Genomic DNA, 138,045 nt, shown 5'->3' on the forward strand with positions numbered 1-138,045 from the left:
CATTTTCACCATAAGCATAACCATATGACTTCCTCCATTTTCATCATACTGTAGCCTACATGCATTGATTATAGCTTGTGAAATCCAGCCGACTGGAAACTATGACCACGAGATGAATCCAGTGTACAGAATGTTTTAACCAAGGTCATGAACCTTCCGTTCACACGCAAACACACACGCGGAGAGATACTTTATGCCTGCAGATAATGGCCAAACTCGCTGTAGCCAGAAAAGAGAGAGAGACAGAGAACAGAGAGAGAGAACAGAGAAAATGGAGAGAAGAGAGAGGGAAAAGGTCACACCAATTAAGCAACACAGAGGTGGCGGATAGTTCTCCAAATCGTGTCGTGGGGAGGCCAAGCGTGAGGGCCCTGACAGAGGCAATGTTCAAAACGGACTCATCAGAAACAGGAGGGATAGATCAAATAAACAACCAAAAAAAGAAAAAACACGTTCCTATTTTGACTATGGTTCCGGGCAACTGCTGTCCCTTGGCTCTCAGCTCTCACATATATTTCACTTTGCAACAAGGGTGATTTCTGTTTACAAATTTCAGATTCGCCAAAGTGATGCAACTAGGGCACACTGGCAGATGGGAGTTGGTTTGTGTAAATCATGAGAGGAGGAGACCCTCCCCACCGACTACTAGAGGCGCAGAATGTCGACCAGACAGACTGATTGTTGACCTGTTGCAATGCATTCATCCATCAGGCGGGAGTGTAACTACTCAAAATCTAAATTGGAGCACTGATGAGCCCAAGTTTGGGTCGTGTTCATTAGGACATACAACAGAAAATGTTTTTAAATGTTTTAAAACAAGCAGTTCTTATTGGACAAGTACAGATAGTACCTCTCCATTTCACTCCATTTAGGTGCGTTTCCCTCCTTTCATGCCTACCCAACACAACTATGGTCTAGTTAACTATGGTCTAAGGTGAACCTGCCCATCGAACTGGGACAAACATCAAAATGTATGTCTGAAAGCGCAATGTAGAAAAACCCACTATCTGTGTCTGCAACAACTGAATACTGGTCTGAGTTACAGTAAGCATAGATGGTGCTTGTTTAATTTCATTAACCTCGACAACACTGCAGGAATAGTGACTTCAGTCGATTGATGTGGTGCTTTTTCAAACAGTTTTGTAGTGACATTTTATTTTCTATCTGTACTGTACTGTATGTAAGACTGAATTTGCTGAGCACCAATTGCCTGTATTACAGCGACCTCTACTGGAAGCATGTTTGTGTGGTTTTCGTGACAGCTCTTTTGAATTGATGAGATGACAGACATTTTTGTTATGGTGACAATAACATCATTGACTTGACATTTGAAATCAAGATGTGCTGTTTGTGTGACACTGCATTTTTAATTAAATAGTGCAGGAGAAATAAATACTATGTGATATCTTTACATTTGTATATTTTCACCAGTAGATCAGTTTTTATCTTATTTTGCACTTTTTTTCTCTCTTATATTGTGAACTTTGCTTATGATGATTAGCACCCAACCACAGAATTATAGACGGTACAATATCACCTCAAAATAATCTCCATCCAGTACATTTGATACACTGTGACACTGAGGGAAAAAAACAGGAAAAGGTTGTAGCCTATACATTAACTGTAAATCATCAAGCACACATAAAAGACCAGAAATGTAGCTGAGCCATAAAATCAACACAGTTTAGCCAGCATTTCATCAGCTAGATGAGACTCTTAATGACAACCATGAACACAAATGAGGTCATATGAGGTCTTGAGCGGCCCATCAGTAAACAATAGCTACAGGCCCAATAGCCACAGGAAGGAGGGTTTAGCACTTGGATCTATTTTTACTGCGGCAATTAACATCAAAGAATGTGATATCTCTCCATTCTTTGGCCACAGTCTGACACGTAGCTTCGTCGAATGTTGGATGGCTCCTTTCAACGCTGCTGCTATCACTTGGCCTGTCTCCATCTGTTGCAAGAGCATACCTCCACGACACAGATAGAAGGGAGATTGTGGTGTGAGAGAGGAAGGGAGAGGGAGATATAAAAAGAGAGAGAGAGAGAAAGTGTCTCTGTGTGTGTGTGTGTGTGTGTGTGTGTGTGTGTGTGTGTGTGTGTGTGTGTGTGTGTGTGTGTGTGTGTGTGTGTGTGTGTGTGTGTGTGTGTGTGTGTGTGTGTGTGTGTGTGTGTGTGTGTGTGTGTGTGTGTGTGTGTGACGCTTCTCCTCTTCGTCTGTGGAGGAGTAGGAAGGATCGGACCAATATGCAGCGTGGTAAGTGTCCAAGTTAATTTATTGGAACTGAACACACAAAATAAAATAACAAAGTGAATGAAAGAACCGAAACAGTCAGGTGAGACAACACACTAAACAGAAAACAACTACCTACAACTCAAGGGTGAAAACAGGCTGTCTAAGTATGGTACTCAATCAGAGACAACGATTGACAGCTGCCTCTGATTGGGAACCATACCAGGTCAAACACATAGACATACAAACATAGAACAAAACATAGAATGCCCACCCCAACTCACGCCCTGACCAACCTAAAATAGAGACATACAAAATGAACTAAGGTCAGGACGTGTGTGTGTGTGTGTGTGTGTGTGTGTGTGTGTGTGTGTGTGTGTGTGTGTGTGTGTGTGTGTGTGTGTGTGTGTGTGTGTGTGTGTGAAACCTTCTTGGGAAAACCTTCTTATAACCTTATAATTATGTTATTTCATAACCACAATAGAAAGACTATACAGATTATACTGTATGGGAAATGTATCAGAGGAGTTCAGGGTTGGGGTTGGGGTCAATTCCAAGAAGTAAACTGAAAGTCCAACCCCCCAAATGTAACATTATAGGAGGCAATGAGGAAATTTGAATTGATATTGGAGAATTTACTTTTTGTATTGACTGAATTGATTAATTATATTATTCATGTTTAGAAGCGTGTTTAAGACGTAATTTCTGGGACATAGAACATTTGAATAATGTGTCCTAATTAACAGTTTTATTTCATAAAGACCATGTTTTTGGGCCATCTTTCCATCATACATGTGTTTATGTAGTTTTGTTATGAAATTACTGTATATTGAGTTGCCACAGCTTAATTGGTTTAAAGTGTGTTGAGTTGTTGCAACTTAATAGGTTTAGTGCAATCAGTTTCCTTAAGCCATTTGAGTAGCAAGTTTTCATGTTCAAGTGAGCTTGAGAGGACAGACGCTGGGAGATGAAAAGCAAGTGCATGGAGTGAATATTTAATAAATAACAAAACAGGGACAGCGTCTGGACAATGGGAACAAAACAACCTTAATGCAGACACAGGGAAAAAACTTAGGAAGTGACAGATATAGATAGGGGAGGCAATCAATAAGGTAATAGAGTTCAGGTGAGTCCCATGAAGCGCTGATGCACGTAATGATGGTGACAGGTGTGCGTAATGATGGGAAGCCTGGCGCCATCGAGCACCAGAGAGGAGGAGCAGGAGCATGCGTGACAGGGCTTAACTCATTTGTGTGTTAGCTTCACTCAAAAGTGACTTCACTCAAAAGTGTTATGTTACAATAACATAGTATATTTAAGTAAAGTCGACAACATTTCAGTACACTTCACTTAATTATTCAGGTAAAGTCAACACCACTGTGTACACGATTGTGTAATTTGGAGAGGCAGGTATCCTAGTTGTTTGAGCGTTGGGTCAGTAACCAAAATGTTGCTCGATCGAATCCTCGAGCTGACGAGGTAAAAATCTGTCGTTCTGCCCCTGAACAAGGCAGCTAACCCACTGTTCCTAGGCCGTCAGTGTAAATAAGAATTTGTTCTTAACTGACTTGCCTAAGTTAAATAAATAAATGTTACATTTACGTTGATTATTTAAGTACGGTTAACAAGAATAGTATAGCTAGTATAGCTCTATGGCCTGAAACATTGCTGACTTTTGTCTACCTTATGACTTACGACAGGGTTAGTTATGTCTAGCTTATGACAAGTTGTTATGTTTACCTTGTGACAGAGAGGTGCCTGGCAGTGCCCATGGTTGTGTGATTCGTGGGACCGTCTGGTTTATTTAAGGTGACGAGGAGAAAGGGAAGAGAGAGAGAGGGAGAGAGAGAGAAAAGACAGCACACCTGACTTCCTCCACAATAAACAGTTGGGATCCATCCCAAATAGCACCCTATTTCCTATTTCCTTCCTTAGGACTCTGGGCCATAGGGCTCTGGTCAAAAAGTGCACTAGATAGGGAAGAATATAGGGTACCATTTCAGATGCAACCTCGAAAATGAGCTGGCGTGGTAGGCGGCCAAGAATATCAAAATGTCTACCCACATCGACAAAACCTCAACAAGACACCGGGTCCCTTGTTTTCCATGGGAGCGGTGAACCGCATAAGCGACACAAAAATGAGGACAAAACAGAGACGGTTAAATAGTATATTAATGACCTCCATTTTTTGCGGCATCTTCTAAAAGGGGTTGGTATATTGTGATACCCTCTAATGGAGGTGGTAATAGAGCCGCCATGTAGATAGGGGCAGGAATTTATATCTGGTATGCATCTGATTAAAAAAACAGGGTTCTTATCACTTTGGGTCGACTGGGCCTTTCTTAGCGAGACAATACATCATAGACTGAGAGATGTGGGAGTTTATGTGGGTCGTGAATGTGCTGTTGCTTGAGTACTCTCTCCATGTTCGCTTAAAATGCTTACACCCTTCTACTGCGAAGGTATGGCTTAGTCAAATCCCCTATGTGAGAATAATGGATAAATTGCAAAGATTTAAGGATATCTTGGACTATTTATCCATAAATTGCTGGGTTCATTCTATCCAATCATTGATTATGATTTTGACTCTGCCTCCATAATGAGCTGGTGTTGTGCACTTTTCATTCAGAACACTGCAAAAGGTCACTTTCACACAGCTGTTTTGCATATACGTGCATCGGAGAGGTAAACACAGCTGCAAGCCAAAACTGGCAATGCCAATACTGTGACGCTTCCAACACCACGTGTGGGTTCAGGTCTACCCGCAGGTGCCAACGTCAGTACCGCCATGGCAGGGCCTAACAAAGCATTCAGTGTTGGGGCGAGCAAAGTCGCTGCCGCCGTCAGATTGAGCAGAAAGGAGAAGGTGAGTTATTGCCAAACATACCCTGTGCCCCAGTGACTATGTTGTTGAGTCATTGTATATGTGGCAGTAAAGTGGGCCATATAAGCAACTGTGGAGATGACAGTCAGGCTGGCCATGAAGTGAATATAATAGGCCTACCTACTATCCAAACATGCAGTACCAGTCAAAAGTTTGGATACACCTACGCATTCAAGGGTTTTTCTTTATTTTTTTTGACTATTTTCTACATTGTAGAATAACAGTGAAGGCATCAAAAATATGAAATAACACATACAGAATCATGTAGTAAACAAGAAAGTGATTTAAAAAAATCAAAATATATTTTATAGTTGAGATTCTTCAAAGTAGCCACCCTTTGGCTTGATGAGAGCTTTGCACACTCTTGGCATTCTCTCAACCAGCTTCAACTGGAATGTTTCTCCAACAGTATTGAGCACTTGTTGGCTGCTTTTCCTTCACTGTGCAGGCCAACTCATCCCAAACCATCTCAATTGGGTTAAGGTCGGGTGATTGTGGAAGCCAGGTCACCTGATGCAGCACTCCATCACTCTCCTTCTTGGTCAAATAGCCCTCACACAGCCTGGAGGTGCATTTTGGGTCATTGTCATGTTGAAAAACAAATGATAGTCCCACTAAGCCCAAACCAGATGGGATGACCATCTGGTTTGGATGTGGCGATCCTCATGAGAGCCAGTTTCATCATAGCGCATGATGGTTTTTGTGACTGCACTTGAAGAACCTTTCAAAGTTCTTGACATTTCCCGGATTGACTGACTTCCATGTCTTAAAGTAATGATGGACTGTTGTTTCTCTTTGCTTATTTGAGCTGTTCTTGCCATGATATGGACTTGGTCTTTTACCAAATAGAGCTATCTTCTGTATACCACCACCCCTATCTTGTCACAAGACAACAGATTGGCTCAAACACATTAAAATTAAAGACATTCCACAAATTATCTTTAACAAGGCACAACTGTTAACTGAAATGCATTCCAGGTGACTACCTCATGAAGCTGATTAAGAGAATGCCAAGAGTGTGCAAAGCTGTCATCAAGGCAAAGGGTGGCTACTTTGAAGAATCTCAAATATAAAAGATATTTTGATTTGTTTAACACATTTTTTGGTTACTACATGATTCCATATGTGTTATTTCATAGTTTTGATGTATTCACTATTATTCTACAATGTAGAAAATAGTAAAAATAAAGAAAAACCCTTGAATGAGCAGGTGTTTCCAAACTTTTGACTGGTACTGTATAACGGGGTATTTCAGAATTCAGAGGCAAGAGAGTGTATTATAAGGATGTTATAACTACTTATGAGTTGTTATGACAGTTTACAGCAAGTGTCATAATGAACTACAAGGGTAGGCCTATCATAAAGCACAATAAATGCATGTGCTTCACATAGAAAGTTACTCAAAGTTGTTGTGAAGATAGCCTCCCTTCTTAGCTTATCTAAGATAGCGTTAGCAGGAAAAGTTCCAGCAAGCCAACTGTTACTCAGACAGACCTTATCAAAGCACTTTTCATATCAGGGATAATTACGCCCCAGATGTAGCCACTGAGAGATGTTAATGGTTACTGTGCAAACAACAAACACTATAAAGACTTTCCCTGTGGGAGAACATAACATCTTAACCTTTAGGTTTTACAATGTATAATTCAAGTTAAAACTCTACAGTGTTCAAAAGTAGTCAACTGTATTAGTGTTGATTTTCAATTCTTTACAGTTACTGAAACTCCCTGAAAGCTAACACTAATAGTGTTAAATGTAACACTAAAAAGTGTCTATATTGTTCCACACTACACAGAGGTAGCTAACACCGTGTGTTATTTAACAACATCTACACTTTCTTTGCTGTGAGATAACCGCCACAATGTTGGGCTGTCGATCAATTTAGAAAATTTGATCAAAAGCATATTTGTTTTAAAGAAATCTTGAATTGTTGGGAAAGGGCCAGTGGTCAAGTCAGCTTAGATGGAAAAGCAATTCCCTCGGGACTGTAATCTAAAATTAACTTCAAGATAACTACAGTAAAAAGCAGTTGGAAAAAGCCCCTAATGTTCCCTTCAAAAACATGGCAGACAATATGTCTGTCCCAGACCAATTCTCTACCTCTCTCTAAGATAGCAATGGGAAATAATAATATTTGGGTAATTTTTTTGTCATATCCAAGGGTGGCATGTCATAATCAGTGCCTTGGCACACTTCATGTGGTGGCTGAGTTGGCCCTAGTCTCGTGCCTAGAATAAACTTGGTAACACATTCTAGTGTTATAATTTACAATAAGTATATCATAAGGCATTATGCAATTTTAAGGTATGTGTGCCTCATAGAAAGTGTTACCAAATGTTTCTACTTGGCGATTTGTGTTGTTGTTGTTTTATACCACATTTTTATCCCTCTGATTATACAGCAAAAAGGTGTATTATCCCTATCCAAATATTATTGTTGTTGTTGATATTTTAACCATATTTTATTTGAATTGCATGCCCAACTTTTTAAATGCCCCAACACCCTTTTATTCCAAAGTTGAACAATTATAATGTTGACTTTAGCAATGATACACTTCCAATTCACGGTTTATTATAACCCTGGAGACAGTAAGGTTGCAGGTTGGTCTTCCTTGAGTTTACAATGAAACACATTCATGTCTTCCTCTTCAGGAGAGGTGAAGGTCGAGTGTCATATGAGGTCCTCCTCTCTAAAAGGACTGAAGCCAACTGTGTACGTGCAGCCGTTCCAACAGTTCCTGTACGAGTGCCAGTATTTACCAAGCAGGTGTTCAACTCGGTTTAATATTAATCCTCGTTTATTATATGCTGCTGGTGTAGAGGAATTTGTGGGTAAAGGAACACGACCTTTCGTCAGTATCTGTTTTCAGTGAATGAGTCAAACATCAATGGGTAGTGAATTGCTGTCAACAGTTTTGATAAGGTGTTGCTGTTTATTATCATTACAGTCCAGGTATTTCTGGTTTATGATATAGGATATATATTTCTGATTATTATGATATTATATTTATAATGTTGCATCATATGTTTAAAATCAACTCTGAATATATAGTTGTTTTAATGTTAGGTTATAGTCACTCTTCATCCTAGTATAAAAGTAAATTTGATGAATGACAGCATAAATGGATGAGTGTCCAAAATAGGCTAATTTCATATTGCAAATTAACAAAGCTTCATTGCGGGTCAAAACTCTTTCTATTTAATTATGAAAAGAACATTGGGGACATCAAATCATGAAATGTACCTAAGGACTTCATAACACATTCATAATTTAGGAACACATTTATAAGAAGTAAACATAACATGCTGATGTAAACAACCACTTTAACTGAAACTGAAAATATAACATAATGAGTGGTTATAGCTTATTAATAACGATCTGAATGACAAAAACAACAGCGAATTGGAAAAAACGGCACGCTTTGTTTCTACCTTTGAATGGGCCTTGCCCCCTTCAGCCGTTGGCCCTGCCCTCGTTATGCTGACGTCAGGGGTTGGGTTACTTTGGACTACGTGTGGAGTGAAGTTGAGGGGGGGGTGGGGTACGGTGCGTCGGCGCCATGCGACTCGACCAGAACGACACGCTGAAAACGAGAGTCAGGCAATTTGTTGTCGTGCTCAAACAGTATTTTATCTATTACCAAAACCAAAAGGAGGGTAATTCACCAAGTGATTAAATAATTTAGCTGGGATGCCGCCGCTCTCCAATTTCGTTTTGTATTGTTTTAGGAGTCTTCCAAAACTTACACGGTAGCAGCGCGTCAAAGGAGCTAGGTTTAAAGGGGTGCTCGCTCTGCCTTAAGCATGGAGACGGAGAGCGCGAAGGAAAGCGCCGTCGTGACCGATTTGGACAGGGACCAGCAGTATTGTGAGCTTTGTGGAAAGATGGAAAACCTGCTTAAATGTGGACGATGTCGGAACTCGTTCTACTGTAGTAAAGAACACCAGAAATCTGACTGGAAGAAGCACAAGCAGTTTTGCAAAGAGGCCGAAAAACCTCCGTGTCAGCCGCAGCCCGAATCAACACAACAGCCCGCACGGACTGCGAAAGGAGGGCAAGGCAAGCGGTTCAAAAAGAAAAGCACCGAGCAACAGAATGACACAGCTTCTCAGAGCACCACAAACGCTGGACGTTCAAATCCGCCTGCAGATGGCGAAAGAATGAAATATTTGATCACTTCGGCAACTCGCTCGGGTAGTGTGTCTGACAGCAAGCAGACTGGGGAAGGAATTAAGCTCAGCTATAAAACCAACGGACAAACGATGTCCCCCCCGGAAAAACTGGCTATGAACTATATCGTTCCATGTATGAATAAGCACGGCATCTGTGTTGTTGACAATTTCCTTGGAGAAGAGACTGGACTGAGTATTTTGGAAGATGTGAGAGCCCTCCACAAGACTGGTAAATTTACTGACGGACAGTTGGTTAGTCAAAGAAGCGACTCCACTAAAGATATACGAGGAGACAAAATAACTTGGACTGAAGGAAGAGAGCCTGGTTGCGAGAAGATAGCCTTTCTCATGAGTCGCATGGACGACCTGGTCCGACACTGTAATGGTAAACTGGGAAACTACAAAATAAATGGAAGGACGAAAGTAAGTAAACACTGAAAGTGAGTTACACATTATTATTAGATGTTAACATATTGAAATAGTTATTTATCCTCTCCAGTTAGGACTATTTAAAAGTTATGACTCTTAAACATTTGTTTTTGCAGCAACATAATCGTAATATTGAAAACAGGAATCAAATATTAAAAAAAAAATGTGTAATAATATGAATATGGTATCATATGAATTATACTATTATAAGAATATATAATACATAATCTTATAATAACATATGCCTAATCTTAATATAATAATTAATAAGAGTAGGCCTATACAGTGCATTTGGAAAATATTCAGACCCCTTGATTTTTTCCCCCACATTTTATGTTAAACAATTTAATCAAGTTTAGAATGTCTTTCTCTCCTCAATCTACACACAGTACCCCAATAATGACAAAGCAAAAATGTTTTTATAAAATTTAGCAAATGTATTTAAAAAAAAACATAATTTTACATATTTTTTATTTAACCTTAGCTAAGTCAGTTAAGAACAAATTGTTATTTACAATGACGACGCTGGGCCAATTGTGCACCGCCCTATGGGACTCCCAATCACGACCGTTGTGATCCAGCCTGGATTCCAACCAGGGTGTCTATAGTGACACCTCTAGCCCTGAGATGCAGTGCCTTAGAACGCTGCACTACTCGGGAGCCCAGTAATTCAGACCCTTTACTCAGTACTTTGTTGAAGCACCTTTGGCAGCGATTACAGCCTCGTGTCTTCTTGGGTATGACCCTACAAGCTTGGCACACCTGTATTTGGGGAGTTTCTCTCATTCTTTTCTGCAGATACTCTCAAGCTCCTGTCAGGTTGGATGGGGAGCATCGCTACACAGCTACTTTCAGGTCTCTCCATAAATATTCGATTGGATTCAAGTCCAGGCTCAGGCTGTGCCACTCAAGAACATTCAGAGACTTGGCTGTGTGCTTAGGGTTGTTGTCCTGTTGGAAGGTGAACCTTCACCCCAGTCTGAGGTCCTGAGCCCTCTGGAACAGGTTTTCATCAGGGATCTCTGTACTTTGCTCTGTTCATCTTTCCCTTGATCCTGCCTTTTGGCAAACTCCTTAAAGGCCTGATTGGTGGAGTGCTGCAGAGAGGATTGTCTTTCCGGAATGTTCTCCCGTCACCTCCCTGACCAAGGCCCTACTAACCCGATTGCTCAGTTTGGCTGGGCGGCCAGCTCTAGGGAAGGTTCTTGGTGGTTCCAAACATCTTCCATTTAAGAATGATGGAGGCCACTGTGTTCTTGGGGACCTTCAATGCTGCAGACATTTTTGTTCTGACATGAACTGGTCAACTGTGGGACCTTATATAGACAGGTGTGTGCCTTTCCAAATCATGTCTAATCAATTGAGTTTACCACAGGGGGACTCCAATGAAGTTGTAGAAACATCTCAAGGATGATCAATGGAAACAGGATGCACCATAGCTCAATTTCAGGTCTCATAGCAAAGGGTCTGAATACTTATGTAAATAAAGTATATTTATTTTTAATTAGCAAACATTTCTAAAAACATGTTTTCGCTTGGTCATTATGGGGTATTGTGTGTACATTGATGAAGAAAAACATGAATTTCATACATTTTAGAATAAGGCTGTAACGTAACAAAATGTGAAAAAAGTCTAGGGGTTTGAATACGTTTCGCATGCACTGTATGAACAAGAATATGAAAGTATTGTAGCGAATTCTGAAAGTAGCCCTGATATGACTAGAACCGTAGTCTGCAGCTGTGAGGATTGTTGGACGTACTGCTAAATTCTTTCAGCGACATTGGAGCCAGTTTATGGTAGAGAAATTAACATTAAATTCTATGGCAACAGCTCTGGTGAACATTCTTGCAGTCGGCATGCCAATTGTCCCCAGCACAAGGTGCACCTGTGTAATGATCATGCTTGTTTAATCAGCTTCTCACCTGTCAGGTGGATGGATTATATTGGCAAAGGAGATATGCTCACCGACAGGGATGTAAACAAATCTGTGCACAACACTTTGTATGGAACATCTCTGGATTTTTTTATTTCGGCTCATGAAACATGGGCCAATATATGCGTATATGCGTTCATATACTTTTTCCAGTGTAAATAGTAAAGTACAGACCCCCCCCAAAAAATACTTTGTTAGTACTTTAAAGTAATTTTACTTAAGTACTGTACACCACTACTTGAAACAAAGCAGAATCAGTGTTACTCACAATAAAATTACTTGATGCTCGTTAAATTGTTAAATTAATTAAATATTAGTCTTAGTAAATGTAGCTGTTACTACGATATGCTACTTTCCATATGCTAGGATATTTTAGTTACAGGACAAAAAAACTGAGAGAACGGGGTATTCCCTATTACTGAGGAGTCCAGATTCTCTTTCCTTCCACCACCACCTCCCCCTTTTTTTGTAGGGATAATAAAGCTCTGTAGTCCTAACATGGGTTTTTCATTATATTTATGAGGAAAGTGGTGGCGGGGGCAAGATTTGATCCCATGCAGTTATTGGCCATGTGTGCTTAGTGGACTACTGTGCCACTGTGCCACACACCCTAACAACCTCTCACTCTTAACACTAGAACCGCTGGGCTTTGAGGGACCCCCCTTCAAGCTAATGAGAAGTCATTCTGGCTGCAACGTTCTAACAGTGTCATTTCTATATTTCATGTATGCTATCGCAAACAAATAATATTTGGTTGTGTTTATGAAGGCCTTGGGTAACATTAGAATAGAATTGTTATTTTATTTCATTAGTTTATAACAGAAAACACCCAAATAAACTGTATGCTATATGTAAAAACAGAAAACACCCATATTCAAGTGTTAAATCAATTTTATTCGTGGATTGCCACTGCTACAACAGTGAAACAGAAAGGATATGTGTTCGAACACAGTAACAGCTTCTGTTTATAATGACAAAATGAATAGCCGAACCACCAAGACACACGGTCAACAAGACGTGTGGTCAGATGATGAAAACATCAGTAGCCTAAACATCAGTATAAGCACCAAGTGGCCTTGATAAATAGTGAAAAATCATAACAAAATAAATAATGGCATTATAATGAATGTGTCTATGACAGCAGTCAAAAATAGATTATTATTCTCAGCTCGTGCTCACATTGTGTGTGTCTTCACGCAATGGCACAAATCTTCGTAACTTTCACTTGCTTGGCACACTGATGTACAGTGCAGTCGGAAAGTATTCAGACCCTTTGACTTTTTCCACATTTTTGTTACTTTACAGCCTTATTCTAAAATATATATATTTTAAAATTCTAGACATTTTTGCAAATGTATTAAAAATATAAAGATACCTTATTTACATAAGTATTCAAACCCTTTGCTATGAGACTCAATTCAGTTCAGGTGCATCCTGTTTCCGTTGATCGTCCTTGAAATGTTTCTTGATTGGAGTCCACCTGTGGTAAATTCAATTGATTGGACATGATTTAGAAAGGCACACACCTGTCTATATAAGCAAAAACCAAGAAATGAGTTTGAATGAATTGTCCGTAGAGCTCAGAGACAGCATTGTGTCGAGGCATAGATCTGGGGACGGGGTACCAAAAAATGGCTGCAGCATTGAAGGTCCCCAAGAACACAGTGGCCTCCATCCCTCCAATACCTTTCCAATACCTTTCTATTTGTGGAAAAATCACCATGATGAACTATTTAGTCATGTCCCAGTTTACCTATTTGTTTATGGTCTTGCCTACACCTAATGAAGAGTTTTTTTTTTTATTAAATGGAGAGAAAAAAAAGATTCAATTTTATTTTGAACGGCGAGACAGAAAATAATTAAAACTGGCCTATTTATATAATGAATATGAATTCGAAGGACAGAAATGAATAAATATTAAAGCATTAGACCTCTCACTAAAGGCTTCAGTCATACAAAAGTTATACTTAAATCCAAATTAGTAACAATGTCTCGGTTCAAGAAAGGCCTTTTCCCCTTTATTCTGATTACAACCTCACTTTCAGATGTTTGAAAAGGAAATAATCTCCCAAATATTGCTATTTTCAAACCACCATATAAAGTTGGTTGCAATTTAAATGTTATCCACCAGAAAAGACAGAACAAATAATACAACAAATACTGGTTAAACTCAAATATACTAATTGATAAAAAAACTTCAAGTTTTTAATAAAAAAGAAAAGGCAAACTTCGTAAATTATATCATAAATACGACTGGTAGAGTTATGTCATACATACATTTTTCTGGGTGTTCGCCAGCTCATGTTTTTATTCATATATGCAGCTAACAAAAACATATGTAAATTTCTGCTCGACCCAAAATTACAACCAACTAATTGCAGCATTACCACAAAAATGTAAGAGGAAAGGGGAAAGAGTAAGTAACTTTTCTGTCGGCCCTGCATTAAAGATCATAATTGGTTAAAGAAAATAGTGATAAATAAAAAAAAGTATACCAGTTTCATTTAATGACCAAAGAATTGGCAGCCGTGCCATATAGACTGCAAAGTAGATGGGAAGAGATTTTTCCATGGCACATGGTTTATGAACTGATACGCAAAATGAGGCCGGATTCAAAACGTATATATTTTTCAATTTAAATTATTATACAACATTCTTGCAATCAATAGAATGTTATTTATATGGGGGATACAACTTTCCCAGCTCTGCAGATTTTTGCTGTGAAGAGGCAGAATCATTAGATCATTTGTTTTGGTACTGAACATATGTAGCTTGTTTTTCGTCATAGATCCAGGAATGGCTTAAGATTTGCAATATTTACCTGGAGCTAACGCTGCAGATAGCACTAATGTGCAATCGATCAATAATATAATAATAATTTTAGCAAAAAAAATTATTTACAATCGGTAGAAACAATGAGAATAGAAAGGTTCAGAACTTTCATGAAACATCACAGCGCGGTTGAAAAATATATGGCAAATTGAAATCCAATAAGGATGGTGTTAAGAGATGGATGGGAGGTTTTGAATGGAGCTGAAGGTTGGGACTAATAACAAGATAACCAATGTAAAACATACTGTGCCCGTAAAACAAACAAAAAGGTTGAGAACTTTTTTTAAAGAGCACAGTTTGAGAGATATGGCAAATAAAAGAGGCATCAGAAATAGATGGAAGAGGTTGAGGGTAGAGGAAGGACTGGAGTAAAAACAAACAAAATAGAAATATTGTAAAATAGACTGGCCATAAAATGTCTATAATATGTATAAGATGGAAAAACAGGCTAGTGTTGTTGTTCACTAGTTTGCACCAATTGTGGGAGGGGTAGTAGGGTAATAAAGGGAAAATGTATATAAAAAATATGTTGTGTGTGTGTGTATTTTCCAAAATTATATGGGGGATTGGAAATTATGCACTGACGTACAATTGATGGAAGCTACAATCTATCTGCAAAAAAAATACCAACTATTTGGCCCAAATGCCAAGCGTCACGTCTGGAGGAAACCTGGCACCATTCCTACGGTGAAGCATGGTGGCAGCATCATGCTGTGGGGATGTTTTTCAGCGGCAGGGAGATTAGTCAGGATCGTGGGAAAGATGAACTTAGCAAAATACAGAGAGATCCTTGTTGAAAACCTGCTCCAGAGCGCTCAGAACATCAGATTGGTGCGAAGATTCACCTTCCAACAGGACGACAACCCTAAGCACACAGCCAAGACAATTCAGGAGTGGCTTTGGTTCAAATTTCTGAATGCCCTTGAGAGGCCCGGACTTGAACCCGATCTAACATCTCCGGAGAGACCTAATAATAGCTGTGCAGCGACGCTCCCCATCCAATCTGACAGAGCTGGAGAAAAGAATGTGAGAAACTCGCCAAATACAAGTGTGCCTAGCTTGTAGCGTCATACCCAAGCAGACTCGATGCTGTAATTGCTGCCAAAGGTGCTTCAACAAAGTTTCTTTATTTTTACTATTTTCTACATTGTAGAATAACAGTGAAGACATCAAAACTATGAAATAACACATATGGAGTAATGTAGTAACCAAAAAATATATTTTTTGAGATTCTTCAAAGTAACCACCCTTTGCCTTGATGACAGCATTGCACACTCTTGGCATTATATCAACCAGCTTTGTGAGGTAGTCAGTTTGAATGCATTTCAATTAACAGGTGTGCCACGTTAAAAGTTAATTTGTGGAATTTCTTTCCTTCTTAATGCTTTTGAGCCAATCAGTTGTGTTGTGACAAAGTAGGGGTGGTAGAAGATCGCCCTATTTGGTAAAATGGAAATTATGGTTATTCTACAATGTAGAAAATAGTAAATATTAAGAAAAACCCATGAATAAATAGGTGTGTCCAAACTTTTGACTGGTACTGTATTAAAGTTTATAAAAAACATGTTTTTGCTTTGTCATTATGGGGTATTGTGTGTAGATTGATGAGGGAACAAACAATTTATTCAATTTTAGAATGTCTGTAACGTAACAAAATGTGGAAAAAGTCAAGTGGTCTGAATACTTTCCGAATGCACCGCACCTTTGTTTGGTTGTAAATGCATAATAGTCTTCGGTTCTCTCTTTGTTGTGTCCTTGTCATTCTTCAGCCATATTGTGGAGTACAATGGCTGTGCAAGTGCCTTATTTTGCACAGAGGGAGGGATCTCCCACCTCACTTTGTTCACGGTGCCTGCCAATGACAGTGGAGTAAAGAAATTGTCCATGGTGACATAGCTCCCCTTGCCAACCCTGATATAGTGTACATGCCATTTTGTAGATTATAATTAGAACAGATCAATACAATAGAATGGCCCATCCTGTTCTTCATTCACAATTGGCGGTTACATAATTATGCATCTTTCTCTTGCTCATCAACCCATTCATACCCTTTTACCCCTAATCATACTTTACTTCATTTATTTAATCTGTTTTTATATGTGTGAAATTAGTTCCGGTATAGTTCAGGTTTAGCTCTGAGGCAATTTTTGGGGTGATTATCAGCTGGGCACTGCACTTTCAACTGTCGTGAAAAGGAGGGCCAATGGGGAATAACCATTCACTCCAGTTCTGTTTGTGATAATACGATTCTAACATCGACAGTGTGTTATATATACTTATTTAGGAAAAGTCAAGAACGGAGGGGCGACGGGCATGACTTAAAAAATGGCAGAATAATAAAAATGAAATTCATGGGCAGTAAAAAGTGTTAATCCTAAAACCGATAGAAAGGATTCAGCGATGGCTTGCCACTGACAAACAAGATTATACATTAATCTGGGAATGACGGCCAATCGCTCATGTCCAACTAACGGCGAGGATGCGGTAGACACCTGTGGGTGATGGTCGACCACTGACGGTGTTGGACTGATTGTCGGTTCCGAAACGTCCCCTACTTTATGACTGAGTTCCTGCCCGACTTTATCGCTAGCGTCCCACCTCGTCAACAGCCAGTGAAACTGCAGGTCGCCAAATTCAAAACAGAAATCCCATAATTACAATTCCTCAAACATACAAGTATTTTACACCATTTTGAAGATACACTTGTTGTAAATCCAGCCACAGTGTCCGATTTCAAAAAGGCTTTACGACGAAAGCACTCCAAACGATTATGTTAGGTCAGAGCCAAGTCACAGAAAAACCCAGCCATTTTTCCAGCCAAAGAGAGGAGTCACAAAAAAGCAGAAATAGAGAGAAAATGTATCACTAACCTTTGATGATCTTCATCAGATGACACTCATAGGACTTCAGTTTACACAATACATGTATGTTTTGTTCGAAAAAGTTTATATTTATATCCAAAAATCAGAGTTTACATTGGCGCATTATGTTCAGTAGTTCCAAAACATCCGGTGATTTTGCAGAGAGCCACATCAATTTACAGAAATACTCATAATAAACATTGCTAAAAGATACAACTGTTATGCATGGAATTTTAGATCCACTTCTCCTTAATGCAACCGTTGTGTCAGATTTCAAAAAAACTTTACGGAAAAAGCACGCCATGCAGTAATCTGAGTACAGTGCTCAGACAACAAAAACAAGCTATACAGATATCCGCCATGTTGTGGAATCAACAGAAGTCAGAAATAGCATTATAAATATTCACTTACCTTTGATGATCTTCATCAGAATGCACTCCCAGGAATCCCAGTTCCACAATAAATGTTTGATTTGTTCGATAAAGTCCATTTATGTCCAAATATCTCCTTTTTGTTTGCGCGTTTAGTACACAATCAAAACTCATGAGGCGCGAGCACTAGGTCCAGACGATAAGTTATATTACAGTTCGTAGAAACATGTCAAACGAAGTATAGAATCAATCTTTAGGATGTTTTTAATCATAAATCGTCAATAATGTTCCAACCGGAGAATTCCTTTGTCTGTAGAAATGCAACGGAACGCAAGTTAACTCTCACGTGACCAGCTTATGGCACTCTGGCAGACCTCTGACTCATTCAGCTCCCATTCCCCCCTCCTTCACAGTAGAAGTCTCAAACAAGGTTCTAAAGACTGTTGGCATCTAGTGGAAGCCGTAGGAAGTGCAATATGACCCCATAGACACTGTATATTTAATAGGCAATGACTTGGAAAAACTACAAACTCAGATTTCCCACTTCCTGGTTGGATTTTCTTCTCAGGTTTTTGCCTGCCATGTGAGTTCTGTTATACTCACAGACATCATTCAAACCGTTTTAGAAACTTCAGAGTGTTTCTATCCAAATCTACTAATTATATGCATATTCTATTATGGCGGAGTAGTAGGCCGTTTAATTTGGGCACGCTTTTCATCCAAAATTCCCAATGCTGCCCCCTACCCTAGAGAAGTTAAAATATAAGCTAACCAATTACATCCAGAAGTCAAATAATTAGATTGAACACATGTGGACTTGATTTAAGTGTCACACGATCTGAGTATATATACACCTTTTTTGAAAGGCCCCAGAGTCTGCAACACCAATAAGCAAGGGTTACCAAGCAAGCAGCACTATGACGACCAAGGAGGTCTCCAAACAGGTCAGGGACAAAGTTGTGGAGAAGTACAGACCAGGGTTGGGTTATAAAAAAAATATCAAACTTTGAACATTGCATAGAGCACCATTAAATCCATGATTAAAAATGTTGAAAAATATGGCACAACAACAAACCTACTAAGAGAGGGCCGCTCACCAAAACTCACGGACCAGGCAAAGAGGGCATTAATCAGAGCTACAACAAAGAGACCAAAGATAACCCTGAAGGAGCTCCACAGCGGAGATTGGAGTGTCTGTCCATAGGACCACTTTAAGCTGTACACTCCACAGAGCTGGGCTTTACAGAAGAGTGGCCAGAAAAAATCCATTGCTAAAAGAAAGAAATAAGCAAACACATTTGGTGTTCGCCAAAAGTCATGTGGGAGACTCCCCAAACATATGGAAGAAGGTACTCTGGTCAGATGAGACTAAAATTGAGCATTTTGGCCATCAAGGAAACCGCTATGTCTGGTGCAAACCCAACTCCTCTCATCACCCCGAGAACAGCATCCCTACAGTGAAGCATGGTGGTGGCAGCATCATGCTTTGGGGATGTTTTTCATCAGCAGGGACTGGGAAACTGGTCAGAATTGAAGGAATGATGGATGGCTGTTTCAGTCTTCCAGAGATTTGAGATTGGGATGGAGGTTCACCTTCCAGCAGGACAATGACCCTAAGCATACTGCTAAAGCAACACTCGAGTGGTTTAAGGGGAAACATTTAAATGTCTTGGAATGGCCTAGTCAAAGTCCAGACCTCAATCCAATTGAGAATCTGTGGTATGACTTAATGATTGCTGTACACCTGCAGAACCCATCCAACTTGAAGGAGCCGGAACAGTTTTGCCTTGATGAAAGGGCAAAAATCCCAGTGGCTAGATGTGCTAAGCTTATAGAGACATACCCCAAGAGACTTGCAGCTGTATTTGCTGCAAAAAGGTGGCTCTACAAAGTATTGACTTTGGAGGGGTGAATAGTTATGGACGCTCAAGTTCTGTTTTTTTGTCTAGTTTTTTTTCACAATAAAAAATGTTTTGCGTCTTCAAAGTGGCAGGCATGTCGTGTAAATCAAATTATACAAACCCCACAAAAATCCATTTTAATTCCAGGTTGTAAGACAATAAAATAGGAAAAATGCCAAGAGGGTCACTGTATAGCCATCTGATGCGCAACTGCACAGTCAATGACATGGCACGCAACCGTTGGTACACATCTCGTCGCGAGATCAGTCTTCACCCCTCCACCAGACAGAACTGTACTAGGGTTACAATACAGTACTGTGTTATTCATCCAGTCTATCCACACACACCAGCGGAATCATGCTGCTAGTATGCAATCATTAAGCCTAATCTCTTGACAAACGTTGAAGTCTTAACCATTCTATGTACAGTGTTGGTGTGTACTGTTAACCGGTTGACCGGTTGATGCAAAATAATTCAATGCAAAGCTATTAGAATACCTTTGACTGAGCTGTATGGAGAGCAATGCAAGCGTAATTGCTGCCCTGCTCATGTCCCCTTGACTTTTGGATGTGTAGTGGACCTTGGCCCCTTGCGCCTCTCTCACCAGCTGTTAACGGCACTCTACTGCCAAACTCTCATGGTTTATCATTACTTCATTCCACAATCTGCCCCCGTCGAGAGGACTAGTTCACTAAGGTATGCATCTGTTGTGGCCCGTATAGGTTCTTGCCAGGGGTTCATTGCAAAGTCCACAGGCCCACCACTCAAGCTCAACACATGGGGCCCACCCCCTCTTAACACACACAAACTCAATGTTTTGAGGTTTGAAGATGTACCCAAAAAGTTGCTGTGATGTGCACTTATCTTCAGTTAGGAATCTGCTCAATAGGGGTTTAAAGGTAGAGGCTCAGACAAACTGCTGTGTATCATCTCTCTCTATTGTTCTGAACTCTCTGATATAAAAACTTGAGACCATTTCTTTAAACAGGGACTTCCTGGCAGGCTGCACCCTATGCTACTGATAGGACGTATTTGAGTCATCCATCGCCAGGACGACCTTCACATTTCCTGCATGTGAGGAACACCCCTTTACCGCCAGCTTTGGGCCCTTACTTGTGTTGTGTTTGAGAGGACAATTGCCTTAAAGATACACTTTGGAAGTTTAGTTCTCATTGTTTAAGTCAAATTGTGGCTTGGATGTTGGCTGCATGTTTCATATGCATATTATACGTTAATACATGCATTTCCTATTTTCACACAAATCCATGAAAAAATATTGGGGAAACAATGTATGCTTTTGCTCATGGTTGTGAAAAAGGTCACTCTGTCCAATGAGGACATTTCTGGATAATGGGCGATTTCAGTCCATTTTAGGGTACCCCTTTGGCTCAAGATCACCTTCCGGCAGATATTACATATAGCCCCTTTAAGTTATTAGACCAATAGAGAAAAAAGACACTGATGTAACTGCCATTTTGTTTGGGGGTGTGTCTCTGAACCCTTTGAGCTGCTGTAGTTCTCTCAACTCTGTTGGCTAGCAAGGTGACTGCGTTTGTTCTGTCACAGCTGTGAAGAAGGACGACCCCTGATAGATCAGTGACTGTTTGGACGTAGATTGGATTGCTTCCCTGATCAGTCTCTATACACAGACAGACATATGCATGAAGCTCAACATTGTCTGCCATGGAAAACAGTGGAGCTCTGCTTGCTTGTAACGCAAGCCCCGGATTCTATGAACTTTACTGATGGGTGTCTAACCAAACAAACAACTTCTAAACTACCCAGAGAATGTTGCTTTTGGAACCCAGACATGCTCCGTGTCTTGATGTATCTTCTGTCTATAATGATTGGTTCTGTGGTTGACATGGGGAATGCAAAAAGCAACATTTCACTACAAGAAAAGCCTGGCTTTTGTGTTAACTAAAATTGGTATCTGGTGTCAAGATTTCAAAGTAATATGAAATGACAGTAATTCTACACTGGAAACAACACTATGGTATGGGGTTAAAGGAAAACAATCATCTCCCAGATAGGGCTTTCAAGTGAAATTTGATAGGAAGTAATCCGCCCTGCAAGCTTAAATAATGGCTTGTTTATTTTCTATAATAATTTGACATTTTGCCTCAGCCGTTAGTTTGTGAGAAGCAGACTAGTGTCCAGGCTTGAAGGTTTCATTTTAAAAATGTCTGGGTGTTAGGCCTAAACAGTAGGAAAATAAACAGACTGACCATGACTGACTATCATTATTGTTTCCTAATTGATTGTTTTCAGTGGTCCTGGGACTTTGCACAAATGCACTCTGTGAAGGTCTTAAAGAACAAGAAAATGTTCCCTTTCCATGATTGCAAGGCTTGGACTTATTTGCCTGAAAAAATTGTACATCAATGTTTTTTGTCGATGGTCACTATTTTGAAATATATATTTGTCACCGAAAGTGTTGGGTGCCTAACACGCTAAAGTTGTCTTGATTGATGGACTTTGACATTTTAAAATGTGTTCATTTAATCAACACTTTTCAAAGTTAATTTAATGCTTTTCCAGGTAATTATATGTACATGTTGAAAGTGTTTATTTAAGCACTGTGGGTGTTAAAATTGCTTAGGAGATTTTCCTGTGTACTTTCCTGTTTGACAATTCAAAGGACATGTCAGCTGCAATTGATAGACTTTTGTACAAATTCAAGGAAATTGGCAACAGTTCAATGCAGCTGGTCCAGTTTCATCTGTCAGTTTGCTCAGCCGTGTCATCTCCTTGTGGCCGTGCACTACAACAGGATGTTTGAGAAGTGCCAAAGCAGCACTTCCTGCAGACACTGATACGGGCAACAGGGCCATACTGGTTTCTCTGACCTTTAGCACAATAGCATGTTAGCACCTACTAGACAATGAGGAAATGCTCAAGTTACTAGGCAAATAATTGTACACTACCCCTTTCCCCTTAACATGGCCCATTGCATTAATTTGGGATCCACCTGCGCTCCCTAAAGAATCTTACTTATGCAGTGGTCCAAAATGCAGTGGTCCACACATGGTAATGGGAAACCTATGGCATAATTCCTCCTGGTTGTGTATAATGGTTGTCTCAGTCCTCATAAAAATTCCAAAAACCTTTGGTGAGTTACTGGCTGGCTGCTTTAGGATTGTTTGAACCTGTCCTGGCAGTTTCCCCACCATTTTTATCCTGTCTAGGAAGCGCTATTGATTAATTTAGGGGCTTTTTTGGACGGGCAGCGATGCAATGGGTTGACCCTCACAGGCTACAGGCTAAAGGCTAAAACAGCAATTTAGGGAATGTCAACAAAACAGGCTGAGCTCTCTAGTGAGACACATAGATGGTTTATCCAGGGTTGTGTTCATTAGTCCATAAACTGTGGAAAGCTGACCAATACCGGGATGGACTACGTGGACTTGGCCAATAAGAAATACGCACAACTTGTTGTCACAAATTCTTACAGTAGTGCAATTCTCTTCCCTGATCTTGGGGGACCCATAGCTTTTGCACACTCAAGCCCCTGATAAGTTGAACGTGGTGTGTTTAGCGTTGGGATAGAACAGAAATGTCCACACCCTGGGTGGGTCCCCAGGACCTAAATTGTAGAACACTGCCAAAAAGAAGAGCATATTTATCGACTTTGATTGAGTATTGCAGGCAATTTCAAACGTGGATGAGTTGCTTCGTGATCTAAGTGAAGTTGCATTGAAAGAGTGAAAACGGTTGCTTTTTAAACAGCTGCTTTATATAAATCCAGCTTAAGGCATAAAACAGTGCACATCCTTCTTGAAAGTCAGTCTCACTTTAAAAGGTCACTTTGAAGGCAGTTCAGGTCCTTCATCTCAAACACTAAATGTCTGTCAGACAGTAACTCATATAGCGTAAACTGCACACTGCGGGGGTTGTGCATGACCCGTCTCAACCCTCAATTGGCTCGCTAACCTCCCTCTCTTGACCATAACAAATGTGTTTACTCCAACACCGGTTGAGCCTGGCCTGGATGCTCTTCTAGTGCCAGGGCTAGTCCCCACTCCCCGCTAGAGGAACAGCAGCCAGCTAGAAGACAGACAGACAAGCAGCATCACGCACCGCACGTAGCACGATCATTAAAATAAAGCCTGTCTGGATGGGCTCCAGCTGCCGACACAGCCACCGCTGAGTTTAGATCAGTTCAGCCACTCTTCACCCTGAAGTAGGCTTGGGCAGTATACCATTTATAGTATATACCGCAGTGGAGGCTGCTGAAGGGATAACAATACATCACAATGATGTCTGGAACGGAGTGAATGGTATGGCATCAAACATGGAAAGAATGTGTTTGATTTATTTGATACCATTCCACTAATTAGGCTCCAGCCATTACCACGAGCCTGTCCTCCCCAATTAAGGTGCCTCCAACCTCCTGTGGTATACCGGGATATTGAAAAAAGCAGCAGGATGTTTTTTTCAATACCGTCTAAACTATGATGTTTTTCACTAATATTTGTAGCTAACTTTGAACCATTTCACACGTACCAACAAACGGATGTGATCATCCTACAGTGGTCCCTGTTGCGTACGATCATACCTCTTGATTAGAACGCTTATTTCGAACGTCCATTTTGGATTGACACAACAATCAGCATCTGAGCTGGCCACATTTTTTCCCCCACAAACATTTTGCACAAGCGCAGTCCTTACAAAGTTATGTCCAGAATGTGATCAGTTTATTTTTGGATGGAACGGAACTAGGTACAGCATAACACAATCATCCGAACTAGAAAAATGTAGGCTACATTTGTTCTGGCGCTAACTGAGGAAAGATTGAAGTACCACAAGCGGAAAATATTTTTACAACTCTCGGCTGATAGAAACTACAATATGAATTAGCTAATAGCAATTACTATTTATAATTAATCACATCACGGGTGAGCTCACCACTGATCAAAATAATTGAGTAAAACACTTTCTATGAAGTAATCTGACGATGGGTAGTTTGTGTGCACCGCCATCCTTTTTCTTTTCTTCCTCTCATCAACCACAGATAATAGGAGACAAGATGAGTTTGGTCGGTTTATAGCACAACCTTCAAAAAAGTATTTTTTTTCACACATCATAGGTGTCCATTGCAATAAATGCAATAATCGGGGTGCATTATTTGTCAGTAGTACTTGAAAACATGTGAATAAAACTGTAAATACATTATGCTCCATACATACTTACATGGATAGATACTGTATGCGCCTACAGTAGAAACGGCAACACGATATACCAAAAAAATAAGGAACTTACTTTGATAGGAACGCACACATGTCCCAACGTTATTATTTGTAAGGAAAACAACAAGGAAGGCAAAGCGAGCGCCAGCAAGAGAATTTTCCAATTCTTGCAAGACTGCGCAAATATATGCATATTTGATCTGCTCAAACATGAGTGAAGTTTATCCGGCTCAGTAAAGCCTCAAACATAAATTGTCTGCAATGTTGAAATAGGCTACTTCTATGTTAATTAATGAGGAGGTGGAACACACCTCAATTCAAACTGTTCTTAAAAAATACAATTTGTTAGAAAATAATTTGAAATTGACAAGTTTAAACATAACCTATAGATAATTAGCAGGCAACGCGTGTTAACTGTCCTGTTGTGTAATAATCACATTTAAGAACAGTGAGTGCATTCTGACATCACCTGCATAAAACAACTCACACTGGGGTGACCGTCAGAGATATTTGGAACTCACTTGGGAAAAGGTTGTAAGTTAATACCTGCAGTCAACTTGTGTTACACGTTAGGAGATAAAAATAGATTGCGTTCTTAATTTCACCTGTGACATTATTTTACATTATGAAGCTTACCGTAGTTCCCCAGAACAGTTGAGCCAGTCGCGTGTTTGTTTTTAAATAGCACAGCAGGAGCCGGTATGTCCATAGCGTTCTATATCTATCGCCGTGTGTCAGTTGTGTGGCGAACACATGAGGTAATGCAATTCACTACTAATGGCTTTCTGCCAGAAGTCAAACATTCTGGATGTGTTATCTGCACAGTTACAATTTTATCCCTGTGCTTCCTATTAGCATTTTTTCCTCCTCCTCTGTTCTTTTTCCATCTGCTCGGTTTACACATGCTGCTCTTCCTTCAGAAAAGCATGCGTCACATCTTTATTTGCACAATTCCCCTAGTTCACTTTTGCTTGTAAATGTAAACTCATTGAAAAATGAAATTCGGTAGCTACTAACTTGTATAGCTTTATGAGCTCGATTTCCTTGTCTTTGCAATTAGTTTTTGTTTTTCACTCGTTAGCGGTTAGCTAACAGTGTCTGTGATTTTGCTATTAGTTTGTGCTAATTTTGTTAGCATTTTGATAATAGCTCCCCTTGTGCTCCCCTCCCCTTGTGTGCTATGCCGGTAATATCGTAAATCTCGGGATGAGAGAAGGACGGTATGAAAATCTGGATACTACCCATGCCTCCTCTGGAGGTGGCGTGGTGTCAGAGATCGAGTAGGATGAGAGAGTGGGAAACATCACTCACACACACAAACACACTGAGGTGCATTCACACAGACACACACTCACTTTCAAACGTTGAACCATGCAATTACACAGAAAGACTGAAACATGCACAGACACCCTCACCTTCAGACATACAAACACAGGAATACTCAGACATTTACACTCAGACACCGATACACTCACTCCAAGTGTGCAAAGACTGGAGTGTTGAAGCGCATTATGCGCAATGCCTATAAGTGCAATATAGCCTATTCCATTTGTGTGGCCTTATACAGTTCAGAGCTGTGACCCATTTATGCATTGTGCCTACAGTAAGCGAGTACCTCGCTCCAATACATGTCTATTGCATTACACATACATTGGCTTTGTCACGTCTGCTTGCAGCAGTGCAGTATAAAATGTAACTGATCACCATCAACTTTATTAACATAAAACATTCATTAAACATCTGGAAAATAAAGTAACAAGAGCAGCAATTTCAGGTCACAGTTACCAAATTACCCTCAACCCCCTATAACAGTCTTGTTATGCATATTAAGTGCTTACAGTATGAGATGTTTCTTGTGTTTTGTAGGCCACTGTTGTCATAATATGGTATGCGTAGGGTTGCAAAATGTTTAATCAATTCCCCGGTTTTTCCAATATCCCTGTTAGTGGATTCCTGGATTCAGGAGCGAAAAAGCAGGAAATCCGTAATCCCCCAACCAGGATTTCTAGAAAACCAGGGAATTTATTGAAAGCTTCCTGAATTTTACAACCCTAGGTTTTGTACGGGCACTGCCTGTATAAAGGTGGTATGGCTGCCAACCTTTTTTCTCCATTCACCTGCCCTCTCTTAATGGGGGCACTTGAGAAATTGCTCTTGCACAGAGCTGATAGGAGGCATAGCATGGCATGCGAGACATGACCACCAGAAGCCAAATGACGCAATGCCCACATAATGTAAACCCCCACGGCTCACCACCCCACTCCCCCTCTCGCACTGAGCGAAACCTCTCTGACGCACTTCAGCCCCACACTCCATGTCTTCAAATGGCATCTGACGTTATCTTCCGCATGTACCCGGTCACTCCCTCGACTTGTGTCAGCCCTCGGAGCTGTGTTAGCTTTGTCCCGACTCGTCTTTTGTTTTTGTTTGCGTGTGTCGGTGGTTCCCTCCATTTCGAGCCCAGCTTGCACCTGCCAGCAGGGCAAGCGCTAATGGTTGGATAACAGTTGAAATAATGGCAAGTGGATTGTGGTACATGCATGTGTCATGCGTAGCCTGTCACTGACTGCCGGCTGCAGCGTGGAGATCACTCTACGGAATCCGAGGGCGAGCGCGGGGGAGATCGAAGCAGCGTAATTTATATTTTAAAAATGTCACGTCATTTAGCCGAAGCTCTTATCCAAAGTTACTTACAGGAGCATTTAGGGTTAAGTGCCTTGCTCAAGGGCACATCAGATTTTTCACCTAGTCGGCTAGGGGATTGGATCCAGCGACCTCTCAGTTACTGGCCCAATGCTTTTAAACGCTAGGCTACCTGCCGCCCTATCCTGATGAGCTAAGCAGAAAAATTTTAACAATAGCAGTGGGCCTTTTTTTCAAGTTTCTGCTGCCCTCGTTCCCAACGTTCCGACCTCGACATTCCAACACTTTCGAGGATGGATTGTTCTGTTGTGCAAAACAAAAAAATCAAGACCTTGGTTATCACAAGGTCTGGCCTTCACGGCATGGCTTCATGACATGGTCTCCACACAGACAGACAACCACACGCACACACGCAACTTTGATCACCACCGCCTATCCCAGTTAGACTCAAAGTCTGACCCAGAGCGCCGGTGACCTATTTCGTGACCTCAGACCCCCCTTTCCTCTCTTTGATTTCCTTTCTTTTGCGTGCGGGCCTCTCTTAAATAAAAAGACGAGGGGGTTTCCACCATCTGGAAATGACCCTGGCGGAGAGGCGTGAACGGGAGACGTGCAGAACATCCTGGTGGTTAACAGCCTCCCACCCCCCTCTCCCCTCATCTCACCCCACCTCTCCGTCCTCCACAGATGGAAAAGAGATCAGAAGGTCTTCTAGTTCACAAATAAGCACATACAGAGAGAGCCCGGTAATCTGGGGAAAACAGCAGTGTAAGCAGTCTCATGTCATGGTATCATACAGTCCTGTGGGGTGGTGGCGGGGGTGGGTTACATTCTGGCCATTGTTGACAGGTTCTTAGACTATCAGAATTATGTTATCAGTGTAGCATAGTCATGATTATTGTAGAACATAATTGAAGAGGTCTTGCTATGGGAACTTGACAGGTATATTGTTTGGAAAGCAGTTCCAATTCAGAGTGTTGTCATTTTGCCTACTTTGGAATTGAATGATTTGTCACGTCAATGTCTTCTGTTTCTGTGATTAGATATGAAATGTATGGTAACACTTTATTTGGATAGTCCCAGATAAATGTCTGGTACATGATTTGTAGATGTTCAATAACTGTCAACAACATTTCAGCTAACTACCACTAACCCTAGCCCTAATCTTAACCTTAGCAAGTAGTTGCTTATCAACAGATAGTTGTCCCCCGTGATTAAATGAGTCCCCGTACGTTCGTTCGTCACATGTGATTTCTCAGACACCACTGGACTGATTTTGACGAAAACTTAGGTGAATGATGTGTTTTGCCATAGAGATCTGGCATTTACAAAATTACACATTCCGCCCTTTAGAATTTTGTGTAAAACACTTAAACGCTACACCTATGGCACAGAATTACCTATCTGCACAAAACTTGATATGTGGCATCTATAGACAGAAGTCTGAACATATCTCTTGATCTGTTTGACTCCGAGTGATTACATCTGGCACACACTCAGGGATATGATAGCTAACCCATGCAATGTCTCAGACACCACTGGCCCGATTTTGATTCAACTTGGGCGAATGATGCATCTTGCGTTAGAGATCTGTCATTTATAAAATTACACTGATTGATCCAAGGGAGGTGCTGCATCGTTCGTGGGGGACGACATGTTTACTTTTGCCTCGTTTGTTGAAAGTCTGTACTTTCAAGTTTCCAGTTGTATCGTCACATGCACAAAGACAGTGAAATGCCTTTTTTGCAAGCTCTATCCTAACAATGAATGAATGAATCAATATCAGAGCACAGTGCCATCTCTTTTGGTCCGTAGATATGGGACTATGCAAATAAAGTCTGACGAAATATACTACTTTGCGACTACTCAATTGTAGCCTATGTCCTTGGAAGTACTCTACTCATCTCCAATGACCAAGCAAAATGCGTGTGTGTGTGTCCCTCTCCTCCACTTTGGCCCAGTCCCGTGGCAATACCCGAGCACCAAAAATATGTATCCATTTATAAAAAAATAAAAGATGTATCTGTGCATAAAATAAATGTACAATTCCACCCACGGTTTGTTACGTAACAGCTTGTGCCTGTGACCCAGAGACCGACATAATAAAGGGGAAAAATGCTCGTAAGCCAACAGTTCTGACCTATTGTTTTCTAACACTTGAAGTAAAGGCCTGACTGATGACACAGCAAAAACAACTTGGCTACTCCAATTAGCCTCCTTCCTTTCAAATCAGCCCAGCAAGTGTGTCAGTCGCGCCTCTGCCTCGTCTTTCACTCATCAGCAATTATGAATAACAAGCTCGCCTTTTTGTTTGTGAATCTCTCTCTTTTTTTTGTTAGCGTGCTTTGAACAGGAATAATTGAGTATATACTTTGTATACGCATGCATTTCAATAGCAGTATTATCCATTATGAATCAACAAGACGTCTTAAATGACATGACAATATCATAATAGGAAATGTGCTGTTCTATTATATGCTTTACCAGAGTGTAGCCTAATCATGGAGGCAAGTATTCTGAAATGACATAGAATAGCGTGTTAAAAGGGGGTCACTTTAAACAATTGGCTTCGCGTTAATCATTTGTTGTGAAATGCATTGTAATGATTGTCACATTTAAAAATGTATTTGGAAAGCAGCAGCCAAGCAACTGAATTGCATCTGTAATGATATCCTCAACCGGTGTAATTTATTGCTAACTTGCATGGACATCATAGAAATAGGTGTTTGAAAGTATGTCTACTGTTGGGAAGCATTTTTATTTTCTGTGCCAACTTTTACGACACTGTCAAAATGGCCACCCAAAATATTTCCTCCTGACATGCCCTTCTCATGTTCTTTTTCAGGCTATGGTGGCCTGTTACCCAGGAAACGGGACTGGGTATGTACGCCACGTGGATAACCCTAACGGCGATGGGAGATGTGTAACGTGTATTTACTATCTCAATAAAGACTGGGAGGCTAAGGTATGTCAAAATAATGAACTCAAAGCAAACTTTATGTCCAATATTTAGTTTATACTAACCCAAAATTTGGCACATTACTTATTTTTCTGGTTGTAAACTGGTTCTCTGTTTGAGGACATTTCACGGGGTAAAGAAGTATTTTTCATGACAAGATCTAGATGGCATGGGAAAGACTACATATTCTGGTCAAATTGTAACCAGTAAAAACAATTCTGGTTCCTTAAAAAAAACAGATCTATGCAAGGCCTATTCATCAAAGATGCCATAATGACGTCATTGCAACCAGTTTTCTCTGCTGGGAACAACACTTTGGCTTTAAACTGGGAACAACACTGTGGCTTTGAATATTGACTCTGTTAATTCCATGCCAGTCACCCTTTAGAGTTCAGTTTCTGGATGTAATCCCAAAGTTCACCAAGCAGACCACTACACGAGTTTATGTGGAGGAGAGAAGCGTTGATCGATAAAGGGGAAAGGAGGGTGTCTAAACAGGTACTCACACGCTATGGATTAATCCCATACATACTGTACACTGACTCCATTGCCTGGCTACCCAAACTCCTTGCTCCAGAAACCAATGGGTTGGGACAGAGCCAGAACACATGTTGGTAAAGCGTTGTTTTGAAAATGTATCATTGGCTTTGAAACTCTGATTGGTTTGAGATGATCCAGTCTGATGACTTTGTTTTGTAAAGCGCCCCTCATTTTGACGCCACCACAGACGACTTCAACGATGGCAGTCTGACTGAAGTATGTAACAAACGATAGAGCAGCGGAAGAATTCAGTTTGAGCCGGTCAGGTAACTGACTCCATGCCATATCTATGGTGTCCATATTAGGACAGGATAGACAAATCAGAAGGATACCAACGCCTTGTGAATCTGAAGCTGTTAAAATATTTTTTTTAATTTTACCTTTATTTAACCAGGCAAGTCAGTTAAGAACATATTCTTATTTTCAATGACGGCCTGGGAACAGTGGGTTAACTGCCTGTTCAGGGGCAGAACGTCAGATTTGTACCTTGTCAGCTCGGGGGTTTGAACTCGCAACCTTCCGGTTACTAGTCCAACGCTCTAACCACTAGGCTACGCTGCCGCCCCAATATGACAACCATATATGCTACGGTGTGACAGGTGATGACAAAAGCAATTTCTGACATGGTTGACTATGGAGTCCTGTTGGGACGGAAAACATGTAATGGACACAGTCTGCATAATTTACAGCTAATGTGGGCACTCACTGCTATTACATTTTCATCTCAATTGCACAAATGATACACAAAATCCCCCACACACACACGTCATTTATGCACCAAAGGGGGTGGCAGTAATTCTAGAACAAACCCCGGGGCTACCACTAGAACATTGTGATTGCAGGTGGAAACTATGCTGGAATGGGGATGACAGGCAGGCAGGTCCTCTAGCTCTCCCACTCTGACGTTGTGGGCCTTGATTCTAATACGATAGCTCCCTCCCTGCTCCTTCCCCCTTATTTTTGCCTTTGCTGACCCTTACACATGGAATAAACAAACATACAGTCAATAATACAATCAAGAAACGTCTATATACAGTGTGTGAAAATGAGGTAGGATAAGGGGGGTGAGGCAATAAATAGGCCATTGTGGCAAAATGATTACAGTATAGCAAATTAAACACTGGGGTGATGGATGTGCAGAAAATGAGAAAATGAGGTAGTTGGATGGGCAGGTGCATGAGTCTCCAGCTTGATTTTTGCAGTTCGTTCCGATGGAATAAACAAACATACAGTCAATAATACAATCAAGAAACGTCTATATACAGTGTGTGAAAATGAGGTAGGATAAGGGGGGTGAGGCAATAAATAGGCCATTGTGGCAAAATGATTACAGTATAGCAAATTAAACACTGGGGTGATGGATGTGCAGAAAATGAGTCTGCAAGTAGCGGTACTGGGGTGCAAAGGAGAAAAATAAATAAAATAATGACAATATGGTGATGAGGTAGTTGGATGGGCTATGTACAGGTGCAGTGATCTGTGAGCTGCTCTGACAGCTGGTGCTTAAAGCCAGTTAGGGAGATATGAGTCTCCAGCTTCAGAGATTTTTGCAGTTCGTTCCGGTCATTGGCAGCAGAGAACTGGAAGGAAAGGCGGCCGAAGAGGAATTGGCTTTGGGGGTGACCAGTGAAATGTACCTGCTGGAGCGGGTGCTGCTATGGTGACCAATGAGCTGAGATAATGCAGGGCTTTACCTAGCAATGACTTGTAAGACCTGGAGCCAGTGGGTTTGGCGACAGATATGAAGCAAGGACCAGCCAACGAGAGCATTTCGGTCGCAATTGTGGGTTGTATATGAGGCTTTGGTGACAAAACGGATGGCACTGTGATAGACTGCATCCAATTTGCTGAGTAGAGTGTTGGAGGCTATTTTGTAAATTACATCGCCGAAGTCAAGGATCGGTAGGATAGTCAGTTTTACTAGGGTATGTTTGGCAGCATGAGTGAAGAATGCTTTGTTTGCGAAATAGGAAGCCGATCCTAGATTTAATTTTGGATAATTAATGATTTAATAAATATCCAATAGGCCTACATAGGCAGCAACTTATGGTTGGCAAGTCCAAGCTAACCAAGCCAGTTGTTGATGTTAATAGTGACGTTTCCATTGATGGCACTCGAATGGAAGAACTGTCCATGGTCCTGGCAATGGTTAGTGACAGCCAGTGTTTGCCTCTTCTTTTATATATCAGCATCCACAACCCAAACAACCTGTTTTATAATGATCTACATTATATACTGTATATGCCATTTAGCTAATACACAGCAACATGCAACAATTTAAAATATTTTTTTATCATACAAGGAATTCAGCGATATCAAATAAACTTAATCTATCACATGATAGGGAATGGCATCTGTTGGTCATGCTGCCGATACCTGGAATCGAACCCACTTTGGCAGAAGCTTTATGCAGGCCATGGAAAACTGTGCTAGGAATTGTGCACAGATCCTTGTGACATGGGGTCGTGCTTTATCCTGAAACTGAGCTACAGAAGGGTGACATCCCGGGAATCGAACCCAGTTGTTTCAACAAAAATATATGGTTTTTTATGCAAAGCTAAAGAAGGATCTGGATGTTTAGGCTGGGGTGGTTACACGTGGTCTGCGGTTTGATTGTTTGGATGCGCTTTTAAAAATGACATTGGAGGTGGCTTATGGTAGAGAAATTAACATTCAGTTCTCTGGCAACAGCTAAAATTCCTGCAGTTATCAAAGCTTGACACATCTGTGGTGTTGTGTGACAAAACATGTTTATTTTTCACCAGCACTGTTTAAAGTTTCTTTGATATGTCATGGCAAAAGAAGAAATACTCAGGGATATAAACTAATGTCAGGGATATAAACAAATTTGAAACATGACCAAACATGATATTTATGGTGTTTTGACAAAACCATTTTGCTGTTTAATCAGTTTCTTGATATGCCACACCTGTCAGGTTGGTGGATTATCAAAAATATGTTGCAATTTATATTTTTGTTCAGTATATTTCATCACACATAATAGGATGGTTTTTAGCACTACACAAAATATAGGTTTTTTATAAATGAAGTGCTACAGCAAAGCAAAAAAAGATCTATATTTTTATTATTGATATGATTTAAAAAAATATATATATATATATATAATATTTACATAATTTTTGATATTGATAAATCATTTTTGTATATCTATACTTCTATGATAATGACCTTCATGGGGGCAGGATTATATTTGCATGCTGCATATCTTCCCTACTCCCAACAGGAAGACACAGCAACATGGCCGCACGTGTATATCACCAAGTTAGGAGCGTTGCAGCAAAGATGCGCAGGGCACCGTGACCCTGTTGCTACAGTAATATAGACATTATGTAGGCCTAAGCACAGCTCTTCTGACACTGTTGAGGAGCAGCAGTGGATAGTATTTTTGGGGAGGAAAAAAAGTTTGCAGGGGGAATCGAACTCACAAACACCGGTTTCTCCATTGAATCCTATTGGGAGTTATTGAATTTATATAGAATTTCAATGAATACATGTTAAAACAGCTTGCCATAGCCCACCACGTGATCTCGAGAGGTTGCTGGAATTCCAGTTCCCTTTTTTAGGGCAATTTAAACTCCAGAGGTTCGCTTGTCATTCTTCCCACACCACACTAGCTACTGCAACACGGTTTCCCCTGACAGAACCCCTCACATTGGTGCCACAAAACAAAAGAGAGATGATGTGCAGGGTTGCAAAACAAAAGTGCTGTTTTTTTTATATGGATTAGCTTTTTGTCAAGGATGCACAGAAATTCCAAAATATGTGTGGACATTTTAGTTAAGGTTAGTTGTTTGCAATATGTTATCTATAGGCTAAGGGAGCTTCATAAGCTGTTTATTCAACACCATATTTGGTGAGAATCACAACAGGGTACAAAATCAATTCTAGCTCTTAATAACCAGAAGGGGATTAGGGTTCCAATTTGGGAACACCCCCACGTTCAGCTGGAAGGTGGCGCATGGAACGCAAAAATATTCCTAAAAATATTTAACCTCCACACATTAACAAGTCCAATGGCTCAAATGAAAGATAAACACCGTGTTTATCTACCCAGCAAGTCAGATTTCTAAAATGTTTTACGGCGAAAACATAGCACATATTTATGTCAAACCACCACCGAAGACACAGCTAATTTGCATAGCCAAGTTGAAAAAAATATGCAATCAACAAACGCAGGATTAAAAGAAAAATAATTTCACTAACCTTTTGAAATCTTCATCAGATGACAGTAATATAACATGTTACACAGTACATTTATGTTTTTTTCAATAATATGCTATATATATCCATAAATCTCTGTTTACAGTGATGCATCGTTCAAAAAATGCTACTCAAATGTCCTGAGAAATGACGATAGCTCCGGCAGATAACGTCATCTAACAAGGAATATACATCATAAACTTTGACTAAATATGCATGTTCTACATATATATAGGAAGATATACTTCTTCTGAAAGCAATCGCTGTGTTACATTTATTTTTAACGTTACAGGTTTCATTCACCACACATCTGTAACGTCTCTTCAGTAGAATTTCAAACACAGATTCAACCACAAAGACCAAGGATTTCGAATGCCTTGCGACGAAGGGCACCGATAGGTTAGATGGGTAAAAATATCCCTTTGAGCATGGAGAAGTTATTAATTACACTTTGAATGGTGTATCAATGAGGCCAATGGTGACTTTAAAACAGTTACAGAGTTAAATGGCTGTGATAGGATGGATCAACAACATTGTAGTTACTCCACAATACTAACCTAATTGACAGAGTGAAAAGAAGACAAGCTGTACAGAATACAACTTTTTGTATATATACATCCTGTTTGCAACAAACCTTTTGTCCTGAATCCAAAATGTTGCACAAGCCAGGTGTGGAAAGCTCTTCGAGACTTACCCAGAAAGACTCACAGCTGTAATATTGTGTGTATGTCGTTGACACCAAATTACAATTAAATCAGTTTTAATCCCACTTTGTAACACAACAAAATGTGGAAAATGTCAAGGGGTGTGAATACTTTCTGAAGGCACATGTTAATAGGATATTTTAACTAAATGCAATCTATTAGCTTCCAAAATATAAGTAGGTATGTCTAGCTGTCCGGTAACTGATGGAATGGCTTGTCTTGCTCTTTGTAAAAATCCTGAGTGCATTGAGTGAATGTTAGAAACATTTCTTGGTTCCTTTCTAAACATATCAATTTGAATGCAAAGAGGACTCGGATCACAGAATAGATGAAGTGAACTGGCAAAATAGTTGAGTCCTCGTTTTAAAGGCAGGGGCAGTGTGAATACAAAGAGAACTGAGGTAATTACCTTCTCTTTTTTTTACCCAAGAGTTCACTTTAAAGAGAACTGTGAAAACACCCTCAAAGAGCTCGGTTCGGTGTTGATTCTAGTAGAAACCATGTTGTTGGCCGATTGTTACCTCGTACATATAAAAAATAAGTTAAACGGTATTTCCACATTTTTTCAGGTAACTTTATAAGCTCATAGTGGGTAACAAAATTGGAGGCATAGCTGTGATTTACTATGAAGGAAACAGCCAAGAGGACACAAGTTGTGGTACCAAGAGAGTACAGGGCACTTATTTACAAATACCTACACAATGAAATGGCCCATCTCTGAATAGAGAGAGTATTAGCACATAAAGTAAACTAAAAGTGATTAAGGTACTGTTGAACTGATTTTCAATCATGTAAGCACGAGGTATCATTTGCCCTTTTAAGTGTATCCACATGGCATTATGGAGTGATATTAGAGCTGACAGAAATAGAAATAGAAATAGAATCTGAATAGAATAATTTTGAGATCAGATAAAATTTCTGTTGCCATTAAAATCACTCCAAATAGCAATACCTTCCCTTTTAGTTATTTTCTACTTAAGATGTAGGGTTAAGACCAATTTACTACTCTGTCATATCCACTAGTTCCTCATCATTCCCCAGTCCCCCTTAGGAGGCGAACGGTTAACTTGATCCCCCAGAGAAGCTTGGGGAAACGTGCATGTTTGAAGGTCAACAGACCCCGCTCTCATGTCTTCTTCACACACTGCACACACACACACACACACACATCGGACCCCACGCAGTCACAGGCAAACACACACACACACACACACACCCCTTACACATACCTGTCACACACCGGCCCCCAAGCAAACCTGCATTCATAAGTTATGTAAATCACGGCGTGCAGATTCCTCATAGCTATGTTTAGCATCAAATTAACCCACAGGAAAAAGCCATTCTCCTTTTAAAATTTTCCCACCCTTAACATTTCTATCCTGCGTGTTTCAAGGGGTGTGTGTGTAGGAATGCGTAACGCTGCGTGTGCACCTATGTGTGTTTGCATGCATTTATTTGTATGTGTTGGCATGTGTGCTATATGGCCAATATACCACAGATAAGGGCTGTTCTTAAGCACAACGCAACACGGAGTGCCTGGGCACAGCCCATAGTCATGTTTTTTTTATTTAAATAGGCAAGTCAGTTAAGAACAAAATGTTATTTACAATGACGGGCTACCGGGGAACAGTGGGTTAACTGTCTTGTTCCCTGGGCAGAACGACAGATTTTTACCTTGTCAGCTTAGGGATTCGATCCAGCAACCTTTTGGTTACTGGGCCAACGCTCTAACCACTGTCGCCCCATATATCACAAACACCCGAGGTGCCTTATTGCTATTATAAGCTGGTTACCAATGTAATTAGAGCAGTAAAAAATAAATAACCTGTGGAACGGTTGTTATTAAGACACTTAACAGCTTACAGACAGTAGGTCAATTAAAGTCACAGTTATGAAAACTTAGGACACTAAAGAGGCCTTTCTACTGACTCTGAAAAACACCAAAAGACTGACTCTGCAAAACACCAAAAGAAAGATGCCCAGGGTCACGCATAATCTATGTGAATGTGCCTTAGGCATGCTGCAAGGAGGCATGAGGACTGCAGATGTGGACAGGGCAATAAATTACAATGTCCGTACTGTGAGGCGCTTAAGACAGTGCTACAGGGAGACAGGTCAGACAGCTGATCGTCCTCGCAGTGGCAGAACACGTGTAACAACACCTGCACAGGATCGGTACATCCGACATCACACCTGCTGGACAGGTACAGGATGGCAACAACAACTGCCCGAGTTACACCAGGAACGCACAATCCCTCCATCAGTGCTCAGACTTTCTGCAATAGGCTGAGAGAGGCTGGACTGAGGGCTTGTAGGCCTGTTGTAAGGCAGGTCCTCACCAGACATCACCGGCAATAACATTGCCTATGGACACAAACTCACCGTCGCTGGACCAGACAGGACTGGCAAAAAGTGCTCTTCACCAGTTGTCTCACCAGGGGTGATGGTCTGATTTGTGTTTATCGGAATGAGCGTTACACCGAGTCCTGTACTCTGGAGCGGGATCGACTTGGAGGTGGATGGTCCGTCATGGTCTGGGGTGGTGGGTCACAGCATCATCGGACTTAGCTTGTTGTCATTGCAGGCAATCTCAACGCCCCTCCCCTTTGTTCAGGGACACATTATTCAATTTCTGTTAGTCACCTTGTCTGTGGAACTTGTTCAGTTTATGTCTCAGTTGTTGAATCTTGTTATGTTCATACAAATAATTACACATGTTAAGTTTGCTGAAAATCAAAGCAGTTGATGGTGAGAGGACGTTTCTTTTTTTGCTGAGTTTACTTCCTCATTCCTCCCTGCTATTTGCCTAACAAGCGGTTGATTTAGCCACAACTGAAGGTGAATCTGATACAAATGGTTTGAACTAGAGGTCGACCGATTATGATTTTTCAACGCCGATAACGATTATAGGAGGGCCATAAAAGCCGATGCCGATTAATCCGCCGATTTTATTTATTTATTTGTAATAATGACAATTACAACAATACTGAATGAACACTTATTTTAACTTAATATAATACACCAATAAAAAAAATGTAGCCTCAGGTAAATAATGAAACATGTTCAATTTGGTTTAAATAATGCAAAAACAAAGTGTTGGAGAAGAAAGTAAAACTGCAATATGTTCCATGTAAAATATGTGACATGTAAGAAAGCTAACGTTTCAGTTCCTTGCTCAGAACATGAAAACATATGAAAGCTGGTGGTTCCTTTTAACATCAGTCTTCAATATTCCCAGGTAAGAAGTTTTAGGTTGTAGTTATTGTAGGAATTATAGGACTATTTCCCTCTATACCATTTGTATTTCATTAACCTTTGACTATTGGATGTTCTTATGGGAACTTTAGTATCGCCAGTGTAACAGTATAGCTTCCGTCCCTCTCCTCGCTCCTCCCTGGGCTTGAACCAGCAAAACAACGACAATTAGCGTGCGCTAACTAGCCAGCCATTTCACTTTGGTTACACCAGCCACATCTCGGGAATTGATAGGCTTGAAGTCATAAACAGCGCAATGCTTGACGCACAACAAAGAGCTGCTGGCAAAATGCATGAAAGTGCTGTTTGAATGAATGTTTACTTCTGCCTACCACCGCTCAGTCAGATACTTGTATGCTCAGTCAGATTATATGCAACGCAGGACACGCTAGATAATATCTAGTAATATCATCAACCATGTGTAGTTAACTAGTGATTATGATTGATTGTTTTTTTATAAGATACGTTTAATGCTAGCTACCTTGGCTTACTGCATTCGCATAACAGCCTCCTTGTGGAGTGCAACGAGAAAGAGGCAGGTCGTTATTGCATTGGACTAGTTAATGTTGCAAGATTGGATCACCGAGCTGACAGGGTGAAAATCTGTCATTCTGCCCCTGAACAAGGCAGTTAACCCACTGTTCCTAGGCCGTCATTGAAAATAAGAATGTGTTCTTAACTGACTTGCCTAGTTAAATAAAGATTAAATAAAGGTGTAAAAAATAAAAAGTCAAATCGGCGCCCAAAAATACAGATTTTCGATTGTTATGAAAACTTGAAATCAGCCCTAATTAATCGGCCATTCCGATTAATCGGTCGACCTCTAGTTTGAACCAAAATGCAACCCTGTTTCGCTCCCGAACCTCATATCACTTTTTTTTCTGCACAGTCAGGGTCACGTCATACACTACATGGACAGAAGTATGTGGACACCCCTTCAAATTAGTGGATTTCAGCTACACCTGTTGCTGACAGGTGTATAAACTTGAGCACACAGCCATGCATCTCTATCAGTGACTTTCAACCTGGCACCGTCATAGGATGCCACCTTTCCAACAAGTCAGTTTGTAAAATTTCTGCCCTGCTAGAGCTGCCCTGGTCAACTGTAAGTGCTGTTATTGTGAAGTTGAAACGTCTAGGAGCAACATAGGCTCAGCCACGAAGTGGTAGGCCTCACACAAGCTCACAGGACTGGGCAGGACTGAAGTGCTGGAGCGTGTAGCGTGTAAAAAACGCCTGCCCTCAGTTGCAACACTCACTACAGAGTTCCAAACTGCCTCTGGAAGAAATGTCAGCACAAGACCTGTTTGTCGGGAGCTTAACGAAATGGGTTTCCATGGTCGAGCAGCCGCACACAAGCTTAAGATCACCATGCGCAATGCAGGAGAACGCTACAGTATCTGTATGCTACGGCAGACGATTCTGTGCTTCCAACTTTGTGGCAACAGTTTTGGGAATGTCCTTTGACTGGTCTGCAAATATATATATATTTAAATATATATTTAAATATATTTAATTACAAAGGTTATTGTTCGATGATATTTGCAATTGCTAATGAAACTTGGTGCTTGGTTTCCCTGCGGAAGGTTGTCATATTAACGATGTACCTTGCTGCAGCATGGCATTTAGAAAAAAGTAATGTTTCAATGCCCAGAACGGTAGGTGTTCTTAAAGGTGTTTTTAAAGGTTCTTATTCCAAATGATTTTTCTTTCTATTCGTACCTTTTGCTGTTTTATGAGGGGATATGTTCTTTGACAAATTGAAATAGGGGAAAACTATTTTAATAATTTCTGAATTAATGAATTATTGGATAAGTTTGGATAATTTATTGATGTCACACATGACTTGTTTTGACTCGCAGGAACACGGAGGAATCCTGAGGATTTTCCCAGAGGCCAAGGCACAGTTCGCCGACATCGAACCTAAGTTCGACCGCCTGCTCTTCTTCTGGTCGGACCGGCGGAACCCCCATGAGGTGCAGCCGGCATACCACACCAGGTCGGATGATCTCTTAACTTGACCTTTTGACCGCAGAGAAAATGTCATACTCCTGACCTTCGACCCAGGGTTGTCTGCTTGTCTTCATCACAATCCCACACCTCCTGTTTTGTGTTGCTTATTGGAATGTTATTTAAGTAAAGCATCCATCAGGCCATTTTGAGAACTTGGTTGAAGCGTGAATTGTGACATAGTTTACATGCATGGTTAGGTTAATGCATGCCTTGATCTATGAACAGACATCATTGTAAAGTGTTACCACATTAAGCAACACCACCAACACTATCCAGCTTAAATATATTTGAAAATGCTCAATCATGTTAGAATAGTTGGACCATAACAAATGGTTGGTTAGTGTTAGTATGTATATCTATTATGTGAATAATTGTATGTTCGTTGACCTCTCTGTTTCCGTTATCTCACTCGCTGTCCAGGTATGCCATAACAGTGTGGTATTTTGATGCCGATGAACGAGCTCGGGCCAAGGAGAAATACCTAACAAGTAAGATGGAGTCCTGGGCATGTATTCATAAAAAATCTCAAAGTATGAGTGCTGATCTAGGATCAGTTTTGCCTTTTGGATCGTAATAAATAAGATCAAATTATCCTAGATCAGCACTGTGAGACTAAGACTCTTTATGACTACAGGACCATAGTGATCATCATACGAAGTAAGAATTTATAGGAAGTCATTGAAAATAAGAATTTTGTTCATAACTGGTTGAATAAAAATGTATAAAATAAGAATTTGTTCTTAACTGGTTGAATAAAAATGTATAAAATAAGAATTTGTTCTTAACTGGTTGAATAAAAATGAATAAAATAATGATTAGTTCTTAACTGGTTGAATAAAAATGAATAAAATAATGATTAGTTCTTAACTGGTTGAATAAAATATAACTCTCCGCTCTCCCTCCTTCTCTATTCTGTCCTATAGGTGCAGGAGAAAAGGGAGTAAAGGTAGAATTGAACAAGCCGTCGAATCTGAGCTAATATGAGAGAAGCGGTTGGTCCTGAGGCGCCACTGCCATCACCTGCTGCTGCTGTGGACAGATTCGGAAAGAGGGATGGATGGATGGATGGATGGAAGGTGGGATGAAGAGGAGAGAGAAGAAAGAAACCAACTCGGACTAGTCCGCTTTCTTTACACTTAATATCCAAAGTTGACACACACAACACACACACACAGACAGACCCTGAATGTGATGTCATTGCACTGCAAGGACTCATCATTATTTCCCAAGTTTCTGTTTTTGCTTGTTGCTTTGATTTTTTGCCATTATTATGTGTAGAATGCCAGTGTAAAAATTAGCTTTGGAGCAAAAAAAAAATATGTATGGAGTGAGCCGAATGCAAAGAAGTTATATTCTTGTGAATTTTGGGGTGATGTAAGAAGGGTACCCATATGTGCTTATCTGTCAGACGGGTTGTCATGGTCTCCATCGGCTGGATCTCTCACTGTTAAAATAGAAAAAAAGGTACAGAAGACTGTGTATGATGTCCCTCGACAGGAGGTTGTCACACACTGTCCGGCTATTGCCTGATGCACACTATAAGGCCGACTCAAACCGTACTGTGCTGATTTGGATACTTTCTTTTCACATGATCCTTTGCAGCACGGTTATAGTAAATGAGGACGATGCGTAACCAAGCCAGAACAGTACAGTATGGTTTGGCTTAGTACAGTGAAAAGGCTATTAATAGCTTAAGCTGCACTGACTCGAATACGATAGAAGTTTTCACGTTTGTGCAAACGAGCTGTGGTGATTTTCACATTGCAGGCGTATGTTGATTGCGGTGCCGTTCTGTGTCCTGGCATCCATTGCTTGGTAACTGGGTCCTGTTCATTAGGCACCAAACAGAAGGAAATGGACTGAAACTGACATGCTCGTTCTCCGTTGCAAAGCATTTTAAAACATTTCCTCGCGTGCCCTTATGAACACGGCCCTGTGTACGTTACAGGAGCATCCTAACCTGCGATCAGAGATCTGTCTGTTGTTGCAGACGTAATATCACCGTTGTCTTAAAAACCAAAAACTGACACCTACCTATTAGCCTTGCAGCGACCTTGCAGCTCTGAAGTTTAGTTTTGAATAAAAAGGCTGATTTTGTAAGTGCAGTTTGAGTCTGCTGCTGTATCGTCTCGTCATTACAGCATGTGTGGGGTGTGTGTGTGTGTATCTGCACGTATGCATTTGTGCGATTCTTTCTCTGACCACTGAGCCGAGATTGAAAGTGAGTGAGAGAGACTGTAATAATACAGTCATGACTATTCTCTCCAGCTATACACCATCGCCATCATGTGGTCACAAAAAAACATAAATTATTAATTCCTGTTAAGGCACATCTGACCGATGAGTTTATCAACAGGAGAATTGGCAGACCTAACTGAATGTGGCCGGTATCCAAGCGGTTAAGAGCGTTGGTGCAAGTATCCGAAACGTTGGTTTGAATTTTTCCCTTGCTGCCCTTGAGCAAGACAATAACCCCCAACAACAATGGCGCCGTTGACGTGGATTAAGGCAGCCCCCCCGCACCTCTCTGATTTCAGATGGGTTGTGTTGAACACATTCAGTTGTGCAACTGATTAGGTTTTCCATTTCTTCATCCACCCTTAAACATACCACAGAACCTTTGCATGTGATTTTGTTTAAACTGTATCTATTTGCCATTGATCTATTCATTTGTCAATAAATCAGTCGACAAGTAAATAAGACAACATTTAGAGAATAAATGGTTTCTTGAGATAAACATGTATGTCTTGTTTGCAACAAGTTTAAAATATAAATTGCGGTAAATAATTAGACTTTTTAATTTGTTTCATTATAAAGGGCAAGCTCAATCAAGCACAGCTGAAATATTAGACCTTTTTTTCACCCATGTCTGAATATATCTCTTCATTGCAGTCCCCTCGGGAACTTCTCTTCCCAGACCATGTCTCACATCACACCCGCAGGAAAGCCAAGGATATTTTTCTAGCCCCTACTCTTTTGGTTTTTACAAGTGTATGAAGGAATAAAATGGGTGCAAGGATTATGGAGGAAACTCCCCAAATAAACAAGAAATGACAAAGCTGTTAGCGGTTGATTGAGTAACAGAGTCTGGCTTGTTCTGCTCTAACCAGGAGTATGGTCCCTACTATCAGGCGCAGGGCAGGGGCCCACCTATTGCATTCAGAAAAACCACCAAAATCATTCATGATTTTGAGTTTACATCAAGGGCAACCAAGAAGACAAAGATCAGATGAACGGTACAGGCCAGGATGAGAAATGTTCCGTCAATGACCGTCACCCTGTCTTAGGACAAATTCCACTTGAGTGCACTTGGCCCTGAAAATGGACCCCAACACCCCCAGAGTTCCAAGGATGCTGGAGATGGCGGTGATGGCCAAAGCTACTACCCTACTGTAATGGGGAAACAGAATAATTGCCTGTAAGGACAAAGCAAAGGTCACTAGGGAGATCATCCACCCTGCCACTCCCAGGGTGTTGAACACAAACTCCATCCAACTCCTGCTTCAGTGGGGCTTTAGGAGATATTGGAGGGATAGACAGTTCTGTACAACATGGTCCCCCTGGTCAGATGAGGCCCCCACCTGATGTAAAGCCCTCAGCTCACTCCTCTGGGCAATCAATGAGTTGTGGGAGTTTCAGATAATGTTTCTGGCTATCCAGGAGAAAGGGATGAGGAAGAGATTTCCAGTTGAAATCACTATGGCCTTGGACTTTTGACTCTTGATGTGGTTGGTGCTTTTGCCCCTGATGAGCAGCATCACCCCCAGATCCCCAGAAATGATGGTCAGGGCTCTGGAGGCCTGCAGGTCCTGAGGTAAGGCCAGCATGGAGTCGTAGACCTTACACTACATCTGGCCTGTGTTCTTGGTCACACATCTCATCCACAGGCCCTCCTAGATGAAAAGGTTGTCTCCTGTTGTTGTCTCTATCCAAGTGGGGAGTGTGCAGACCACAATGGTCATGACAAATCCTATGTCTCCCTGGGCGATGCCTAAAATGTCCATGCCCATCAACATGCTCTCTTCTATACTTGCCCTTTCTGGAGGAACGGTGATACAGAAAACGTCATTCCAGAACAGAAAATAGGTCAAAACTTCAGAAGATTTCCTAAAAGATGTACAAACCAAGTTCTAGCATGGCATATTCTTCCACTTTGAGTTTCACAGACATTCGTTGTTGAAGTTTTCTGTGCGATTAGAGTGCAGAGCCCAGAATGCCTGTCTGATTTACTGTGGTGTCAAAAATTAGTCTGTCATGGAAACAAACTATTAATAAAGACGTGGTTATACATTTTCATTGTATTTATTGAGATTTTTATTTATATGAGGAAGTAATTTGTCATTATGATACCAACAATTATAAGTGGACAGGCACAGCTATATCCTTTTAGGTTCTTTATTCCAAAGACTGCTTGACGTGGGCTCCACGCAGGGAGCCATAACTTACTTCCATCTGCTGTAGCACACATACAAACCAATGGTGCATATAAACACTAGATGACTGATGGGTGGCGCTGTTTTGTAATCACTGCGTCACCATTTTAGTACCCCTCCACCAGTGTAAAAAAGGAAATATTTTTTGTCAAGCATATTATATTACAGACACCTTAATGCATACTTTTAAATTCAAATCAAATCAAATGTATTTATATAGCCCTTCGTACATCAGCTGATATCTCAAAGTGCTGTCCAGAAACCCAGCCTAAAACCCCAAACAGCAAGCAATGCAGGTGTAGAAGCACGGTGGCTAGGAAAAACTCCCTAGAAAGAAAAACCTAGGAAGAAACCTGGAGAGGAACCAGGCTATGTGGGGTGGCCAGTCCTCTTCTGGCTGTGCCGGGTGGAGATTATAACAGAACATGGCCAAGATGTTCAAATGTTCATAAATGACCAGCATGGTCAAATAATAATAAGGCAGAACAGTTGAAACTGGAGCAGCAGCACGGCCGGGTGGACTGGGGACAGCAAGGAGTCATCATGTCAGGTAGTCCTGGGGCATGGTCCTAGGGCTCAGGTCCTCCGAGAGAGAGAAAGAAAGAGGGAATTAGAGAGAGCATATGTGGGGTGGCCAGTCCTTGTATTATATGAACAAACAAAACAACAAAAAAAAATCCTTAAAATACAATTCTTAGAGAGTATGAATGTTACCGTTCACTCGACAACAAATAAATACTTAAATATATGTAATTTTGCCTTGAAACATTCAATTGAAATAATGTAGCATTCCATTCATTCCTATGGAATCAAATGCATGCTTTTCAACCGTTCGCTGCCTGCACCCGCACGCCCGACTAGCATCACCACCCTGGATGGTTCCGACCTAGAATATGTGGACATCTATAAGTACCTAGGTGTCTGGCTAGACTGTAAACTCTCCTTCCAGAGTCATATCAGATATCTCCAATCCAAAATCAAATCTAGAGTCGGCTTTCTATTTCGCAACAAAGCCTCCTTTCACTTACGCCGCCAAACTTACCCTAGTAAAACTGACTATCCTAACGATCCTCGACTTCGGCGATGTCATCTACAAAATGGCTTCCAATACTCTACTCAGCAAACTGGATGCAGTTTATCACAGTGCCATCCGCTTTGTTACTAAAGCACCTTATACCACCCACCACTGCGACCTGTATGCTCTCGTCGGCTGGCCCTCGCTACATATTCATCGCCAGACCCACTGGCTCCAGGTCATCTACAAGTCTATGCTAGGTAAAGCTCTGCCTTATCTCAGTTCACTGGTCACGATGGCAACACCCACCCGTAGCACGCGCTCCAGCAGGTGTATCTCACTGATCCTCCCTAAAGCCAACACCTCATTTGGCCGCCTTTCCTTCCAGTTCTCTGCTGCCTGTGACTGGAACAAATTGCAAAAATTGTTGAAGTTGGAGACTTTTATCTCCCTCACCAACTTTAAACATCTGCTATCTGAGCAGCTAACCGATCGCTGCAGCTGTACATAGTCCATCGGTAAATAGCCCACCCAATTTACCTACCTCATCCCCATACGTTTATTTATTTACTTTTCTGCTCTTTTGCACACCAGTATCTCTACCTGCACATGTTCATCTGATCATTTATCACTCCAGTGTTAATCTGCTAAAAGTGTAATTATTCGCCTACCTCCTCATGCCTTTTGCACACAATGTATATAGACTACTTTTTTTTTCTTTTTCTACTGTGTTATTGACTTGTTTATGGTTTACTCCATGTGTAACTCTGTGTTGCTGTCTGTTCACACTGCTATGCTTTATCTTGGCCAGGTCGCAGTTGTAAATGAGAACTTGTTCTCAACTAGCCTACCTGGTTAAATAAAGGTGAAATAAAAAAGATATTTTTAAAAATGGAGGATTGCTCCATCCCAAGAAGTACCAATATTGTGGACAGTGGCTTCAAAGTCTATCAATGGCCAATACATATCATTAGCAATCTAGTGTTTTAATACATCTTTGATACAAACCCCTACAGCAGGGTTCCCCAACTGGGGAAACTTTTCTTGTTTTAATTTTATTGCTTGACATAAAATACTGTAAAAACACCAGGAAATCAGCTCAGCTTAATTTTGGAAATCTGTTCTGAACTAATCCCACGTATAATATAGACACATGATCGTATACAAATGTAAGCATGGTTTGAAATGATCTGTTTGTGATTCTTGTGGTAAAATTGCAGTCTACAAATGATTTGTAATTATGTTCAAAGGGAGGAAATATTCCCGGTAACTTTCACAATTTTGTGTCTGAAAATTCCCGGAGCTTCGGAAAATTACAGGGAATTTTGCAACCCTAGTAGTAAGTACTACTGAAACACGTAATTATTCAACAATTCATAATAGTATTTTGGGCCATCTCCAGGATTTCAGTCTTACCTTGTGGCACAGCATAGCAGCACGTGGAGATTATCAGAAGCCATGTCTGCAGTTACATTTTGTAGTTTCAGTTGGAGTAAATACCGATGTTATGGACAGATCCTCGGGGCGGCAGGGTAGCCTAGTGGTTAGAGCTTTGGACTAGTAACCGAAAGGTTGCAAGTTCGAATCCCTGAGCTGACAAGGTACAAATCTGTTGTTCTGCCCCTGAACAGGCAGTTAACCCACTGTTCCTAGGCCATCATTGAAAATAAGAATTTGTTCTTAACTGACTTTGGTCTCTACATGTTCAATAGGATTTAACCCAGTCAATGGGACCTGCATTACCATTCCACAAAATTCCCCGGTCAACTTCTTTCCCTGGTCAACCCACGCGACAATCTAAGTAACATAATACAAAAATCCTCTTCAAAATGCGTCAATTTAAGCTATAGATATCGTCTCATTCCATCGAATCTGCCTATTTCGGCCTTCCACATCTGCGATGGAATCAAATCAAATTTTATTTGTCACATGCGCCGAATACAACAATAGACCTTATCGTGAAATGCTTACTTACAAGCCCTTAACCAACAATGCAGTTTTAAGAAAAATTATATTTACTAACTAAACTGTAATGAGAATTTTTATGTTTGTGCTTTTCTTAAAACTAATTTCTGTGTTCCATTCATGTGCTGTTCTATAAAACAATTTCTGTGTTCATGCAAGTGCCTGACTGTACAAGTCCTCACTCACAGTAGATGCAATTTGGCAGTACACCCAGACCTTGTTTTGAGCACAAACTAAAGATATCTCAGTTTCCAGTGGTGGAAAAAGTACCCAACTATCATACTTGAGTAAAAGCAAAGATATCTTAATAGAAAAGGACACAAGTAAAAGTAAAAGTCACCCAGTAAAACCTACTTGAGTAAAAGTATAAAAGTATTTAGTTTAAAATATACTTAAGTATCAAAAGTAAAAGTATAAATCATTTCAAATTCCTTATATTAAGCAAAGCAGATGGCATCATTTTATTTTTTTACGGAAAGCCACGAGCACACTCCAACATTCAGATATCATTTACAAACGAAGCATGTGTGTTTAGTGAGTCCGCCAGATCAGAGGCAATACGGATAACCAGGGATGTTCGGTTGATAAGTGTGTGAATTTGTCTATTTTCCTGTCCTGCTAAGCATTCAAAATGTAATGAGTAGTTTTGGGTGTCAAGGAAAATGTAAGGAGTAAAAAGTACAATAATTTCTTAAGGAATGTAGTGAATTAAAAGTAAAAGTAGTCAAAAATATAAACAGTAAAGTAAAGTACAGCTACCCCAAAAAACTACTTAAGTAGTACTTTAAAGCATTTTTACTTAAGTACTTTACACTACTGTCAGTTTCAAGGTCACAGCTTAGAGAGAAGAAGCCTTATGAGGTGTTGGTCTGTCACGTTATGAAACAGTATTGGTCGGTCACATGAATGAAACAAAATGGTAATGACGAATTAATTATGCTAAATCATGCAAATATAACTTCTCTGTGTGTAGCCGTATATAAGACAGCTGCTGGGACTCCACAAGGGAGCTCCTGATTGACATGTGTACTATGGTGCATTTGTCACACCCTGGCCTTAGTTATCTTTGTTTTCTTTATTATTTTGGTTAGGTCAGGGTGTGACATAAGGGATTTTTAAAAAAATAGAAAATTGTCCGGGTAGCCATTTGATTCGCCGTTCAGCAGTTTTAAGGCTTGGGGGTGGAAGCGGTTGAGAAACCTTTTGGACCTAGACTTGGCGCTCAGGTACCGCTTGCCATGCGGTAGCAGAGAGAATAGTCTATCACTAGGGTGGCCGGAGTCTTTGGCCATGTTTAGGGCCTTCCTCTGACACTGCCTGGCATAGAGGTCCTGGATGGCAAGAAGCTTGGCCCCAGTGATGTACTGGGCCGTACCAAGTTGAAGTTGCCGAGTTGCCATACCAGGCGGTGATGCAACCAGTCTCTCGATGGTACAGCTGTATAACTTTTTGAGGATGTGAGGACCCATGCCAAATCTTTTCAGTCTCCTGAAGGGGAATAGGCATTGTCGTGCTTCTTCATGACTGTCTTGGTGTGCCATGATAGTGTGTTGGTGATGTGGACACCAAGGAACTTGAAGCTCTCAACCTGCTCCACTACAGCCCGTCGCTGAGAATGGGGGCGTGCTCGGCCCTCCTTTTCCTGTAGCCCACAATCACATCGCCAGGTCTCTGACCTCCTCCCTATAAAGGGCTAACAGTTGCGTCATACATCACCTCGCAACCACACCAAGCGCCATTTTGGAAGACCAAACTCAGTCTGCTGAAAGTCCTCAGATCGTCCACATGGCTGGCTGCGTTTTGCTACCACTGGAAACTTCAGGAAGATTGCCCATTATTTAGTTTCTCTAAGGACCCAGAAAACAGAGGCAGTGGGAGAACCTATTCAAGTAAGTAAATATATGTTGAAATATATAAATATGTATAAAACGATGTATTATAGCTAGCTTGCTACACAAATGAGCCGTTAATCTTTGTTTGCTAGTTAGCGAACTTTACGTACTGTATAGCTAGCTAGCTACGTTAATTAAATATCACCAGCTTAGTAACTTCATATTTGTAATGTCTGCTTACAACTCACCATCTCAAACACGTAGATCCCCTGAACGCAGCTCACACTCTCAAACACCTAGATCCCCTGAACGCAGCTCACTTTCCAGCTCACACTCTCAAACACTCCAGATCCCAATCACCTGAATTCTAATCACCTGTTCACACACCTGTATATCATTATCACACACTATTTAGTTCTCTGTGAGGTATTGTTTGTCTTGTGACACACGTCTTTCAGAGCTCTGTTCTTCCCGTGATTTACTCCTCCCATGTATGATAGTTTTTGCCTGCCTCACCAACAATGCCTTTTGCCTATTTCCTGCTTGTACTTTAGCCTATCGGATTTCCTGTTATCTACCTATTGCCAGATCTCCCGGACTATGTTACTAGCCTTCTCCCTGCCTGTACTGTTGCCCTTTTGGACCCCCTGTGTATGACCTTCTGCCTGCCCCTGGACCCAGCTACTTGCCTCCTCCTGTGTATGACCTTCTGCCTGCCCCTGCCCCTGGACCCAGCTACCTGCCTCCTGTGTATGACCTTCTGCCTGCCCCTGGACCCAGCTACCTGCTTCCTCCTGTGTATGACCTTCTGCCTGCCCCTGGACCCAGCTACCTGCCTCCTCCTGTGGTCCTTTGCAATAAACACCTGCTGCGCCCTGTGCTTGAAACCAGCTCTCTGTCTCCCCTTGTGTTCATTACAATATTAGCTAGTTAGCTGTCTACATGCATTTGTCATTGTAACTCCAAATGTATTTGTAGGTAGCTAGCTAACAGCCATTGAAGAGGATGAACGGGTTAGCTAACACTTCCAGCTGTCAGAGAAGTGAAAGTAGGGCTACTCTGGACAGGGCTGGTAACTTTGTGGGAAGTCATTATGAAACTATTCTCCAGTTCCAGTCCCAAGCTAGAAAAACTGAGGACGGAGAGCTATAGCAACATAATATTCAGGGATACCTAACTTGAGTATAATACAGCCTGTTTCTTTGAGATGTTTTCTGTCCTCAGATTTAGAGAGCAGTCAAACCCTGTCTGGAGATGAAGAGATCCCAATTAATGTCCCAAGAGAATAAGGGTACATCCTTGTAAACCATGGATTATATGTTAGCAAACTTTATGAACAAAAAGTTTAAAAGTCACACAATGTTTAAACCTATTACAACTGGAGCAGGCCAACCCTGCTGGGTGTGCAGGCATATGTTCTAGCCCAGCACGAACACACCTGATTCAATGTATCAAACCTAATTAGTTAATAATCAAGTGTGCTATTGCTGCTGGGCTGGAACAGAAGTCTGCTCACTCTGGTATTTACTATTTTTTTTTTACCTGAAGTTATGTTTTAGTAATAATAGCCTACTTGTTATTAAAAAGTCTAACCTTTACATTTGAGTTAGCTTACTTGTACACTATGAAAATGTTGATTCTTTGAAATGAAGTGTTTAAACTTGTTTTAATGAACAATTGTTCAACATGAACTAGTGTTGATGTTGATGAATGACAGATCACAATCCTGCAATAAGGGAACCTGGGGAAGGGAATCTGTCTCTCATTTGTCTGTGTTTCTGTGTTATATTCTCAAATTAACATGACCTTTTTGTTCAGTCATAAACTCTCCAATTAGTTATATTTGATTGTCAATTTTTTCCACTATATCAACCATGTGAACCCATTTTGCAGCTGATAATGGCATGCAACGCCAATGCAGCCATAGGCCTACAGCAGTAGTTCCCAACTCCAGTCCTTGAGTACCCCCAACAGCACACTTTTGTTGGGGGTACAAACATACTTGATTCAGCTAATTGAGGGCCTGATGATTAGTTGACAAGTTTGTCTGATGATAAGATGAAACTGTATTGTTGGGGCAGGGGGGGTACTCGACGACCGGAGTTGGGAACCACTAGCCTACAGTATGATGGCATTAGAGACAATTTATGCTTGATTCGAAAATGTGGTCGGAGACGCTGTATGGTGGTACACCATTTCGGAGCCTCCAGGGGCATGCAGAGTTCAAATTGAGCTCCGTGCCGCTTTGTCGTGCACGTCTCAAATTTTGTAACAATGCGGAGGGCTTTGTATAGCTCCGCATTGACAAGATTGGTTGACGGTAGGTGGGGGCGGGAGGTCCTGTATAAACACAAACTCACTTCCTTGACAACTTCATTCACAACAGCTCTGTGAAGTTCCGCAAATCTCAAGAATTATGAATGCCGTGACTTCAGCAGAGGCCGTATCACTGTAAATGCTGCATGGCCAATGCAGTCATCGGATTGACCATGGAGCACCTTTAAGCCTTATGGACATTTGCGATGCACCCCTCCCCTTTACATTGTGCATCTGAAGCAGAGAATAGATTAACTCACACAATGTTTACATATTGTTATATGTTCTCAATTTAAAAATGATTCCAGTAGACAATGTATTTGAGGCTGATCATCATACTAGAATTTGTACATGCCTTGTGATGACATGACATTTGTTGGTGTAAATCCAACCCTTGTAATTTGGGCTCCCCTGAGTGGCACAGTGGTCTAAGGAACTGCATCTCAGTGCTTTAGCCTGGTTCAAATCCAGGCTGTGTTTGGGAGTCACACAGGGCAGTGCACAATTGGCCGAGTGTTGTCTGGTTGTAGGCTGTTATTGTAACTAAGAATTTGTTCTTAACTGACTTGCCTAGTTAAATAAATGTTCAATTTAAAAAACTACAGACACCCTGGTGTCACGACTCCAACTGAAGGTGGCTCCCGTTCGGGAGGCGGTTGTCCTCGTCTTACGAGCTGCCACTGATTATTTTCTTGCCCCCTTATGTGTTTATTGAGTACACCTGTTTTGAGTTGGTTATAATTAGTGAGGCTTTATTAGTCAGCCGGCCCACCTGGTTCTTTGTTCGGGATCGATTATTGTAACCCTGGTGTTTGCATTAGATGTTTGTGTATTTAGTGCTAGACTGTTATCGTTTCCCTGTGTCTGGGGCATTTGGTTTGAGCACCTGTAAGTGGGGGGACCGTAGTTCTCTGTGTGTGCATTAAAGAAGCACTTTATTGAACTCTGCTTTCCTGTGCCTGATTTCACCCTAACGACACCCAGGACCTTACACCTGGTTTGTAGGCCATCATTGTAAATAAGAATTTGTTCTTAACTGACTTGGCTGGTTACATTGTCTATGCTAAATGTGTTTAAATTGTAAAGTAGTTGGGATATAAGAAATATGTTTTATTGCAAAGCAGAGATTGCAAAATACTTTTCATTCATCCTATTCTTAAAGTAGAGCATGTTTACCTTATCATAAAAAAAATAGTATTTTACACGTTTTAAATTATATTTTATACATTCATTCATACGGTTTAAGGGGCACTTGTCATGATGACAAGGTGAAGGTGCTCTACTCAAATGGCACAACTGAATCGAGCACAGCATTTAACAACCATCTCGTATAATTGAGGGATGTCTCCTTTCATATCTGGAAAAGGACAACATAGTAGAAACTGGTGCTGCGGCAGCACTGCTCATCTTCACAGTGGGAATCCAGTCGAGGCGTCTTGATCGAGGCCAGCTGGTGAGCCCACAGTAGTACATAAACAAATGAAAAGCACACCTGATGTTAGAATATCACTTCTTCAGGCAGTGTTGTAGTACTCAAGACCGAGTCCAGTCTCGAGACCACATATTGAGTGTCTCGGTCTTGTTTCGGTGTCGATACGTTCGTACTCAGTCTCGGACAGTGGGGGCTCGTAGTTTCTTCAAGAAACCAGCTGAGTCCAGCGGAGTAAAAAACGAATAATTAAATAATTATCAGCTTCCATTGTCAGTGGATAAAACGGCTTCGCCAGGCCAAATATATACAAATATATACTTTATTGAAACATGAATGTCTTCACAGCCGTATCTATTATAGACATGGTTGCACAGTGGCGAAACTATAGGCCTTCGGCGTGTGACAGGGTCGTGATTATGAAAGGAAGGCAACCGTAATACCAGCGCACTCATGTAGAAGAGTGGACTTTTTGTAAAACACAGGGCCAGTGGTATAGTGGAGGGTTTACCCTGGAATAAACCATATACCCCATTTTTTTCAGTGGGTATTGCGTATACTCACTTCTTAATCCCTACTGATGCATATACACAGTTGAAGTCGGAAGTTTACATACACCTTAGCCAAATACATTTAAACTCAGTTTTTCACAATTCCTGACATTTAATCCGAGTAAAAAATCCCTGTCTTAGATCAGTTAGGATCACCACTTTGTTTTAAGAATGTGAAATGTCACAGTAATAGAAGAGAGACGGATTTATTTCAGCTTTTATTTATTTATTCACATTCCCAGTGGGTCAAAAGTTTACATACACTCAAATAGTATTTGGTAGCATTGCCTTTAAAATGTTTATCTTGGGTCAAATGTTCCGGGTAGCCTACCATAAGCTTCCCACAATAAGTTTGGTGAATTTTGGCCCATTCCTCCTAACAGAGCTGGTGTAACTGAGTCAGGTTTGTAGGCCTCCTTGCTCGCAAACTATTTTTCAGTTCTGCCCACAAATTTACTATGGGATTGAGGTCAGGGCTTTGTGATGGCCACTCCGATACCTTGACTTCGTTGGCCTTAAGCCATTTTGCCACAACTTTGGAATTATGCTTGGGGTCATTGTCCATTTGCAAGACCCATTTGCGTTATTGACTCTACGCTTGTTTATTCCATGTGTAACTCTGTGTTGTTGTTTGTGTCGCACTGCTTTGCTTTATCTTGGCCAGGTCGCAGTTGTAAATGAGAACTTGTTCTCAACTAGCCTACCTGGTTAAATAAAGGTGAAATAAAATACAAATAAAATTTGCGACCAAGCTTTAACTTAACTGATGTCTTGAGATGTTGCTTCAATATATCCACATAATTTTCCATTCCTCATGATGCCATCTATTTTGTGAAGTGCACCAGTCACTCCTGCAGCAAAGCACCCACACAACATGATGCTGCCACCCCCATGCTTCACGGTTGGGATGGTGTTCTTCTTCGGCTTGCAAGCCTCCCCCTTTTCCTCCAAACATAATGATGGTCATTATGGCCAAAAAGTTATATTTTTGTTTCCTCAGACCAGAGGACATTTCTCTAAAAAGTAAGATATTTGTCTCCATGTGCAGTTAGTTGCAAACAGTATGTCTGGCTTTTTTTATGGAGGTTTAGGAGCAGTGGCTTCTTCCTTGTTGAGCAGCCTTTCAGGTTATGTCAATATAGGGCTTGTTTTACTGTGGATATAGATACTTTTGTATCGGTTTCCTCTAAAATTTTCACCAGGTCCTTTGCTGTTGTTCTGGGATTGATTTGCACTTTTCGCACCAAAGTACGTTCATCTCTAGAAGACAGAACGCGTCTCTTTCCTGAGCGGTATGATGGCTGCGTGGTCCCATGGTGTTTATACTTGCACACTATTGTTTGAACAGATGAACATGGTACCTTCAGGCATTTGGAAATTGCTCCCAAGGATGAACCATACTTGTGGAGGTCTGCAATTTTTTTCTGAGGTCTTGTCTGATTTCTTTTGATTTTCCCATGATGTCAAGCAAAGAGGCACTGAGTTTGAAGGTAGGCCTTGAAATACATCCACAGGTACACCTCCAATTGACTAAAATGATGTCAATTAGCCTATCAGAAGCTTCTAAAGCCATGACATAATTTTCTGGAATTTTCCAAGCTGTTTAAAGGCAGTCAATTTAGTGTATGTAAACTTCTGACCCACTGGAATTGTGAAACAGTGAATTATAAGTGAAATAATCTGTCTGCACAAAGTAGATGTACTAACCAACTTGCCAAAACTATAGTTTGTTAACAAGAAATTTGTGGAGTGGTTGAAAACCTATGTGTATGTAAACTTCTGACTTCAACTGTATATATAGTGTTGCAACAATGTGCAAATGGTTAAAGTACAAAAGGGAAAATAAATAAACATAAATATGGGTTGAATTTACAATGGTGTTTGTTCTTCACTGGTTGCCCTTTTCTTGTGGCAACAGGTCACAAATCTTGCTGCAGTGATGGCACACTGTGGTATTTCACCCAGTAGATATGGGAGTTTATCAAAATCAGGTTTGTTTTCAAATCTCTGCATAATCTGAGGGAAATATGTATGTCTAATATGGTCATACATTTGCCAAGAGGTTAGGAAGTGCAGCTCAGTTTCCACCTGATTTCGTGTGCAGTGTGCACATCTCCTTCCACCTCTCACCCGTGACTGTAAACCGTTAAGTGGTCGCCATATGAGGTTGAGTGTCAATTTGTTAATACACTGTAGGTGAACGGAGGAGTTCGCTCATCTCCTTGATTGCTTCCTCCGGTGGATGATACTTCCACTCAGGTATATCTTATCTCGGAAGAGTTTAGAAATTCGCCACACCCAATTTGAATGAGCTGTTGTTTGCTACTTAACCTTATATTTATAAAATGTCTAGCACAACTAGCTACATTTATTTTTACCTCTTTACACATGTATTGTGGAATTCCTCTTCTGTAAATGTAATTTGCCTGCTAGTGGAGCAGAAGAGTCTCATTTCATACAAGTGCATGTTTCCATGTTACCTCTCCTCGCCTCCTCTCCTCAATGACCTTTGACCCTTTTCAAAAAGAGGTGGAGAAGACAGAGGAGAGGAATTTAGCAAATCCTATTGAGACTCTCACTGGGCCTTTTTCTCAAATGGATTTCATTGACTCATCACGTCCTCTCCTCACCTCCTTTTGAAATTGTGCTAATGCATTGTCTAGATTTCGGTATACTAATACTGGGCATGCATATGTTTGTTGCAGCAGCCACCTTTGCTACAATGTAGCCATAGACACTCATTGTGTTCAATCCGCCGCCCATCATTAAAACAGTAATTAAAAAAGCTTGTTTATCAATGAAAGTCGCATGATACTTGAAAGAATTACAAGGCAACAGTAAACATGTCGTCATTGGCAAGATGCATCATTAACCCAAGTTTAGTCAAAATCGTCCCAGTGGTGTCTGAGAGATTGCGTGGGACTAACTAACGTGCGCACTGTTCGTACTGACGTGCGAACGGACGGAGACAGATCCATAGTCCCCCTCAGATTTCATTGTGGGGGACAATGTGTGAATCAACAAAGCTTAATTTATTTCCATTAATTTTTTTATTGTCAAATTAACCAATAATGTCATAATCATATAGTATCCAGTATGTCAAATCTGTCGCTTTCAACTGCTCCTTTTGCAGACATGTTTGTCCATAAAAGGGCATACAGTGGCGTCACACCCCCAACACACCTCCAGAGAGTGGCCAATCGGGGTCTGCATCTTGCACACCTTACACCTGCCCACAACCCCCTGCTCGTTTCCCTGTCCACTTGACCCCCCCTGTCTCTGCTGACTGATGAGCTTCTCGAGGGCTTGCTTCGTGGCCGTGTCGCTACAGTGTGCAATGCCTTTCACCGCCACCCGCTTGGGGTCTTTAACACAGTCCTCCTCATGCCCAATGATGGTGGAGGGCAGCCAGGCAGTATCATAGCCACTCTGTTGCCACGAGTACCGCATTGCTAAATTCTGTCCATCCATCTTCTTCACGCGGCCCACCCGGACTTTCAGCTGCAGTACCACTTGTTCCCCAGGGGGGCACACACTAGGGTAGCCCCGCGCCTTGGCTATGTCCCGGCTGCAATAGACCCCCGGGCCTAACGTGCCCCCCGCAGAGGGCCGGAAACCCCCTGTGATGATGGCTCGAGCGCTGTCACGGTGGGTGCCATGGTACATGGTGTAGCCTTGTCTGCCCCGTGGTGCCTGACCAGGTTTCAGGACAATCTGCTTCTCAACCACAGCCTCCCAACCGCTGAACTGCACCAAATTCGCTGGCATGGCTCTGCTAACGGAAACACAGTTGACACCAATTTGTAAACAGATGAGATCAATCAATCAAATGTATTTATAAAGACCTTTATAAATCAGTAGTTATCACAGAGTGCTTTACAGTAACCCAGCCTAGAATCCAAAGTGTAAGCAAAGCAGAAGTGAGAGCACAGTGATAAAAACTCCCATGAAGGAACCTGGAGAGGAGCTCAGTTCAGAGAGAGGGGTGGCCTATCCTCTCCAGGCTGTACTGGGTTAGGCTATATGTGTTGTACATACACATCAAAACGTATTGAAGACATAGACATAGAGGTTTTCTTTTCTAAAATCTCCTCACTCAAATTATTGTTTACTCAAGTATGTTTCCATGATTTTTGCCTCTCGGAAATTCTAATTCGAACCGTACAGCTGAAGATCCACTTTATAGGGCTATTGACAAAGACAATGTTCCCGCAGTTGTGGATACTGCATTCACGGTAATTGCTGCATATGTCGCTCAATCAGAAATTGTCTTTAAACGTGAACTACAACGCTATTATTATATTACTAATTTGTGTGCTAATTTGACTCCAAAGTAGGATATCATAATGTATACAAGGTGCCACTGAACACTTCCTTTTCCCTGAACTAAACTCCAACTTCTCTGTCCATAAAGAGTATGTTGTATAGTCCCCACCAGGGCTGGGGTCAATTCAGGGAATAATTTAATTCAAATCTCCCATAATATCCTGTATTATGAAGACTTTTCATTTTCCTGAACTAACAGAATTAAAATCAACCCTGATCACCATAGCAGCTGTACTGTGGTAATTTGACAGGACAGTGAGAAAGCAAAACATGCATATAGATAGTAACAACAATAAATGCAACACAGTACCACTATAGAAAATCTCAAATCTATGCCTTATAGATCCCAATGTTGTGCAACTCACTGGCTGTGGATAAGTTGCTAAAATATTATTACAGTGTTTCTAACTTTCTCTCGTGATTAACCTACCTTTTTTGCCTTCAATGTTTTGACAGTGTTTCTCAGATAGTTTCACTTTCGATTTTTCAGCTCAACACAGCTTCCTTGATTGGCATTCATGGAGATCACACCCAATAGAATCTCTTCAAACAATATCCGGTTTGCTTTAGAGATCACATTCACCTTCATTTTAGAGTGGTGTACACAGAATCCCTCATTCTTGTATTCATGCTATTCCATATCTTAAGACCAAAGGCCCATTCTATAAGACCCATTCTGTAAGACCCAAGGCCCATTCTCATGGTAAGACATGCTAGGCAATATCGTCCTCTAGTGATTTTCTGGGGACACAGCATGTATTATTTTATCATTGGTCATCAGGGTTGGGGTTAATTCCATTTCAAATCCAGTCGTTTCAGATACTAAACCAGATTCAAATGACACATTTTTTTATTGAAAAACATTTAGGAGAATAGGAATGTGTATAAATATACTATTTACAAATTCATCACATATTTATGATTTTATATGGGAATCAAAAAGCTTTCATGAATGTTCACCATGTGCTGATGTGCTAATCAGCACTGTCAACAGACCGAATTATGACATCACAATGTAACAGAACCCTTGCCATGATGTCATTGCTGGTTCCATCTGACTGGCAAAATTCAATTTCCACTCATTTCATAATAGATCTTTCACAGAGATAGGTTAAGATCTTACTTAGAGAGTGCTAATATTTATCATCAATGGCTTATCGAGGAAGAAAAACAAGTGAGTTTGACAAACTCCAGAAGGAGAACTCTCAGATGAAGAGCGTCATCGAAAGCTTGAGGAAGCAAAACATGGCTTTAAACCAACGGGGTGACCAGGACAAGTTTTCAAGTTTTATAAGGCTCATCAGTTTTTCTAAAGTTTTTCAAAAATATAACTGTGTTTATTTTATGGTTTCATAGATATACAATAGGCCTACATCCAAAACATCTTTAGCTTAAAAGCTTTACATCACACACAGTAGAAACTATTTTGACTCCTTTTTTTTTTTTTTTTACTTTTTATTTGTAAGTCGCTCTGGATAAGAGCGTCTGCTAAATGACTTAAATGTAAATGTAAATGTACTTCACTTCTGCTATTCATTTCATACTGTACCATTGTGATCCAAGGCTATCAGGAGAGCTACTCAATCTCAGAGGGCCATCGTGGCTTCATTAGTGACGCCAGACTTATGCAGATGCAGAGAGCTGAGAGAGAGGCCATGGAAGCAAAGCAAAGAAAGATAAGTGCTGTCCACAAGAATTCTGTCCAGACTGCTCTCATCGGGGTTGGCAGCACCTTCGCGCACCACTTCGTCCCCTCTATTCAGTGCATTCTGCACCTGAAAGCTCCACTGAGGCCTTTGCCACAAAGGCTTGAACACATAGCTCTGGCCCCACTGAAGAAGGTGTTGGGGGTGGACGGAGCCCAAGTTCGACCCGGATCTCACTCTCTGGAGTCCGTCCAGGTAAAGAAGTCATGCAGTAGTGTGTGTCCTGTTCCCGTCCCTCCCACTGGAGCTCCCTCCAAGATGGGCAAGAAGAAGAAGGGCAGGCAGGGAGTCAAGGCCCTGAAAGTCTCTCCGGAAAGCCTGAGCTCAGTGGATATGAACACCCCTCAATGACTACTTGGATGTCAGGACCCCGGTCAAGTCGCGTGACACCACACCCAGGTCTTCTACCACTCCTACCAAGCCCAAGAGCAAACTGCCTCAGCCAATAAGGTTCCTTGGCCTGCCAAAGGCTGCCACAGGCTCAGGTCAGTCCCTCTCATGTGCTCACACTAATGGGAATTAGACTGGGAGATGACCCTAGATAGATTTCATAGGAAGACAGTAGGAAGGGAAGGGACACAAATGGCTTTTCATATAACTTTTTCTCTCCAGCTTAGTCCAGGGCTAAGACGTTTTTCCACACTTGCTTTGCCTGTTTCACAGTGAGTTATAACCTTTGCTCAAGGCTCAACAGCTTCTACCCCCAAGCCATAAGACTCCTGAACAGCTAATCAAATGGCTACCCAGACTATTTGAATTGCTGCTCTTTAATTATTTGTTACTTTTATTTATGTACTTGTCTAATTTTTACTCTTAAAACTGCATTAAGGGCTTGTAAGTAAGCATTTCACGGTAAGGTCTACACCCGTTGTAATCGGCGCGTGTGACAAATTTGATTTGAACTGGACCCTGCTTCTGAGTATACATTTAGAGTTATATGACATCATAATGAACTAAGATGTTCTAGTGTTAAAAGCTACAAACAGATATGCAAATTAATAAATACAAAAATAAATATATACAGTTCACAGAGAGATAAATGTCCCCTGTCAACCCATAGACAAGAAGGCAGCCAGTGAGCCAAAGGGCCAAATGAAGAAGAGTCAGGACCAGGCCAGATTGCAGCCCCGGTCCAACCCAGAGCAGGCCCTGACCAAGACCTTCAAGCTGCTCCGCTCTGCCTCTGATGACTGGTGAGCATTCACTGTAGACAAGACCATGGGAGCTAGGCTAAAGGAAGTACAGTGTAGTGTCCTTGGAAATGTAGATTTGAGCTACGGAGCGTAGAAACTTCAGAAGTTAAGAGACCGGAGTCCTAATTGATGAACATCATCACAATGTTTTTGGAAAATGTTGTGGATATGGCTTATGTTTATTTCACTGAATTGCAGGGAGAAGAAGATTGAGGGTTTGACCTGTCTCTGTGCGATGGCTCAGGCCCACATGGACATGCTGATGCCTAAACTCCATGATATCTGCCTTGCCATTATAAATGAGGTAGCTGTATTCCTTCACTGCCATGTTCATTCATCTGCACAAATCTGCTACATTTGGAGAACAAGTCAAGTCAAATTATTGTGTCATGTTTCTGATGTTTGTAGGTTGTTCTGCTCAACATTAATAGCTGGTCCTCTGCATGTTATTATGATTCAGGTGAAAAACCTGGCATTCCCTGCACCACCTCTGGCCGCAGAGGGCACACTGCTGGTCGGTGCTGGGGAGGTTCTCCAGGGAGTCGAGGCAGCAGGCAGGGCTCGACTCACCAAGAGCTTCCTGTTTTACACGTGTGTATGTATAGAATTTCCTGAGTTTTCCCTGCATTCCCAGCATAAGGCGCTAGTAGATTCAGTTGCAGATGGTGTAATGAATTTCCTCCTCTTCTTCCGAAGAGGAGAGGCGAAACGGATCAGAGGACCAATACGCGGCGTGGTAATTGTCCATGGTTCTTTTTAATACGTTAAGGTACACATGAACAACTGACTACAAAAAACAAGAAATGTGAAAACTCAAAACAGTCCTATCTGGTGCAAAGACAGAGACAGGAACAATCACCCACAAACACACAGTGAAACCCAGGCTACCTAAGTATGATTCTCAATCAGAGACAACTAATGACACCTGCCTCTGATTGAGAACCATACTAGGCCGAAACATAGAAATACCCAAATCATAGAAAAACAAACATAGACTGCCCACCCAACTCACGCCCTGACCATACTAACTAAATACAAAACACAGGAAATAAAGGTCAGAACGTGACAGATGGGAAATTTATTGATCGTTCATTTGCAATTAGATTAGGGATCCCTATTGTTCCTGTTGATGTGCCCTTCCCTGTACATGCCTTAGATGGTCGTCCTTTAGGGTCAAGACTGATCAGGGAGGTCACAGCTCCACAATGTATGATAACGCAGGGGGATCATAAGGAGAGAATTAGTCTCTTTCTGATTGATTCACCTGCGTTTCCTGTGGTGTTGGGGCGTCCCTGGTTGGCCGATCATGACCCCACCATTTTGTGGAAACAGAGGGCTCTCAAGGGATGGTCACGTCAGTGCTCAGGGTGGTGTGTAGGTGTTTCCATAGGTGAAACTACGGTGGAGAGTCCAAACCAGGTCTCCACCATGCACATTCCCCCTGCATATGCCGATTTGGCTCTCGCCTTCTGTAAAAAGAAGGCGACTCAACTACCACCCCATCGACGGTAGATGCAGCACTTCCCAGGAGTCACGTATCCTTTATCACAGGAGGAGCTGGCAGCTATGGAAACATTTGTCTCCGAATCTCTGGGACAGGGATACATTCGGCCTTCCACTTCACCTGCCTCCTAGAGTTTATTTTTTGTGAAGAAGAAGGATGGATGTTTACGCCCGTATATTGACAATCGAGGTATAAATCAGATCACAGTGAAGTACAGTTACCCGTTGCCTCTCATAGCCAGTGTGACAGAGTCATTGCACAGGGCGCACTTCTTCAAAAATTGGATTTCTGGAGCGCTTACAACCTGGTGCGTATCCGGGAGGGGGATGAGTGGAAGACGGCATTTAGTACCACCTCTGGGCACTATTAGTACCTTGTCATGCCGTACAGGTTAGATGAATGCTCCATCAGTCTTTCAATCCTTTGTAGATTAGATTTTCAGGGACCTGTACGGGCAGGGTGTAGTGGTGTATATAGATGACATTCTAATATACTCTGCTACACGCACGGAGCATGTGTCTATGGTGCACAAGGTGCTTGGTCGACTGTTGGAGCATGACCTGTACGTCAAGGCTGAGAAATGTCTGTTCTTCCAACAGTCCGTCTCCTTCCTAGGGTACCGCCTGTCTGCGACAGGGGTGGAGATGGAGAATGACCGTATTTCAGCCGTGTGTAATTGGCCGACTCCAACCACGGTAAAGGAGGTGCAGCGGTTCTTAGGGTTTACCAACTACTACTGGAGGTTTATCCGGGGCTTTGGTCAGGTAGCGGCTCCCATTACCTCTTTGCTAAAGGGGGGACCAGTGCGACTGCAGTGGTCAGCTGGGGTGGACAGGGCTTTTGGTCACCTGAAGGCTCTGTTTACCTAGGCTCCCATAATGGCTCATCCTGATTCATCTTTGGCATTTATAGGAGAGGTGGACGCGTCAGAGGCTGGGATAGGAGTTGTGCTGTCTCAGCGCTCGGGTACGCCACCAAAGCTCCACCCCTGGGTGGAGGCGCTCAGCCCGGCTGATCGAAACTGTGTTGTGTGTGATCGGGAGCTGTTGGCTGTTGCAAGGCTCTGAAGGCGTGGAGGCATTGGCTTGAGGGGGCTAAACACCCTTTCCTCATCTGGACTGACCACCGTAATCTGGAGTACATCCGGGCGGCGAGAAGACTGAACCCTTGTCAGGCAAGGTGGACCATGTTTTTCACCCGTTTTGTTTTCACCCTTTCCTACAGACCAGGTTCCCAGAACGCTAAGGCAAACGCACTGTCGCGGATGTATGACACAGAGGAGCGGTCCACGGATCCCACTCCCATACTTCCGGCTTCGTGCCTTGTGGCACCGGTGGACGCGGACATCGAGCGGGCGTTACGTACAGAGCCCACTCCCAACCAGTGTCCAGTTGGGCGTCTATACGTTCCATCTGATGTCCGTGATCATTTGATCTGTTGGGCTCACACGTCACCCTCCTCTGGTCATCCTGGCATTGGTCGTACAGTGCGCTGTCTTAGTGGGAAGTACTGGTGGTCCACTTTAGCTAAGGACGTGAAGGTTTATGTTTCTTCCTGCTCGGTGTGCGCTCAGTGCAAGGCACATAGACACCTGCCCAGAGGGAAATTACAACCCCTACCCGTTCCACAATGGCCGTGGTCATACCTATCGGTGGATTTCGTGACGGATCTTCCTCCGTCACAGGGAAACAACGCGGTCCTGGTTGTTGTGGATTGGTTTTCTAAGTCCTGCCATCTCCTTCCTTTGCCTCCCTACGGCTCTGCAGATTTCGGAGGCCCTGTTCACCTACGTCTTAAGGCACTACGGGGTCCCTGAGGATATAGTTTCTGATCGGGGTCCCCAGTTCACGTCTAGGGTCTGGAGGGTGTTTATGGAACGCCTGGGGGTCTCGGTCAGCCTCACCTCACCTCAAGTTTTCACCGGGCAGGTGGAGAGAGCGAACCAGGATGTGGGTAGATTTCTGTGGTCCTATTGCCAGGACCGGCCGGGGGAGTGGGCGGCTTTCATCCCCTGGGCAGAGATGGCCCAAAACTCCCTCCGCCACTCCTCCACTAACCTATCTCCTTTTCAATGCGTACTAGGTTATCAGCCGGTCCTGGCACCGTTCCATCAGAGCTAGATTGAAGCACCTGCGGTGGATGAATGGTTTCGGTGCTCGGAAGAAACATGGGGCGCCTGCAATGGAACATCAGGAGGCAGAAGGAGAGCGCCGACCGCCACCGCAGTGAGGCCCCGGTGTATGCACAGGGGGTTCGGGTCTGGCTCTCGACCCGAAACCTACCCTGCCGGAAGCTGGATCTGCGGTTTGTGGGGCCATTTAAAGTCCTGAGGAGACTGAACAAGGTTTGTTATAGGTTATAGGTTACAGCTCCCTCTTGATTACGGTATTAACCCCTCGTTCCATGTGTCTCTCCTCATGCCGGTGGTGGCTGGTCCGCTCCAGCAGTCTGAGGTGAGGTAGGTTCCTCCATCCCCTCTGGACATCGAGGGGGCCCCTGCGTATACTGTGCGAGCCATTATGGACTCAAGGCGTTGGGCGAGGGGCCTTCAGTACCTCGTGGAGTGGGAGGGGTACGGTCCGGAGGAGAGATGCTGGGTGTCGGTGGAGGACATCCTGGACCCTTCCTTACTGCAGGAATTTCACCGTCACCACCCGGATCGTCCTGCGCCTCGTCCTCCTGGTCGTCCCCGAAGCCGGTGTCGGCATGCTGCTGGAGCCGCGCGTCAAGGGAGGGGGGTTACTGTCACGACTTCCTCCGAAGTTGGTGCCTCTCCTTGTACTGGCGGCGTTCGGTGGTTGACATCACCAGATTTCTAGCCCCCACCGATCTACATTTCTTTTTCCATTTGTTTTGTCTGTATTGTACACACTTGGTTCCCATTACGTTTGAATTATTTCCCTATTTAACCCTCTGGAGCCATCATGGTTTTGTACGTGTTTATTGTTGTCAGTTGTCTCGTTTATGTGATTCTGGATTTTCGTTCTCCTTGTTGGAAGATTATTTTTGAGTAAAGTTACTATTATTACTCATCTCTGTGTCCTGCGCCTGACTCCGCCTTACCCACATCACCTAGACTCTGACAGGTCCTCTGTAAGAGGAGATAGAGAGAGATGGGAGAATTAGAAGGAGCATATCTAAGATCACACAGGACACCAAAAAAGAAAGGAGAATTACACCAGATATAACAGAATGACCCTAGCCCCCCTTTCAAATGCACTTAAATATTGTGTCTTGCCCATTCACCTTATGCATGGCACACATACACAATCAATGTCTCAATTGTCTCAAGGCTTAAAAATCCTTATTTAACCTGTCCCCTGCCATTAATTTACACTGCTTGAAGTAGATTTAACAAGTGACATTAATATTTGGAATCACCTAAAATAATAGGTGTTCTTAATGTTTTGTATACACAGTGAATTGGCATGCATAAGAAAATAAAATATTGTAAAGCTTGCTGTGTTTTTACTCGGGGAAAAACTAATAGCAACACAGCAAACTAGCAATGAACTTCTCAGAGGATATCAGAGCGCAAAATAGAGCAATTGCAAGCAGAACTTAAAGCATACGAAAAAGGTCATTTCTTGGGCGGCAGGTAGCCTAGTGGTTAGAGTATTGGACCACTAACTGAAAGGTTGCTAGATCGAATCCCCAAGCTGAAAAGGTAAAAATCGGTCGTTCTGCCCCTGAACAAGGCAGTTAACCAACTGATCCTAGGCCGTCATTGAAAATAAGAATTTGTTCTTAACTGACTTGCCTTGTTAAATAAAGGTTGAAATTCTACATGATGCACAGCAAGGTTTGTTAGAACAGAGCACAAATAGGCTCCAAAGCAACATGTCATTTGAAATGAGGAGTACTTCTTCCTGTTCTTAACAAAAATACTTTTAATTCAAATTATATGGTGTGGTTTCAATACTTCAAAACCAAATGGTAGGTGATATATCAGCCAATCAGCATTCAGGGCTCGAACCACTGGGTTTATGGGTGGTTCGAGCCCTCTGCATTGCGTCGTGCATAAGAGCAGACCTTATACATTATATATTGGCCATAAACCACACCTCCTCTGGCTTTATTGCTTAAATATGCAGTTTTTATGATGCAGTGATCTGACTGAATGCAAATCAGCGCTTTATTACGGACAGATTTCTCCCCATCTTAGCTGCTGTTGTATCAATATGTTTTGACCATGACAGTTACCTATTCATTACGAGATGTAGATGGGGTTTAGGGTTTAGTGAATTATTTGTCTACAGTGACTACAGTGCTGGCCATCCAGATCGTTTTGAACACTTCTGTCTGATCTAGAATCAGATGTGTTCAAGGGAAGATTGTATGGGGCGGTCTAGCCCCTAAGTGACTCTTTACACTGTATGCAAGAATTTCCTCTGTGTTATCTTAGGAATGCTGCATTATCTCACCAACCCCCTCATCACCACTCTGGGTAGCAGAGTTTCAGTTGTCTTTACATCCGTAAGTCTGATACCTGATTGGAAGTTCAGTTTTACAGTATCCGATTGGTCAACAACTCACTTTTTTTTTTATTCTAACAACTCAGAGGCTTTTAAACGAGTCTTAGATTCATTGTCTCTCTCTTTTTCTTTGTTCCTGACCTGCACTAGTGAGATTACACTCTCTCCACCCCAGGAACTCTTGGGGCATGGCCTTTCAGGCTATGACTTCTCTCCGTCTCTGATCATGCAGAAAGTATTGCATTGTAATGTTTGTTAATGCCTTGTATATGATTCCATAATGTTAAATATCTGCCTTTCCACTCTCAGACCAATTCTTGCTTGTCAATGTCAACTCATTGCCTAATGCTTGCTTGCATATTTTAATTATCTTTCTAGAGTCAGATAAACATTGTAATATATAAATACTTATATATCAAATACTACCACAAAGTCCATCAATTTAATATTAATATACACCGTCACAAATATGATAATTGGTCCATTTAGGCAGCTCTTAAGAAACATTATGATATTAAGAAAATGTCTTTCAAAATAACAGAATAGCATATATTGAATTTAATTATGTTACTGGGCTTAGTTAGCCAAAGCTCGACTTTAAGTTCAGTCTGCCATCAAGTTGAAACGGTCCTATGGCAATATCTTTTCACCGTGGAGACGGAAAAGGGATATGGCTAGAAAACGTATCTCAATCCAGGGTTTTAAGGTGTCGCTGTACTCCTAATTGTCCCATTATCCAAGCCTCGAAGTTGAGAAGATTGAAATACTGCTAGTTTTTAATGAACTGCCTTTTTTTCATCAGCATGCTAGGTTATTCCACAACACTTCCGGCAGCAACTCACCCCAACGCTAAACGTCACATTTGAATGGAATCACATTTGTTTTGTTATGTCTTATACTTCCTTGTGTTGTGTATTTCTGGCATGATTTGGATTATTTTTAGCCATTGGTGGAGAGGTACTGTCTACTGATGTGTGCTAGCTTTTGGGGAGTAACAAACCATTTATAAACCTTTATAAAGTATATATAGTGAACACTTTAGATTAGGGGGTATCAGTGAGGTACTGAGGTATTAGTATGTGAATGTACTCCCATTCATAAATGCACTCATTAACAATGAATAAATACACCATTCATGACATGTATAAATACATGCATAAATATGTATATAAATGGTGAGTCAAATTGTGAACATACTATGATCAAACACCTTGTTAATTGTCTTGTAAATCATTATTCAATCATTTAAAATAGCATTTATAAATGTGTAAATAACTATTTAGAGATTGCTTATTGACATTTACAAATGTAGGAATAATGATTAATAAATGGTAAGTTAACTCTTTACACATGGTTAATAAATGGTAAGTTAACTCTTTACACATGGTTAATAAATGGTAAGTTAACTCTTTACACATGGTTAATAAATGGTAAGTTAACTCTTTACACATGGTTAATAAATGGTAAGTTAACTCTTTACACATGGTTAATAAATGGTAAGTTAACTCTTTACACATGGTTAATAAATGGTAAGTTAACTCTTTACACATGGTTAATAAATGGTAAGTTAACTCTTTACACATGGTTAATAAATGGTAAGTTAACTCTTTACACATGGTTAATAAATGGTAAGTTAACTCTTTACACATGGTTAATAAATGGTAAGTTAACTCTTTACACATGGTTAATAAATGGTAAGTTAACTCTTTACACATGGTTAATAAATGGTAAGTTAACTCTTTACACATGGTTAATAAATGGTAAGTTAACTCTTTACACATGGTTAATAAATGGTAAGTTAACTCTTTACACATGGTTAATAAATGGTAAGTTAACTCTTTACACATGGTTAATAAATGGTAAGTTAACTCTTTACACATGGTTAATAAATGGTAAGTTAACTCTTTACACATGGTTAATAAATGGTAAGTTAACTCTTTACACATGGTTAATAAATGGTAAGTTAACTCTTTACACATGGTTAATAAATGGTAAGTTAACTCTTTACACATGGTTAATAAATGGTAAGTTAACTCTTTACACATGGTTAATAAATGGTAAGTTAACTCTTTACACATGGTTAATAAATGGTAAGTTAACTCTTTACACATGGTTAATAAATGGTAAGTTAACTCTTTACACATGGTTAATAAATGGTAAGTTAACTCTTTACACATGGTTAATAAATGGTATATTTATTATACCGAACATTTTAATCCATCGATGAGACTTCATCAATACAATCCATTATCATTTGTCTCCTAACTCATGTATCTCTATGACCTGTAACTGATGTGCTCTGTTTGTCCTTCTTCAGTCACTGTAACGCTGCAGTGAGGAGCTGCACTGATCAGCACCTGGAGAGACTGGCGGAGGTCATGGGATGGCTCGTCTCCTGTCGGGGAAGAAAAACCTCACTGACCGTTTCTTGATTGCCGTCAGTAAACTGGCTGTGGACCCTGCACAGAAAGTCAGGTGGGACGTTCATCCTGTATAGTTTCTTGCTTAAACATAATGGCCGGCCTAAACTATGAGACAATGAGGCTTTTAAAAGTAATTTACACTTGAGTCGACATCTGCAGCGTTTACCACAAATACAAATTGAAATTGCCTTTAAAAGCCACATTCCCGGCTGTCTAGAGCATCTATGCTAAAGGGTGTAATGGATTGAATGGCGGCTTCAGCTAAACCCATCTAGTCGGAATGCCTTGAAGAAAATGAAGTAGCGGAAGCACTTCAGGTATTCCAAAACAACCACCTCTTGGAGGGGAATAGTAATTGAAAACCAAAAGGAAAAATGATAAACACAAATAAGTGCTAAGTGGCATAGGAAAATCCAAGTCCGGGCACCTGTGGGTTTGACAGTTAAAAAGCCAAAGGATTAGCTGAGCCAAAGCCAACAGTTTTTGCCAAAAGCTTTTGACCTTTTAAACCCACTCAAATGCCTGGACTTTGACTTTTTATGTCACATAGCACCTATTTGTGGATATAATATTTCCTTTTGCTTTTAATTTAAAGACAGAAAGTTTTTATGTCAACCCTTTTCAAACATCAGACAGATCCTAATACACGTTACAAATTGAACACTGTCAATCTTCAGACACATCAACCAGACACCAACGAGACAAAACAACCACACAACTGAAGACGACACTTGGATGACCTGGGTGACCCCAGACTGATTATCAACATAGTTGCCATTTGGGTTGTGTTTGTTAGGGCACAAAACTTGTAATGTTTGCAGTGAAAAAAATGTAAATGAGTCCAAATAGTCAGTACCTGATTCAGTTTCCTTCCTTCTGTTTGGTGCCTAATGAAGACAACCCTACTTGATCACAATGGTCAGCCTGAGCCAAGCGCTGTGCAGATTCGCTAAGATTTTCATAATAACAAATGGTTAATGCCCAGTTGTTAGATAGTTGAGATGATTTGTAGATCAGGTATTGCGGTGTATTACTCAAACCGACCCTCTTGCAAATTCCACCTAATGTATGTCTTATTTTGATGGGATATTTTTGCCATCGATTGAGTACTGTTTTTAAATCACAGACAGCAGAAATTATTTGATATGTCGCACATTTAAGATGATATAAATATCTTTGTCCGCAGGCATCATGGTCACAATATCTTGAGAAACGTGGCAACAAATGGCAACTTTGCTAAAAATGTGGGACAAATTTGCTCTGAGGAAAGAGCGATAATCCTTGAGGGAGGTCATCTCAAAGGTTAACCTCAAAGAAAGGTACATTCTCTCTGAATGATTAGAAGAAGTATGACAAATGAGCTGATATGATTACAGAAATCCAATCCCACTGGGCACAGACATCAGTTTATTGTCTAGTTTTGATTTAAATTTGGGAAATCAACCAAAATAGTAAGGTTAAAAGTTGGGTGAGAAATTACATGACGTTGATGACTTTTTAAAATTCCAAATTGGGTTTTCCACGTTGATTCACCGTCATCACATAGATTTTTTGTTGTTGTAGAAATGACGTAGAAACAACGTTGACTCAATCCGTTTTGGCCCAGTTGGATGAATTTAATATACTGTAAGATTCTATCTTTCTGTCTTTTCTCTTTTTCAACAGGAATATCAAAATAATTGCCAACTTGACTATATATTTGTATCTAAATATTTGCACATCCCAACTTGACTATTATCCCCTCCAGTCCCCAAACTCCAATATTTTCGCTCATTCTAAGAAATGTTACACTATCATCCAAACCCCCATGTAAAATGCATATTTAAGCGGCATTGACTCCTTGTCCAAGTCCTGAATCCAGTATAAGGAAATATGAACCACATTCAAAACACTAAATGACCTTGCCCCAAACCGCCTATCTGATCTACCAGCCCAATAGTGGTCTACTGAAACCACTCTCACCATCTCAGGGGGTGCTCAGATCATCCACTGACCTCCACACCATCCTCAAAACCAGCAGTCCTCTTTTGGAGGCAGATTGGTCAGTGCTCCTGTATGGCACCAACATTGTGGATTTTCATCCAATACTTCTGGACTATGAGAACATTCTTTGGACAATAAAATTAGGTGAAATGTAAGCTGGCTACAGTCTCAGTTTTATCCTCCAAGACAGTGTGAAGATGTGTAACAAAAATACCTATAGTTTAACTTGATGATCAGGGCCAGATTAATGAACGGGCACTCAGGGCACCCACCTCCAGGGAATTTTATCATAACATCCAAAACTAAAAATAAAGTGCATGTATATAACAGTATGTGGATGTTTTACAATTTGTGAGTTTGTTTCATAATTTGTGGACATGTTGTATATCAATTTGTGCTCATTTTGTAGAAATTTGTGAGCATTTTTTTTACATTTCGTGGGCATGTTTTATATCAATTTGTGAGCATGTTTTAGTAATTAATGGGCACGTTTTATTGTACATGGGCACGTTTAAAAAATAAATAATCATAATAATAATAATAATTTAATACCTCCCAGGCTCTGTAAATTGCTCAGAATGAGCTTACTTGAACGTATCAAGTTCCTTCAGACATAGAAATGTGATAAAGTGCTTACCTTGAGTGAAAAACACAGTAGTAAGATTACATGCAGACCAGACAATGTTGATTTGGTCCCCCCACACCAGACGCGATCAGGACCCCCAGGTAGAAATATCAAAACCAACTCTAAACCAATTATATTAATTTGGTATAAGTCGAAAAGCATTAAACATTGATGGCAATTTAGCTAGCTAGCTTGCTGTTTCTAACTAATTTGTATTGGGATATAAACATTCGGTTGTTATTTGACCTAAAATGCTACTCCGACAATTAATCCACAGATTTTGCAATGCTCGCGCACGCGACACGTCCGGTCTGGTCAGCATGTTACAGAGATAGACAGGACTCCAGTCGTGTCATGCTGCAAAACACCACTAGATGGTGGGCATTCCATTTGCATAGATGGGACTACCCAAGAATTCAGGTGAAATCCATTCATGAGAACATTTTAAGAAAGGGAAAGGGGGATTCCTAGTTAGAGCACAAGTGGAAAAGCTTAGTCACTGGTGGGGACAAAAACAATGTTTGCTTCTTTCCGCCACACATTACAACAGTGGTTGTATTTTCTGTTATGTTTGATTATCACTGGATTTGGGCTTTGTTGCCCTTGTTTACAGTCACCTAAATGATGCTCAAGTAAAATATGGTGCCTCACAAACACGACCACCCAGAGTTTCTACCATTGGTTTCTACATCCAGCATCTAATGTTGCATTTTCATACAGGATTTACCCTAGTGTTTTACCCATGTATCCAGGAGACTTGCCCCACTTGGGGCCAAGGCAAGGCAATGTGTTCTTTTCAGCTGTCATTTACATAACAATAGCTAACTGTGAACTTCAACACCTTCGGACAAGTCAACAGACTTGAATGATTCAGAGGTTGTTGATTCCCTCGCCATAAGTCTTGAGATCTGACGTTAACATCAAACACTGGCAAAACTATGGCGTGGGGGTAAGTCTATATGGAAAAGCACCACTAGAGGGAGCCATATTCCAAAATATGATCATGGATCTGCAAATCTATCAGCAAGGGTCAAAATTCCTACAAGGGCTCAGTCTCACATCAGAATTAGACGTTAATCCATGTTTCTCAAACTTTCCCAAACGTAAGTTTGGGCATTAACTCCGAAATCTTAAGGTTAAGCATTAACTCCAAATTGTTAAGGTAAGGGGTAAGGTTTGGGATAAGCTTAAAACAAAAATATAAAAAACAACTTTCTATCACTGGATTCAACCATGAAATCAGAGGCAGATGCTTATCCACATCCACAATGTCCTAGCAAAACCAAAACTTAAGGTAACAGCGCTCACTGTTGCCCCAAGTGGCCAGTTTCCACGCCATGGAAGGACGTCGAATACTAACATGTCACTGGTGATCTGCCTGCAAAACTCTGATTCCATTCCAGTCTGGCTCAGCTCAGCGAATATAGTAATAGGACATTTGAAAACGTAGCTAATGCAATTCAAGGATATTGTTGTTTCCTGAACTGAGGGAACTCATGAACTGCATTTGACTTCACTTTCAGAGTTAATTGAGTTGAAATGGAATGAAGGCTAACCATGGTCCTTCATTGCAAAGTCTAGACCTTTCCCATCAAAACCCCAAGCCCCCATCCTTGTCTATAGTGCCTTCAGAAAGTATTCATACCCCTTGACTTATTCCACATGTTGTTGTGTTACAGCCTGAATTTAAAATTGATTAAATATATGTTTTTCTCTCACCCAGCTACACACAATAACCCATAATGAAAACGTGAAAACATATATCCAGAAATGTTTGCAGATTTATTGAAAATTAAATACAGAAATATCTCATTTACATAACTCAAATCAAATTCATTTAAGTAGCCCTTCGTACATCAGCTGATATCTCAAAGTGCGGTACAGAAACCCAGCCTAAAACCCCAAACAGCAAGCAATGCAGGTGTAGAAGCATGGTGGCTAGGAAAAACTCCCTAGAAAGGCCAAAACCTAGGAAGAAACCTAGAGAGGAACCAGGCTATGAGGGGTGGCCAGTCCTCTTCTGGCTGTGCCGGGTGGAGATTATAACAGAACATGGCCAAGATGTTCAAATGTTCATAAATGACCAGCATGGTCAAATAATATTATTCACAGGCAGAACAGTTGAAACTGGAGCAGCAGCACGGCCAGGTGGACTGGGGACAGCAAGGAGTCATCATGCCAGGTAGTCCTGAGGCATGGTCCTAGAGCTCAGGTCCTCTGAGAGAGAGAAAGAAAGAGAAAAAGAGAGAATTAGAGAGAGCATACTTAAATTCACACAGGACACTGGATAAGACAGGATAAATACTCCAGATATAACAAACTGACCCTAGCCCCCCGACACATAAACTACTGCAGCATAAATACTGGAGGCTGATACAGGAGGGGTCAGGAGACACTGTGGCCCCATCCGATGATACCCCCTGACAGGGCCAAACAGGAAGGATATAACCCCACCCACTTTGCCAAAGCACAGCCCCAACACCACGAGAGGGATATCTTCAACCACCAACTTACCATCCTGAGTACATAAGTATTCACACCCTTGAGTCAATACTTTGTAGAAGCACCTTTGGCAGCGATTACAGCTGTGAGTCTCTAAGTGAATTCCATACCTGGATTGTGCAACATTTTCCCATTATTAATTTCAATATTCTTCAAGCTCTATACCAGGTGGTGTCAGAGGAAGGCTCTAAAAATGGTCAAAGACTCCAGCCACCCAAGTCATAGACTGTTCTCTCTGCTACCGCACAACAAGCGGTCCCGGAGAGCTAAAAGGCTCCTTAACAGCTTCTACCCCTAAGCCAAAGCACTGCTGAAGAGTTAATCAAATGGTTACCCGGACTATTTGCATTGACCCCCTTGTTTTAGTCATGTTTATTCTTATTTTCTGCACTGACTCTTGCACAGGCTCGAAATACACCCACCTGACTCTAACCATACAATTACTACACTGACACTCCAAAACACACACACACACACACACACACACACACACACACACACACACACACACACACACACACACACACACACACACACACAGGCTCTGTGATTTCTTTAGCATTTTTTTTTTGTATTGCTGAGACCGATCCAGTCTGTTCAGGACTGAGTAAACATAAAGGTCATAGTCCAGTATGGGACAGACATGGGAACTGAGATGTGAAAATATGCTATTTTTTGTTAGTCTTTCTGTAGAGAAAACATCCTAAGGGTATTTTTTGATGAACAGAATACAACATATTTTTTGTCCTCTTAATTGGGATCAAGAGACCTACAGTATTTCAGTAGATGCCAGTCAATGTCAGATACAGTCACGCTTTGAAAAGAGAGTGAATGTTTGTTATAATACACAAGACAAAAGTCTACATCAGGAAAATGTCAAATATTCTTGTGCGTAGACCACATGAACAAAATGCCCATTTTTGAACACACATTTCCAGAACAATGAACAGTAAAAGCAAAGAAGCCATCGACACATTTCAACGAGCTGACCTGGACTGGGCGACTGCAGTGCAACGGCTTCGCCGCAAGCTTACCAAAGTGACCACAAGAATGTACTGGTCTCAACCCCTTAGCCTCCTAATGCAATGAATAGCATTACATAAGCTTTCCCTGATTGCCCCATAGCCCAGACCTGGGATGTTTTGTTTTTGATTAGGGGTAGAAAGTAAGAAAGAGTGGATACTGGATACAATGAAAGAAAGGAACCCCATTTCCCTGACAATAAAGCACCAAAAATAGCCAAAAGCACTTTGTATTGTCTTGGGACCCCGACCTGATTCCAATCTTTAGCCGAAATGGCACTTCTCTCATAGCCGCCATTGCTATAGCCCTTTGAAAGCCTATTCATGATTTATTAAAACCCAGGAAATGACCATTACAGTATGGGTTATCCAGTTCATCACAAATGTGTGCCATTTGATGGCCATTTTGCTTATTGAGTTTTGAATCAAATTTCCCTGTGGTAAATATACATGAATGAATAGGTTTCGTACTGTATTTAGAGGGCGATAAGAGGTTATAGTCTGGGGCCCTTGTTTCAATCACTGATTTATTGTTGGGCGTATTGTGAGGCATCCGTTGGTCGGGTGGTCCTCGCAGCTTGTGTTGGCAGGGCAGGTCTTTCTCCTTCATTGTGATTCAAGTGCTCAGCTTTGTCCATTGTTCCTTCCTGGCTGATATTAGCTGCTTTTCAACCACTGGGTTGGGAGCAAAGGACCTTGAATGGGGATTAGGCCCAATATTAATGGCCTCTTCTACATCCACACACAAACATGTCAGGAAGGATATTTTGCGAATATTTGAGATAGCTAGGATGGAGATTGAGAAATATCCCCGGCGATTCGTCTTGAGTGTATGTGAGCCTGTTACATTTGACAGGAATCCTTGAGGAATTTCAGTCGAGGAGTTATAGGCGAGTTGTTGGAGTGCAACATACTGTTGAGTGTCAAACAATGTAGAGTTCACAAGCGGTGACAGATTGCAAAGTTAAAACGCGTTTAATGAGATTGCAGACCGAGGTAAACAATATTATTCGGTTGCACTTGGATAGAAGGTATGGTTGAAGTGGAACAACAGGCCATACACTATATTACCTAACACTTCTGTATAGGGATCACATCATAGGCACTCATTTGCAATATAAGTGACAAATTGGCCTTTATTGGGTATCGTTAGACATTTATTAGGTATTTACTCAGTGTTTTCTTATTCTAACATTAGAAGTCATGGCAAATAATACCTAATACGGGCCTAAATAGATATCAATACACACTTATAAATAAAATGCATGCCTAGTATGTGATCCATATACTAAAGTGTCACCCATAGTTCCATCCTGTTTTGAAAGTCAATTAGAAGTATATTGTAAATTAAGCATTGTTCATATACATTAAAAAATATATTTTATCCATATGACTCTTGGCATGTTTTTCTGTCTCCCTGACAAGTGGCATTCATTTGGTTTGACTAAATAGTGAGAGGGCCATTCGCCTGAGAATCATGTGCCTCCACAACAACAACAACAGCCAAGGGTGAAGTGAACACATGGCAGCCCTAATACAGGCCCCTATATTCATGACCTAACTGAGCTCCCCTTCACATTTGTCTCCACTGTTCTCCAGGCTTCGCCGGGCCTTTTCAAGCCTGTTTTGAGCTGTGTTGTTTTGAGGGGCTAAGTTTTTTGAAGCAGAATGAATTCGATTATAGTTCCATTGGGCTTGAGATGGCGAGCGACAGACGGCGTGCTAGGCAGTCGGCCCCCCAGGTGGACACGCCCGTCTACGTCTTTTCCCCCATTTATCAGAGGTCTCCGGTATAGTCATCCCAATTCGGGAAAACAGCCAGAGCTAAGCCGCATCCTCACCCTCTCATTCCGATTCATGAAATGAATTCTTTCCATTCTTCCATTGTCCCTTTCAGAATTCTTCAATCTTAAAAACAAGTTCACAATGCCCAGCGCATCATGAATACCCAATAAAAAGCCCATTGCTCCACGGTAAACTGAACCTGAAGAAAAGGTGCCCGGAAAATAGTTCTGCTTTCCCCAGAGTTCTTTAGCATGGAAACCATCTGTGCACTCCAGCCCCTCCAGCAACTCCTTTGCTCCCAGCGTGAATGGGATAATTGAGTCTTAGATAGAGTCCGGAATAAAGCATGGGCCCTGATTTGTATTCTTTAGAAGCCGAGTGGCTCTTCGTTTCACACCACATCTGCCACCTCCTCCTACTAATCCCTATTCAGCACCCAATCATTTACCACACTCAATTAACCCTTAATAATCCCCACATAGAAAACACTGTGGCTCCATCACGCACACCCACAACCCCACCCACCATGGAAAAGTGGCGACAAATGAGACTTTAGTGACTGTTTTCTTTAGAAAGGGGAGGGGGACACAATAGAGATTGATGGCACTCTCATGCCACCAGGTCCTCCCCTCAACCCCACCCCAGGTCCTCAAGAGAAGGGATTGGGCATTGAAAGGGACGGCCGTACCATGGCAGCAGCAGCTGCTGATAATCTGGCGAGAGGCTGCTGGCAGCCTGGCGTGCTTCTTGTTCTATTTGTCAGCCATTGTTCCACCAATGAGCACGGGCTATTCAGTCCAGTGTTACAATTAATTGGCTGTAATTACAATGGGGGCCCCTAAGGCCCAAACAGCATTAAAGGGGACCATAAGAAACTTGCAGAATGGACTAAATGCCAATGGTGTGGCATTGTTGTCAACTGATGTCAGGGCTCTCTTTGAATCCCCATTATGATTGCATGGCCATCATCATTGACCAAGTGAAATTGAATTGAAATCCCTTTTGAATAAGGCACTGTGTGGATGCTAATATGCTACCGATATCCCTGCAGTCAGAAGCTATGGCCACTGCGAACAACAACACCAAGTATTCATTCAACCAACGTGTTTCAACTTTGCTGTATCAGGGAGGGTTTTCTGATATCAGTGGTTGTGTGGCTAGCTGTTGCACTTGAATGCTTGAAACCTGTGTCCTTGGAAATGCAGATGTCAGTGGTTTGAAAATAATAGTTGAATTTACTATGGATGGTCTCCTGGTTAAGCACATCATTTTTAGAATGAATGCTAAATTAATATTATGTACATACATTGTAGTCATTTTGCATCATGTTTATGAACAAGTTATATCAACACTTTGATGGAACATTAAAACAAAACGTTCCTTAGCGTTACACAACAGAGCTACCTGCTGAGATAGTGGAATAGAAACTGGTAAAACACAACATTTGAATCAGTTTCAATTAATGTATTTCACACAAAAAAAATGTATACTGCCATTGCTAAAGTATTTCCTCATCATATAGAACACGCAGTGCTGGGCACCTGCAGGCTGACCTCGGACATCAGTTGAACGGTGTTTCCTCCTACACATTGGTGCAGCTTGCTTCCGGTTTAAGCGGGAAGGTGTTAAGAAGTGCGGTTTGGCTGGTCATGTTTCGGAGGATGCATGACTCGACCTTCGCCTCCCGAGCCCGTTGGAGAGTTGCAGCGATGAGACAAGATCGAAATTGGGCAGGAAAAGTGGGTACAAAAAAATGATAGACAACGCTGTGCTGTTCATTTAACCTATTTTGGCGCATGAATCGCTAGCGGTTCATTTAACCTACGACATCATCCGGTGACAGCGAAATCGTAATCCGCCAACAAGACTACTTTTCTAATGAGAGACTCCTTGCAGTTCTTCCACCTACTTGCTAATTTTTCAAAAGACAAGCCTGAAACCCTTTCTAAATACTGTTCACATCTAGTGGAAGCCATATGAACTGCAATCTGTGGCCTATCTATTTCTATTTCCCATAGGCTAGCACTGAAATAGCCTGTGACCTCAAAAAATAATTTCAGGATGGATTTTCCTCAAGTTTTCTCTTGCCATATCAGTTCTGTTATACTTACATACATTATTTTAACAGTTTTAGAAACATCAGAGTATTTTCTATCCAATGCTACCAAGTATATGCATATCCTAGCTTCCGGGCCTGAGTAACAGGCATTTTACTTTGGGCACATCAGTCATCCGAAATTCAGAACAAAAACCAGTCTCCAAAGAAAGTTAATTTAATTGCCACTTCACTCACACAGGAATTGTTAGTGTAGCCTATTGTGATCCAACCACATAAAATGTCCACTCATCTGTCACCTCTCTCTGTTTCTGTTCCCCTTTTTTCCTCTCTGTCTCCATTGCGGCACTTGCCATTCCATAGTGATATTGTCACGACTTGGAGGTAACTCCTCTCCCTGTTCGGGCGGTGCTCCGCGTCGCCTGTTTACTAGCCGCCACCGATCCCTTTTTCCTTTTCTGGTTGTTTTGTCTGTGTTTCTTTTCACACCTTGTTTCATTAGCGTTTATTTCTGTGTGTATATAGGGCACCTGTTGCCTGCCTTAATTCGTGCGGGATTAAGCTTGTGTGTATTTGCGCTCGATTATCTTTGATGTTCATTGTTTTCACTATTACGCACGTGTAGTTAAGTTTTGGAACTGAGTTTGTTCCTCCGTGTGTTTTGCACAAGTTTCTGTATTGTTTCCACTAGTTAGGCACCTGTATGTAAGTGTCGGAACTGTGGTTGTTCCTCTGTGTGTTGGCATGAGTTTCTGTTCCTTCGAGAGCATAGGTTTGGATTTTCGTCTGTGCCATTTTTGTATTGGTGGACTATATATATACATATTAAACACGCTTCTCAGAAAACCCTGCTCTCCTGCGCCTGACTCCTACACCTCTCACCGAGACGCACCTTATCACAGATATCTAATAAAATTATGCATAGGCTTCCAACAGAAACTAGGCAAACAGAAAGAAATGGAGGACTGCTTCAGACCTGGGTCCAAATAGTATTTGTTCTATTTCAAATGCTTTAGCTGTGCCTGATTGAGCTTGCCGAAATGGAAACAATGGAATAAGTCCCAAAATTGTAAACCTCTCCCATTTGTTCACTCAAACAATTCAAAATATATTGAATATTATTTGAACCCAGGTACAGGCTGCTTTGTTATGCGTTACGCAGTTTATTTCACATACGCATCCAGATATCTCTGTCCCACAATCCCTTATCAGGTGTATAGCCTTCCTTTAACATCGTGTGATGGCCTCCAAAATGGTTTTGTGTTTTCATTGTCTCCATTGAATTACAGAATACTTTGTTGTTTCGCCGCAACATCAATTCCTTTGCAATGGCTCAGTCATCCTCTTTTAACTGATTCATCTGCATTCCAGACAAAACAATCAGGGGAGTTCAAAACATAGTTGCCACCAGGAAGTGAGAAACTCAGTAAATGGCCGTGCTATCATCGCAAGGGGTCCTTATTTGGGGTTGGTGGCCGAGAGAGTGCCCGAGGGGAATTCTCAGCCTTGAACCTCTCCCACTTTATATAGTGCCATGGCAACCGTCATTCAATATGGGTTCCGTAGCTCAGTGTGTTAGCTCAGTGCCCCCATATGTATCTAATCGGCCCGGCGATGTTTTGACATTAAAGGGTGACATAGTTTTCCTCTCGCTTAATGAGCTGCCTCGTTCTTATTTTAAGACGCTGAGCTAACGGCTTGTTCCCCCTACAAAGTCTGCCATTGGCTGGGCTTTCTCCCACTTGGACAGAACCGTTTGTGGTTTCAATGCTTTTTCTTGTGTGCCCCTCAACAAATTCTCCCTCTGTTTTTTACACGCCCGTGTTATGAGAGCACAAACAAGGCGGCTCGAATATTTTAATTACAGTTTTGATTGTCTCCCGTCTTTATGGTCATTGTGAACAATTATGGCTACAAGAAGCATTCTATAAAAATACTTATAGGCCTTTAATGCACTGTGTTAAATGCTTTTCCCAGGGAGGCTGACAGGCATCATTACAAGCCCGTGGTGACATCGTCCTCCATTTTGAGACGATATATCCCACAGACAAATGTTGTATGGATCGTGAAAAGCCTGGATGGGTGTCGACGAGGAGGAGGATTCAACTTTCCTTTGAGGCAAATTCAGTTGGTAGCGGCATGTAAAGCCTGGGATTTAAACTTAACTACGGGTTTGTTTGACAGCATAATGAGTGCCATGTTAATGAGCCTGCTGTGATTACACAGCATAAATGCACTCTGATAAAAAGCTACATTGATATACGTACATATGACAAACAAATATGTATTTTGATGAGTGACAGCTGACTCTATAACCAGCAATGTGCTTTGTATGCAAGGCGTGATGTGAATGCACTTATAAATGGTTATTTGGTTAGCAGGCCTGATTACATTGGGCTTGATGTAGACAACTTGTGAGGTTGCTCGAAACATAACACAGACTATAATTCATATCTATTCTAATGGCTTCGGAGTCATCTGCTTTGTGTTACTGCATGTCGTGTATCTCCTGTACACTCAAGTGCACTTGGATGGCCGGCCGCGATTTTCCCACGTTGCACGCACACAAGTTTACGAGGTTGGCAGGAGGAAAAGAAGAGAGAAAATGAGGGAGCGAGAAAGGAAGAGAGGAGACTCCCTAGTCCCTACTGTCTTTTGTTCATAAAACCAAACAGTAAACGGGATGGTACACTTCCCCCACCCCAACCAGTTCATAAAGACGATAGATAGAAACGTCATGGATACAGACATAAAAATCATCTATTTCTATCTGAATGTTACGCAACATTTTGGGTAGTTTGGCCTATGCGTGGTGAACAGAGGCGAGTTTTGATGGTGATGAAAGGAGAGTCATGGAGACATTACAGTACAGTCCGAGCCTGGGTCATGTTGAAAGAGGTATATTGTGAGGTCACATTCTTTCTTTGGGTTCGGGAGTCCTGGCCAAGTCGGTAGCTGAATTACCCCGATGAATCCCGCCCATTGTGACTGGCTGCCAGCAATGAGGACACGGGAAGAGAATGGTCCCCTCGTTCCTTATCTGTAAAGGACCAATAGGACCGGAGTAGCCCAGACATGGGTTGTCTAAACTTAGAATAACTTTATTTTCCCACAGGAACTTCATTTGTAAGGTACATACATCCACATTAAAATCATAAAACACCACATTACCTTCACTTTAGGTTACATTAGCTTTACATTAGGTTTATTTGACATGGACAATGCACATTGATAAAAAAAAATGAAAATGTGTAAGATTAGCCAGCCAGTGAATTTCCATCTGTATTCATATACATAGTAATTTACAAAAGTCTTCGTCGAACATCTCAGTCCAAAATCATGGGCATTAATATGGAGTTGGTCGCCCCTTTGCTGATATAACAGCCTCCCCTCTTCTGGTAAGGCTTTCCACTAGATTTGGAACATTGCTGTGGGGACTTGCTTCCATTCAGCCACAAGAGCATTTGTGAGGTCGGGCACTGATGTTGGGCGATTAGGCCTGGCTCGCAGTCGTCATTCCAGTTCATCCCAAAGGTGTTCGATGAGGTTGAGGTCAGGGCTCTGTGCAGGTCAGTCAAGTTCACCGATCTCGACAAAGAATTTCTGTATGGATCTCGCTTTGTGCTGAAACAGGAAAGGGCCTTTCCAAAACTGCCACAAAGTTGGAAGTACAGCTTTACAGATATGACAGCTTGTTACACAAAAGAAAAGGGGCTGGGTTTGAGTGACATCACTCCCTTTAAGAGTGTGCTCCTAATCTCAGCTCATTACCTGTATAAAAGACACCTGGGAACCAGACATTTTTCTGATTGGGAGGGGGTCAAATACCTATTTCCCTCATTAAAATGCTAATCAATTTATAACATTTTTGCGTTTTTCAGGATTTTTTTGTTGTTATTCTGTCTCTCACTGTTCAAATAAACCTACCATGAAAATTATAGAGTGAGTGGGCAAACGTACAAAATCAGCAGGGGATCAAATAGTTTTTTCCCTCACTGTATATAGTGTACATTGTATAGGCATATACAAACAGATTAAAAATCACACATCAGGGTATTACATTCAAACACAAGCTAAAAAATAGGGCGTCTTTACTGTGCACAGCAGCCAAATACAGTAGAGTTCACAACAGCGCATTCATAAATAGGAAGTGGGGTTGAGAGGTGGCGACAGTAGCTAAAGTAGGTTGGTGCCATGTTAACAAGAACTGGGACTGGGAGAGACCCTCTCGTTAAGGTGAAGCTTTTATTCCCACATTCACTTATTTGTCCATATTTTCTCTGCGAGACTCCACACAGAAATCTTCTGACTTGGAGTGTTATCAACAACTGGGTGGTGGCTCTCGAAATGCGGCGAGCTTTGTGGAGAAAATTAAGAAGTGGAAATATGCTGAAATTGGACATTTGCCTGATCTTTTTTTCCCCCCTTCGCGTCTGAAATACTTAGGGGGAAAAAACGTACAAAGACAAAATAAGTATGTGGACCCATCCATCAACAAGGGGCAGCAAATGTTTTGCTTTGTGAGGATATGGACCATGGCACATTGGTTGGAAACTTCATGGTGGTAGTACAACAGTGAATGTTCTGCATAGGAGAACTCAATGTAAAAGACATTACATTGCCAGGTCATGGGTGGAAAAAAGTTATTCCCCCATAAATGTATCATTTCAGATGGAGGACCCACAAGGGAATTGAATTACAACCCATATCAAGTCCTTTGAATATTATTATAACATATGCAACCCAATGTTTATGTGCTATGCAGGAAAGCCTGTCAGTAGCCTTTTTTGGGGGGCCGGCTATTATTAAGAAGACTACATATGTCATAAGACGTAAGAATATTCACAGGCATGTTATATCTCATTCAGTGTCTGTTTCTCTTCCCCTCTGCTCAAAGCACAGGACGTGAGGTTTCTTGACAGGCAAAGTGATCTGCTAAAATGGAAACTTCTGTGCTCTGACGAGTTTGACTATTTGAATACCGTGACAGCCGCAGGAAGGAGGCGCAAGAACAAAGAGAAAATCCTTGCGCTTAAATCATAATTGGAAATGTACACATGCTTTATTAGCTGCAAATTGGCTTGAAAGTATTTCACCCACCAGCATTTTGACATTTTTCCTTCATGTATTTATACCAACTGGAAGCTCAATTATTTTGTGTCTTTGTCTAAAAGTGTGTGATGTTTATGTGGCTTGTTTCTAGCTTTGTAAACTACTCAGCAAAAAAATCCCTTCTTTTAAAAAACACAGCTAGACATTAGACATCATTTAGCGTAGCGTTTAAGAATGCATGCTGCTTAGAGGAGTGACCTCATCAGGCCCAACTTTTCTCAGAACATGTGGCATTTCATAGTAAAATAGATCTTATTTTTTTGCCATTTGCACTGATGCATGCTATGTACAGAAAACTGGCAATAATTCAATAGGTTAATGAACAAAATACAGTAGCTGTGTGTGTGTGTGTGTGTGTGTGTGTGTGTGTGTGTGTGTGTGTGTGTGTGTGTGTGTGTGTGTGTGTGTGTGTGTGTGTGTGTGTGTGTGTGTGTGTGTGTGTGTGTGTGTGTGTGTGTGTGTGTGTGTGTAATCACCACTAATGTCTAAGAAGAGGATTCCCTGTAAATCTACTTATCTTTCTTTTGGAAACTAAAGGAAACATTGACTTCAGATCAGAGATTGGCGTTTTTATGTATTCGTCATGGTTCTGATATACTCAAACACTATTACAAGGTAAATAGGGAAGAGGCCCATTTACTGTCTATGTAGTGCATCCAAAATGGCATCCTATTCCCTACATAGTCCACTACTTTTAGGAAATAGGGCACCATTTGTTTTGCAGGCACATGTTTCCTATCAATGTTCCGGCTAATGTCAGAATTCCAACAAACCTTATCGTTCTGATCTCTGATAGAATTACCAAAATGTGTTTTCTTTCTCTCATGTGTGACGTGCGTTGTTTGTGAACACAGTGCATACTGTATGCTCGGTACAGTGAGTTAATGTGAGATGGAGGGCACAAAGAGTTTGAAAGGGGTGTGGTGACTGAGTGGCATCATACACTTAGCAGACATGCCAGGGGGAAAGGGTTGGAGTTGTGAAACTCTCGACGACTACCTTTAAATTTCAATGCGTTAACATGATTCCTAATCTACTGTAGATCACACTATTCACCTGGCATTGAGATGATCAGATTTAGAGTGTGGGTCTGAACTTGTATATCTGTGTGATGTGCTTAGTGTGTGTGCGTTCTCAATGTGTATCCTGAGTGTGTGTGTGTGTGTGTGGCTGCACAGAAAATGTTCCAGTGTTAAATTAACACTGAGTGTTAAATTTCACACTGTTCCAGTGTCTATACGGGTCCACACATTTCATTGTTAAATTAACACACTGCTTAGTGTAAAGCCTTATTTGCATATTTCCCAGGGTTCCTTGCCTTTTGAGTGAATTGTAGGGTTTACCACCCATGACTGTATTTGTTAGTGACAGGGACATGGTTGTTACATTCATTCATTTTCAGTGCTGTGGCCTTCATCAAGTGAGATCCTAAGTGAATATATTATCATCACAATTTAATTAAGATAATACAATATATATTACATATAAAGCATTATTTTCATGGCTTATTTTGACCCTAGTACAGTGTCCTGATTTTGTTTAACAAGTAATTTTACAAGGAATAAAAAAAAGCTAAGGGTCAAAATGATTGAAGCCCCTGCTTTCAATATTCCAGCACCCTCCTTTTGCGAGGATATCGACAGTCTTTTTCTCAAATGTTTTATGATATTGGAGAACACATTAGGAGAGACCTTAGACCATTCCTCTATACATGATCTTTCCAGATCCTTGATCCCCCGTCTGTGCTTTTGGACAGCACCCTTCTATTCGAAACACAGGTTTTTAATGGGGTTCAAGTCCGGAGACTGAGAGAGCCATCGCGAAATGTCGATTTTGTGGTCAATTAACCATTTATTTGTGGATTTTGATTTGTGCTTTGGGTTATTGTCTTGCTGGAAGATATAAGTTCAGCCAAGCTTCAGCACCCTGGCAAAGGCAACCAAGAATGTCCTGGTACTTGGTAAAGTTCATGATGCCATTGACCTTAACATCAAAGATCCACCACCATATTTTACAGTAGTGATGAGGTATTTTCTGCATTTGCATTGTTCTTTCAAAGGCCAAACACACCGCTGGTGTGGGTGGCCAAAGATCTTTATTTTCGCGTCATGACCATACCACCGGTTCCAATCCAAGTGCCAATGCCGTTTATCAAACTCCAGGCGGTGCTATAGTCGGATGACATTAAAAATAGAGCTCTTTGTCTATGCATAGCAATGGTGGGTTTGGCTTTCAAAAGAACAATGCATATGCAGAAAATACCTCATCCCTTCTGTAAAATATGGTGGTGGATCTTTGATGCTATGGGACTATTTCGTTTGAGCACACTACTGAGCACACCACACCACAAGTTCAGACCCACACTCTAAATCTGATCATCTCAATGCCAGGTGAATAGTGTGATCTAGATTCGAAATCATGTTCATGCATTGAAACTTAGAAGGTAGCCGTTGGGAATTTCAGAACTCCAGCCTTCCTTTTTCTCCTGGCATGTCTCCAGGAGAAGTTTTTCTTTTAAAGAAAGAAAGACAAAAGTTAAGACTGTAGATTCTCTCACTGGCTTCTTCTGTCTAATCTAATCATTCTGAACCCCACTGTACATGCAAAAACATTCTGAAAATCAACCTGCAGCAGAGCAAGCTGGGAACATGATACAGATGAGCATGGTTTTGGTTCAGCGGTGGTCATTAACACCAACACTGGGGTTATTTTACACCACTGAGTGTTAATTTAACACAGATTTAATTGAATTGAATCAGCACTAGAGATGTTACACTGAAAAATCAACACTACGTAACACTAGCCAGTTGGCTGTGTATGCATGCTCAGTATGTGTGTGTCTGTGTGTTGTGTGTGTGTGTCTGAAAACTTGTGTTCAGTGTGTGTTACTTTGTATACTGTAGTGTGTGTGTGTATGAATATTTGTGTTCAGTGTGTTTTACCTTGTATACTATAGTACAGTAGGTTATACTTTTACTTACATATGCTATGTGCATCTGTGTGTGTATGTGTTCCTACTGTATGTTTTGGTATTTGTTTTTAGGAAAAGGAGCTCCAACCACTGACGCAGGATCTGGATTCCCACCATGCATTTGCTAATGGTCCTTTTTAGCTACAGCAGTTCACTGCACCGTCCCCCAGGCACCCACTATCACCCACCGGCTCTCCACCAGCCAACAGGAAAGACCCCTACATCTGCTGTTCCACTCAATCTAACGCACACACAAGGACATGAACACACTCATGGATATACAGACGCACACACACACACACACACACACACACACACACACACACACACACACACACACACACACACACACACACACACACACACACACACACACACACACACACACACACACACACACACACACACACACACACACACAACAAGCCCCGAACAGAACCTGCATCCGCACAAGATAAATAACCAAGCAGGCCCGGATCAGCGCATAGGGACGCGATCTATCCTCACTTGGACACACACTCCACACCAAAATTACAACAAAAATAGACTGCCTGTTTGCAGAGTCAATGAGCTATGCAGAGAAAAATATTCAATCTAGGATCTATTGAATATCTGACATTTACATCAGGATGTTAATGACATTTGTCAATGGCTAGGTCAAGTATGTGAGGAAAGAAATAAATAAATATCTAATAACAATGACAACCAAACCTTAAAGAACTCATTAGCAACCTTTGTAGTTTGAATGTATATCCCCACTACAGTATAAAACTGTCTACAATTTGCATGTGGGTCGATACAGTATTCTCCCAGTAACATGTCGCCCTAATGAGAAACATGCCTCCTTCCTGTCTACATAATGACTAGGCTTAAAACCACCGACTACAGTATATAAAATACACTGGAGGTCTATGCAGGCTAACAAGCCTGCCGTACCTGCGGGGCATGGGATCAAGAGCCGTGTGTGCTCTGTCCTTTTTTTTTACGATGTCCCAGGAATCCCATTGAACCCACAGGTGCAGCAGCATGACTGGGAACGCCAGAGGGTGTGAGGGGCTGCACTGACCTTCGGTTAACCCTTTAGACAGACAAAACAACCTTTTTTAGTTTTGTTGTTTTCGTCAAGGTGGCATCATTCATGTCATCGTTTGTATGATTCTGAATTGGTATTTGATTGCTGCCTTCTTGGGAAAAGGTCTCACTTGTTATTAAAGAGATAATTAATTATATTAACAAGACATCCTTTATAAGGATGAGTGAAATAAGATTTTAGAATGATTCACGCTACAGTCCCAGAGGCTTTTCTAGGATTTGCACACACTCACCCCCATCAAGTCCCAGGGGATTAGAAGACTACAAATCATTTTCACAGTATTCATTTCACAGTGAGATCTCTCTTGGCAAAACGTGGCATTTTGCTAAACCCATGTCATGCCATTCAGTCAACAAAGGTAAGAGTCGAGTCCTGATAACTGCACAATGAAGAAGCACCAACCCTGTTTCTGTGTAATGGAGTAATTAACCGTTCCCAATTCAAATACACAACCTATCCATTAGCTCTCTATATACACATGCCCTAAATCTGATAGACACATTCGTGCCAGTCCCAAGGTGTTGGCATTATTGCACATTCAGTGCCAGACGAACCGCTTGTTGAAACCACACATTCCCTTTCGGTACATACATTCAAATTGGTGGTGTGGAATCAAGTCCATGCAGTTCATTAATGTGCTATTAACATGTTAATAATTACCATGCTTCACACACACACAGGTTCCGCAAGTCTCCCACATTAGTATGCCAATGTTTAGAGCCGAGACAGTATTTTCACAGTATTCATTTATGTACCATGAGATTTTTTTCTTTTTTCGTGGCATACCAAACCGCATGTATAAATATATGCCTGTGGTTCGGTCACACTGCCCCAAATTGCTCTCATGTGGACAGACTGCTGAAACCACCATTGAAAAGCGGCTAGGCCATTAAAATATGTGTTAGGCTACAGAGACCAACATATAAGGTCACATTGCTAGGAATCTGGCATGGGAGTAGAAGTAGGAACCGTGCCTTGCCATATATATTTTCAACAAATAGCTAAGAAATACAGGAGCGTCAGCTACAACAATCACACCAATTCAGTCAGCTGCTATTAGAACCAAGTGTGTATCATTTGGGTATTATCTGTGTTTTTGAGTGAGTATTATGTAGGGTGTATGAGTTGGCTTGAGTTAGTTGGTTAAAATCTATATCTGTTCTACATCTATACCTTTATTGTTTACTCAATGGAATACATGTGAAAATACATCTCACACGAGGCTGCTTTTACCTTACACCAGTGAGCGCAATGTACTGACTGTAAAGGTATGCAAGCTACAAATACATATGCTAACCTTGTACACGGCAAGCTTTGATGATGGTTATCAACCGAAACATTGGCTTTTCGAGAATTTTTTGTCAAATATGCCGTGTGCTGGACTCTCTCCAGTTTGTATACGGTCAGTTAAAATGACCATTAGATGTTCCGGACCTCGGTCCGGTAAGCCAAACAATACGATAAGGCATGCCAGCGAGAGGCCACAATATGCTCAGCTCATTCATCAAATGCTTTTATGGCTTTAAGATTTGCCCCAAATGGCACACTATTCACTATATAGTGCACTACTACTAGTAGTACACTTTATAGGGAATAAGGTGCCATTTGGGATGCACATAAGTCTTATTCTCTGGTCTATGAGACAGTTTCCAGCTCCATCCCATTTGAGGAAGAAAAAACGACCATGCTTATCTCGAGGAGACCCTTGGCATGCATTTCAGCTGAGGTGAGAGTGAGTCTGTCCAGCCACAAGCTCCTAAAAGACTGACTATATGAGTCCTAAGATTGTGACTTTAGCTGTACAGAATTCCAAACTGCGATTTCACCTAACACAATACTTTAGCCGCAGAAGGGGAAATAGTGGGTATGGAATTGTGTTAACAACCATGACCTGTGTCTGAGCTATAATATTTAAGCATAACAAAAGCAATTTAAGAAAAGAGAAAATGTAATTACTTAGATTTTTTTGAAAGAAAGAATGATATTGTTGCTCTTCAGTCGTTGTTGGGAAAGGAAGGATTGAGGGGTCATAGGTTGAGATTGATTGTGATTTGGTGCCTAAACATGATTGGCAGTTTTTTTTAACGACTTCCCCTCACGTTAACCCCTAAACTTAAACCCTGAACTTATAAATAGCTAATAGCAGCTGACTGAATTGATGTGATTGTTCCAGCTGACGCTCCTGTATTTCTTAGCTAGCTATTCGTTATCAACCGAGACATTGGCTTTTCGAGAACAAAAGTTCAACTATCCAAATATGCCGTGTGCTGGAGTCTCTCCAGTTTGTATACGGTATACTAAACTTAACCAATCCCTTACTTTGACTGTAAGTGTGTCCTGCTGTTTTACTTGCCAATTTCCAGGATGTCAAAAAAGACAACAAAACCACTGAAATTCAAAAAGAGGCAGTGTGAGAGATGCAGCTGGCCAATAAAACTCAAAAATTGTATAATCTCAAGGCCCAAAACTGTGGCCTGCGTTATAACCGCCACTTTAACCCCCAGGAGACAAAATGGCCACCTTCTGAAAGCCCCAGGTATGAACTTCCTCGCCGTCCTGTCAGTCAGCTCCACTTCATCCTCATTCACACCTAACTGTACTGTGCTGGCCTGGTTACCCTCCTAGTTGCCCGTAACAAATGCATGCTCCTGTTTCGTGCTCACTGTTACTAGTCCCGAGAAATTGTTGCACAGCAGTCCACTATACATCCACTATCAACCAGCCGCAGTATACAGTATCTAGCACTCCTCCGCTAGCTCCACTTTCCTCACAGAAAACTTTCCAAGAGACAAGACGACAAACCGGGAGGAATAAACATGATTATGATTACACCAAGCAAAAAGCGCCAGTAATTGTAGGATATGAGTTTCATTGTAAAATTTGGATGCTTGGACTGTATGGGCACACACACAATCCTGCTCAGAGGAACACTGATGGCAAAGCCCCTTGATAGGATTTCCTCTATAGTCTGGTAGAAAACATCCGGCCACTAACCCAACGTGGTTACACTTAGAACATTGAAAATGATAGTGTGGTTATATCCATGTATCCATGCAGAAATGACTTGCTTATCTTTGTTTTGGATTTCTCGCCATTGTCTTGGAACGCATTATGAGAATAGAGAAGAGATGCTGAGACACGGAAATGTGAATTAGTGAGATTCAGATGACTTTGGAGTCTCTGTTTTTCGGGTCAGAAGTCCTACTTTAGCAAGTTGGTTTCATTCATTACAGAAAGAAAGCAGATATCCTGAACATATGGGCAGAACTCTTGCAGTTATGTATTGCGTGACTGATGATGTAGCTAACCCAATGGATGCTCCCTTCCGCTCTGAATTGTTGTGCTGCTAACTTGGATGAATGGAACACTGATTGACAGTTCTTGAGAAACGTATCCCATTTGTGGCATAGACATATTTGACCCTTATCATGTGGACCACGAGACCGTACTGGGCGGGCATTGTCCAAATTGTTCTTTCTCCAGCTGCCAGTAAACACTTTGGTGGTGATCACACCTCTCCATCTTTCGACAGATTGAGTAACAGGATACCTTGACGAACTCTGCTAGTTAATAATGCAAATCTCCAGGGGTGGTAATTCATGACAAGACAATGGTGACCTTTGACACGGAGGAATCCTGAATTGCCTTGTTCCCACTTTCGGAAGAATGACATCACAGTTGGCTCCCCAGCCTCCAGCCTTTGGGGACAGTTGTGGTCTGAATGCAAATCTTGTCATTAGGATCAAGTGACACTGCCCACGGGGAGATCAGAGACAATACAGGCTCCAGGCCAGATGTTAAAAGAAGCACTTAAACCCAGAAGATATTGATACTACGACTAATACCCCATTAAGACATATGGAATGCTGTGCTTTAGAAGCACTACGACATGTTTGTTTGTCTGAAAAGGTACAATACGGCTTTTTAAATGGACATAGTTTAGTAGCGCCACTGAACGGGCATTTAACTTGTCTGTAAAGGAATGACACTTCTGAAGCGGGACTAACCTCCATCAGTAGGCAACCAGAACTGTCAATCAAATGATCTCGAGCTGCCTGCACACAGCCTGCCTGTGCACAGACCTCGCTCCTAAGAAAGGTACTTTTAAGTTTGTTAAATACAATGACTTACATACAATACATTTATTCGAAAGAAAACACATCTATCTACCCTACCATAAAACACTGCAGAAAAACAACACAACAACACATCAATCAGCAACATTTATTGCTGGAGACTCATGTCTCCCTCACTAGCTTTAAGCACCAGCTGTCAGAGCAGCTCACAGATCACTGCACCTGTACATAGCCCATCTGTAAACAGCCCATCTATCTACCTACCTCATCCCCATACTGTATTTATTTATCTTGCTCCTTTGCACCTCAGTATTTCTACTAGCACATTCATCTTCTGCGCATCTACCATTCCAGTGTTTTAATTGCAATATTGTAATTACTTCACCACCATGGCCTATTTATTGCCTTAACTCCCTTATCTTACCTCATTTGCACTCACTGTATATAGACTTTTTGTTTTCTTTTGTTCTACTGTATTATTGACTATGCTTTGTTTATTCCATGTGTAACTCTGTGTTGTTGTATGTGTCGAATTGCTATGCTTTATCTTGGCCAGGTCGCAGTTGCAAATGAGAACTTGTTCTCAACTAGCCTACCTGGTTAAATAAAGGTGAAGCACGTTTAAAAAAAATTAAAATATTTGTCAGGGAAACAATACCGAACATTCTATGCCGGAGCAGAATTCTACTGTCTGAAAAGGTAGACGCTTCTGATGCGTCATTTTTTTTATTGTCTGAAAGGTTATCATTTGTCGCTATCGACCCGTTACTGTAGCAGCATCCTATGTGTGAAAAGGGTAAAACCTCCCTCTGTAGCAGTTGCGCTGTTGCGCTACTTTGCGCTGATGGGAATCGACCCATCCCATTTGCCAACCAACCATCTTAACCAAAAGAACAACTGCTCAGACAGGGCTCTCTCATCACAAGAGCGGGATTCTAAAATCACCTCCGCTGCACTAGTAGCTATCGTGGAGTCTTCCTAACCTAAGATCTAAAGCCAAACTTCCCTCAGGGAGTGACAGCTTAGCCTCTTGGGCTGTCAGTTAGCACAATTGACTTTGAGTGACGATGTGTTCTTGTGCAGATCTTCCTGAGTTTGTGTCCCAGGTCGGGAAGACTATACAGAACTCGCTTTGAGCAAAGGGGCAGTAACAAACACTAGAGTTTTCTGAAGACCATCCCCCTCTGGTTCATGTTCATGAAACAGTGACTAACCTTTGAACACCATTTGACTCATCTTTTCCACCCGTGAATGAAATGTTTGCATCATTTAATCCCATGTGTTGAGGAATTCGATTTTCATGTGAAAACATAACTTGTTTTGCATTGTCATCAGTATGACAAACGGTAACCCATTACCAGAGTGGAGAGGACTGAGTGCCTTTCACATGCCCCTTGGATGTTGAAGAGAGGAGTATTCCACTCCCATTGACATTCTCTCTGATGACATCATCGTGTAGAGCTCAAGGGCTCTCGTTTCAGACTCAAACGCGCCCTTCAAGACTGGAGCCGGGGGGGGGGGGTGGTTTCCATAGCAACCCACATTGTATACCATCATCAGACAACTTCTCTGTCTCTTTTTTTTCTTTCTCCCTCACTCTTTCTCTATATCAATCTAATCTGCAACTGGGACTGCCCAGAAACAATCGCTGTTGAAGTATTTTCTAATCATTTCTGTATGTTTTCCTCCATTCCTTTTCCCTTTTTTGTTCTCCATGGTTGAAACGGTTCAGAACATTTTCTTTGGATTGTAGACGCCAACTGGCTCATAAACACACTTGAGTTCAATTAGGGAGGTTTCCTTTTCTTTACTCTGGCAAACCTGAAGTCTCCTCTCTGAACCGTCTCGCTGTCTCTCTCCTTTCCTTTTACTGTGTGTGTGATTTTGACTATCCTCCCTCCTCTATCGTTCCCTCATGGTGCCTCCCACATTTGTTCCCCAGAGTGCTTTCTATGACTTGCAGATGAGGAACACACACGTGAACACAGATACGCACGCACACACATACATGTATGAATGTACACACACACCAAGAACTGCAACCCCATCATCGTTGGTTGCCACACAAATGCACGCACGCACACACACACACACACACACACACACACACACACACACACACACACACACACACACACACACACACACACACACACACACACACACACACACACACACACACACACATCACGACAGAAAGTCAACAAAATATATCCCATGTCCAAAAAACTACAAAAACTACAAAAACTACAAAAGAGCCAGGCCAGCAGGATGTTTTAAACACTGTCTCAACTCTCTAACTCTCCCTTCATTTGCCATAAGATATCAGTGGGCGATCAAGCGTCATTCCTTTAAAAGCAGTAGTGTTTTGTAATTACATAGTTAGTACTGCTGGTGGTCTTTGAAGTAGAGCGTACATTATGCCTTCCGATTGTTTCCTCAAGGCCATCATTTGAAGACTGTAAACTTCAGCTGCCTCGTTTTACGGGCTGTGCTCTAAAATGACACTGTCTTGGTAGGGGGAGGGAAAGGAGAACGGGCAGAAGCTATGATAACATCTGTCTAGTGCCCTGAGAGAGAGGAGACAAAGAGGCTGACATACATCCACGCATGTGCACACACACGGGCTTACAGGAACACAAGCACACACAAAAACACACACACACACACACACACACACTGAGACAAACAAACAACCACGCATGCACACACACACACCGTGTACAGTTATTACTACTACAACTGCGTAAATACATTACTCAAACAATCTCAAATAGAAAGTATCTGAGGTTCAGCAAAGGGAAAATAAAAGGACAAACACTGATGTGTTTTTAGACAGTGGTCTCCTTAACATAGTCTTGGATTCCTCTACTAACAAATCCCCTTCAGGCTATACGCTGTTCATGAAACACAATCGATGCCGCTAAGTACAGATCTAGGATCTCTAGCTTCCCCTACCCCAATCATAACCTTACTAGTGGGGAAAATGCAAAACTGACCCATGATCAGCATCTAGGGGCAACATTACCCTACACCATCGATGCTCACTCCACCAGCGGCACCTCTGGCTCAAGGGAATAGCAGAGACAATAACTGCCGATGAATGAAATGGGGATTTTATTGACAGTCTAATGTGTTATTCCCAGTGGCCGGCAGTGGCCAGATTGGTTTGAAGGCTGGAGGGATAGAGTGAGGGAGGGGATGGGAACGCCAGCAGCAGCTGAGTCCATGTTTGCATCCCAAATGGCACCCTTTTCCCTATGCAGTGCACTACTTTTGACTAGAGCCCTTATGGGCCCTGGTAAAATGTAAAGCACTATATGGGAAATAGGGTGCCATTTGGGACTTACCCATATTAAATCTGCCAATCGGAACAGGCTCCCTCTCTGGGGTCCGTCTATACGGAAAGGGACAGATGGATCTGGCGGTCTATCAATATGGATGACTTTTTTGTTTGCCAAAGGTTAGTGTGTAGTGCGTGTGTGTGGGTTAGTGCGTCTGTGAGAGACAGTTTGTTTGCGAGTGTGTGTGTTTGTGTGAGAGAAGAAAGAGCTTGATGGCAGGTGGAGTAGGTCCTCTCTCTTCACCTTCACATTGATGCCTTATTTGAAAGCCCCTCCTACCACAGTCAGCTGTCCATAATCCTCCAGAATCCCAGAATTTCCAAGGGTCGCAGAGCGTTATGAGCAGGCCAGGACATGCTCCCATTATATATTGGGGACGACACTAGTGTCCCCTGATGGGTGGTGACATTTCCCAAGAAGACTCATCACACAGGAATGCAGAATTGTTCCTCCATTCCACCCCCACCCATCCTTGCCCTTTACAAATAATGGGTAATACTTTACAATAACGCACCCTTCATAAAGGGTACCTTAATGTAAAGCAAGAGGAAATGAGGTCATGCACAAAAGGCATTGTAACACTGCTGCTGAGAGAGTTTCCTTTAGACCAGGGCTATTCCACTCTTACCCTAAGAGGTACGAAGCCTGCTGGTTCTACCTGATAATTAATTGCACACACCTGGTGTCGAGGTCTAAATGTGTCCCTGATTACAGAGGAACAATGAACAAATGCAGGGGAACTTTGCGGTCCAGAGTTGAGTTTTAGGGCTTTAGACTATAATAACGAGACATCGTGGATGATATTAGCAGTTATAACTGGCCACACCTTAGAAAATAATGCTGAAAGGCATTTATAGTCTTTGTCAATTTTCACCCCATAGTGTATTATTCAAGTTATGATAAGCATTCATTACAGCTCTCGGATCATTTTCACAGCCTTTATAAATGCCTAAAGGCTACAGATGTAGTCGCTGCAGACACCCGGCTTGCCTCCCACAATTTTCAAATGCTCCAGCTTAACAGCACCTGTACGTAATATAATGTCAGTTTGGCATAGACAAACTACGTCTCTGCTGACGTGACGAGCTTCCCTGCTTGAATAAAACACAAAAAAAATGCATTTCTAAAGTGGCTAGTTTGCATCAACTACTTTTACTACTTGTGTGTGTGTGTGTGTGTGTGTGTGTGTGTGTGTGTGTGTGTGTGTGTGTGTGTGTGTGTGTGTGTGTGTGTGTGTGTGTGTGTGTGCGTGTGTGCGTGCGTGCGTGTGTGTGTGTGTGTGTGCCTGTGTAATCACCCATCCATCCTTATGCATCATTGATAGTCAGTCGGGATCCGAACAGACAATGCCTCTATTCTCCCCTCTTGGGGAACTGCGTTCCAATATTATGATCCTGTTCCAACAGTATGATCCCGGGCTCCGTCCCAACACGCTGTCACCGCGGTTTGTTATTGTCCCTCTTAAGGGACAATATAAATTCAGAGCGCAAGAAGGGGTGGAGGATTATTTTGTCTGAGGGAGTCTTAGGGGGTCTGTGGATGGGAGAAGGATGGGAGAAAGACTGTATGGTTTTATCTGGCATCCCACCAGACACCCTTCTCCCTCCTGGCTACTGTCCCAGCCTCTTTAGCTTGTAATACGTTTTCTTTCTTCCTGAGGGAGTGTTTGATACAAAGCATCGAGCAATCTCCTTCGATTAGTGTTTGAAATAGGCTCGGAAAAGGGTATGTCAGAGGATGTCCGCCCAATATCCCCTCCTGTCTTCCCTGCGGTGTCGCAAACAGCAAATTGAATCAAGATGTGGAGTCGTAAAATCACCAATTAGAGAACTAATCAGTAAGCGGGCTAGAAATAAACCGTGTCAAGCCACACGAGGAGTTGGATCGTTGGATGAAGTAGAACTCGGCGAAGCCTTTTAATCCATAGACCAAACCGTCTAAAGACAGAACGTAAAGACTTCATATACATGACATAATGCATAGATCATGCAGTTGTATTCCATGTAGAATACTGTGCTGTGACTCATGTTTTGCAAGTTCTAATATGGCCAGGCGTTTTTTGTTGGAGGGTTTTCAGGGGTGTGGAACTCCCTTCAAAATGGACTACTTTTCCAAGACCGTGTTTATTGGGGGGGTTTGGTTGAAGTTTTTAAGACAGGATGGTACAGTATGTCATTGAGCCACCGCTCAGTAATCAAGCTCTGTCATTGTGTGACATTTTGTCATATGGTGTAACAACACTTGCCTACACAGCATAAATGCATGAAGACTATTATCATTGTGATGTACAGGTAACTGCCAAAATAAAGGAAACACTTGAGTAAATGAAGGATACAAAGTTGAAAGCAAGTGCTTTCACACAGGTGTAGTCCCAGAGTTAATGAAACAATTCAAATGTGAAAAAATATATATATATTTTTGGCTACCATGGCTTGAAGAAGAGATCTCAGTGACTTTGAAATATGGGTCTGTGAAATAGGGGTGTGTGTGTTTTTGGTAAACTATCCTTGTGGGTACCAGAAGTCCTCACAAGGATAGTGAGGACATTTTGCCTGTCCCAACAAGGACAAATGCTATTTTAGGTTTAGGGTTAGGAGTTAGGGTTAGGTATAGTTTTAGGGTTAGGGGTTTGGGGTTAAGGCTTAGAGTTAAGGTTAGGGTTATGGTTAGGATTAGATTTAGGGGTTAGGGAAAATGGGATTTTGGATGGGAATCAATTATTTGGTCCCCACAAGGATAACAATACAAAACGTGTACGTGTGTGTGTGTGCGCATGCGTGCGTCTCAGTCACCAGATCTCAACCCAATTGAACACTTATGGGAGATTCTGATGCAGCGCCTAAGACAATGTTTTCCATCACCATCAACAAAACTCCAAATGATGGAATTTCTCGTGGAAGAATGGTGTCACATCCCCCCAATAGAGTTCCAGACACTTGTAGAATCCATGTCAAAGCGCATTGAAGCTTTTCTGGTCGGCTCGAGTTGGCCCAACGCACTATCAAGACACTTTATGTTGGTGTTTCCCTTATTTTGGCATTTACAGTTTTTTCCAACTGCTTACACACATCTTTTCATGTCACACGATTTTTGAAACCTCTCACTCAAAGTACAAAACTACACACCAAATATCCAAAACCATAAGCTATTTCTCAGCCTTTGACTCAGTTTTGCATAAAACACTTTTTTCAAAACACTACACACAATTCTCTACCTAAAACACAAAAATCTAACAGGAAGTTTTTTTTCCAAACACAACCAATCAAAATGCTACACTTATTCACCAGGTCACACACACACTCCTCACATGTGCAAACACTAATAGCTTAACTGATCACTAACCAATCACTGCTTTACTGTAGTATAGGCCTATAAATAGGTCAACGGTCAGATTACCCGTTTTGAACAATGGATGCCAACAATGGACAGAGAGCAAGAGGAGTAGGAGGGAGAGGAAGAGGCAGAAGAGGACAAGGGCAAAGAAGGGAAGGAAGGAGAGCCATCTCTGATGAGATTAGGGCAATACTTGTTGATCATGTGATCAACCACGGTTTGACCATGAGAGAGGCTAGACTGAGAGTCCAGCCCAACTTGAGTCGATTTACAGAGGCGTCCATAATTCAACCTTCAGAAATGAGAACAGGTATGCAACTATCAAATGACTATTTTAGCATTACAGTAATGTACTGTAAAATACGTATGACTGCATAGTATTGCATAAACATTTGTAACTCTAAGCCATCCATTTACTGCACTGCATTGAATGAACGGGGTTGGTTATCATGCTGTACTACATTTTTTTGTACATTGTTTACAGTTCCTATGCTGAACAAATACTGTGCTTGAATTCTGTACAGAGTGGAAAGGAAAAGACATCATGGAGGAGGAGGACACTTGTTTACAGATTTTGGCCAACAATGCAATTAGGATTTGAGAGATAAGAGGGCATATCTTGAATAATGACACCATATTTACAGTTTTTCCAATTGCTAACACACTAAAATGACATGCACAGCACAATTATTTAAACTGACACACAGAGAGCAAAACCTCTTCTCAAGTCTCCAAAAGTCTAAACACATTTTCAGCTTTACACACATTTTGCAATTCAAAATGGCACTTTTTAAATGCACTGCACACGGTTCTCTGCATAAGACACAACAATCTGACATAAAGTCACATGTTTGCCATTTCAAAACACTGCCATTCAAAATTACACTACATGAGCTAATTGGCCAATACATGTGCCACCTGGCCAAACACCTCAATGGTTAATTGTTACCACTTCAATCAGGAGGTAAGCACTATGAAAAGACCACAGGGCAGCACCTTTTGTTTTACAACAACAATGGAAGCCGTTGCAGAGAGAGGAAGAGGAAGAGGGTGGCTGAGAATGAGAGGGGGAGGAAGAGTGAGAGGTATGGGTAGAGCTGGTAGAGAAGTTCATGGACAAAGAAGACAACATCTTTCAAATGAAATCAGAGCAACCTTAGTTGATCATGTCATCAACCAACGGCTGACAATGTGAGAGGCTGGACAGAGAGTGCAGCCCAACTTGAGCCGTTTTACTGTCGCCTGTGTCATCTGGACATTTAGACTGGAGTACAGGTATGTAACCAACATTTCTTTCACACTATGTAGTACACCCCATGTCATAGTGTATCAGTTGGGTGACACCTGTTTATGTCGAGAATGGCTGATGTCATACACTAACTGCACACATTTCCTGTAGAATTTACTCTACTGTGGGGGAAATATCTTTAGGTTGCATTGTCCAAGCCCTATATTTCTGTTTTTTTTTTTTTTTTCTAAAGGACTGAGAGACGCAACCATGGTAGAGGAAGGGGCCAAATGTTCACCGGGGTACAGGAAGCTAACATTGTAAACTTGGTTTTGGAAAAGAATGAAATCAGATTACGAGAAATTCAAAGCCACATCATCCAAGACAACACCATATTCATCAACATTCAACGAGTCAGTCTGTCCACATTGGCTCGCATTCTCACGCGAAATCGAATCAGAATGAAACAACTTTATAAGGTGCCGTTTGAGAAAAACTCTCAAAGAAACAAAGAGGTCAGACGATCATATGTGGATGTAAGTACAATATTGACTGCAGTACACTACACGCAACAATGTTTCCCAGTGTACTGGATAACACCATATTGACTGACTGCTTTTGTTCTTTGTTTTCAGGGAGTACTGGAAATGGATGCTCATGTAATCCCACGTGAGTTCATCTATATAGATGAGGCTGGGTTCAACCTAGCAAAGAGCAGAAGAAGGGGGAGAAACGTCATTGGCCACCGAGCCGTTATAGATGTTCCTGGCCGACGTGGTGGGAACATCACGATGTGCGCTGCCATCTCCAATACGCATGGTGTCCTCCGTAGTCATGCCAACCTTGGACCATACAACACAGCCCATATTCTCACATTTCTGGACAGACTCCACAACATTCTCATACCACCAGAGCGTATGAATGATGCAGATCATCAAAGAACCTGGTACGTTGTAGTATGGGACAATATGAGCTTTCATCGTGCAGCCCCAGTCCAAAACTGGTTTGCTGACCACCCACCATTTCTCGTGCAATACCTCCCACCATACTCATCATTTCTGAACCCCATAGATGAGTTATTTTCGGCACGGCGGTGGAAGGTATACGACCAGCAGCCCTTTGTGCGCAGGCCTCTTGTGCAGGCTATGGAAGAGGCATGTGATGAGATTGATGTGGGTGCGATTCAGGGATGGAAAAGGCACTCAAGGCACTTCTTCCCTCAATGTCTGGCAAGGGAAGATATTGCCTGTGATGTGGACGAGGCGTTGTGCCCAGACCCAGCTGTGCGGCAAGATGCTGTCTAATTATTTTTCTTGACTCTTTTTTTCTATATATTTTTTCTGCACATTTTTTATGCAATTTTCTTTTTCAGTTTACTGTTTTTTTGTGAGCATATTTTTGCTCAGTCCAATGTAAATATATCTGCTGTGCATATGTTGCACTGACTTGTTTGGTGAAAAATACAAAAAAAAATAAACTGTTTCAACAGCATGTGTGTGTATCTGCAAATATTTCTGTGCATCTGAAGATTTTCTACAATTGAACTATTTTAGTATTATGGCAAAGCATACTAAATATGAGAGTGCTTTTCATTATGCCCAACAGTGTGTAGTTGGTTAGACAAAAATCTGGTTTTATGAATGAAGTATGTGCCATTTCGTGCAAACGTTTGATTTTGATAATGCTATATGTAGTTTTGGTTGCAGTGCTTCATTTTGCAGGATATATGAGGTATTTTGCAGTTTGGGTGTGTGGTTTTGTGAATTGTGTTCAAAGTATTTTGATAAAACCAGCCTAGTTTGCAAAATTGTGTTTTAGCAATTGGGAAAAACTGTAACAACACCAATGCTGTAAGCCTGTCGACCATACAACGCATCCTCCAACGGCACCGAGTGACGATGAAACCATTTTACAAGGTGCCATTTGAGAGAAACTCTGACAGAATCAAGAATATGCGACATGTCTTTGTAGAGGTATGTTTGCAACACTCCTTCCAGTACTTCAGACATACCATAATTACTCATCTGTATATCCTTTTGTCTGTTACAGAGAGTATTGGAGAGGGAATGCCCATGTAATTCACCATGAATTTATTTATGTGGATGAGGTTGGCTTCAACCTCACCAAAACCAGGCGCCGGGGAAGAAATGTAATAGGACAGAGGGCCATTACCAATGTCCCTGGACAGTGTGGGGGTAATATAACTGTGTGCTGCCATCACTCAAAACGGGGGCCTCCATCACAATGCCACACTGGGTCCGTACAACACTGGCCATATGCTCACTTTTCTGGATGCAATTTACACAATGCTTGTCCCTGATCCAGATCAGGAGCCTGCTAGATTTGTGGTTTTATGGGACAATGTTAGTTTTGACTGGGCTGTTCTGGTCCAAAACTGGTTTGCCACCCATCCACAATTTGTAGTTTTGTACCTACCCCCATATTCACCTTTTCTAAATCCCATAGAGGAATTCTTCTCAGCCGGGCGCTGGAAAGTGTATGATCGCCAACCCTATGCCCGCATGCCGCTTCTCCAGGCAATGGAGGACGCATGTGGGGATATAGAGGTTCTCTCTGTCCAAGGTTGGATACGCCATGCTAGGAGATACATTTTCTCTTGCCAAAAATCGAGGGAAGTATCTTGTGATGTGGACGAAGTATTGTGGCCAGACCCAGGCCGGAGAAGAGATGCAGCGTAGCTTAGCACTGGTGACTGCCCCACCCCATACCAATTCCTGGACTGCCCCCCGGGACCCCACACACACAATTGTGTTCTTTACTGTATTCTAAAGAATATACTTTTGGTTTACATATGTTTATGGTTTTGTTGTATGCTGCTGTATATGTGTTTATGGCATTTCGAATGCAGTGTTACATTTTGAAGGAGATGTGAGGCATTTTGAATTTTGTGTGTGCAGTTTTGGGAATTGTGTGTAGAGATTTGAAAAAAAGGAGACAGTTTTGAAAACTTGTGTAAGTAGTTGGAAAAAACTGTAACTGTATATTATATGAATAGATACCAATATAAATAGCATATTATAGAATATCACAATTAGCCAAAACATAATGAAAATCCATCAGAATTTTACACGCCTCACTCAGTCAATTTGAATTCCATCGTTTATGTGTTAAAACAAAACAGGAAATATGACACCCACTAAAACTGTGTTCTTTGAAATGTTTTGGATGTTGGATGTGGCGTCAGCCTTGAGAAGAGACAACGACGGAAAGGAAAAACAGAGCTCTTATTAATCCCTGTTCTAGCCCAGCCTATGGCATCAGTACTCAGACACACACACGGCTTCGATGGGGAGCCACGTACTACACTGCCACACACACACTGTCACACATGCACACATTCTACCACACACATACTGCCATGCACGAGAACACATACACGCACGCACGCGCACACACACACACACACACACACACACACACACACACACACACACACACACACACACACACACACACACACACACACACACACACACACACACACACACACACACAGGGCTTGGATGTTGGATGCAGAGCCATGCTGCACGCACACACACACACACACACACACACACACACACACACACACACACACACAGGACTTGGATGTTGGACAGGGAGCCATGCTGCATACCGTTGAGATAGAAGGGCTCAGAGCGTTCTCCAAGAAAAAGAGAAAAGGCGGGGAGTCCCACTGCAGCCGCAGAGGGCCCTTTGATAGTTAATGAAAGCAAATGCTCCGTACTGGCCTGTTTCAAAAACAATGGAAATGTCTCTGCCTCGGGTCCATGCCAGCATATACAGAACACACATACATACCATACATGCACACAAGCACCGACACACGCACACAGACATGCATGTGCACACAGACACGCATACATACCGTACATGTACACAAGCACCGACACACACACACAGACATGCATGTGCACACAGACACACATACATACCGTACATGCACACAAGCACCGACACACGCACACAGACATGCATGTGCACACAGACACGCATACATACCGTACATGTACACAAGCACCGACACACACACACACAGACATGCATGTGCACACAGAAACGCATACACACCGTACATGTACACAAGCACCGACACACACACACACAGACATGCATGTGCACACAGACACACATGCAAACATAAAGAACACACAACAATTCCTGGGTGGATTACTAAAGATGGGAGTTTTAAGCACAGGGTGAAAATAATTGATGATGTCAATGAAAAGCAGTTATGACTGCTGCTGTCTCAAAAGGGGGAAAGAGAGAAACGAAGAGAGAAAGAGCATACAGGAGCCAAGAAAAAGTTATGTCCATGTTTTTCAACTTTTGACTTTTAGTAGCCTACACAGAATGCCGCTGGACTTCTAGAAAAGAGAGATTAGGCACGATACAAACTAAAAGGTAAAAGTACTGATGTCAAACCAGCCATAGCTACAGTATGTTTGTGCAGTATGTACTGTGACAGAAAAAAATGGCTGTTAAGGTGTTAGGGGGTAAAATAAACATTGCTTTTAGAGCTGAACTGATGATACAACATTAGCACAGTGCACGTTGTTTTATGTCTATAGACCTTACCATTGCTGAGATATAACAATTTGTGTCCGGATTCTGGGTCAAAAGGTCGCGGGAGATAAATGGCAAAGCCTTTTCCAAAAATGGCAACAATATGACACAGGTCGGGTCATTGTCCTGTTGAAAAACGAATGATAGTCCCACTAAGCCCAAACCAGATGGGATGGCGTATCACTGCAGAATGCTGTGGTAGCCATGCTGGTTAAAGTGTGCCTTGAATTCTAATACATCACTGACAGTGTCACCATCACACCTCCTCCTCCATGCTTCACGGCGGGAACCACACATGTGGAGATCATCCGTTCACAAAGACACGGTGGTTGGATACAAAAATCTCAAATTTGGAATCATCAGACCAAAGGACAGATTTCTACCGGTCTAATGCCCATTGCTCGTGTTTCTTGGCCCAAGCAAGTCACTTATTCTTATTGGTGTCCTTTAGTAGTGGTTTCTTTGCAACAATTCGACCATGAAGGCTTGATTCCCGCAGTTTTCTCTGAACAGTTGATGTTGAGATGTGTTTCTTACTTGACGTCCCTGAAGCATTTATTTGGGCTGCAGTCTGAGGTGCAATCAACTCTAATGAATGTATCCTCTGCAGCAGAGGTAACTCTGGGTCTTCCTTTCCTGTGGCGGTCCTCATGAGAGTCAGTTTCATCATAGCGCTTGATGATTTTTGCGATTGCGCTTGAAGAAACGTTCAAATTGTCCACATTGACTGAAATAATGTCTTAAAGTAATGATGGTCTGTCGTTTCTCTTTGCTTATTTGAGGTGTTCTTGCCATAATATGGACTTGGTCTTTTACTAAATAGGGCTGTCTCTTCTGTATACTACCCCTAACTTGTCACAACACAACTGATTTGCTCAAACGCATTAAGAAGGAAAGAAATTCCACAAGAAGCATTTGTTAATTGAAATGCATTCCAAGTGACTACCTCATGAAGCTGGTTGCTGGTTGCTGGTTGCTAAAGGTGTGCAAAGCTGTCATCAAGGCAAAGGGTGGTTATTGAAGAATCTCAAATTTAAACTATATTTTGACTAAACTATATTTGTTTAAAAATATTTTGGTTACTCCATGATTCCATATGTGTTATTTCATAGTTTTGATGTATTCACTGTTATTCTACAATATAGATTTTTTTTTTTAAATAGAAAAACCCTTGAATGAGTAGGTGTCCAAATTTTTGACTGATACTTTACATATGCAAATTAGACATACATTTTCTGCACAACATTCATGTTGTACGCAATAAATCATTGACAGTCATTTACAAATTATTTTATTCCCCATCTAAGTCGTTTTTTTGAGCTAGAGACACCAATTGACATTACAAACTGCTTCAAACTACTTTACCTGAGAAAATATTTATATATACCATTTCTACTTTTTGGCATACAATTCAGTGCATCCCAATGGCCATAGACTTTAAATGGGGAAATTTCCACTCACACCTACCAGACCTTTTATGCTAGACTCATCAAACCTTTACCCCTCCCACAGTGTGTGTGTGTGTGTGTGTGTGTGTGTGTGTGTGTGTGTGTGTGTGTGTGTGTGTGTGTGTGTGTGTGTGTGTGTGTGTGTGTGTGTGTGTGTGTGTGTGTGTGTGTGTGTGTGTGTGTGTGTGTGTGTGTGCGGTGTAGGCGGCGGCGGCTAACCTTCCTGATAGCTATTCTAGCAAAGGTGAGATTACAAGTATTCATAGATGCGTGTACGTCAAACCACTTTCCAAACAGATTATTTGTTGGGTCTTATGCATACTTATTAACAACAAAAATAAAACATTCCTTATAGGTTGATGTCATTACAGTAGGCGCATATCTTGTGTTTCAAAATTCATTAGGAACATGCAAAGAATGCCGGCCTATTAATATCAAACAAAAACATAATGAGCATCTGTACTTTTCCCACAACCAATAAACTGTTTGTGTGCACTTACATCACATACAGACTAATTGGTCAGAAGAGGGGTAGAGGAGGCCATCTGGACAAGCAAGATATCTGTTAAACATTGGGAGAATATAACCAAACATGAGCATCTGTAATGTCCCACAACAACCAATAAAGTGTGAGAGAGAGAGAGAGAGAGAGAGAGAGAGAGAGAGAGAGAGAGAGAGAGAGAGAGAGAGAGAGAGAGAGAGATGGCATTTCATGGTTCAAATGTAGACTGTGTGTTGAGAGTTTATGCTCTGAGCATAATGATCATGGGCTAACACATTAACTGGACATCTGTCTAACCTTTTACACTGCCCCACATAGACTTAAGACTACTGTCAGTGTGTGTGTGTTGTGTATACTAACAATATACAGAATAATTGGTCAGAGGGGTAGAAGAGGCCATTCAGACGAGCAAGATATCTGTTAAACATGGGAAGAATACAAGCCAATTAATATCAAACAAACGAAAACAGGGTGTAAGCGAGAGAGACAGGCGCCAACCAATGTTTCTCTCTCCCCCTCAACTACCTACCTAGCTAGCTAGCTAGCAGACTTGCTAAAACAGCTTGTCACCTCCATGGTTAATCTCTGGTCTCATCCGCAATTCTAAATGCAGTCTCAATTGCTACATATCAAATTATTCCTAAGATCCTGAGGTTTAAATGCATTAAAGTTTATTTTAGTTTCACCAAATCGAGAGCGCATTGAGAGAACATCTCCTCCGTAGCCAAGCAGAAAGCCCCACTCTCTCCCGTTAGCGAACGGTGGCTAGCTAGCTAAACAGCCTTTTAGCCCCCTACACGGGTAAATCTATGATTGCTTCAACAATTCAGCCTGAAATGTTGACAAAAGCATAGCAAAATTTTCCCAAGAATCTGATCTGTGTAATGATATAATCGTTTTAGCGTTTCTTCAAATGTATATGGTCAAACAGTGTAGATGAAACCTTCTCACTCCTCAAAACTCCTTCCAGACGTCAGTCAACTTGCATATTTGAGTTGGTACTCAACGTGTTTATGATTGGACAAGATCAAACCTCCCGAAATGGATGAACGTGAAAGCAGTTTTTTCAGGAAAGCTCGAAAAGGTGGTTGTCAGAAGCATCAAACCTCTCTGTCCCCAATGATTGAGGGAGCGCCCCCATATCACAGACATGCTCACAAACGGTTCATCAGACAACATTGACATTTACACACCGTTATACACAACATATTAAGGGAGACGTTTGTACTAAAACAATTTCAAGTTCATTCACAGTTGATCAAAACATCATGATTTATAAAGTGCGCACCAGATTTTGTCTCTGTTTTTATGGATCAATAAAGATGATATTTTATTGTTTGTGTACTCAGTGACTTCATTTATAAACTGTTGTCCCATGCACACACATCCTATTATGATAACTAGAAGCATATACCTGTGTGGGGGGTCCATGTATTTCCATCTCACAGTACCCACAACCACTCTGTGATTCTATTCCACCATGGAAAAATAGTTACAGCCTAAATGCGGCAATACAGATTCGATTTGATTGAGTCCGTCACAAACATGGCAACAAAACCCTGTCGAGAGGGTAATAGACTCATAACAATCACAGGGTTGCCAGATTTGCGGCTTGAAACCACACCGCTGATTCAATACAGGACCACAGCTCCCACTCTAGGCATGCCATGGCAACCCTTCTGATTCCATTAGCAGGGAGGGATCGAGGGAGGGCTTTCTTCTCACTCAACCTGGCAATCTAAATGGGAACCAGTTCTACCAGAGCATTAGATGCATGTCAACCCCAGAGTGGTGACTACAGTGGTGCGGTGTGGTCTGTGGGCGGGGGGGGTTAAAACCCTCTCTGCACACTGTGGTCTCCTGAGGTTTCCTATATGTCTGGACTGAGCTGGGTGAGATGTTGTAGGGTGGGTGTGTTGGGGAGGGTGTGGAGTGGGGGCTGGCTAGCCTTGCAAGCATGAAGGGGCGGAGAAAGAGCATAGCATGTGTCTAGCTACTCCAACTGCTCTCGGGAAACGGACAAGCGGCATTCTATTAGGGCTTATACGGGGAAAACAGGACAAACGTCCATTTTGTGGCATCTCAGAGTAACTAGTTCTATTACTGCAACCAATGCTAATAGGTTTCTAAACACCACCTCAACAAAGTAACTAACGCTGAATAGATATCAAACACTTTTTTTTTTTTTTACATAGTGTCCAATCCTATATGAACTAGCTCCAACTCAACAATACCAATACAATTACAGTATTGTTACTCTTTCCCCCTTTGGCCTCAGACCACATAGAATAAGCCAAAAAGCACATCTTTCCCATAAAGCATGTCACACCCTTGATTGGTTTTCAAGCCCTGGCAGGGGCCACTCGAAAGGAAACACAATCTTTGCCAATTTGCAGTAAAAGGTATTTGATCGTCATATGCCTACTACAGATGCATATCTCTAGGCATCAACATTGAACATTTCTCAGTCTCAGAGAATAGAAGTTAATGGACTTCTTTATTAGAAGTTCATGTCCATGACATGGACTTACTGTACAGTGCCCACAGAGAACCTCTGTGATTTTATAAGCCAGAAGCATATGTGGTGTAGATGCCTATCTATACAGTCTACATCTACGTTTTTTTTTACTGTACTTTTGTAAACGTGTACAAAGTCTCTGAGAATAGAAGTGAATATCCATGACATACTGTAGATTTGCTGTAGACTCGACAGTTTAGAGTGCACATCATAAAGGGAGTCTTGTGATTTTATAAGCAGAGCATCTGTTGCTCATTTGGAGATTACACCGAGAGGGCAAACAATTTGTTCCCTCAGTCCAGAGACTGTGTGAAGTTTGAACAGATAAAAAGGGGGAGAAGAGAAGTGTTCTCAGAAGAAGGGTGTTATGTTATTAAGGGCATGTCGATCCAAGGGGTGCTTTCCTGTTCTGTGGAGTGATAATGATGAAACATGCTGGCTGACTTCAGTGTTGATGCAGGCATATTAGGCGATGTCCTGCGCACTGTATTTTACCTCCCTGTCTGTTTGTTTTTGTCTATGCACATCTCTCTCTCTCTCTCACACACACACACACACACACACACACACACACACACACACACACACACACACACACACACACACACACACACACACACACACACACACACACACACACACACACACACACACACTTGCCCATTCACCAACTCAGTCTCTCTTTTTCTCAGACACACTTACTTTCTCCTCTCTTTTTCTCACACACATTCCTTCGTCCGTGCCAGTGCGCAGGAGAGAAAGAGAGAGCGGTGGAGAAAGAGAAAGAGAGGGAGCTCAGTTTTCAGGGGCGGGATACTTTGAGTTCCAGAGGGGTGCACATGAAAGGAGCCTCCATCCCTCTGAGAATCCCGAGGATCCACAGGACTGCACAATATGAGGACAATTTGGGCCTGATGGAAAAACCTGGATCAAAGCATTTTGCTGCGTAATTACACATTCCCCAGCAAAGCACCGTGCCATTTGAACAGAGAGCCAGACCTCAGGCCTCACACACACACACACACACCGGCTAAACCGGGCCGAAACATAGGATGCCTCCTCCGTTGGAAATGTCCATATTCCACAGGGTGTGTGAATTGCAAAATGTTGAAAACACTTTATTTGCTCGCAGTTTCCTTGGTAATCTTCCATCCATGCCATTCTATCATCAGTTGTTATGAAAGTTATTATAATCTTTAGGCTTATGAATTCAACACCATATCATTTTTTTTTTTGTAACACACAGTTGTTTCCAAAACAAACGATAATCAAATTAAAACCATCACGAAGGATGTTGTGTTTTTGTAACTTTGATGTATTTTTTTTAAACTTTGGGCAAAACATTTATTTATTTCATGCTACTGAATGTGTTAAATGCGGACAGGAGATAGCGATGTTTCAAAAAGGCCTAGCTTATGCATCACTATTACTAGCTGTCACTAGCTAACAGAGAAAAAAAAGCATCTAGGTAGATGAACTTGATTCCTCTTACATGTACGACTAAAGTTAAAAAGCACTGGATTGGTGTAAACATGGGCAAGAGAGTTTCCGTCCACCATATCTTTTGCACCAGTCTCAATGCTATTCATATTTACATCCAAGTCACTGAAATTGGCTTTATAATTTAAATCTAACCTAACCATAGCTCTCAAAAACCCAAGGCCATTCAGCCATAGGGTTCTCATTTGAACAATTGACCACAGCAGGGCCAACGTGTACCTGTCCCGACTCTCTGTCTAATGTTTCCTAACCCGTATCGCAATCAAGGATACATTTTTTCTATTTAGCATTTCATACTTGACCAAATCACCGCAGCAAATCAAAAGGGACATGGAATGACTCCAATATAAAAAATAATAATAAAAATTTAAGTTCTTGGAAATGTGCAACCCTAGTGGTGAGAGAGAGCGACAGAATGATAGTCAGTTGGGGCTGACCTCATGTGAAAGGCTCTGAGGACAACCAAGCCAAGGGTCATTGGCTGGTAAAGTGGCCACTTGGACTCTCCCCATTAGTCTGGCTCCTAAACACCACTCAAAGTCAACATTTAGATAAGCTCCAACAAATGCTCTTTCTCTATATCTCTCTCTATCTCTTTCGCCCTCACTATCTCTCTCTCTCTCAATTCAATTCAATTAGCTGTATTGGCGTGAAAGTACCTTATCTTACATTGCCAAAGCATAAATAAAGGAACACATTAATGTCATATCTAACATCCCTTCCGCTCTCTCTCTCTCGCTTTCAACCTTGTCCTCTCTCTGAAGTTGGACGTGATGTGAGGTATCCCATGTTTACTTTCTCTGCTTCAAGTGCAACTAAATTCAAGCCAGTCTGTCTGTCTGCATCTGTGTCCGACTGGGTGGGGAGAATGGGTGAACCTATCAAGCAAATGACAGCCTTTCAAGTGCAAAATCAGTTGTCTTCATTACGACATGTCATGTATCTCTGAGAAGCAGAGTTATACCGTGCTGCTCAAAAATTCACTTACTCGTTATTTGGTCATGTGTGGGTGGTGGGGAAATTTAAAGCCCCACGGTTGTCACTTAGCAGGTCTGAAATGTCACAGGAAGCAAGCATTTGCCTGTGTGTGCGTGCGTATGTCATGTGGACTTATATGTGTACAAAGAACACATGAGAGTGAATATATGTATCTTCTGAAGTGGGCTCCTCAACTCAACCCTCCATTTGCCTGAAGTCCATTTGGGCTAAACCGACAGGAAAGCGGTCAGCTGTTGGGGGTTAGCGGACATTAGCTGCTTCTCTTCTCCTCTCATCCTCCCCTTTCTTTGTCAGCAGGGCTGCATAAATCAGATGGCTGTTGCATGGCCACAACAGGCTGCTTTTGTGCCAAGCTGAACTATGACAAAATGTGCTAAATCGGGCAAAATTAAACTGTGACAAAATGTGCTAAACCGGGCAAAGCTAAACTGTGACAAAATGTGCTAAACCAGGCAAAGCTAAACTGTGACAAAATGTGCTAAACCAGGCAAAGCTAAACTGTGACAAAACATGCTAAACCGGGCAAAGCTAATCTGTGACAAAACGTGCTAAACCGGGCAAAGCTAAACTGTGACAAAACGTGCTAAACCTGGGCAAAGCTAAACTGTGACAAAACATGCTAAACCGGGCAAAGCTAAATTGTGACAAAACGTGCTAAACCGGGCAAAGCTAAACTGTGACAAAAAGTGCTAAACCTGGGCAAAGCTGAACTGTAACAAAACGTGCTAAACCTGGGCAAAGCTAAACTGTGACAAAACATGCTAAACCTGGGCAAAGCTGAACTGTGACAAAACGTGCTAAACCTGGGCAAAGCTGAACTGTGACAAAACATGCTAAACCTGGCAAAGCTGAACTGTGACAAAACGTGCTAAACCTGGCAAAGCTGAACTGTGACAAACGTGCTAAACCGGGCAAAGCTGAACTGTGACAAAACCTGCTAAACCTGGCAAAGCTGAACTGTGCTGGGTTGAACAGCGTTGGGTTGACCCGAACTGTGTTAAGACGATCTAATCTGTGCTGAGCCAAGCCACACTATGCTGTGCTTAGACAAGCTGAACTGTGCTGAGCTGTACTAAACCTGCACACAGTGTGGCCTTCCAGGACAGGAGTTACCCACACCCCCCTCTGGAATAGGGGCAAGTCCTTGTTTAAGATACATGTGAGGGTCACTCGAACTTTACCGTGAATTTCTCATTGACATCAATATATTGTCTCTGTGGAAGTCTAGGACTCCACCCTTGGACAAAACAAATGGAAAGTGGTGTTTCTTACTACTTACAGGGTTGAGCCTTTAAGGAGAACAGGCCAGTTTGTTGAGTTTGCTCCGTTGGAAAAAAGGTGAGTCATACATACTGTGCATGATCATACATAAGCACGTACAGTTAAAATATTTGTAATAACATACAGACACACAAATTAATACTGAATATGTGTGTTGTCAGATTGCATTTTGGGTGTGCCCTCCTCCCATTAAAATGTATGCCACCTGCCCAGACACAGAGGGTGCGTCTCAAATAGCACCATATTCCCTATATAGTACACTTACACCAGAGACCTATGGGCCCCGGGTAAAAGCAGTGCACTATATACGGAATAGGGTGCCATTTGGGACTCACGAAGACAGACATGTATCTCTTAGAGTTGACATGCTTTGTGTGACATGAATTTATAGCAGTCAGCAGGTTCTGATGAAACACGCATTACGAGATGAAAAAGGTGAAACGTTCATTTTCCTCCTTCCTGTGTTTCCAAGGTATAACCTTTCCCGCAGCCATCTGGACTGGATTGATCTGGTGTGAGGTGGGTCTGGGCCTGTACAACTAGTTCTAATGAGGGTTAGCCTAGCCCCAAATGTGGTTCTCTGTGTGTGTGTGTGTCCAGTCCAGATGGCCAGACATGAATGCACATGGATTTCTCCACTGCTCCACCTACTCCCCAGTTGCATTACTTAATTCTGTACCAAAAATATACAGAGCATTACATTTCCTCCTTCGAATATTATCGATGGACTGGAGGGCGGACTTGAGGGCCAGACAAACTTTTTCCAGCAGACACAACAAACAACAATGTTGCAAAATTGCTTTGTTTACGTCTAGATGGTGAATATTGTAAGCCAAGGGGAGTGATTTGTGTTCGCAAAGAGTCGTTTTTCACTTTGACCCGAGGAACTTTGGTTTCGAGAAAACTCACACGCTCCAGTTCCATGAGAAAAGAACAATTGTTCTAATTTTGCACCCAGATCTAACATTTTTTCCTTACACCAACACTAAATAGATGTATAATTTGTGAGTCTTTAATTATAGAAGTCATACAAAAGTGTGTGTGTGTGTGTGTGTGTGTGTGTGTGTGTGTGTGTGTGTGTGTGTGTGTGTGTGTGTGTGTGTGTGTGTGTGTGTGTGTGTGTGTGTGTGTGTGTCAGTGTCTGTGTGTGTGTGTCAGTGTGTGTGTGTCAGTGTCTGTTTTTTGTGTAATTTTTACAACTGATGTAAAGCCAGCTCTGAATTAAACAGTCTCTAACTTGTCTGTGGAATGTATTTCTTTATAGAGAAGTCAAGATGAATAACTGGCAGACTCGGTGTCTAACAGCGTCGGCCTATATGCAATATCTCCAACAACCAGAAGCACATTTTATGGACACGGTGCTTCACGTGAGAATATTTAGCGAAAGTTATGGACAATCAACCTCATAACACCTGGTTATAGCAAAACCTGATCATACCAAGATGATTCAAACATGACTTTTTCACTAGTCAAATAATTCTGACTGACATTTACTTGAGTACCCAGATGTTTCTCAACTATACACACATCCCTGCCTCTTGTCAAATGCAATCAAACGGTCAATGTGATTTGCAGGGATGTAGTGCTGCCATAGCGTGGGGGAGTGACGCTCACTTTTTTCAATGTGAGAATACGCAGAGCTGGTCAAAAATATTTCAGGAAAATTAATTGATAAATTCAAAATAAATTATATTTAATAACCACAAAAAATTCAATGAAAATGAATTATAGCAGCCTTTAGGTAGGTAAATGGTGGTTTCTTCCTTGTCTTCTCTCTCGCTGGCGGTGGTGCGAATAATAAATAATTGTAGGCATGTGTGCAGACTGCAGAGGCCCGTCGGTTGGAGTCTTGACCACTTTGAGCCAAATTTGGCGTAACAAGAACAGCCACAGACAGAAAACTCTACCAGGGGCTGCAAAAACAGCGGTCCTCAAAACAGTTTGTTATGTACTTAGGGCTCATGTATGACGCACTTGAACTCGTTCTACTGTCTGAGTGCTTAGCTTAAAGAAACCCCCCACCTCTATTGCGTATGCAGACAAACGGATCCACCGCATGAACCTTATCATCCCACTCACGAACTCTAGGATCCAAATTCACTGTGTGTCTGCCTTGATGTTCATGAAACTCCACGGACCCCCTCTTGCACAGTGGAACCCAGAACGATATGTGACCACTTGGTTACGGTGCTGTCCATTCAGCACCACTATTCGAAGGGCGCTCAATTTGCTTAAATTAACCCTCATCAAGATCTGTTGCCAACGCCTAATAGTCCTACTCACCACTTATCACTTCTCACAATGGTGCTCATTTAGTAGGCCTAATGTTATATAAAGACAGAATCAATATCTCGCAAGATCACAATGATTAATTAGTATTTTACAGTTGAAGTCGGAAGTTTACATTACACCTTAGACAAATACATTCAAACTCAGTTTTCACAATTCCTGACATTTAATCCAAGTAAAAAATCCCCATTTTATGTCAGTTAGGATCACCACTATATTTTAAGAATGTGAAATGTCAGAAAAATAGAAGAGAAAAATATTTATTTCAGCTTTTATTTCTTTCATCACATTCCCAGTGGGTCAGACGTTTACATGCACTCAATTAGTATTTTGTAGCATTGCCTTTGGGTCAAAGGTTTCGGGTAGCCTTCCACAAGCTACCAACAATAAGTTGGGAGAAGTTTGGCCAATTCCTCTTGACAAAGCTGGTGTAACTGAGTCAGGTTTGTAGGCCTCCTTGCTCGCACACACTTTTTCAGTTCTGCCCACACACTTTCTATAGGATTGTGGTCAGGGCTTTGTGATGGCCACTCCAATACCTTGACTTTGTTGTCTTTAAGCCTTTTTGCCACAACTTTGGAAGTATGCTTGGGATCATTGTCCATTTGGAAGATCCATTTGCGACCAAGCTTTAACTCCCTGACTGATGTCTTGAGATGTCCAAGGGTATGGAAGTCGGCCATAATAACGGCCATCTTTAAATCAGGCGACCCTGCTGACGTGAGTAACTACAGGCCCATTAGTATACTACCTGTGGTGTCAAAGGTTGTTGAAAAGTGTGTAGCAGAACAACTGATTGCCCACCTCAACAACAGCCCCTTCAGATGAACTTTTCCCCTGATGCCTTGAGATGGATGAAATCATACCTTGAAGGCAGAACTCAGTGTCAGAGTGAGCAATGAGCTGTCGCCCACTCTTAGCTATGATGTGGGCGTGCCTCAAGGGTCAATACTGGGGCCCCTTCTGTTCAGCCTGTACATTAATGATCAGCCTTCTGTCTGTACTGGGTCTGAAGTTCAAATGTATGCAGATGATACAGTGATATATGTGCATGCAAAGAGCAAACAACAATCTTCACAAGAACTCATTACTGTAATGGTCCAGGTTACAAAGTGGCGAGGGTGACTCGTGTTTGCATCTCAATGTGAAAAAAACTGTTTGCATGTTCTTCACAAAGAGGGCAACAGATGCTACTGAGCCAGATGTCTGTGTGTCAGGGGAGAAGCTCCAGGTTGTATCTGATTTCAAGTACCTTGGCATCATACTTGATTCCAACCTCTCTTTTAAAAAGCATGTGAAAAAGGTCATTCAAATAACCAAATTCAACCTAATTTCCGATTTATACAAAATTGTTTGACTACAGAGGCAGCAAAACTGTGCTTCAAATCTATGATACTCCCCCACTTAACATACTGCTTGACTAGTTGGGCCCAAGCTTGCTGTACAACATTAAGACCTATTCAGTCTGTCTACAAACAGGCTCTCAAAGTGCTTGATAGGAAGCCTAATAGCCATCATCACTGCTACATCCTCAGAAAGCATGAGCTCCTGAGTTGGGAAAATCTTGTGCAATACACCGACGCATGTCTTGTATTCAAGATCCTAAAATGGCCTGGCTCCCCCTCCACTCAGTATTTTTGTTAAACAGAAAACCCAAACATATGGCAGCAGATCCACAAGGTCTGCCATGAGAGGTGACTGTATAGTTCCCTTAAGGAAAAGCACCTTTAGTAAATCAGTTTTCTCTGTGAGAGCTTCCCATGTCTGGAATACACCGCCATCAGACACGCATAACTGCACCACATATCACACTTTCACAAAATGCTTGAAGACATGGCTAAAGGTCAATCAGATTTGTGAACATGGTCGCTAGCTGTGTGTTGCCACTTTCCATGTTGTCTGTTGTCTGTAGCTTGTGAGGTGTGGAAACACTTTGTTGCTTTTATGAATTTTGTCTTGCTGCTTTTTGTTCCATGTTGCTCTGTCTGTATGCTACGTCTTGCTGGTCCTATGTTGCTCTGTCTGTATGCTACGTCTTGCTGGTCCTATGTTGCTCTGTCTGTATGCTACGTCTTGCTGGTCCTATGTTGCTCTGTCTGTATGCTACGTCTTGCTGGTCCTATGTTGCTCTGTCTGTATGCTATGTCTTGCTGGTCCTATGTTGCTCTGTCTGTATGCTATGTCTTGCTGGTCCTATGTTGCTCTGTCTGTATGCTATGTCTAGCTGGTCCTATGTTGCTCTGTCTGTATGCTATGTCTTGCTGGTCCTATGTTGCTATTGTCTATATTGTAATTGTTTTTAATAGCCTGCCCAGGGACTGCGGTTGAAAATTAGCCGGCTGGCTAAAACTGGCACTTTTACTGAAACGTTGATTAACGTGCACTGTCCCTGTAAAAAATAACATAAACTCAACAATAAAGTCAACAACAGAAGACAGAATGCGTCTCCTTCCTCAGCGGTATGACGGCTGCATGGTCCCATGGTATTTATAGTTGCATACTATTGTTTTTACAGATGAACATGGTACCTTCAGGCATTTGGAAATTGCTCCCAAGGATGAACCAGACTTGTGGAGGCCTACAATTTTTTCTGAGGTCTTGGCTGATTTCTTCTGATTTCCCCATGATGTCAAGCAAAGAGGCACTGAGATTGAAGGTATACCTTGAAATACATCCACAGGTTCACCTCCAATTGACTCAAATGATGTCAGCTAGCCTATCAGAAGCTTCTAAAGCCATGACATCCTTTTCTGGAATATTCCAAGCTGTTTAAAAGGCACAGTCAACTTAGTGTATGTTAGCTTCTGACCCACTGGAATTGTGATACAGTGAATTGTAAGTGAAATAATATGTCTGTAAACAATTGTTGGAAAAATGACTTTTGTCATGCACAAAGTAGAGTCCTAACCGACTTGCCAAAACTAGAGTTTGTTAACAAGAAATGTGTGGAGTGGTTGAAAACGGAGTTTTAATGACTCCAACCTAAGTGTATGTAAACTTCCAACTTCAACTATATATGCTTTGGCTGAAACAAAAGAGGCCTACAAGAAAGGCTAGTAGTTTGTTAACACCATCTACTCTAATTCGCTCACAAAACAGTCATTCAAGAAGATCTAAAAGGATATTCCCATAAAACTGATTGAGATCAAATGATTTGCAGGCAGATGCAGTTTGGACAATTCACCGGAAAAACATGAAGAATTATCATTCACGTTTGACAGTGATGATGGCCTATTTTGAAATTAGGTATGCCTAACTTGGTGTTTGGGGGGATTAAAAAATATAAAACATTTTCTTGGAATTCTATAAATAGGCCTATTCTACAATGATATTCAACAGGCTACAACTGTCAGTACAAATGTTGACTGAGAAGTTATAAAGTCATAAAAAATCAATAATAATCTCCTCCCTCACCTAAAAACATAGCACTACACCACTGGTGGTGTTCACTCTATCCATGCAGCTCTCCATTTTGTACGAATGGAATAAGGTCGACCATCCCTATTCAAGTCTGAACTAGTAATGCTCCACCACTCATATGGGATTTCTGGGGAGAGATTCCCTGATCTTGTTCTTTTATAGGCTCAAGACAATGGATAACTCCCGCACTTTGAATCGGTTCCAACAACACGATGGACGTCACATTAAAACGCTACATTTTTTTATCGACTCGCCACTCAACTCTGTTCCTTTCTCCATCTTTGCTGGAATGACCAAGCCGGCAAGCCGCTGTAATGTGTAACTGTACCAGGTTGGACGGTTGATCATGTGATTATTTACGGTGCAGCACGGGGACACAGAGAGGGGGCTTGTTGTTTCATGACCCCCCCCCCTCTGTTCCCCCTTCTTATTGAGTTTTAAAAAATTGGCCACTTGCCACTGAATACCTCTCCGTATCGGCCATGGAGGGAGGAAACCCGGAATGGTGGCATGAGACGAGGAGAGATGTTGGTAGGGGAAAGAGATCCATCTGCAAAGTTCAGAGAACGACCCTTCTTGAGTGCCTCCTTTACTCTTGAAATGAGAAGCAACATGTTGGCTAAGAATATTGCTCTCTCACTTTATCTCTCCATCTCACATTGACACACCTTAAAGACCCTTAGGACATTTACAGTTGATTGCACCTCTTATTAGGTCATGCCACAACATCCAGGGCGTATATGGTCCTTCTGTGGCTCAGTTGGTAGAGCATGGCGCTTGTAACGCCAGGGTAGTGGGTTCGATTCCCGGGACCACCCATACGTAGAATGTATGCACACATGACTGTAAGTCGCTTTGGATAAAAGCGTCAGCTAAATGGCATATATTATTATTATATATTATATTATGGGAAGACTCAGTCATCCACATGAGATTGTTGAGTGAAATACATTGACAAGGACAATTAAGATAAACTGCCATGAAATAAAAAGAATCTCAACAAACTGGATTAAGCTCCATTTCATTCAACTATTACAGATGTCGGATCTTAACTCGATCACACTTTTGTCATGGATAATTTTCCTGCTGCATCATGATATTGCAAATGTGCCTTGTGATCCCTGAAAAAATAGCAGTTCTCTTTCTCTCCATGTGGGGCAGTCAAGTCATTGGGATCAGGACGTGAAAACAAAATAATCTGAGGTCCCTATTACTGCAACATTCAAATGTACAAAATGTATCTGAAATGCAACCATACACATCAACAACTGTTGTTTTATATAGCTTAGTATCACAGGATAGATAGATATTGGTCTCCACCAAGCTACGACATAGAAGTGCCAAATGTATGCTAAGGTCAACATTTTGTTCATTCGTGGCCCGGGGTGGCCCGGGGTGGTCTAGCAACATTGCGGTTCTAGCTTGTATGGCTCCCTGGGCGGAACCCCCCCCTTCAGCGGCCCCACACCAACAAAAAACAAACCCAACATTCTGCACTAACTGTAAATATATACAAAAATAAGACTCCTAATATCAAAAAGAAGTAACAAGGACAAATAGAAACAAATTTGTGTTGATTTGGCACTCGAGCATCAACCCATCCCCCAACATTGTCAGCCAAGAGTCAAGACTAAACCAATTCACCTTGGTGGTGTACAGACTGGTTTTATATTATTCTTAACAATTTTGCACAAACCACAAAAAAAATGCAACAATATATCTGTGACACTATATATTCACAGTACTATGAATGATTTGTGGTGCATTTGGTAGCATTTCCTAGTGTGATTAATTTTACTAATTGCATCAGTACTGTACAAAGTTAGAGGTGCGCTATTTGATAGATTCCCCCACGCCCTCGACCTCAGGCTTCCAGTGGGGAGACCTGAGGTCAACCTACCCCCGCCCTCCTCCCATTCTCGTACATCTGAGTGAGAGACCTTCCCAGGCAGTAGCCTGCCTAGCTCACAAAATAGAATCAGGGCGCCCACTCCGACAAGGTTAATTGACCCACAATCCCACACAGTGACATGATATCATTGACATGACGTGCAAATGAGCGATAGCAAACCGAAAACCGACGAGCAATAGAAAACCTAAAAATTTTGTGCAGGCGTCCTGTGCCGCCCCCGGCAAGACGCTGCGCTGGGCGGCTGCCCACGTCGCCTATACCTAAATCCGCCACTGTCTAGTGGTTAGGGCTGCAGCCTTCAGCGCTTACAGACGGAATAGACCTACCGTGTCAGTGTGGATTCGATTCTGGCCCACGCCCTTCCAGCACAAACAACTCCCCCCCCCCGATTGACCAGATTTATTTACACATTTCAAATATGGACAGTCCAGGGATATTTTACCCTCGATCTTCATGAAAAATGACATACCAGACTTTTGGATAACATAAATAGGAAAATAATGAAATAATAACAGTCAGTAGGCTACACATACATTCGTTTACATTCATACAAAGTGTTGGGTAAATTGCCACTGTAGATTTGCCGTGGTAAAACAACAAAATACTTGATTTCTATTGTTAGCTATGGAATGCTTGTCAAATAGATAAATCACCATTAGTCTGTTCAAAAAAGAACAAAATTGGTCCGATTCGAGGTGACCAATAATGGTTGCAATTGAGTTTACCTGTGACGGTAAATTTAGCGTGTATTGATGGTTTAATGAGACATCAGCAGGCGATAACCTAGTGCCATCGATGGTTGTAATAAGCCCCTTGTTATTTGATTATATTCCAATAGACTACAGGGCTAATAGGTTACCCGTTAGCCTGTCCATTGTCACATAATGAAGGGTGTGAAAACCTATAATAGGCTACTGTTTGTGTTTCCCTGGCTGGGTTGAGTGATTTGAGCCGTCAGTTGATTGACAGATGTGGACTTACTGTAGTACGATAAACTTTCCTCCAGTGTGGATGCTCGTTCACGTTTCATAGTTAGGCTATGTATAATTTGTCTATTTAGTTCTGCTCTTTGGGGTGGATTGAAAGCCTGTATTGTGTGGCTTTAATTATTTCACTTCGTAAAGCTGTGGAGATGTTTATGCATTTGAGCCTATCCAAAGACGATTTAGTTGAGCTGAGACACTTTTATTTGATGGGTGCAACAAGTCAGCACCTCAGGAGTAAATGTCAGTTGGCTTTTCATAGCCAATCATTGAGAGTGTCAGCCTATTTGTTTTACTTCTTGAAAACATTTTTTAAAAATGCAATTAAATTGTGGGCCTAATATAAGCTCAGGCTGGTCACTATATCACCCAGCACTGGGCACAAACTCATGAGGTTCGGAGCGGACTGCTTAGACCACTGCACTAAGGCAGTTCACAATGCTCTACCAAGCACTAAGAATACTATGAACAATGATGACAAAGACACGTCGCTTTTTATTATTTTGTTTTAACCCTTCCCCAAACCAAAGCCCTGATCTTAGCCACTTGGAATGAATGGCTAAACTGTTAACCTTTGAGTTGTTTCTGATTAAACCCTGTAACCATGTAACCATTCAGAACGAATGCGTCAAAAATAGACAATCATCCATGAGTCAAAAGGTAGTGGGACGGATTCAAACCCATGCAGACTCCGGAATATTTAATTTTTTAAATTTGACCTTTATTTAACCAGGAAAGTCAGCTAAGAACAAATTCTTATTTTCAATGATGGCCTAGGAACAGTGGGTTAACTGCCTGTTCAGGGGCAGAATGACAGATTTGTACCTTGTCAGCTCGGGGGTTTGAACTTGCAACCTTTTGGCTACTAGTCCAACGCTCTAACCACTAGGCTACCCTGCCACCCGAATATTTGTGCCGAGGTCAGTGACTGTAAGTGCAAAACAATTGATCTAAAAAAATAATAATATGTCAATTTATTATAATCCACAGAAGAAGTCACAGAAGCAGCCCCACAGCGGTGACTAAATATTTCTTCAGATGTGTGTTTGGGATCATTGTCATGCTGAAAGACCCAGCCATGTTTCATCTTCAATGCCCTTGCTGATGGAAGGAGGTTTTCACTCGAAATCTCACGATACATGGCCCCATTCATTCTTTCCTTTACACGGATCAGTCATCCTGGTCCCTTTGCAGAAAAACAGCCCCAAAGCATGATGTTTCCACCCCCATGCTTCACAGTAGGTATGGTGTTCTTTGGATGCAACTCAGCATTCTTTGTCCTCCAAACAGGACAAGCTTTTTTGAGCTTTTACCAAAAAGTTATATTTTGGTTTCATCTGACCATATGACATTCTCCCAATCTTCTTCTGGATCATCCAAATGATCTCTAGCAAACTTCAGACGGGCCTGGACATGTACTGGCTTAAGCAGGGGGACACGTCTGGCACTGCAGAATTTGAGTCCCTGGCGGCGTAGTGTGTTAGTGATGGTAGGCTTTGTTACTTTGGTCCCAGCTCTCTGTAGTGTGTTATTGATGGTGGGCTTTGTTACTTTGGTCCTAGCTCTCTGCAAATCATTCACTAGGTCCCCCCGTGTGGTTCTAGGATTTTTGCTCACCGTTCTTGTGATCATTTTGACCCCATGGGGTGAGATCTTGCGTGGAGCCCCAGATCGAGGGAGATTATCAGTGGTCTTGTATGTCTTCCATTTCCTAATAATTGCTCCCACAGTTGATTTCTTCAAACCAAGCTGCCTACCTATTGCAGATTCAGTCTTCCCAGCCTGGTGCAGGTCTACAATTTAGTTTCTGGTGTCCTTTGACAGTTCTTTGGTCTTGGCCATAGTGGAGTTTGGAGTGTGACTGTTTGAGGTTGTGGACACGTGTCTTTTATACTGATAACAAGTTCAAACAGGTGCCATTAATACAGGTAACGAGTGGAGGACAGAGGAGCCTCTTAAAGAAGAATTTACAGGTCTGCGAGAGCCAGAAATCTTGCTTGTTTGTAACCAAATACTTATTTTCCACCATAATTTGCAAATAAATTCATAAAAAAATCCTACAATGTGATTTTCTGGATTTCTTTCTAATTTTGTCTGTCATAGTTGAAGTGTACCTATTATGAAAATTACAGGCCTCTCTCATCTTTTTAAGTGGGAGAACTTGCACAATTGGTGGCTGACTAAATTTTTTGCCCCACTGTACATGTACATATTACCTCAATTACCTTGACTAACAGGTGCCCTGCACATTGACTCTGTACCAGTACCCCCTGTATATAGTCTCGCTACTGTTATTTTACTGCTGCTCTTTAATTATGTTACTTTTATTTTTTATTTTTTTGGGGCTATTTTCCGTAAAACTGCATTGTTGTTTAAGGGCTTGTAAGTAAGCATTTCACTGTAAGGTCGACACCTGTTGTATTCGGTACATTTGACAAATACAATTTGATTTAATTTGACTTAACACGGTCTACACACACCCGCACATCTTCACGACAGCGCCGCTTCCCCCTCAGGAGGCTGGAAAGATTTGGCATGGGCTCTTGGATCTTGAAAAAGTTTTACAGCTGCACCATTGAGAGCACCTTGACTGGCCGCATCACCACTTGGTATAGCAAATGCACCGCCCTCCACCGCAAAGCACTACAGAGGGGGGAGCAGACAGCTCCCTGCCATCCAGGACCTCTAAATCAGGCGTTGTCAGAGGAAAGCACACACACTTTTACACTCATCATATGCTGCTGCTACTCTGTTCTTTATTTTACTCATATTATTATCTATCCTGTGATGCCTAGTTACTTTACTCTGCCTTCATGTACATAACTACCGCAAATACCTCGTAACCCTGCACATTGACCTGGTACTGGTACTCCCTGTATATGGCTCCATTGTTGTGCATTTTATTTTATTCCTTGTGTTCATTTTTTGTTACATTTTTAAGCATTTCACACTAAAGTCTATACCTATTGTATTCGGCACATGTGACAAATACAATTTGATTTAATTTGATTTACCCTACATTAAGCTCCATACAGTATGTCATCCTAGGTTGGTACCATGAATACAGTTACATCAAGAACACTCCAAACTAGATCCAACAGCATCCATTTAGTTAATAACGGTTCCAAAGGAAACGTTTGGATTTTGTAATTCCCCCTTTCTTTTTTATTGGGGATTCTTAGTTCTGGTTGCCAGATGCCTCCGTTTTTGAAGGCGCTGCTGCTCCAGCTCATCTTTCCCTCGTGTTTGTCTACAGCAGGCTATCTTAAATCCTTTAAAAGGCAGGATAATAAGAAGAAACATGTTACGCCTGATCTGATTATTATAGATCTGTCAGTTTCTGTAGACTTACAAAGATAAGGCATCCACACAAAAAAAAGGAGGGAAAATGCATCCTCTGGCTCGGAACAAAGGGGTCTGCATTATGTGCATAATGACATAGATGGTGTGTCATGACAAAGATCAGTTAAAGAATAGGAGTGTTGTGCCTCTTACGCTTTTCATTTCCTCATTAGGTTTCAACAGGGGAAACCTGGATGCTAGCTAGCATTACGGCCATCTGCACATCAGCAACGAGTGAAGTTGAACTGGCTCAATATGTGAGTCAGTGGCACCGAAAATAACTCTTTTGTTTTGTCCCTCGCATGAATCTTTGAAGTGGAACATCTTGACTATTTCCAGCATGAGTTTCTTCGCAAACTGACTTCGCAAGACAAATAAAATAACCTACCGAGCTAGAGGCCTTGCTGCTGTGTGTTTGTGGGTATGTTTTTTTCCGATACATCTCATTGACCATGTTGATGAAATCAAAGATGCATAGTACAGTACTGAACATACCAAGAGAGCAAGGCGCTTAAATGCAAAAAGCCAATTTGTTCACCAAAATCTGTGCATCAAGATATATTTATGTATTTAATTTTCAATAAATTTGCAAACATTTCTAAAAATATGTTTTAAATGTTTCATTATGGGGTACTGTGTGTAGATGAGCAACCCATTTTGAAGGCTGTAACAAAAGTACATGTAGAATAAGTTAGGGGGTATGAATACTTCCTGAAGGCATTGTGGCTAATTCAAATGGCCCCAGGCACATTTGTCACCAGACATTCAAACAAACTGTGGGCTCCCTCTGTTAAAGAGCAGGCTACACCAAGAGGGACTGATGTCACACACTAACATGCTGACCACACCGCTCGTGTCGCGTGCACTCGCGTTGCAAAATACATTTACACATACATGTTATTAAAACATTGGACCCACACTGCTCGCCCACGTCTGCGTAGCATGGCGCTAAAATAGAACTTGGTTGTATTTGTGACGCTTAGCAAACTGCAAGTCCCGCCTCTCCCATCTCCTCATTGGGTTTTAGGAGCATATACCCACGTGGGTGACTGAAAAAGCCCTTTGGGCCATGGTCAAAAGTGTTGTCATTAAACATACTTACCTCTATTTATACTGTACCAATACAACCGGGAAACCAGAGTGCTATGTTATACAAAGAGTTGTCATTAAACAGATTATTTTATATACAGTGGCTTGCTAAGGTATTCATCCCCCTTGACATTTTTCCTATTTTGTTGCCTTATAACCTGGAATTAAAAAGCATTTTTTCGGGGTGGGGGGTGTGTCATTTGATTTACACAACATGCCTACCACTTTCAAGATGCAAAACATTTTTTATTGTGAAACAAACAAGATATAAGACAAAAACTGAAAAATTTAGCGTGCATAACTATTCACTCCCCCAAAGTCAATACTTTGTTAGAGCCACCTTTTGCAGCAATTACAGCTGCAAGTCTCTTGGGTTATGTCTCTATAAGCTTGGCACATCCAGCCACTGGGATTTGTGCCCATTCTTCAAGGCAAAACTGCTCCAGCTCATTCAAGTTGGATGGGTTCCACTGGTGTACAGCAATCTTTAAGTCATACCACAGATTCTCAATTGGATTGAGGTCTGGGCTTTGACTAGGCCATTCCAAGACATTTAAATGTTTCCCCTTAAACCACTCAAGTGTTGCTTTAGCAGTATGCGTAGGGTCATTGTCCTGCTGGAAGGTGAATCTCCATCCCAATCTCAAATCTCTGGAAGACTGAAACAGATTTCCCTCAAGAATTTCCCTGTATTTAGCGCCATCCATCATTTCTTCAATTCTGACCAGTTTTCCAGTCCCCACTGATGAAAAACATGGGTGGTGTTCTTGGGGTGATGAGAGGTGCTGGGTTTGAGCCAGACATAGCGTTTTCCTTGATGGTCAAAAAGCTCAATTTTAGTTTCATCTGACCAGAGTACCTTCTTCCATATGTTAGGGGAGTCTTCCACATGCCTTTTGGCGAACACCAAATGTGTTTCCTTATTTCTTTCTTTAAGCAATGGCTTTTTTCTGGCCACTCTTCCGTAAAGCCCAGCTCTGTGGAGAGTACGGCTTAAAGTGGTCCTACGGACAGATACTCCAATCTCCGCTGTGGACCATTGCAGATCCTTCAGGATTATGTTTGGTCTCTTTGTTGCCTCTCTGATTAATGCCCTCTTTGCCTGGTCCATGAGTTTTGGTGGCGTCCCTCTCTTGGCAGGTTTGTTGTGGTGCCATATTCTTTTAATTTTTTAATAATGGATTTAATGGTGCTCTGTGGGATGTTCAAAGTTTCAGATATTTTTTTATAACCCATCCCTGATCTGTACTTCTCCACAACTTTGTCCCTGACCTGTTTGGAGAGCTCCTTGGTCTTCGTGGTGTTGCAGACTCTGGGGCCTTTCAGAACAGATGTTTATACTGAGATCATGTGACAGATAATGTGACACTTAGATTGCACACAGGTGGACTTTATTTAACTAATTATGTGACTTCTGAAGGTAATTTGTTGCACCAGATCTTATTTAGGGGCTTCATAGCAAAGGGGTGAATACATATGCACGCACCACTTTTACGTTTGTAATTTTTTGAAACAAGTATTTTTTTCATTTCACTTCACCAATTTGGACTATTTTGTGTATGTCCATTACATGAAATCCAAATAAAAATATATTTCAATTACAGGTTGTCATGCAACAAAATAGGAAAAATGTCAAGGGGGATGAATACTTTTGCGAGGCACTGTAAATCCTCTGTGTTACATTGGGCCAGGCAGTTGAGACCTCCTTATTATTGAAGTCCTGTGATGCCCTGGCACCATTCTTTAGCTACCCACTATGACTCCTCAAATGAATACGATACATCTAGAGTGAACCAAAAAGGGAAACCCTTTGTCATAAGAATGCTATCTACCGATGAGTACTCGTGCCAAGCAATTTCATTTGACAAAACAAGGAAGGAGCTTATTTTAATTGCATTCCTTTCAAACAGACTCGACGTCTCTCTCTGCATTTGTCAGTAAACAGCGGCATATTAGTAAGCCCTGACAAAATAGACAGAGCTTGAATGTTTTTTTCTAAAGGAGGGCTGGCCAGATTAACTTAGAACACATTATCTCAACCTAAACATTTTGGGGTCTCATTTTAACATTGCAAATACAGAGTAGTACTGTTTTTACAAGGGAAATGAAGCCTGGGTTGCCTAAATTCATTGATAGTAGGCCATTCTGAGAAACGTCTGAACTAGTATCAGAATTATGTGACCTTTATCAACACATTGAGAGTGGACTGATGTTCAGGAAATATCTGAAAAAGGCCAATGACCCAAAGTCCTGTACACAAACAGGCACCTTTCATCCAGAGACAGGCAGAGTTTAACCTGTGAAGGTCCAACAAAGTACCTAATGGTCAATAATGGTCAATGAGCAGCCAGTGTCCCTGTCAGTAAACACATGACACGTGACATGTAATTGAACGCAGATGGGGGATACTCTGAATGCCAATGCTAGCTAAACTAACATAACCCCCTGCAAGCATTGGTAGCATTTAAATCATCTAAATATATGCTACTATGGTCAATTTAGTGTATCAAAAGCTGCTTTACTACTACACACCCTCTGGTCAATACAGGACTACTTGAATGACTACTTGAGGAATGCATCTGTTTGACTTGCATGGGATACATAAGCTACATACAACAGTACCGACGTCCAGACCACATTAAGACTACCCAATGATTTCCCAATGAGGTCAGCCATTCAGCCCTCACCCCTGGCTTTCTATGGGACAATCTGTCTGGCTATCCTGAGAAAGTGTGTTGGCTTCGTGAACCAGTAGCCGAATGAATCATTGATGCGGTGCAGGCTGGTATATTACATTGGTAGCTGATTAACCCACCTGTGGAGCCGCCGTTTCGCAACCCGCAGCCACCTCCCTACGGGAGGGAATGACACTGAGGTTATAGGCAGAGATGCGAAGTGGGAAAGCGTGGGAACTTTTCACACAGTCAAAGGGTTTGACCTTAGTGTAGAGAGAATCAGTCATTTATCTATGCACAGAGCCGGCCGCACTGCTCAGGTCTTAGAACGTAGCGCTGTCTCCTCTGGGGGCGGAGGGAGGAGAGAGAGGGAGGGTGAGAGTGAGAAAGAGAGGGGGGAAAAGACAGAGAGAGTGGATGACTGGGCCAAAATACAGAATGCAATGGGCAGCGGAGATCGACATTTAGAAAGTAATAGACCTGATGTCCAAATTTAAAATATTTGTGGCGGCCCACCTCACTGCAAATTTATAGAAAATGTCCACTCTGTTGCTTCAAGGGCAACTGCAATCATAACTAACTAAATCATGAAATTGGCATGCCTAATGCCTAGTGGAAGAGACAAAAGAGACCGCATTCTTATTCACTGTTCATAAAAACAAGACCAGACACACACAGACATACTAAGAGCCAGCAATTGCGAATTTGTGACCTTTCAAATCCAGTAAGACAATTCTCGTTAATCCACCCTAAAGATTGTAAGGAAGGGTGGGATGGAGGGGTGACTAAACAAAGAAGAAGGTGACCAAAAGGCCAGACAGTGGCTCCAAAGAGAGTGAGTCATCATTAGGAGACTTGAGTTATGGGAGTGAGACTCTTAAGCCATGTTCACATTTGCAGTTTGAAGTGACTCAAATTCCTATTTGCATATCCGATTCAAATCTGTTATTTTTCCTGTAGTCTGAGCAACCAAAAAGCACATGGAATCTGATATTTCAAGCTACCTTAGTGGTTTGAAGTCAGATAGAAATCTGATTCCTGGCCATGTGACTTGTGTCTGAATGGTCAAATCTGATTTATTTGCCCTCAAGTGGTTATTTGGCATATCTTGTTGCTTGCTAGCTACTCTGTTGACAGTTTGACAAGAACATGTGGTAGCTAACTAGCTTGTTAATTGTTTACAAACAAATGAGTGAATGTGCTAGAAAGCTAAACCGCTACCTAGCTAGCTAGTTGTGGCTAACTAAAAAGGACTTGTTTTGAAAGTTGGATCGTCTTATCCTTTGAGGCTTTAAATGTGGTCTTACCCTATGATTTTGAACATTCAAAGTAACTAGGAAACATCCATGGCAGGTATTGTTATCACCTTAACTTGCTACATAACTTCTGAGTGATAGGAAGCCACCACCAATCAGCCTACACCACTGCACACACACCTGTCATTAATATGACAACTAGCGTTGCCTTGTCAGCAAATGACTGCTGTCTGAACACACACAAATCCGATTTGGTCACTTGTAACTTGCTGTTTGGACAGTCAGTAGTCCCAAATGGATTTGAAGACAAAACTGATTTGAGCATTAAGACCTGCAGTGTGAACAAGGCTTTAGTCTTTTGCAAAATAAGAAAGTCCATCAATGATATTGTCCATCGAGTGATGTATGGACAATAAGGTGTCGTTACACACCACCACCAGGGGGTGGTGTAAGTAAGGAGAATAGTTAAAAATAGACTCTTAGGGGTGCGCTCCCTCTCTTGAGAGTATGTCGCTTGGGGGACATCGATATCTTTGACAATTGTAGAGGTGGCCAACAATGATATTTAAATTGTTATGGGGGAGTTGATTTGCTATGGGGGTGTTTAGCCTCGCTGTAATTCGAACCGTAGGGTAAGGAAGGTGAATAGAGAGCAACAGTAATGGCGTCATTTTGTATGCACTAACTCCACCAATCGTTCGTTGGACAAAGCCTATATGGAAATGAATAGGTGTTTTTGTAGGGTCTTTGGATAAACGCCGAAAATAAGGTCTGTGGTAAACACAGTCTTAAGAGATCTTATACATTTTGTTCTATGAGATAATCTTCATCCGCTAACTTCACTTTTTGTGAATTTTGAAGCATTTAAAGCACATAAAGGCTTCATAATTCATAAAGGTCATGTTAACTGACTGATGTTATCTAGGGGTGGCAGGTAGCCTAGTGGTTAGAGTGTTGGGCCAGTAACTGAAAGTTTGCTGGATCAATTCCCCAAGCTGGCATTTATACCAAAACCTTATGCTTCCCCATTAATTTCCCCCATAGAAATGGCTGAACGAACCAGAGGTAAGTCATTTACGTTTTTTACGACTACAAACTGGCGTGCTCTATACTGGACAACCAGCACATGAAATTAGAACACCGATACCCAAACATTTCCTGGGTCTGGGATTATCAGTGTGCTGATGTGGGCCTAGCAGTTAAGTAGCCTAGCAGTTAAGAGTGTTGGGCCAGTAACCAAAAGGTCTGGTTAGAATCCCTGAGCCGACTCGGTGTAAAATCTATCTATGTACCCTTGAGCAAGTCACTTAACCCCAATTGCTCTGGATTAGAGTTTCAGCAAAATAACATACATGCAATGTGGGAAGTAGGCCAAACCATTTCTGAAGCTTATTGGTTGATATATTTTGAACTGGCAAACCTTTTTGCACAATCCTGTACAATGTAATGATGAGAAACCTTGACTTGGGAAGCATAAATAAGGTAACAAAGGGTTACACAATTTGTTACAAATGCTCAGAAAAAAGAAAATTGCTCCTACACCATCCTGCTTCAGTTTCTCTCTCAGCTCATAAAGCCACACACACTTGATGGAGCCATCTGAAAGCAACCACAACTACCTTCTGCTCCCCCCTGTGCTACACACTGGCTGCATGCAACTCAATAGTCTGAAGTGGCTTCCTTTCCTCGTCTCCTTTCTTTCATCAGCACTAAGGGGAAATAACTTGAGGGACGGTGAATGAAAGGAGCTACGTGATAGTCACCCTCCATATTGTGGATGAAGTGCAGATGAAGGAGAAGAGATGATGAGAGCAAGCAACTTTACACTATTGAGATGCATCCATTGTTTTATGTGTGCTGATGAAACAGGCTTTTCCATTTTTCAGTAGGGACCTCCAGAGGCATCAGGCCCATCAGATTTGTCACATTTAAATACAATATACACTGCTCAAAAAAATAAAGGGAACACTTAAACAACACAATGTAACTCCAAGTCAATCACACTTCTGTGAAATCAAACTGGAAGCAACACTGATTGATAATACATTTCACATGCTGTTGTGCAAATGGAATAGACAACAGGTAGAAATTATAGGCAATTAGCAAGACACCCCCAATAAAGGAGTGGTTCTACAGGTGGGGACCACAGACCACTTCTCAGTTCCTATGCTTCCTGGCTGATGTTTTGGTCACTTTGAATGCTGGTGGTGCTTTCACTCTAGTGGTAGCATGAGACGGAGTCTACAACCCACACAAGTTGCTCAGGTAGTGCAGCTCATCCAGGATGGCACATCAATGCGAGCTGTAGCAAGAAGGTTTGCTGTGTCTGTCAGCGTAGTGTCCAGAGCATGGAGGTGCTACCAGGAGACAGGCCAGTACATCAAGAAACGTGGATGAGGCCGTAGGAAGGCAACAACCCAGCAGCCGGACCGCTACCTCTGCCTTTGTGCAAGGAGGAGCAGGAGGAGCACTGCCAGAGCCCTGCAAAATGACCTCCAGCAGGCCACAAATGTGCATGTGTCTGCTCAAACGGTCAGAAACAGACTCCATGAGGGTGGTATGAGGGCCCGACGTCCACAGGTGGGGGTTGTGCTTACAGCCCAACACCGTGCAGGACGTTTGGCATTTGCCAGAGAACACCAAGATTGGCAAATTCGCCACTGGCGCCCTGTGCTCTTCACAGATGAAAGCAGGTTCACACTGAGCACATGTGACAGACGTGACAGAGTCTGGAGACGCCGTGGAGAACGTTCTGCTGCCTGCAACATCCTCCAGCATGACCGGTTTGGCGGTGGGTCAGTGTGGGGTGGCATTTCTTTGGGGGGCCGCACAGCCCTCCATGTGCTCGCCAGAGGTAGCCTGACTACCATTAGGTACCGAGATGAGATCCTCAGACCCCTTGTGAAGTCATATGCTGGTGCGGTTGGCCCTGGGTTCCTCCTAATGCAAGACAATGCTAGACCTCATGTGGCTGGAGTGCGTCAGCAGTTCCTGCAAGAGGCAGGCATTGATGCTATGGACTGGTCCGCCAGTTCCCCAGACCTGAATCCAATTGAGCACATCTGGGACATCATGTTTCGCTCCATCCACCAAAGCCACGTTGCACCACAGACTGTCCAGGAGTTGGCGGATGCTTTAGTCCTGGTCTGGGAGGAGATCCCTCAGGATACCATCCGCCACCTCATCAGGAGCATGCCCAGGTGTTGTAGGGAGGTCATACAGGCACGTGGAAGCCACACACTACTGAGCCTCATTTGGACTTGTTTTCAGGACATTACATCAAAGTTGGATCAGCCTGTAGTGTGGTTTTCCACTTTAATTTTGAGTGTGACTCCAAATCCAGACCTTGATAAATTTGATATCCATTGATAATTTTTGTGTGATTCTGTTGTCAGCACATTCAAATATGTAAAGAAAAAAGTATTTAATAAAAATATTTCATTCATTTAGATCTAGGATGTGTTATTTTAGTGTTCCCTTTATTTTTTTGAGCAGTGTATATACAAAAGTATGTGGACACCTCTTCAAATTAGTGGATTTGGCTATTTCAGCTTACAGGTGTATAAAATTGAGCACACAGTCATGCAATCTCTATGGATAAACATTTACAGTAGAATGGCTTTCAAGAGCTCAGTGACTTTCAACGGGACATAGGATGACACCATTCCTAAAAAGTCAGTTCATCAACTTTCTACCCTGCTAGAACTGCCCCGGTCAACTGTAAGTGCTGTTATTTTGAAGTGGAAACGTCTTGGTGCAACAAGGGCTCAGCCACAAAGTGTTAGGCCACACAAGCTCAGAGAATGGGATTGCAGAGTGCTGAAGCGTGTAGCAGGTAAAAATCGTCTGTCCTCGGATGCAACACTCACTACCAAGTTCCAAACTGTCTCTGGAAGCAATGTCAAGGAGCTTTATGAAATGGGTTTCCATGGCTGAGCAGCCGCACACAAGCCTATGAACACCATGAGCAATGCCAAGCGTTGGCTGGAGTGATGTAAAGCTCGACGCCTATTTGGTAAAAGACTATGTCCATATTATGGCAAGAACAGCTCAAATAAGCAAAGAGAAACAACAGTCCATTGTTACTTTAAGACATGAAGATCAGTCAATGCGTAATTTTTCAAGAACTTTTAAAGTTTCTTCAAGTGTGGTCGCAAAAATCATCAAGCGCTATGATGAAACTGGCTCTCATGAGGACTGCCAAAGGAAAGGAAGACCCAGAGTTACCTCTGCTGCAGAGGATAAGTTAATTAGAGTTACCAGCCTCAGAAATGGTATCCCAGATACATGCTTCATGGAGTTTGAGTAACAGACACATCTCAACATCAACTGTTCAGAGGAGACTGCGTGAATCAAGCCATGGTCGAATTGCTGCAAAGAAACCACTACTAAAGGACACCAATAATAAGAAAAGACCTGTTTGGGCCAAGAAACACAAGCAATGGACATTAGACCGGTGGAAATCTGTCCTGTGGTCTGATGAATCCAAATTTAAATGTTTTGGTTCCAACCGCCGCATCTTTGTGAGACGCAGAGTAGATGAACGGGTGTGTAGTTCGAACCGTGAAGCGTGGAGTAGAAGGTGTGATGGTGATGTATTTAGAATTCAATGCACACTTAACCAGCATGGCTACCACAGAATTCTGCAGAGATCTGCCATTCCATCTGGTTTGTGCTTAGTGAGACTATAAATTGTTTTTCAACAGGACAATGACCCAACACACCTCCAGGCTGTGTAAGAGCTATTTGACCAAGAAGGAGAGTGTTGAAGTGCTGCATCAGATGACCTGGCCTCCACAATCACCCGACTTCAACCCAATTGAGATGGTTTGGGATGAGTTGGACCCACAAAGTGAAGGAAAAGCAGCCAACAAGTGCTGCTTGATGGGTACACCATCAAGACTGTTGGAAAAGCATTCCAGCTGAAGCTGGTTGAAAGAGTGCCAGGTGTGTCAAGCTGTCATCAAGGCAAAGGGTGGCTACTTTGAAGAATCTCAAATATTTATTCCTCTGGAATACTACTAGCCACCTTCCATTATTATGAAGTTGGCTTTAGACAGCCCAGATAGGTTCCCATTCTCACAACTAGCTACCAATGAAGTTAGAGTAGCTAACTTGTCAAACAATCTTAGCTGGCATGCCTGCTGGCAATGTTGGTAGACTTTAGAAAAGCAAGCAATTACTAAATGTATAAGACTCACAGTCCTTTCAATCTTTTACCTAGATTTTAGCAGAGATGCGGAGAAGCATATTTAGGTTCTAGTCAGGAGGATACAGACAGCTCATGAGTTATGCTGAGATATATATTCAGAAAAATAAACATTTTTTTTTTTTTACATAGAATTAAGCATAAGCTCTAGACGGCAGGAAAAAGGTGTTATAGGTGTTTGAAAAATGCTAACCCATTTTTGGGAGAATTTGAGGTCCCTGTGCATCATGCACTCCAAAAATCTGAGGGAGTCTACATCAATATGAGACATTGGGTCAAAAATCTCTGGTTTGTAAAAGAAGCTTGGGGACAAAATATATCTATGGACATGTCATACAGTATATTCAGACTTCTGGTTGTTGTCTGCTTGCGTTGGATACAATTTTGTCATCATGCTTTTGTTCACACATTGATGAGTCTGAAGGGGCACTGGAAGGCCAAAAACACCAGATGCAAGTGGGCACCATATCAGCTTAACTCCTTAACCACTGGCTTCTGCTCCAATTACTTCTCTTTCTTCTTTGCCAGGAGCAAAGCAAAGCTTTCATCAGGATCATAGAGCGCATGCTGTCTCCTTTCCCTAAGTAGATTGAGAACAGAGTGAATGGACAAACGAAAACCGTCGCAGAGATTTGATCCCTGCGGGCAGCAGGTAGGCAGCAGCAGCCCACTTGCCTTTTCAGATTTAGCCGAATCACAGAGGCATTTCAGATTTAGCCGAATCACCGAGGCATTTCAGATTTAGCCGAATCACAGAGGCATTTCAGATTTAGCCGAATCACCGAGGCACGAGCAGAGAGGTTCGTCGTTTGGCCACAACCGTCGACTTAATCCATTGAAAACCTTTTGGGGCCTATCTTTGCCTCATTAAACCATCCTTCTCTGTTGTTCTCGACGGGTGAATGTCACGCAGTTATCCAGGCGACACTTACCCCAATGCAAAAAGGGGGGGTATCTCTATTGAAAAAAGGGGGTTGTCTCTATTGAGTAAAGGGGCCATAATCTATTCATGGGGGCTCTTTAAGGGGGAAGAGCCCAGCTGCTCTAATTTGAGAATAAAGACTGTCCCATCTTTGTCTCTATTTCATACGAGAATCAATGACCCCCCTACTACACCCATCCACCCTCGCATCGCTCTCCAGTGCACTCCCCATTATGTGATCATTTTCATGCTCAAATTTTGAACATTGGAAAAAGGGCTCTCACAGTCACCGCAATAGGTGGACCCATAAGTCTCCCCTTACCATCACGGGTGCCCTCCTGGTTTTTCAATCATAATTTGTGGCACCACCACGGAAAAACAGCAAATCTCCTTATAGCACACAGCTGTCAGTTCGGGATTTGGCGATATAGCTTGGCTTTCTTTGTTGATGGGGCTCCACAATGGCCGTGTCAGTGGGGTCAACTATAGGGGTATCAGCGACATAATACGATATTGATGTGGATCATATGGATCCCAGCTCACTGAAAATAGGCATGCAGGATGCAGGAATGTTACTTGTCAAACAACACAATTTTGTTGGACATATCCCATGTACTTGTCAACAAGGGGTTTTCACATCACTGCATCATCTTGGTCAGATTTAGTAGA

The 138,045-nt window shown here is 41.8% G+C and overlaps 2 protein-coding genes across 4 annotated transcripts; one reads left to right on the forward strand and one right to left on the reverse strand.

Annotated features, from left to right (window-relative positions):
- The first annotated feature begins 8,634 nt into the window (after positions 1-8,634).
- Positions 8,635-43,257, forward strand: LOC118389129 (egl nine homolog 1-like). Its single transcript, XM_035778914.2, has 5 exons — positions 8,635-9,717; positions 30,300-30,419; positions 40,996-41,132; positions 41,567-41,634; positions 42,070-43,257. Exons 1-5 carry the CDS (start codon positions 8,926-8,928, stop codon positions 42,123-42,125), a joined length of 1,173 nt encoding a protein of 390 aa, XP_035634807.1. The 5' UTR covers positions 8,635-8,925; the 3' UTR covers positions 42,126-43,257.
- A 14,351-nt stretch (positions 43,258-57,608) lies between these two features.
- LOC118389571 (uncharacterized) lies at positions 57,609-59,675 on the reverse strand. 3 transcript variants are annotated; one of them, XM_052528954.1, is made up of 2 exons: positions 59,440-59,675; positions 57,609-58,459 (listed from the first exon to the last, which is right to left on the reverse strand). In XM_052528954.1, exon 2 carries the CDS (start codon positions 58,453-58,455, stop codon positions 57,802-57,804), a length of 654 nt encoding a protein of 217 aa, XP_052384914.1. In that variant the 5' UTR covers positions 58,456-58,459; positions 59,440-59,675; the 3' UTR covers positions 57,609-57,801. The 3 variants fall into 3 exon arrangements, with proteins under 3 accessions (XP_052384914.1, XP_035635354.1, XP_035635355.1); XM_035779461.2 differs by having other exon boundaries at positions 57,613-58,462; positions 59,444-59,675; XM_035779462.2 differs by having other exon boundaries at positions 57,615-58,459; positions 59,444-59,674.
- Between the last annotated feature and the right edge of the window lie 78,370 nt (positions 59,676-138,045).

Source organism: Oncorhynchus keta, chromosome 10 (assembly GCF_023373465.1).
Source record: "Oncorhynchus keta strain PuntledgeMale-10-30-2019 chromosome 10, Oket_V2, whole genome shotgun sequence".
Classification (NCBI taxonomy): domain Eukaryota; kingdom Metazoa; phylum Chordata; class Actinopteri; order Salmoniformes; family Salmonidae; genus Oncorhynchus; species Oncorhynchus keta.

Excerpts from the sequence above, each read along its gene's own strand:
- LOC118389129 (XM_035778914.2), top strand. The coding sequence starts at position 8,926 with ATGGAGACGGAGAGCGCGAAGGAAAGCGCCGTCGTGACCGATTTGGAC. Across the intron at positions 30,420-40,995 it reads ATAAAGACTGGGAGGCTAAG|GAACACGGAGGAATCCTGAG; the intron begins GTATGTCAAAAT and ends TTTGACTCGCAG. Across the intron at positions 41,635-42,069 it reads CAAGGAGAAATACCTAACAA|GTGCAGGAGAAAAGGGAGTA; the intron begins GTAAGATGGAGT and ends TCTGTCCTATAG.
- LOC118389571 (XM_052528954.1), bottom strand. The coding sequence starts at position 58,455 with ATGCCAGCGAATTTGGTGCAGTTCAGCGGTTGGGAGGCTGTGGTTGAG.